We start from the raw sequence: 131,069 nt of genomic DNA on the forward strand, positions 1-131,069 counted from the left end.
ACGTTACCGTACTTCAGAGCAACTGAAACCACATTGATATACTGGTTACATTCAATTTTAAAACTTTAGCTTATTTTTAAAGATTTTTAGCTCTCCTGTGAGAAAGATGCAATGTGATTCAGTTACTAATGTATTTAAATAGTTTTATAGTTCTAGCTATTTTTTAAAATATTGATCAAAAAAAATCTTGCGTACTAAATGTTATCGACTTGAATAGCAATTTAAATTGGGTTCGGATGTAATTATTTTTCATTCATTCTCAAACAGTGAACCTTTACAAATCAAAAAGTTATTAGGGACTTAGGGTATGTTAGGGCGTACCGTAGAAGTCATTCAACTCGACGAATGCTCAGCGTCAAGTTCAACTGACATGCCACAAACATTCTTATTCAACGGTACTATGAGGTGATGGTATGTTCCTCAATCATGATTTTCATGGTAAGGTACGTCGATGATATAACATAATTTTATGATAAGAAGACATTCACCCCTATCATAATTTTATTTTGCAGCTTGCAGTTACTGGCTCGAATAAAGCTCGAACCCTGAGCTAACTCAGAATACTAGTTCAAGTTGTAACGCTGTAACTAATGTCCCTCGAAAAACTTAATTAGAAATATTGTCGTTCTCCTGCTCTTTAAAAGCCTTCACTTGTACTTTATTCGATGATGAAGCTATCAGTTACACAATTAGCTTTGAAGAAGACAAAAAAGCTACTCACTAATCCGACGTTGATTCTATAAGTCATCATTATGATGCCTATTAAAAATCTTATCTTCTTAACGCGTTCCTAGCAGGTTACGATTCCAAATTACAATGAAGGCAGAACTTCGTAGGGCCTCGTATGAAGTAACTATGTTGCGTCTCTAATTGTTTCAGTAGGTCACTACTTAGTAGATGCAGTCTGATGACACATTTAAAGTTGCATTTTATATTGAAAGTAGTCGGTCCTGATGTAACTAAAACTTTGGCGCGCGCGTTAGCTGCTATTTTCGCGCGGAAGTGATTACACTGTACGATCAGACATGCGCTATAACTAGCAAATTAACCGCGGGCACAAGTATTACAACCGCCTCCTTTACTCTGGAGAGGGTGAGTGGGAAAGGGGTTCTCTCTGATACTATGTAGGTGCTATCAAGTAATGCCAGTTCTCCAACCGAACGTTGCGACGTCGTTGAGGAAGGGTCAAATAAAGAGAACATTCTCTGATCCAATATAGTACTTTCCGTATGTTGCGTACAAGCAATTTTATGATTACACATCTCTTTGTTAGCGTCCCATTTTAATAAATAAAAAAATTTCCTTGCCGTATGCTGCAGTAAAAGTAGGAAAAAAACTCGATAGAGAAAAGTATTCATAAATATTATATATTTATATATATATATATAATAAATATATAGAACAATAGTTGTGGTTTGCATGGAAAATCGTAGGGGTTTGGGATGTTACAGAGAATAAAAAACACATTTTGTCTATATTCGACTGCATCAATATAAGCAGGTTTTTATTACTGGCGTTTCTTCAGCTCTGAGATTAAAACTTCATAGTTACGGACTTAGATGCGATCCGACTATCAGTTTCACAGTGTATCATCACGTATGAAGTGTATAAGCTTTCATCAACAGTCTAGCAAAAGCTTACAGTCATATCTTCTTTCTAATCCGATCTTTTATCATTCGCTTAGTAAACAGCTTGACTAAGGTTAGGTTACGTTGAGACCTAAACAACGGCGTGTTTTTCACTTAACAAAAACGCAGCGTGTCACTTAAACTCTAGCAAAACATTAATTTATTATGTGCTCATAGTCACTCTCTACAACCTTTCCTTCTCAGTCAGTTTATTTGGTTGATATCGTTAGAAATTTTTAGGTCTGCTGTTGATCTGAAAAGGAAGTAACCGGTGCAAGATCTGGAGATGGATATCGATGTAAAGGAGCCCTCACTTGAACTTTCGTAGACCAGCTTCCGTGAGTTTTCAATGTATGACCTGGCGTTGGCTTGGACAAGGATAACATCGCGTTTTCTATCGTCCCTGTGCGGTGTCAGCCATGTGCAGATCCTTACCATATGCAGGCTGTATTTTTTCTCAAACATTTCCTGCTTTAGAAGACCTTTCCAGCTTTACTAACTGCAAAATATGCTTATTTTTTATATTCTGTCCCTGTAGTCCTTTTTCTGCTTTAGATCGGCGTAAATATATTACTCTGGTCATTCGTAGCGATTCTGTATAGAAACCTGCTGTCGTGACTGTGTCTTGTCTGGTGCAAATCAAAATGTTGGAAGACTTAGAAAGCCGAAGTTGTATATTCTTTTCATTTAATTTATGGGGTTCCTCATGGTTTAGCATCCTCGTAGATTCAAGACACCTCTGTGTTTCGAGCTTTATGTTCGGTCTGGTGTTTGGGCTCCGAACCTAGACCACAACGTCCCCTACCTAAGATTATCACGCAAATACGTTATCCACTAAGCTAGCACGGCGAAATTTAAGACACTTGCCGAAAATCAGATGACCACAATCAATTTTCCCATACAATTTATAAGTTGTTTTTCAATCGTCTATCTTTCTTCAGGCGGTCTTCATTAATTTTGTATGGCTGAGCGAAGAAGTCAGAAGAAAGTGCGCGCTAGAGTTGCAAGGTGGCATTAGTGAACCTCGGAAGCTATCCTTAAGCAGACCTTCTACACCTGGAATCCACCCCGTTAAGCTCTTTGATTTCATTAAAAAAGCGAAAAATAGACGTCGAAAACCCATTGCTTTTCGTCAGGAACATCCGTGTTCTTCGGAGCAGAAATTAGAGATCAAATTTTCTCATTGGACAATGAAATTACAGTGGACTAATGCAGGAGAGAGTGTACATTCAAACGGTATTAAATTTGCATATTTGAATATGAAAATGCTAGAAACGTAAAGGAAACAGAGAACAATTATTAAAAAAAAAAGTGCCGTTGCTTGAATTCAAGCCTAACAACCAAGCAACTTCATTGATAAACCCAAAAGGACATGACTGCATTTGCCATTCTAGACCCATTAATCCTGGCTTACTGCGCCAAAATTAGTTGCGTCTAACTGGAAAGTTAATCTACTGAAAATAAAAAGCTTTTGTAAAGGCCGTTTCAGATTGGAGAAATTCTCATGTGGGACAAATTGCACAGAAACGACTCGTTTATGAAAGCAGTTCTGCGTATAGAATAATACCTTAGCGAGAACCAATGCAAAGGATGCTTACACAGAAGCGATAAGATCAAGTGCATCTGGAAGTGCTCTTCACATAATATCTAACAATGATATATTAGAAGGCGATGGGCTTGTTATGAACATTTCCGGAACTTTAGTCTTGATGTATGAGAAAATGTTTTGCAATACGCGACATCATTTTACAGAAGGCCTTTATTGCAAATGTAAACCACCGTCCGAGCTTTTATTGCACTTCTAAAACGGTAAACTAATTAGAAGCAAAGCCAATGATCATAGAGAAGGTGCTTGTTATAATGGCATTACAGCAACATTGATATAAAAAAAAGTCGTACAATTATGAGGGCTGAGAGGGTTTTCGAGAGAATTGTGAAAAATGATAAGTGCTCCACAATCAGAATGGTTTCATTCCGTCGCTGGGATCGAAGCATACCTTATATCCTTTAAAGGTGATAGCGTTAAAGCAGTGATCCGGAGGATCACGTTCGGATGGTGCAAGATGGTGCAGTTTCTATAGAATATTCCAAGGCTAAAGGAAATATTAGTTTATCTCTGATTGAATGATTTTGACGTGAATGTGGCTTAAGCTGTCTAAACGGAAATGATCACGACTAAAGAAAAATGGCGAAATTACCTTCGAATCTTGATTTGGAGTTAGGTTTTTAAAGATAATCATATATACAATTACTTAGGTTAGTAATGCATACCTTAAATATGCCCAGACTGTTGGCCTTTTTAGCTCGTTTCACTACTTAAGATTTCGATGAATCAATAATCTAATATGTATGATCAATAATCTTGTCCCCGTGAGAGCTTAGTGAAGGCAGCAGTCTGGAAGAATGCCTAACGGCGATACTGGACGTAAAATCGAAACATAGGGGGATCAAAAATCTTAATCCGTTGGTTTTCTTTGTTTATGACTGTTTGTAAGTACAATACTATGAGTAATAAGAATTCTCGTTGTTGCTTGTAAACATATGTAACTTTATTTAGAAAATCTAAGCGAATACATTTATGCATGACTAAGACACTTGCAGATTTTCCCTTAGTAGTCTGAGATGGGGCCTCAGTGTGAGAATCACTTAGCGGTTCCTTCGAAACCGCTAAAGGCCACGCGGTTGGCCAAGTTAATAACCATTAAACCACGATCCTTTGCTGTAATATTTTGTGGATGTTGGATAACGTTTCTCGCATTACTTACGGATACAGAGGACACCCGGCAGCGGAAAGAAGACCTGTCAGCATTCTACACCTCTGCTTGCTGCTTTTACGTTACTTTTCCAGCCCTTTATTTCTTCGTCTAGAACACACATGTCAACATGCGCTTTGCTTTTTGTGAGCGTTTGAAATTGGCTGTAACCAATCAGGATTGAGTCGAAGTCTTTGGCCTATAAACACGTATAACTGCTTAAAAATAATTATTCTTGTAATTCTCAACGAAGGTGTAATTAAATTGAATAAATGCAACTGGGATATATATATATATATATATATATATATATATATATATATATATATATATATATATTTGTTCCAGTATACAGGGTAGCACGTTTAAATTGAGAATTTTGTTGTTGAATGTTTCGTTCTGTAATTAATGTCTAGATAAAAACAAATATTTTTATAACTGTTCTTTATATGTATTAAAAGTGTCGCTCTGGACGGTCATGCTTATTCAATATACCGTTACAGTTTCGATTCGGGACTTAAACCCCTAACAAATCATTTTCAAAATACTTGTTCTCTACTCCGCAGATAACTTTACCAGTAGATTATTAATCGTGAGACAATATTGGTGGACGTAAATTCAGATGTCGCTCAGAAAATCGAACGTAATTAAATATGGCACTAATAACACGCCAAAGTTTTGGAAACAGGCTCAAAATGGCTAAACAGTTTGAAAGATGCAAAAAGGCTCAAGAAGTTTTAAAAAGATCAACTGTTGAGGTTTGTCTAGACGTTCTAAGTGGCAACTGGCGTTCTCATCTGAAAACAGCCGCTAATTTGTGTATCAAAAACCTTTTGTGTATTAAAAACTTGTCTCTTTTTTAGAGATTTTAATACATTTTTGAGTCCTTCAAATCTAAACTCTTTTCTATTTTTCCCCATAACAGGTTTCATCGGATTTCCCAAAATCGTACAATAATTTGCATTAATGTAAACTGTCAGTTTTCCGGCTTAAAAGACGAAATTTTCATATTTGGTGGGAATTTGTTCAGCATGGAAATACGAGATTGTACCTTATTTTCGCCAAACTTTAAAGAACGACGCACTGTTATAATGATTACCCAAAAATTTTCCTGATTTTCACGTACCACTATATATATAATGATTCGTTGCCACCTTAATTTTAATGCTTAGATGTTTGAAGAAATGTATTGCCTTTACGAAAATAATTATCGCTATATGCAGCCTCAGTGGTTCCTTAATTTTTAATGGGCGTAGCCTTTTGAGAAAGCATAGTTTAGCACCTCACACCACCATCAACTTTCAGTTAAACCCTTTAGAGAGAGATTCAAACAACGAATTTCATCTACGCCTAATAAACTGCAGTCTTAAAATGCTAGTTTCTAGTATGTTGCTTTCGCCGTTCCTACACAGCCTGAAACAGGACACTCGCGTAATCGGCCACGGTCCTATCTTGACGACAGGACCCGAATCCTTACTCGCTTTCGACCTTATCTTTTCACGTTACCTTTTATAGCCAAACATAATAGGCTAACTATCAATAATTGTAGAAACAATTGAGAGATATCGAACCCAAAATCGTGCGTTCAATTATCATTCCTCTTTACATCAAGATTTTCGGTCGACGAAACAAAACGGGGCTGTTGGTTTGTAAAAAGAAGTTAAGGTTACGCACTAGTACACGACCTTGTAGTTTTACTGATAGTTATGTTACTGTTAGTTTCAGCGATTTGTGCTTGTTTAGCTTGAACTGATCTCGTGTAGCCTTAATAAAGAAAGTTCAAACACGTTTGTGCCAAGTTAAGTGAGCGGTTTAATCCTACGCCGCTTGTGAAAAGACATCGAAGTAGTTCGATGTCCTGCTATTAAGCCACGTGTCAAGCCTTAAATACACAAAACAGAAACCAAAATTCAATGTTAAAATTGTTCCCGTATTTCTCATTGTCCATGGCCTTCTGCCCATTTTATTGTACATATTGTTAAATAGTGAATGGTAATTCTGCGCTGCGACTAAGCTTTGTATACTAGCTCTCTGCTAATATACAACACAAAAAAGCCATCTGAAGAAACGTTTTGGGCTTCGAGTAAGGACAGACATTTGTTCAATGGATAAAATAGTTCAGTTTAACGGTCGAGTTGAAGCATGCATACTATCGCTGTGCTCAATATGACAACTTTAATTCTATGATAAATCATAAAATCAAGAGTGAACTTTCCTCAAATTCAATATGATGTAGCGATCAACGATTTATATTGTAGTTAGGAAATTGTCGCGTTGTCGTTGGTTGTATTCGTTCGATTTCTCAATAAGCTTTAGAATTATGGAACTATGGCTGTACGCGTAACTACACATGTGGCGGCAGGTGTCCACCTAATTAGATCGACTAGTCAGATTCCCGGATAAGTTACAGTACTCTATACGATCATAAACGCACAGAAATTACGCTCAGGACATACGAGGTAAAAAAAAATCGTGACTAAGCGAAAAAGGCTAGGAAATTCATCTCGTGGCTCTTGTCCCCGTTCACATAGGCGAATTCGGTTTCAGACCCGAATGGATGCTGGCTGCTGAAGGCAAATGTCATGTTTTGTATTGGCTAGATGATAGTTACTTCGACAGTGGGTCCACCTGACATAGCGATTGCAGAACTCTGATATCCCCCCTTAGAGGCCTGTCTCTTGCGCTTGTCACCATAGCGCGAATGGAGTAAGGTGGGATTATTGGCTAGTAGACCTCTCAGATTGTGCTCTTCGTTCTAGGCCTTACGCGATTTGATACAGATAAACCTACCACAAATGATAATCTAAAACAGGCTCAAAGACTGAAATCCTTCTAAAGTGCGCAGTTTCCCACTTGAACATCAAATTGGCCTGCAAAACTCTCGAGAGCTCAGCCAAGTCAACCCTCCACCGCAGTCTACCTTCCGATTCTCGCTCTTTTCCAAAATGTATAACGATTTGTTAAAGACTCTCCCCAAGGCCGGTCCAGCCCAGTCACTAATGCCATGTCAGGCGTCATTCAAGCATTACATACTTAACGCTAAAACAACTCGCGACACTTCTACCTAAAATGTCCTGCGATTCATATTAGTAGATACTCGCATTGGCTGCTTAGAACGCGTTTTGCTAACATTGCAATGGTTCTATTGATCAACAAAAATTAGGTGGCACCATAGGTGACTCCCATGACGTTAGCCCGATCACACTAATGGTCCTTATCTGTAGAAAAGAATAGCGCTAGCACGTCCATCAAGGATTGGCGTCACTAGAGACTGTCTACTTTGTTGCTTCCCTTTCCCTGACGCGGTGTTGCATCCGCTCAAGTTACAGCAGTAGCGGCGGAGGTAACAGCGGCCTACATCACTGCCGCTTCCACCTCAGCCGTCTTCGTCGATCGCGCAGCATCCTTACAAGCTGAGCGTAGCAATAGGCACTTCTCCGTCCGCCGTCGCTATGTTTCTGTCCGTCTGTTAGCCGACGAGCAGTAGTTTAGCAGTGGCACGATCACCACAGTATAGCGCGGCAGCGGGCAGTAGGGCGCCGCTGGCGGGTAGCGGAACCGCTGGGAATAGTGCGGGTCATAGAGCTGCTGCAGCAACAGCGGAGGCCTGGCAACCACTCGCAGCAATAAGACTGAATGAAATCGGCTTGCGGGCGCCTTTAAGACGATCGATGTCTGTGTCTGTATGCTTCTGAGTTGACGAAACTGACGGTGCTGTGTCATCGTCTAGAAATAGGGAAGGGGAGGGGCCGAGAGAGCTAGCGGCGACTACTACTTCCCATGGGTGGCCGTGTCAGTTAGTGGTGAGTGACGCGGTCATGCCGGAGCAGCAGCGGCAAGTGCAGACGAGACCAACAACAGCAGCAGCAGTAATGTCCGCTGCTCACAGCAGCACACCTGGGTGTGACGACCCGACCAGCGCGTGAGCGAGCCTGCATGCAGCAACCACTCAATCAGCCAGCCGGCCACCATTATTATCATCAGTTCATCGTCATTGCTGTCGCTAGTCGTTAGGTTGCTCGCTCGCTTTTTGGCAACAGCAGCTCTGTCGTTTTTGAGTGGCGGTCGCAGCGGTGGCGGCGGCGGCGGCGGCGGCGGCGTCCGTGTGAACGGCGGAGAGTGAACGCGCTCACTGCGAGTGAGTAGCCACTAGCGAATGCTGCAGGCGTTTTGCCTCGCGCCACTGTCTGTGCCCACAGCAGCAAAGCAGCAGCACCAGCAGATCTGGCTGTGCGTTTTCTGTCGTCGTCGTCGTCGTCTCTCGCTGAGGCAGCAGCAGCAGCAGCGCAGCGGCTCTGCTAATGGCTGTGCCGTGCCGCCATCAGTCGTGTATTGAATTGCGAGTTCAGAATGAATTAGTTCTGTAGTAGTGTGATGCGTGAAAGTTCTCAGCAGCTTCAGCTGCCGTCGCAGCAGCACCACTACCAACAGCAGCAGCAGTAGCATGGTGAGCAGTAACATCCTCGGAGAGCGCTGAGCCGAGCAGCACGAACAAGCCTCAGTCGTCAGACTGAACGGGAAGAAGCAGTGCGATACGGTCAGTGTGAATAACAGCAGCAGCAACAGTAATAACAGTCAGTCGTGGCGGGGGTGTCCACCGTTAGCAGTTGTGCTTACGGACAAAACAGACGACAAAACGAAGCAAATCGGGCTAGCAGCAAAGTTGCCAATCAGTCTGCCAGAGATAGGCTGTAAGGCAGGCAGACCAACAGCATCAACGAAGTAGACGACAAGACGGACAGGCGAGGTATTAAACGCCTACCAAACCAGTCTACCACCCATTCAGCCAGCCAGTCAACTGATTGGCAAGAAATAAAGGAGTAAAACGACGGCTAACGAAGAGAATAGCGGTAAACTGTCGCTCGATCGCGCTTGTTGTTTGGTGGCTCGATCCGGTGGCGTCATTAATCCCGCTGCTGTGCTCTTATTTAGCTGCTTGTCGCTAGCGAGCGACTCAAGCCAGTAGTCGCTGTTACAATATCAGCAGTGCCTCGGTTGTTGTTGCTGATCGTTCAGCCAGTGTTACCGAACAACGGTCATTCTCTGCCTCCTCCTCGTCCTCCTTCCCCCCTGCCCGATCGGTCAGTTGGTGTGTCGTCGTCCCCATAGTTATCGCTCGGCTCGGCGGCGACTGGCGTAGTTCGCGAGTGAACGAACGATTTAACAGCAGTTAGCGGCCGGCAGTTAACTCCAATTCGCGTTGCTGCGGCCAGCGCCCTGACCATTACCATCCCCGTCCGCACACCCGCCACCCCCTGACATTCAGCCAGCCAGTAAAACCTATTGATGAGAACCACCCGGCTAACGCCAATGCCCCCCTATACAAGAACGATCGATCAGTGATTATCACGATTATAACTAACATCACCACCCCAACCTGTCTCGCCATTGGACTGTGAATCAGTGAATGTTGGAGATTTCGATTTGATTGGGTTGCTCGGCTACAACAACGACGATGGTTACCGCTATCCGCCATCCGTGAATACTACTGCTAACGACCCCCCGAAGCAGCAGCAGCAGTACCCATAAAATTAACACAGTTTATAGCTATTATTACCATTAGTACAACCGAGTGGTGTGTCATCATGTACATCGATCTCTCCGTCTGTTTGTCTGGCTTTCCTGACGCGAGCGTAACCCATTGACAAATTCGACGGAGGTAGCGAGTGCGCGTGTGATTGCGTAGAATTAATAAAGCAACGGATCAGGAAACATCTGCGCGTCAACGAAAAGGAAGAAGGGGCACGAGGCTGTCTATATTTCTGCGACATAGTGTATCTTGTTCTTCGGATGTACAAAGACTAGTCGAAAGTGGAATAGCAGAAAAAGAAGGGTACTCAGAATTTCGAGGAAATTGTGTGTCAGACTGAGAGCGAAGTGAAAGAATGAGTAATTCTGAAGTTTGTTGACCAATCTACGGCTAGCATCATTGCTTGACATCTTGTTTTTAAATCTACTTATAGTTATCCTTTTGTAACACCTTCGTTGTATAGTGGCACGGTACCGTGCCATTGTGGTATCATCATCCGTCAACTATTTGCCTCCGCCACCGTCGTCACCATCATCGCCGCCCCCGCCACCCTGTGCCCCGGTGCCGATCTTTGATTCGTACGACGACAAAGTGAGCCAGTGTTTGGTCGTCGTCGATCAGTCGCTCGATTCGTTCGGATATATTCCTTTTGTTTGTGTGTGAGAAAGAGAGCTCTTATACGCGCGCGTGTCCGGCAGAATCTGCCTGTGGGTGTGGGTGTGTGTGAGTGCGGGAACCGGACTATCGATATCAGAAGAAGTAGATTACCAGTGGTGTTATCGCAGGAGTAGTGTCGATGACGGCGGTCATAAATATTTCTTTATCTGCATCGTTTGCGCGTGATTAACCTCTGTGTGTGTATGTGTGTCTGTATTCGAGGGCCGACCCCCGTTCGAACGCCTAATACAGCAGCTGGCCTACCACCCGTAGATGCTGCATATTCCGTCTATTCCTTTACCGTTTGGTAGCGCAATCGCTACTAACCAAGATCGGGTGCAAGAATAGAAAAGACAGTGCCTGCGAGAAAGCTAACCGCTAGAACGATCGGCCATCGAAGCAAAACAACAACTGCGTCAACAACAACAACAGCAGCAGCATCAACAACAGCAACAGGAACAACAAGCAACAAAGCAGCCGCATGGCATACAGCCATCGTCGTGTTGTGACGGCTGCGCCTGATCTGTCGTGCTGCTACGTGCACCTCTCCGTTTCCCATCGACAGCCGTCTAACAGTGGAAGCAACAGAACCGATACTACAACTACTTGTTGAGATAATAGCCAAGGTGGTGGCTGACTGCAGGGAAGACGCGATTCCTGTCTATATCTTGTCAGGTCTAGGGCACAAAAAGCAGAAGGAAGACCAAAGAAAAGGAAGGAACGCAGGGCAGCGACGCCCACAACAACAACGCAGCAACGTGGCGAAAAAAGGCGGGTAGTTTCGTCGATGGGTGACAACTAGTGAGTATCAACAACAAGAACACGGAGCAAAGGAAGTATCTGCAGGTGGACATTCCTCAGCAGCAGCAGAAATCGAGTGGTAAAATGCAATGCTGGTAAAACGAGATAATTAGTGCCTGTGTGCCGCGTTGATAGCGCTAGAGACGCAAAGAGTGAGGGAGAAAAGGGATCTTTGCGGCTAATAGTCGGCCGGGCGGTGGGCAGACGGACAAATAGCGAAGTAAAAACAAACCGTCAAGCGCACCAAAAGAAACACCCTGAAACGAAAAATCAAACTCCTCATACAGCTCGTTAGCGAGCAAAGCCGCTAGTTGAAACCGCTGTTGCTATAGCTGGGAACGCGCAGAAACAGCGATCAGCAGAAAAAAGAAACCGAAACACACAACGAGGGACTGAGAAGAAAAGTGTGTAAATCAGGGTTAAAGAGAAAAGTGTGTATGTATTGTGCTCTCGGGCAATGATCGGGGGCTTTGGAAGTCCAGAACGAGAGGCCCGCGGGCGGCCGTCCGTCCCACGACGACGACGACGACCACACTGCCTCGTCTTGTGGTGGAGGAGGAGCAGCAGCACCAGCAGCAGCAGGCGTCGGCCATCATCAACATTATTATAATCGGTGGCAACAGAAGATTCAAAGTGGCTGAGTCGCGAGGATTGTTGCCTTGTTGACCCCTCCCCCTATAACGATAACCCACCACGATACCCATCATAACCAGCACCCCTTTGTGTCAACGATAAAGAACGCCGGGCAAGTTGTTGTAACTGTCGATCGCGAACATCACAAACAAAGAGAGAAAAAGAGAGCGTTCGTTTGTTGCTTGGGCCGGTGACGGTGAGGGCCCATCAACGGCTGCAGCCACCGCCCACGGCGACGACGCCGCCGTCGCCGCCGCTGCCGCCGTTGTCGTCTGTGAAGCCACAATAGCAGCAGCCCTCAACAAGTGAAAGCGCGCCGGCAGGCCCCAATAGTGGCCGAGGCAATAGGTGGTGGCGGGGAGCAATTCATCGTATTGTCGTCAACGTCACACTGTGTATGAGTGATACGCCAAACGGCGGAGAACGCGTCAAAAGAGAAGCTTAAATGACAGCGGGGTCAGTATATCCACACATACGCACACATCCACGCAAGGAGCTATCGAAGCAGGGAGAGTAAAAAGACAAGGAAGGAAACAGAGCGCCAAAGAATAATAATGGTAGACCGCACAATGAGAAGCGAGATTTAAAAAACAACATTCATCTCGTTATCGGCTGCCGACTTCAGGCGAGAGCGACGACAGCGAGCAGTATCATTTGCACGATTGGTCATCGCAGCTCTTCGTTATTATCGTGGATAACAAAAATAATCATTCTACTCGTATAATAGTCTACCAACGATCATTGCTGCGACTATTGTGTGTAATACCTTCAGGTGTGGGTTGCGGGGTACATGTGCGTGAGTCGAACACGGCGACATTAACACATCCTATCATTTGATGGTGCTTGTGCAGTTGGGCCGCCGTTGCGCTGCGGTTACCTGCAATAGTAGCACCTGCGAGAGTACTATTACGACCAGTGCCGGGTTCGATATATAGTATCGCGTTTGCATAACCCGTGACGTCAGTCCATCCGTCCGTCCCCACGCAAAATCGTCGGCATTGACTGAGCATTGACCGGCACGAATAGCTACGAACCGCAAGCAATTAACCGAGTAAACGTCCAACGAGAGCTGACTTCATATAGCTATCACAATTCTAACGCCAGACGAGGCAGTAGCACACGACGACAGCAACAACAGCTGCACGGCACCATCGTCACCAGTCACAAGCTAACAATCCGCAGTATCACCGCAGACAGCAGCTGGTGCCCCCACCAACATCATCGTCACAACTGCTGCCCCAACAGTAGCAGCGAAAGCGACAGCGGCGCCAGAGGCGACCGCAAAACGACAGCAGCAGCAGCAGCAGTAGCGGCGAGGAGTGACAATTGCTCCTGCTGCTGCTTCTTCAGCAGAGGTTACAGTATTGCTGACGGTGTACCGGGCGCTGTGGCCAACTACGACAATAACAACCTCAACAGCAGCAGCAGCAGCAGCAGTGCGCTGTTTATCGTTGCGTCGTCGCGCTTGTCGGTGACGCTAGCGCTGCTGGTGGAGGCTGATGTTGTAGCTGGATAGCTGGCGACTGCTGCGGCGGCGACAGCCTTTCTGCCTAACTGACTGACTAACTGCCCGTCAAAGCAGTAGGTGAGTGAGCAAACCAACGAGCGAGCCCATCTCAGTCATCGTCGTCGCCGTTGTCGTCAGTCGTCACAGCGCGGGGAGTGTGCAAGCTGCTGGGTGGTCGGTCGTTAGTTCGAAGTGAGTGTCTGTCCGTTTGTCTGTTTGTGACTGTGTCTCCATTGGAGAGGAAGAAAAGTTGCTTCGCTCGGCACACGCCGGTGGCACTCATCGTCGTTCGCTCAGTGGTGCTCATGTCCACCGCCGTATCCGTGTGTTGCTGTCTGCGTTCCATTCGTTGGCGGCTGGCGTGTGTACGATAGCTTTGCGTTAACGTAGTGTTTGTGAGCGTCTCCCTCTGTGCGCGAGTGAGTGTGTCGGCTGGGCTGGCTGGCTGGCTTTTCGGCTCGTCTACCTGGCGACTCGTACGACCGTGTCCCCGTGTTCTGGTGTTCTTCTGGGTCGTTTGTACAAATCGGCCACTAAGAGCAAAAGCAACAGTTTTGTCCACGGCTGGGTCGTGTTAGAAACGGCGTTGTCCGAGGATTTCACGGTGTACATCGAGCAAGTGCTGTTTCGTACTGTACTTTAGCAGTGCGACAGAGCCTGCCGACTGTCGTCGGCTACAAGCAAACGACGAATAGCCGCTACTACAATTAACACCAGCACAATTATCACCGTCACCTACGGGAGTGTTAAAGAATCAGCCAGCGGCCATACCAACCAGCAACAGTTCAAAGCAAATCAAAAGCGACTAGGGGCTGTACTATCAATACAACAGCAGCTACTACAGCTGGTACCACTACTTTTAGTATTGGCGCTATTCCGACGTCCACGCCAGCAAGAATAAGGAAAAGCTGCTGTTGTGTTGCTTTTGGCCGCGTGTGTTGCGCTAGTAGGCATCCACCACTACAGCCACGCCATCATCATCATAGTCATCAATAACAACAACGACGACAACAACAACAGCGGCCGCAGCAACAACAATAATAATAACAAAATTACCACCACCACGACGACGACCAGCGCCACGATTCACCGAAAATCTGCCATTATCTTCCCACTGCACGTATTGTTCCTGTGCGTGACTTGCGTTGTTATTGTCCCGGTGAGTTGACGGGCCGGCGAGTTCACGGCGGCCCGAAAATAGCAGTTGTAACAGCAGTCACGGCAAGAGCAACTATCTCCGTGAACGTCGTCGTCGTCGTCGTCGTCGTCGTCGTCGTGGTCGTCGTCGTCGTCGTCGTCGTCGTCGTCGTCGTCGTCGTCGTCGTCGTTAGTAGTCAGTGCAGTACTGGTCCTGGACTTTGTAGCTTTCCAATACAAGCATTGGAAAAAAATCCGAGATCATTGCGGTAGCTAAGGCAGCAACGGCAGCGTCGAGCGACCTTCCTGCTGCGACTGCCGCTGTTGCTGTTGTTGTTGTTGTTACAAGCCGGTCAAAGACGACGACAAAGACAACAGCAACAACATCGACGCCGTCAAAACGAACCAGCCAACCATCGTCATCATCGTCACCACGAATCGTAAGCAGGCAGCAGAAGAGCCTACAGCCGACAGGAACACCTGCACCGAAACGATCTGCAGGAATAACGGCAAGCACTCCTATAATAATAATAATAACCTGAGGGAGACCAATAAAATAGTAGTGTACGGGTAAACGAAAAGAGAAACCGGGAAGAGATAGGAAAAAGGCAACTTACACGGGACGGCACAGACGAAGACGAGAAAGCCCACGGGAAGGACGAGAAGAAAAACAGCGACGACGACAACAGCAACAACAACAACAGCAACAACAACAAAGACGACCAACACAAGATCAGCTGCTTTAACTATTGATGCTTAATATTCGTATGAGCACAGCCATAGTGTTATTGGCAACTATTATAACATCAACAAAATAATCTCAAGACTACGAAAGCCCACACCGCAGCGCCGACAACAGCTTCAGAGCCTGCACTATCTCGCCCTGTTTGTAAGATACAGTTCGTTATTCTATAGGTGAATATTGTTTGCTGAGAGATCGTGTGCCTCGTCAGCTGTTCCAGGGTCGCCTGCGTGTTCTTAAACAGTGTCGTCGCCGTCATCATCCTCATCATCATCATCTTTGCGTTCGGTGGGCTCGTCGTGGCGCTCGTGTCGAACGTGCGCTGTTCGGAAGAAGTCTGTTCGAACGGAAAGAATGAGTGTGTGTGCGCGTGTCTCCCTTCCATAGTCCCAGCTGTGGATGCCGATAAAAAACACCGATAATACAAAAAAGCCAACAACAACAACAACAACGGGTTTTGGTAACTGTGGGTGAGTGATCATGTGGATTTGTCGAAGTGCTCCTTTGTGATTTGCTATTACATTGACGGCGTCTGTATCTCACGACGGACTCGCCTAACGAAACCAGAAGAAAAGACTGTTTACTCGAGGGCGCCCGCGCAACCTTTACATCGGCCCTTATGCTTGTTTGGTGGTGAAGAAAAAAACGACGACCGAAGTTCAACCTCAACCAGCTTATTTGACCTGTCAGTTCATGTCAGTCGATTGGTTCTGATTATCAGTCGTTAGCCGCACAACTACCCCACGTCTGTCAGTTCCAACGGAGAGGAAAAACGTGCAGTGGAGTACACAGAGAAGCGCGTAGAATGCGTGAGCACCCGTTTCTGTGTGGCAATTTTCCCCGTACGCGGCAGCAAACATCGGAACAACAGTACCTTTGCCATCACGAAGCGGCTGCATCAGCAGGAAAGAATAACAGTTTTCTCTACTATCGGCGGCATCCTTCAACTGTACGTCTCTGACACATCTAGAAGAGCTTCGAAGGTCCGGTTAGTGTTAGATCTCGCTTTTTTTGAAAAGTTACATAGTAATTTTCTTTACTTTCGACACCCATAAAGTGTATGAGACACGCTTGCGAACAGATTTGGTCTATAATTGTGAGCATACAGTGCCATTCCATTAACACCGCTTTGCCTTTAAGTACCAATCTGCGTTCGGTTTTTACGTATTCCCAGAACTAAAACGTTATGTTTGGATCTATGCAAGTTAATATTGTCGAAATGTCAAACGCTGTTCATTAACATAAAATATTACACCTAATCCTTCTTAATTTTAATGAAGCCCATTATTTTATATGGGATGTATTTAATGGAGGCAAAATGCTCCGGATCAATGAGCGCTCACTCGTAGATTTCTACTTTTTGTGATAACAGTGACAATAGTAAAAAGAGAAGAGATGACGTATCAGTAGTAGATTTCTCCATTGTCAGCTTCGTTGTGCTGTCTCGCCTGAGCAAGCTGCCTGCTGACCGGCACTTATTCGATTCCCCGTTGCCTCCCAAAGTCGTTTCGCAGTTGCTGACTCTGTTGCTACGACACCGCCGCCGCCGTTAGCGCCACAGGATCCACGGTTCGTTCCATTTCTCGTTCGCGTGGTGTCGTGTGATATACTGTGGTATAGTGAAGGAAGGGAGGGGGGGCATGTGTGTGCATGCGTATCTGTGCGTAGGTGCTCTATATCTTCGTTTGGACAGCGCCGCTAGTCGCAGCTTGCTGTGGAGGCCAGCTCTGTACTCGAAGAACGCTCAGCGCAGACCAGCGACCGGCCGTGTAGAAGCCAAGCATACGTCCCTTCCACGAAAAGTCGTCGAATCCCTAATCCTTTCCGGGGCGTAGAAAGGGTGTAGATGGCGGCGCAAAGAACGCACTACGAGTATGAACATGCGGATGCGCTCAAACCCGCAACCGAGCATTTGCACCCAGCGCGAAGCATCAGGCCTTCGAAGGTTAGGGTTAGCGGTCGCCGATGGGTTAGTGGTGGCGGGCCTGCGAGCGGCTGTCCGCCTCTGGCTAGAGGCATTGCAAGCAAGTGGCAGCAGCCCTGGTTCTCTCCCTGTATGGCGGCCTGACGATGGCTCTGCTGTTCGCGAACGACCCCCCGCCCAACGGCTCCGCGATGGACGGTCGGTCTCCTCTAAAAAGAAGCAAACCCCACCGTCGACCGCTCCCCACAGGGTTCTGGCTACACACTCCACATAGCACCGCACGATTTTGCTGGTTGGCTCTTTGCCTGTGTTGAGGTTCTGCTCTATGGTGGCTCAGGCTGCGCCTTTTCCTAGTCCTCCTCCTCGTTCTCCTGTACATCTCCATATGCCAAGCTGCTACCGCTGGCGCGGTCTCTGTTGTATTATCGCCCCTGGAGTTCTCAGCTCAAAACCAAACATCATCGCCTTCAACCGAGGTTTCGCCAATTTTCCAGCGATCCCATGCTTGCTTCTCGTGTCTAGCTACCACTTACCAAAGATCTTTCTGCATTAACGCTATTGTCTTCCCGAGGGAACGTAATGAAAGAAATAATACATAAAAATGGTCGATTAACTACGAATGATTATTCGAATTAATTTTCTCAAAATTAGGAAAAATGTGATTTGCACGAGCTGTCGTAATAGGTATTTAACTATTGAAAGCTTCTTGACTTATTTTGCTTTTCGTACAGAATTAAAAAAAAACTAAGCAACTTAGAAAAAATAGGGATTTCTTTTTTACAAGCTCAAATTGTTTTTTAATTAAATTTATAACTTCATATTGAAATACGTTAAGGTGCATTTCGTCAGAAACGTCACAAATGGCTACAGATTTTTTAGTTGACGGAAGGCTCTTATTTAATGAACTCATAGTTAATCTTATTTATCGTTCTATCGTAAAATCAAAACTCGTTTTCAGTGATATACTTTTTAACAAAAATGAGCGAACTAAAACTAGTTATTTTCTAATAATAAAAATAAAAATATAGTTCCTGAGGAGATGCGCATTTAAGCATATAACAATTTCGAGTTTAATTTTTAGTTTTAAAAGTTTAGTTTTAAAATAATCGTTTTCTTATTTTGGACTTTTCTCTACAGATTAATAAAAATATACATTATTTATAAAAAAAAGGACATTTTGTTTATTTGAAAATTTAATTACTTATCATATATTATAATTTGTTACGCTATTTATCTAAATGTCTACCTACCATAAGTATTTAGTAGATCGTTTAATAATATTCTATACTTTTTATCTGTTCATAACCTTAAATGAATTGTCCCCTTCGATGCTAAAAACGCGTTGTACGTGTAAATCTCATGACAATTTCGCAGATAACATGTAATGCCCCTAAATCATGATGCTTTATTTTTAGTGCTGATGCCTGTTCGAAAAAAAATTCGATAAAATTAATTAATTAGAATCATCAGTCTACGATTGAAGTTTATATTATAGAACCAGGAAAAAAATTGCCAAATAGCGCCTTGAGCATACTCTTATTTTAACTGATCTTTTAATTGATCTTTATAATATTCATCATTCCGTATCGAAGCATTATCCGAGATTTAGGCATGATCGATAAAGACACCTTCAATAAAAACGGAAATAGGTACGTTAGTGTGTGTTATCCTTTTTTCCAAAAATGGGTACGATATAGTAATCTACGATGGGTTACTACTTGTGACAGAAATCATTTTGCAGATCTGTCAGCCCTATAGAACATGTAAACTCCCCAGAGAATTTTATTTTTACCCTTTAAATGCTTGTTCATCAATCCTTGAGACAATTATGAAAAAGAAATTCTCATTCTCAGTGTTCAGAATCATCTATCATATAATTCTAGATAATAATATAATGGAAAAAAAAGGAAGTACTGTCCTTCTGATATTAGCTTTTCGATACAAAAATCTCTATGAAAAGATGTTATTTGAAGCAAAGATGATTAAGAGAAAGTCTAAAACTACGAATGATTTTATATTTTTTTGAATTTTTTTAATAAAGCAAAGATTTCTATAGGTAATCCTTACTGGAAATCTTTTGCATCAGGCTAGAGCATATATTTCACGGTGTATTGTCGATGGCGTCCTGACATTCACTTCTCATATAAAATGCTTAGGAATAAGTCTTCTTATATAAGAGATGGTAAAGATTACTACATTTGCTAGGAGTTGGCACTCTTCGTAATAAAATAGTTCTAAAAACTGCCATAAAATCTAGTATGAATTTATAAAGGAGTTGCCCATTTATTTAATATATCGCTTCAAGCAGTAACGTTTTATCATTAAGATATCGACCTTGTTGTCACATTTCTGCGTTTTAAATAGGTCAAAATTTAGTTTAGAAAATAATTGTTGGTTGAAAAATAAAAGTTGGTTGAAAGTATACTCTATGAAAAGCGTTTTATTTTATTTGAGACTGAGGATAACATGAGATGTTTCAAAGAAAATTATATTATATGCTTGGTGCTAAAAGTTCAAAAATAAAAAAAAAATCTACAAGTTTATTTTATTAAAGATTAATGTATTCATTACGTTATGGGTTCTAGTTAAGCATGTCATTTGTGATTACAAGCATGTGTGAAAACTCTCAGGCAGTTCTCTACGTATGGCACGAATTGAAATTGACTCAATTAGCAAGCCAACAATTAAAAACTGAGAAAGCTCCTTAGTAAAAAAAGTGATTTTTCTATTTATAAATGCCAATTAGCTTTTGGGTAAACCTTTTCGATGGGATCCTCCGATCGAATATGCCAGGCTCTACAGAATAAGTGACAGTCTTGAGTGAATATCTCTTATAAAGAAATTGCTGTGGCTCACTTTGATGACCCAGCGATTATGAAATCGTCTACACCTTAAAAGACATCAGATGCGTCTGGTTCTAACTTCAGCATTTGTAATGATACAAAAATGCGGCAGGTGTACGCGTTGTAAAAGAGGGCATATACTGTTGCCGCCAAAGTTCATCCACTGCAATACATTCACCTGTGGCCATAAGTGGTGCTACTGCTGCCATGCCTATTGCCGGTCTTCCATTCCAGTCGGCGGAGTCATGCGTTAACACACGCGCCTACCTCACTGCGCTTATATTACAATGAGCAGGCCATTTAGGGTAATTTCGCTCGCTCTCCTTGTTCGGTGTCGACGTTCTCACGTACTACGCGGCGACTGCTACTGCTGTCGCTGTCAACAGCGAAAATCCTCGCGTCGATGTTGGATGGCTGTCTTATATCGCCACCCCTCCTCACAAACAAACTTGTCTGATAATCAATAGATAAATAAATTTGCGGAAAATTTGAATTGAATCGAGGACGAGCAAGGCGGCGTAATCCCGGTGGAAAAGAGGAGATACGAAGAGCAGAGTTGTAATGGCGGCCTAAGTGGGCTAAGCGTGAGCCACCGTTCCGACCACACCCTAGTCACTTTTACCCCAAACGCGTGCTCCCCCATCTTAAATTGCCTTGCATCGACAGAACAAGATCACAAAGCCTACACACGCACACGTGCTCGAGCTCCAACAATTTGGCCACCTGACAAATTTTTTTAGGTGATATCTACGGCATGCGTTCGACGAGGCGAGAGAACGAAGGGCTGTATTTGATTCATTATAGTAGTAACTTTTGCTGTTGACAATCACAACTATAAGAATAGTAGCGCGCACTAACAGAAATCATGAAAGAAGCTTTACTTACTGTCGCGAAGCGTAGGTTTGTTTCTCGATGGCTGTTACTATGATGGTAGTACAATAATACATTGCTGAAGTAGAGAAATCCGACCTTGAAGGGCTTTTTCTTTTTGACGGTACCAACTTACTGTTCGAATTAATTGCGCGTTCAGAGCCGCCTAGCTGTTGCCCCAAAAACCGACAAATCATCCCCACGGATCCCGCCGCATCGTAGAGCTAATGCTGCATTGTAAAGCAGCTGGTCGAGGCACGTGGAACTGACCAGCTGGTTCTACGAATCGTGGACGACGAGTCGATCCTTCAAAATCCGCCAATAAAACAGGCTCCTGGCGTAGCCAACTCTAACGTACAGAAAAAATATCATTATGGGTTCGTTTGTTATCTCAAGAATAACAACGAACGCTGTATAACCTGCCGAGTAGAGCAACACACTCAGTTTACGCAAATCCGTTGTCATTTATATGATAATAATAATTGTTATTAGCACTATTGTTACTGATGAATTCACTATTGCACCAGCTTCATCTTAATGCTTTGTTTATCGCGTATTTATTACTGCATATATGCAGTATATAGTCGCCAGAGATAAGGCAATTCATCGTATCATATCCGATTGCATTGTATCCGAATGACTGGAGCTAATGCTCAATTTAAGGCTCCAGCTAATATTCGTTTTGGTCTCGCATGCACCTGAAATTGACATGGCGTTACAGTATATACAATCTGTGTTCCGATGCGACTGTGAGGTTTCAGAGAGTGTCGTAATAGATCCGTCCAGTGTCACCTAGGTTTGTTCTGCTTGCCGCAGAAATTTTGCTTTTTTCAGTGGTTATCAAACATTGTGTGTACGGGTTGGCACATTTTTCGGTACTTGATCGATTCAAAAATCAATCTATTTTGTGCGAGTTTCGTTATTGGGTCCCTGGAAGGCCACATTTCTGGAAGTGCCTTGTACGAAAAATCGTTTGGGAAATATGTGCAATGGGTGGAGTTTTGAAGATGCTCCCGGTTGAAATAGAGCTCACCGGTGTCGACGCTTACATCGTGGAGGTTTATATGGACAAATAGCATTTGGTGCACGAAAGAGAATTTAAATCTATATAAATGTGCTACGAATAACGACCGTTTACCGAGGGCTTAAAAGGACCTCCGGTAAGGGAAGAAGCCGTTCATTGGTTCTCAGAAAAGGATGTAATATAAAATAATACAAGAATTACTTCTTTGGCGCCGTTTGTTCCGGTATATATATAGCTACGGTTGACAATCTAAACAATGAACAACTGATAATTCGAACCGGCTTGGGTATAAAGCCCTAGTCGCTAGCCGATAATATATATGGTTAAGCGACAAAATGCCTATTCTCTCTAAACTTTAAAATAATTTATTATATTTTTTTATATCTATGTATGTATTTGTGATGTGAGTAAACTATAAAGCAAAGATTCCTGTATCGTTCCATTTCTTCGAGGCGAACCTTTGGTGATTCTAAGCTTTTGTCAGCCTATCGCTGGATGAGAATTGCCGAGCTATAGAGGCGTGTTTGCCGACCGCTGTTCATCTTCGTGTTACTTCGACACTACGTGTTTTCGATCTTCATCATTTGAAAAAGCTCAATGACTATGAAAATGAGGTTTTCGCCGCTTGAACTGGAACTAAGTCTCAAATAGTTGATCTCAATTTTCCCTTGATGTCGCCGACACTTCCTATTCTCCCTGATAGTAGCGACAATACCCTAGAAAGCCGTTTGCTGGAAACAGGGAAAAAGCCACCGTCCAGAGTTACTGACAGTGAGTAAGGTACAATACTAGTAATAATGGTGATTGGTAAAGACAACAACGGCAAGCATCAAGTTTGTCAGTTGTTGTTGAAAGGAGCTATCTAACAGGGATGGACTGTATTGAGCCGTGCCGATCGCAGCACGCACGACGATCACCGCCATGAGGAGCGTATATTTGCCAGTTCAGACCGTCACTCACTCTTTCAGTCAGTCAGGTCAGCGATTGCGAACTGCGAGCTACGCTATGAGGCTGCGAATGTCCGAAACGCATTCAAACATAGCCGGACCCAGCGAACGACGCTTTGCTCCGTCAGTGACGACAGGCCGCCGTAGACGGGAGAACGTTTCGCGGCCGCAGCGGATTCATCATCATCATCATCATCATCAAGATTACAACCCTTAGCATTAGCAGTGTGTTGCGATGTTGTTGTTGCTGATATCGTCGAGGCGACAGCAGCAGCAGCATTAGTGAGTAGTAGGCAATGGCTGTTGGGCGTTTCCGGCGACGGGCAACCCGGGTACTTTGCAGCGGCGGCGGCGGCAACGGCTTCAACAGCCCCTGCTGTTTGGTAGTGGGCCCGTACTACTTGTAGTGCTTTTCAGCGTTTATAGTTGCCCACCGCTTATTGGCTAGCGGTGTCATAAAGTATTGCTTCTACCGTTTTTCTAGTCCCGCTGCGGGCTGTGGCTGCTGGCGGTCGCGCTGACGACGAGGCGAGTTCGGCTGCGAGAAGTATATAGTTCCAAAGACAGACAGCGAACGAACCGTTCGATGACTACCGCTTTGTGAGAACAAGGCTAGAAATAACAACAATAGCAACGTGCAAAAATTTAACGTTTCGTATAAAATCTGCTAGGGAAGGGGCGGAGGGCGGCATTCGAAGATGGCGGCATCTGTAACAAAATCGCTTGTTCAACGAGTTTGACAAGAAATTCATTTATAATCGTTGCCATGCATGGTTCGCCAACGCAATCCACCCAAACCTACTTAAACCCTAGCTAACCTGATTCGGAAAGCAGACCGTTTGTGCCATCCTGAAAACTATCATGTCCAACATCTAGTAAGCTCTTGCGCACTATACAATAAATAAAAATACACATTTAGATGTAAAGAGGAAAAAAAAAGGGAAATACAGGAACCATGAAATTTAAAGATTGGCAATCTTTTGAACCGGTCGAACGAATAAGGCTTGGCGAAACGTTAAGTTCATTATACAGCCGTTGAGTTAACGCTTTTGACCGGCGGGGCGGTCAGGATGACAGAGCACGTTTGAAGGGCTTGCTGAAAGCTCATTGGCGCCTAGTCGGCCCAAGAGCAGCTACTAAACATAGTCCACACTGCAGTAATACGACTGTGACGTCTATTAAAACGACCCGTTGACTCATTCATTTAAGCACATTTATGCGTTGCTCAAGACACGCGCGTATGCTTCAGATTGACAAACGCACGTATCAAACCAGTTAATGATAGTTGTAATGGAATCATCACATACAATGTTTGACGATAACATTGATAATGTGGCAAAGTGCTTCTTGGCGTTTTGGTTTCGTTTACGATCAGAAAATTATAATTATTTAATTGCTGAGGTTTTTGTAACTTAGTTATGGCAGAAATACGAAAAAACAATGGTGCCACAAATGTTCTATGAATTGCATAGGTTCAGGCAAGAGCAAAATATTCTTTCTCTGCGTAGCGAACATACTTTTATCATAATAATAGGTGGGCTAGATGTTAGTCAGTGTTTTTCACAGTGTGTTTGCTTGTACCATATATTTGTATTCCATCCTACCGTAATATTTACCTTCCAATGTCTACACACTTTGCTAACAGCCGCCTTCTGTATCATCTGTTTGTTTATTTGTTTGGTGTTCCTTTAGGTAAAACTCCAGATAGAGCGCGACTTGCGCGAAGAGCTGCAGGTGGGCGCTGGTGGCCATTAAGGAAAAGCTGCAGTGGCACAACAATCGCACAGGAACTACTGTAGAAGGCGAACCTTACGGAAAGGGAGGCGTTCCCAGCCATCATCACGAACGAAGAAACGAGGGGTGCAATCAATCTACAGCACCTTTCGTGTGAACTCAACCCCTTCGATCTAAGCCACACCGTTTCAGCTTGGAACAGGTTGTTGTGGCAGATATTTTAAATCGCATCGTTCGCGCATTGTGGGTGTTGACCTAGCGAAAACTGATAAAGACAAGCACAACAAAAAAAGGTCATCCGCTGGCCTCCTGTATTTAGATGCAGTCTCTATTCTTATTGTTGCTGCTAGATCAGGTGAGAACGGAGTTGTTCGTTCATTGTGTTTGGAGTGCTTCACGAACGAAACAAAGCCAAATATTCAAAATTACCCTGTGCTTGTTGTTGCTTCTTGAGGAGCAACAACGATTACAAATACAGATAACAGAGGCGGGAACAACAAAGATGCACGGTTGATAAACGAAGCTGTCTTGCTGAACGACTGATTGATTGAGCTGAGGATTAGGTCTGTAAATGTTTGAGTTGTAGTTTGTCACCAGTATTGTCAACAGTTGCCCATAGCTGTACTTCAGACGTCCGCCTGAGCCATAACACGAGACGTTACAGCAGCTCTAGTGGGTATTTCAAGTGGCAGTCACAGTGGTGACGCAAACCATACCTCGATCTGCATATTGGCTATCAGCAGACTGTGTATGTGTCAGTGTTTTTGTGTGTCTTCAGTGCAGGCGGCCTCTGGTTCGAGCCATCTTAAGTGCGTTGTGCGGCCGTCGAAATAGGTAGCAACACCAGCATTAAGGTGTAAGAAGCCGGTGGGGCAGAAGGTGGTGACGAATTATATACGCTGTTGTCGCTGTAGCTAGCTGCAGCTTCCGCTGTAGCTGCAGGCTGCAGCTGTTAGAGCAGCTCGGCTGTGGCAAGATGATGGCGTGCTGCCTCTCGGAGGAGGCTAAGGAACAGAAGCGCATCAACCAGGAGATCGAGCGGCAGCTCCGTAAAGACAAACGCGATGCGCGAAGAGAGCTCAAGTTGTTACTGCTGGGTGGGTAAAAGCTTAATAAGAGCATACAGATTATGTATGTGTACGTAATACGATTAAATTAAATCTGATTACTAGACTCCCTAAATGTTCGCTGATTGAAAAAGATGTGATGTCTTATTAACGGTGATAATTGCTTTTCTATCTCTCTATTTACAGGGACGGGAGAAAGCGGGAAATCCACGTTTATTAAGCAAATGCGAATTATTCATGGCTCCGGCTATGACGACGACGATAAGAAGGGTAAAGTTGCTTTTGTTGCGGCGTTCTCATGTATAACTTCAATATACCAAACAAATTCTTCTCTAACCCCACAGATTCAAACACTTCGTGCTTAAAGCAAACTAAATAGATATTACCCCCCTTACATAGTAGTTTAATGTTAAAAGACGGTATTTTTAGGGTATATTTGATGAGTGCTGATAATCCATTCATTTGTTATTTTCGTTTGGTTTGTATGGACAGGGTTCATCAAGCTGGTCTATCAAAACATCTTTATGGCCATGCAGTCTATGATCAAGGCGATGGACATGCTCAGAATCCAGTACAAGGACCCCAGCAATGTGGAGCATGCACAGCTTGTGTCGTCGGTTGACTACGAGGCCGTTACGACATTCGACAGGCCATTTGTGGTTGCTATACAAAAACTTTGGGCCGATCCAGGGATACAGGAGTGTTACGATCGGTTAGTTATTGCCAAAGTCCGATGAACCACCCCACATTTTAAACATGTGTTTCATAGTAATAACAGTAATTTATTGTTGAATGCTGCTAGCTGTTAGTGTGGAAGACGACTAGGCTCATTCACGGAATGTGTCCCTGTGTATTTCCCTAGGAATCCTAAATCCCTAGAAAGGCTAAATCTCTTTCAAATTCGAACTTTCCCATTTTAAAACGTTGGCGCATTTGCTAGATAGTAATAGGCATACATATAAAATGTAAAAAGAATCACAATGTTCAGCAAATCTCTGTATATATAAAGGTATCTCTACTCATGATGAAATGCCATACACCTCGATATTGTTGTGTGTTTGAGAAGTGCACACGAAATGCTATTACCCTCTGAGACATGGGATTCATTTCGGAGCTTTATTTTTTGCTGAAGTACAACTAATCCGTATTGGTGGAATTCATACATACATATATATACATACATATATATGGAGAGAGAGAGAGAGAACCAATTAGGATCACCACTGTATTCGCATCATACACAGTAGTAATATTTTTCATCGTATGACATGTTTTTATTGAAGCGTTCAATAAAAATATGGTCAAACAGGTTAAAATAGCACGAGTCATTTTGCCGGCTTAGGTGGGGTTGGAAAAATTAAGGCCGACATTGGATAGTGGATGTTTGTTGTCGGCATGGTTATGATCAAGCGAAGAAGGGCAAACGAAGGCTCGGATCAACAAAACTAAGGAAACTGCACGAGCAATCGATAGCGTCAACAGTGGTTTCTGTTGCGTATTATACTGATGCCTGTGAAATGCTAGACTTAAACGGCGGTAATTGCCAAGGAATTTTTCATCTAATGAGTAGTTCGAAAATAGCGGACGCCGACGTATGTTATGAAATGTTTAATTGTCTACCGTGGCATTCCCACAAGATGTATTTTAAAATGGCTCACACTGAAATACGTACACTAAAATAAGCACCGAAACGATAATCTGGAACAATTATGTTACAACGTTTGCTTGTTTTCTCAATCGAACTGTCTTTTAAATTTATCAATAAAATCGTTATGCGCATCAACGAATGTCCGCTTAATGTTATCGTTCAAAAGGGTTATGCGATTAGGGCGTAAAGTACTATTTTCGTAACTTAGAAATTTCAAATACAAATATTTGTCCCATACAAGCAACCCAATCAAGTATTTTCAAGTGTATAATGCCTCTAACTCATATGAATACATAGCTTAGTGGCAAAAAACTAGTTGCGATTTTTATATGCTGCACTGCAAATATAGCTTGTTTACCCATTAAAATGTATAATTTTTAGTCGTTAGGTGTGTTACTACCATGTTGAAGGCTTAAGTTAACGAAGAGGCGACTAATTTGCTAATGTTATTTTTACGATTTCAGGCGACGAGAATACCAGCTGACAGACTCTGCCAAATATTATCTGTCGGATATAGAACGCATCGCCCGCAGAGATTATCTCCCTAGTCAACAGGACATCTTAAGAGTGCGTGTACCCACCACCGGTAAGGCCGCTCGCATTGTATAATATGATGAATGCCCACGGTGGCAATGCTGATTTAATATTTTGAATGAGATCGCCATTTTCGTGTAACAGCGGGGCTCCGAATTTATGTATTAGACAACAATTTTCGAGAGTCGAGTATATTTTGCGAGTACGTGTATATTAGACATATATCATTGATCTTTAGGCATTTCTCAATTTATTAGTAGAGTCATAACAATTAGTTCCACTAGTAAAGCATCAGGTGCTCCTCCACGGTGTTATATACCTCGAGGCTGTCTTGGGGGCTGACCAGGGAATTTAGATTGTGACCCTCCTAACCTTAAAACCTTAGGGCGACTTGAACCGTCTCCGATATCTCTCTGGAATATCATATGCAGACGTTTTACAGTACTCGTGATGATCCAGCCAGTTGTACTGCATGATTTAGTTGAGTGGAAAGCTATGGAGTTTTTATTATTCGTTAGATTTGCTGAGCATACGACAACCATGGCTTGTACTTTTAGCCTGCAAATGCTTCAATAAACAAAAGTTAGGACAAACCTGTGTTGCATTGTGACATCGCTATTTGAACTTTTGTCTCTTTTGTAGTTAATTCACATCCATTAATTCGTCTTGTGTGCTGCCTACTTACGACTGTTTTTTAGGTATTATCGAGTATCCGTTCGATTTGGACTCAATCATATTCCGCATGGTCGACGTAGGCGGGCAGCGGTCCGAACGTCGCAAATGGATTCACTGCTTTGAGAATGTTACGTCTATCATATTCCTCGTAGCGCTCTCGGAATACGACCAGGTAAGACTGTTTCGAGCTTGTGGCTTGCGAACGTGTGCGAAAACATGCGAACGCTAAAAATCCAAAAGCACCGTTACTATAGCAGCAGAATCCCCTTGTTGCTCTCCAAAAATCTCATTGAATGCATAATCTTGGAAAAACAAATAAAGACTAATCAAGAACAAATAATACTACAATTAAAAGTCCGGAAGTTCGCCTGTACTTTACCACGCGATTCAAATAAATTAATCGGGCTTATTTTCAATTTTCAGATTTTGTTTGAGAGTGATAACGAGAACCGAATGGAGGAGTCAAAAGCGCTCTTTAAAACGATTATTACCTACCCATGGTTTCAAAACAGCTCAGTTATCCTATTTCTCAATAAAAAGGTTTGTAGGTTGGGCTTGCACGTTTTAGAGTCTATGGGCTGTTTCGGTTTCTTCAGCTGACACACCTAAATATTAGACTATTGAAATAAATCTTTTTTGTTACCAGTTGACCTCAACACATACACGAATACACGGTAGAGCGATATCTTTACAGTTCTATGGATAGAGTTCCTCTAATCCGATCAATTATATACATGTGCAATCACAATACTTATGTTATCACTAACTCTACAGCCCGATAACGTTATTAACACCGCCAAAAGTCGAGCACTAAATATGAGACATAGCGGAACGTTCGGGGGGAGGAGGGGTAAACTTTTAATAATGATAACATTCCATGATGGCAAATAATTACATTCAATTTTGCAGCGCACCATACATGTAAAACTTATCTATATGTATCTAGACGTTGGTAAAATAGCAATATTGGTAGTATAATTTGATAACCTTTTACCATTTTTATACCACTGATAATATTTTTTTTCGCTTGTCCAACCGGTATAGTTAGAAGTGATGACTGATTTCGTGTGTTTTATAGGATTTGTTGGAAGAGAAGATCATGTACTCACATCTGGTCGATTATTTCCCCGAGTACGATGGCCCGAAAAAAGACGCCATGCACGCGCGCGAGTTCATCCTTCGAATGTTCGTTGACCTAAATCCGGATTCGGAAAAGATAATCTATTCGCATTTTACTTGTGCGACAGGTGAGCACCTATCCATTGGCCAGTTGTCTGATAACGTTTTGTATTCATAACCGTGGCACTGTTCACCATTATGACTCGCTATTGTCCATTTTTCACTGCTACAAAATGCCAATGTTAGACGACATATACTTGGTGTACAGTTCCTGAATGTAAGCTTCTGATTCTTGTTCGGAGATTCTATAACGTCGCGATATTCAAACGCAGATTGTCTCACATGTGCCCAAGCGTCCTTGTACCTTGTGCACTGTGACAAGTTTCTACGTCGATTGAGTGCGCATGCTAGATAGCTATTTGCTACTTTACATAGCTTTAAAGACTTCATTCCCAAGCGCTCTTCCGCGAACCTTTCAATTTGTGTAGTATCTGGTCCGTTTGGGGTTAACGGTACACAAACTCGTTGCAATAGTATGCAATAATGGCCTTATTTCAGATATTTTCAGCAATTATAAACTAAAATCGTTTAAAAAAAAACTATCGTGATCTCGGATGTCTACTGCTCAATCTAGCTCGTGACAGTACTAAACTTCCCATTGTGCTTTCATTTAGCTGTACTGTGGTTGAATATAATCTCCACTATATTAGATTGTAATTAAGAAGTATATAAGACTCCATCATGGGGTAGATTCTTCTTATGATCTTAAGGAAAAACATCGTGCATACTGTGTTCATACACGAAAGTGAGCTTCAAGGATCCATAAAAACGGTCTGCGCTGCTTAATTATTAAGTATTTGTCAGACTGAAACGTAATACATTAAGGTTGCTCTTGTGATCCAAAGTGCTTCAATGTTAGTCAACAGCCAAGGCATCAGTACAGACTACATCATATGTTTTGCGTTATACGACTAAAAGCTGAATGAGCTTCGTTTCGATTAGTTTCCAATCCTATGGTGCACATAATTTACATAAATGGGCATGGTCGCTTTGTTAATTTCAGATACCGAAAATATCCGGTTTGTGTTTGCTGCCGTCAAAGACACGATACTGCAACTAAATTTAAAAGAGTACAACCTTGTCTGAATAACAACCGACCGGCATACCAACAACAACCGACAGGAAACGCAATGTTGAAAACAATCAGCGAACTGCAGCGGAGCAAACAACTTTCGTCTGCTACCTGTTATGTCGCTGAGTGCTCACAGCTGTACTTTCTCGACATGTCGGTATTCGTAGCCTTCAACCTTTGGACAACAATAATGAGATGAATATAAAAAAAAATTGCGACTCTGGCGTCATCGTTTATGAACTCCGACGATGAACACAATTAGTGCAACAACAACAACAACAATAATAACTAACAAGATTAGCAGAACTAGAAACAACTGCAGCAACAACATAGATAGATTGCCACTGTATATATTAGCATGACAAGGGTAAAAGAGCTGATACGATGCTCGGGGGAGAAACTAAATATGGGTTAAGCTTCGTTGACAAGAGGAACAACCAACAACAACAATATAATAAAACTAAGTAATGATTATAGTACACATAACAATGACAACAACACCAGCAACAGATTTAAAAGTACCGCCATTATTACAACAGGCGGTAGCGAGAAAACTGGGAGCATAGACGACTTTATTGGTGAACCCCTCAGCAGCAGCAGGAGTAACCACAAATAAGTGATTATTATAACAATTTATCATGATCGTATATATATGATGGTGTTTACGAAAAACAGACTTGCTGCCGCCGGTTGAGCCTCCGCTGGCTTCAGATTATATATTAAAAAGAAGAAAGAACATTAACGTGTAATAATAACGATGATCATGATGACTATTAGAATGGTGACCATTATTATTAGTATTATTAACACGATGATTTTAGTGGCGTAATTATTACTATATACATATATTATAAACTAACTAAAAGTACGAATGCATGAGAGGAATAAAAACGAGCACATAGAGAGTCGCTTAATGGAATAACCGCAACAACTGGATGAGTAACTACGATGGTATTGAGATATCGTGCTGAAATGATCAGATATAATAACATATGATAATATAGCGACGATGATAACAATGAACATGTGTGAGAATGAAAAGAAACAGTAATACACCACAAGCAATTTATATGCATACATAGAGCACAAGAAGAAACAAAAAATATATATATATATATATATATATTTCTACTATTATTATTAATTAAAAGAGTCAAGCAGTAGCGGGCGATCCAACAGTATAAGGGATGATACAAGGGTTACTATTAAAGATATATATATATATATATATGATTGGGGATCTCTTCTGAGTGTAGCTGCCCGGGATATTGACTAGTCTGTCGAAGAAAAAAGAGCGAATGGAACAGAGCGCATCACATCGTTAGAGAAAAGGCGCTAGTTAGCGGGCTGGCAGTTGTACAGCCGAGTATAACAAAGAGAGGATTCTTATAATAATAATTATTATTATTACTACTATTATATTGAAACTACGATCAACAGCGCTGCGTGTGGATGACGAACATGGTGTGGATACGTGCGATGAAAAAAAGGCCCGTTTGTGTGGGTGCGTCTGTGTGTACGTGTACGTGTACGTTTGCAGTTACGTGATGGAGAAAACGGGCGGAGGTGATAAGTGATTGTGGTGGTGCCATATATGTCCAAGGCGATGTGACAGGATAAAAAAGAAAAAAATGCATGCTTCAGAAGCTGGAGTTTTCAAAAAATGCCCGAAGTGAAATAATATAAATAGTTGATTCATTTTAAATTAAAAATAATTATAGACACAAGAAGAACCACCATACCAAGTCATGATGTTATTGATCTACGATCCACTACCACTGTATGTATGTATGCAGCAAGCAATAGTCAGTCAGGTAACAAGATGACAATAATAATTATTATGGAGACAAAAACATCAACAAATAAAGCAAAATTCAACCAGCGTCTCAAATTGATTGCGCATTTAATTTGTTCGTCTTCTTCGTCTCGTAATTTTCGTTGATGATTCGTTATAACGATGGTGGTGAGCTGAATAAAATTGAGTTAGACGTATGCCTTTAGCATTGTAAAATGTTAATTTATGTGTTAGGATAAACACGTTCACGTGGCGGGCTTACTTATCTCTCTCGAATTAACAGGTTAACTGTCAATTTTATTTGCCTTGTTCATTAACGTATATATATACACACGCACACACACATAAACATGCTGCATTATCAGAGGAAGTCGAACAAGTGGTAAATGCTCGTGCTTGATCGAAGGAGGTACTGATATGAACTGATCATCAACTTTTTACTCTTTCGAAAAGTACTTTCATGTCGTTTTCTGGATAATTCAATGAACTTGAACACAAAAATTCAGCGGAACTTATCAGTCAGACGCAGCATTCAGACAATAAAATGTCAATACAGTCGACATTTTGAGTCATGCCTATATTTCGTAGTACGCGCGTCCCGTTGAGCTTGTTGAGGCTCTACAATCCGATAGTAAACCTTGGTGGCTAATATATAACAAAAAAAGACAATGCAAACTTAATAATTTGGACTAATAATAGTTATAATAAGGAATGAGATATACGACAGCAACAGCAAACGTCAGTATAAACATGTGGCCAAAGAAAGATGAGAGCGATGATGAAAATAATGATAGTGTATTGTAAAAAATTGTTAATGTTTTCTCTCATGTGTATATTTAGCAGTAGTAGTAGTAGTAATTAGCACTATACTAATTATAATATAAACTAGTGACTATGATAATGACGAGATTATGAACGTGACTAGGAAAATGATCGTGATTGCTGAATGGTGTTTGACAACTAGAAGCAAGAAAGGAAAAGAAAACACGCGAATGAAAGACAAATTATTATAAATGACATTATGATGACAATGAAAAATTTTGAAATGAGATCTGTGAAAGGCAGCAGCAGTTGCTGACAAACTGAATAACGGACTGTTCGTAAATAGACAGACAAACAGACAGAAAACAGGGAAAGGAACATTATGGAATACAGGAGAAGGTGGGAGACGTGATTAATGTTAGCTTGTTCTTATTACTATTATTATATATGAGCAAGGCTCAGGTCGTCCCATAGGCCACAGAAGGCCAGGCTAATCACGCGAAAAATGAAGAGAGAGGCGAATCGAAAAAAGAATGGACGAGACACAGTCTTAATAGTAACAGAATAAAATGCTACTGGATGTAAAAGTAGATGGCGACCCAGAAGACTAACACAATTATGATTATGCTGTCCTGTTTACCTCGACGATAACATTGATGAGGACCGGCGTAAACTAAAGGGCTCGTTCATGAAGGCCAGCAACGAGTGTGTGCAAAAGGATGAATGAACAAAGAGTAATATAAGCATTACTACTACTACAGCTATAACTATAATAATTACTAATAATTAATAGAACATCAGCGACACCCACCATCGATGCTAACGTTACTAACACGAAACGACAACGGCTCAGCAACAGAAAAGCACAGAGCACAAAAAACTAACACAAATGATAATAGAGAGACGAAAAATCAGTGGTTCAAGGGTGGCGAAGCGAGCTGAACGAACGAAAGCGCGACAAATTCATGCCTCTAGTAGGAGGTTTGTAAGACCAACAAATAAATTAATAAAACGTAGTAAAAGCAGCAATGATGATTACAATAACAATAGTGATGATAATGAAACGACGACGAATGTTGAGTGGCGCTATTAAATAGTCGGCACTGCTGAGCAGAGAGGGTCAATTTGAAAATGTGGGTTAGAGGGATGATTGACAAGAAAAAGAAAAGGCGACCCAGGTGCTGTACCGTAGAACCGTGCTGTTGACTAGAAAATACGTGGAGAACAATGTAGCTCGCATCGCAAATGCTGGCGTAAAGACTATTGTTGTTGCTCCAATTGTAGGAACAAACGCTTATGGATCGCTTGTTACCTAGAGGTGATGAACTATGTCCTGGTTGAAGTCACGAGATCCTTAGCTTCACGAGAGTACGGAAGCGGCTTGTCATTCGTTAGTCGATAAAAGCTAGTCGGATAGACATTTCTAATAAAGGATTATACATTGGCTAGTGATTTTCTTTGGGAAGGCATTTCGAGAAATGAAAAAAAAAATTCGGAAGTATAACAATAGAATTGGCCAGCATATTTCTAATTATTATCCAGTGGTTTACTATTTTTTTTTTATCTAAACTTCTAATGGCGCTTTTTTAAGCTCAAATTATCTAGACATGAGTAACCTATTTCAGAGGATTATGTCAAATAATTGAAAGCACGATTTTAATAGCGCTGCTACTTTCCACATATTCTCGGGTAAAATGAAACGGTCATGAAAATTAGAAAGTGAAAGGTTTGATTAGTGAAAGAGTTTACACAAGTTAGCGCCTCCTGGTGCATTCGGCATTAGGTGTGCGTCAGCGTATCGTGTGAAAGTGTGGGAAGGATTGTGTAGACAAGTACAGTGACTGAAACAAAACGAGTAATTACTATTACTGATGAATGATTGACGGCGGTCTGTGCGTGACCACACAGTTTTTACGCATAGTTCACTCTGTATGTAGGTGAGTGGATACGCTACGTATGCGTGTCTTGTTTATGTAGATAGTTTAGATATGCAATGCTGCGATGATAGCGAGGGCACCTATATCCGGTTTCAATCATAACAGCATCAACAACAATAATTTTTGTCTATTATTACCATCCATCTTAAAATGGTGGCTATCATTATTATGGCTATATATATATATATATATATATATATATTATAAATGTACCGAGAGCTGCTTGCAGTCGAAAAGTTCAGCAATTAATAACAATATAACAACAAAAACAAAGAAAAGTCCTGAACGGAAGAATGATTGATTGATATACGTCGGTCAATGCTGGTTTGGGCAGTTGGGCAATGAAGCGACGCGGGCAGTTGGTTATATTACAATTGTCTGGGTCACCGTCTCGCTGAATTTCCTTATTTACACCCACTAGCAATTACGACCAGATGCAACAAGCAATCTCGTCACAGTCAACACTGAATCCTAATATTTTTATGGATTCCTTTCAATGAACAGTTATATTTAACAACGATCTATTATAATGCATGGTAATAATGGCTGGTAATGGTAAGAAACACAATTCTAAACATCCCGAATTTGATACGAGCCTAAAACTTCTTGTTTTAGTCCAGTGGCTAGACGGAGAACGTGTCGGAAATTAATTTCGTATGGGTGGCCATGAGTACACGCAATGGATGTCTATTTAAGTTGCTGGTTAGTACCGTTGTCACCACAAATATCGGGGAGGCCTGCTTTCTGTGGGTCATTCGAGCTGGTGATTAGTGATGAATTATATAGATAAGGTTCTTGTTTATTGTCACACACTCTGTGTCTATATCATTTAGTTTGTGTGGGCTGACTCACCGAAATGTTGATCTGCTACTTGAAACCTGCCTGTTGACACTAAATAATAAGATAACAATATCTGTAGTCATACTGATATTAATCATAATAACGATATGATTAAGTTAGACACCTGTCATCATTGAAATCACTGAACGACGGCACTTATATTATTATTATTAGCACATCGATGTTTTGGCTATTTGTTGTTACTGTGGCGCCCGCAAGCCCTCTGCGTGAAGCTTAAAAACAGCAGTTAAATTTGGCGGGCTATAGCGGGTCACGGCTTACCCAATGCCGCCAATTCGAAATCATCCGTCTAGCCCACGTTGCAGTTTGTTGTTGCTATATTGTATGCGTTCAATGACAAAACTGATAGCTATGAAACTAGCCAAAGAGTGACACGCACAGTTACGGTCAAACACATACGGCCTTATCAGCAAAATACCGCAAAGAAGTACTTCGGCGTTGTAGTTATGATCTACCCAAGATGACAGATAAGCGGTGCATTTATTGGCAATTAATTGCTAAACTTTTCCAAAAGTTCTGGTACATCTACAAAGTCACCTTCACTAATCTATTCCTCCCTGTCGCTCCTGTTACATTTAGTACTAATTTAGTATGTATCAAATCGTTTTGTGGAAAATCACAGTGATATAATAGTGACAGACAGTGATGTAATGACGAGGATAACTCCTGCTTTAGTAGGGTTTAACCGAATATCTGATGAAGCACGTATGTTGATAATGAATTTGAAAATTAGGAGCGCGCAAAGCAACTTATGGGGCCTATTTAGTTTACTCTCGTAACAGAGTGTTTTGATAATAGACATGAATACAGCAACAGCAGTCGCGAGCTGACGTCAGCAGAGAATAAGAGAAAGAATAGCGATCAAAACGACCGTTTCAAGCGTTTCCCATCCATGTCGCATCGCGCGCTATGTGCTGCGACGCATATTAGAGAACATCAACAGCAACTAAAGAAAACGGCAACATCAATAATTTTTTGCCAGTAACCTTATTATTATTATTATGAACATCGGTCGAAATCGGATTATTTGCTCTCGTGTATACATAACGAATAACAAACATGCTGACTATAAATAACAATGCATATATATATATTAGGTAGAGACAATTCTGAGTAATTATAGTTAATGGAACAGTGCTATTATCATTTAAAGAAAATCAGAAAATGCTGCATGGTTGGCCGGAACTCTGACATTATGCATGATGAAAGTTATGGCGTCGTAGTTTGTCGTAATCGTGCTCCTTGTCCCCTACCGCTTTCCTCGGAAGAATATGAATATAACACGTCCCACTTCAATACCCCCTGGTTAGACCAATTAGATAAGTTGACGTATTCTGTCAGCAGGTTATAACTTCCTGGCTAGTTTTATTGGATTCGGGTGGCTCACATCAGCATTTGGCCTATGATACAAGGCTCTGTTTATTTATATGTATATCTATTTTGCGAGTCTCTCATATAATTGAAAACGTAGAAATCTTATTCTGTATGATTACTTCTTCATCGTTGAATTTACATGGTTCGTCCTGTTCTGATCTGCGCCCTGTTTTACTAATTCCTCTTTTTTCTTATTAATTCGTGAATGGCTAACGACATCATCAGATGAGAGAGAGCTGCTGTTTAGGATGAGCTTACATGCGAAAAAAAGGGCGCACGGAAGATATGCAGAGACGTCAACGTGCCTAAGAGAATGTCGTTCGATGATCATCGAAGATTGTTTTGTTACAACAAAAGCTACACAATTATTGCGCAATTGATTATCTGAGTGATTGAATTAAACGAAAACACCATGCAGCTTATTTGGTGATCGCTCTACTGATGGACTTCAATGTAGGGTGGATCTGTTAGACACGAAAATCTACACTGACAGAAACTAACGTAACCACAAGGGCCCCGGATCCAGCAGCGGAGCTGTGAAATCTCTAGACACAAGAGGTCATGTGACGGGACAAGCTACACTTGCAAACGGTTCAAGTGCGAAGCTGCTTGTAACGGCGTATCAATGCTTACGCGTAATTTTTTTCGTACGCAGTCGCTGGGCTAGCAGCCGTCAAAGTTTGTGTCTTTAAGCGATGTGTCATGCTGATGTCCGAGCGGTCGGCAAAGACCTGAATGAACCTTGAGGATAACGTGACGATGTTTATGACGTTACCTTATGCTGCGCGTGCTATCCGCACCGCTTATTAGTTAATTACTAATGATATAATAATGATTCCGTGGCAGGGAGCACAATACGTAACACGAAAGAGACCCAAGAAGCAAAGAAAGTGCTGTAGCAAGTGTATGAACCGAAAAAAAGCGGCGTACACGCTACGTAACGATAAATAATGAATCTGCAAAGCGAGGCCACGAAAACACGAACGCGGTGGATAGGTAGAGACCTAGACGTGTAGCGGAGTACACTGACAATAGACAGAGACAAAAAGCGGAAAAAGACGGAGTGAAGAAGTAACAAGACCGAACGAAAAGACGACTTTGCGATGGTGGTATCAGAGAAATGCAAGCGTGTAGTTGCTGCTTTGTTACTGAATTCCCTGGCAAAGGGAATCGTGCACGAGCGAACCCACTCTTGCATCATACATTCTCTCTGCCACGGAATGTAAGACACCATTGGGACGCACACAAAATGCGCCAAATACTCCTGAATATATATTAACACCAGTAATAACAATAATTTAACACCAAGGAATAATAATAGTAATAATGATAGTACTGCAGTTACTGTGGTAACGTTTGTAGAAAAAAAGTCCCAACATCCTTGTCTGATCAACATCGCCGTTGTCTCTCGTCGTGGGTGTCGATTCGGGATGAATTGCTGGAAGATGCACACCGAAACACCCATCGGATGATCTGATGGCTCGTTTCCGCACACCGCTTTGACATATTGTTGGAACGTGTTTTTTCTGGGGCGAGACACGATTCAGACGGACGGATAGGCAGTCCGGCGCGGTCCCATAGTTCGCCCAGACGTGGATACGCGCGAAACGCAAATACAACAGAGATGAAATTCAAATAGAAAACGGTAGAATCGAAAGCCACTACCTACTCGCCGGTGGCCATAGGATTAACCGAACTTCCTAAGAAGAACTGTTACTTTGGTTGCCTTTGTTACCTGAGTCGTGGGGTTCCAACGATACATAACAACCTATCACGTTGTTATAGCCACCGAATGGGTAGCCAGGCCTAGCACGATGATCAATGTCCGTCCCGTTGCCGTTGCCTCTAATTACAACACAGGGTAAGAATGCTAAGGAACGGAATTTCGAATTGGATGAAGGCGGTTACGGATATGGGAACTATTTAGGGCCAGAAAAGATGTCCTCTGTTTCTTGTTCGGTCCATTCTTGATGCGTTCAGAGGCACAAAAAGACTTGACACAAGAATAACAAACGTAGCAATGAGCGGCTGCATCGAAGACAGAACAAAAGAGCGGCGATGGGAGACTGAAAAATGAGCGCCAGGCAAAAAGCCATTACACAGATAGAGAGACAGATGTGAGTCCTTCAATGACTTCATGTGAATAGAGGTAAACAGGGCGAAATGAACTAAGCGAAGAGGAGACCGCGATGAGGATACTGCACTACCAATACTAATGATGATGACTATATAAAAGATATTCAAGGCAATGCCATTAAACATCAGTTATGATGTCGAAAATCATGAAGACGATTACGATAATGATATAGATTGTAGCAATGATAATGACAAGCGAAAGACAAGATATAGTGGAAAGAGTAATGAAAGGTATCGGCATTATATGCTAACTGATAGTTACCACGATGGCGATTATTAAGAATAACAATAACTATTATTATTATTGCACACTAGACCTTCCTGCTGCTGATGAGGTCTAATCTGTCGTCTCCACAAGATATCTAAGCAAATAAGTACGGAAAGAGGAAGGGAAGAAGAAGAACGTGGGAAAATTGAAAAGCAAGCGAGTAATTCACAGAGGGAGAGGGAGAGGGAGAGAGATGTCGAGCAAGATACTTGAATTAATTACTGAAGACGACGACGACGACGACGATGATGATGATGATGATAATAATAATAATAATAATAATAATAATAATAATAATAATAATAATAATAATAATAATAATAATAATAATAATATAAATTAAACTGATAAGAAACAACTGCTAATGGCGGTGATGATGCTGATGCACCTACTGCTGATAATAACGACGACGACGACGATGATGATGATGATGATGATGAAATGATGAGAACGGATGATGATGTAATAAATAAATAATAAATATGGTAAATTTTAAATATTACAACTTCCTCTAACTCTGCATTCGAGGATATTATTATAAACAATTAATTATATAGCGCTTTGGATAGATGTATTCAAACTAATAATAAAGTTGTAAAACGGTAAAAGCGAAAAATTGTAACTGCTGCAACATTTTTTCAATATTGTGAGCAATAAAAAGTCGGTATAATTCCCATAGAAAAATGAAATTGATTGTTGATTGATTTAATTAACGTTAATTAATTATTAAAATGATTAACTTTTTTCTGTCTACTACTGCGGTTCTACTGCTATTCAATTAATAATTATGGTAGTATGATTATTATTATTATGGAAAAAGGAATTGAAGAGCTGCATCCTAAATGTGTGGTTGATTGTTAGCGTTTTTTTTTCTAGAACGCAGACAAACAGCATTATTAATAGGTGGTCGAAAAGTTTATTCATGACAATTGGACTTCTGAATGCGACAATCGTTTGTTGCATGGTCACGTATGTGACTCGTTTCCGTTTGTCAGACGAAACGCTACTGCGGTATGGCAGAGACACAGTGATCGTTTTAGACTGATGTGCTGCAATTTTGCTTCTGTTGCTCGCGAAAAGCACAAAGAGATACAGAGCAACATTGTTGTAAATCTTCTTCCTTCAAATTTCCTCTCGGATTTTCAGATTTTATAGGAGCACATCGACAGCAGTGACTAGAACCCCTAAAGTTTTGAATAATTGTAAGTATTTAATCATAATCTCGTAAGGTTTTTACTAACAGTGCGTCATTTACAAGTAAAGGTAAAGTAGAAGTAAAGTAAACTACAAAAACAAAGGCTCGAAACTGAAGCGTGTCGAGATGTGTGCTGTAAACACAGAACGGTCATACGTGGTACTACGGAGTGTGCAGACTTCCCTGAAGTAGTTCCGGTGGCAGAGAAAGAAGCCACGGCTTACTAACAACGCTTTTGTAAATGAACTGACCGACTAGACAAGTGAATAAATTCAGCCCGAATGTCGAAATGTATATCCTTGAGTGTTACAAGAACCGATTAATTATCCTAGCAGACGTATACAATATTATATTATGTATAATAACGTGATGACTCGAAAAAATACACAAAATTGAGAACAGTATATATATATATCCTGTAAAGTACGAATTAGGCTTTCGCAAGCAACCTCTCTACAGCATTCAGTTCCATCTCACATAGTAAATGTAAAGTCTATGACGTGACTATATGCGGAAGACCATAAACTACAGCCATATAAAATCAAATATATATTTTCTGCGGTTCCTTTTTTTCACCTACATTTTTCCTATCGCATAAATGTTTTTTCATGAAAAATATCTTTTTATTTGGCTAGACCATACAAGGTAACGTAATATACGCCCGTGGTACGTACAGGGTAATAAAATTGTTAAGTGTTTAAAAATGTTAGCTTCATTTTAATGATACTATGATGCTAGCTACTTTAAGCAAAGTAGCTTAATCTAGATTATGAAGAGAAACAGGAAGGATAATTGAAACGCCATGGAAAAACGGCAGAAACATTTAAAATCACTGGACCTGCCGTTTCAGTCTTAGACGCTATAGCTGCTTAGGGCTTTCGCACACCTTTTCCGCCGATGGCAGTCAACCGCAGGGGTTGCCCTCATAGTACTTCAGCCCGAAAAATTGTAGTGATTTTTCTATAGCTTGCAACTGTGATGTTTTCCATTAATTTTTTTGTTCCTAATAATTTTCATAGGAAATTTATACCTTTATCATTAATTCAACATTCCTCTAACGTTTGCAGTTTACTTGATGACGAATGTTTCTTACCGTTCGAAATGTGTTTCTTGACGCAGAAGTACATAGCCTAGGCCAGGTTCCGCTATGTCCTGAAATTGCGCATAGCTGACAGACACTATCATGCTGATTTATATTAGCCCGTTAGAAGTACCTTAGTAGAGAAAAGAGACGCCGTCGTTATCCTGCGATATCGACGATATCGTGTACGCAAGCAACAAATTTGATCGAGGTTTATTATAATTTATCTTACGAACAGATGAATGGGGTTGATAAAACAACTGTTACAGAGCTTAGTTCAACACTTTGCTATTCGCAAACAGGTGGCTTTTCAATAATAAAAAGGAGCGAGTAAAGAAAAAGATGTTTGATATAGAGCCGGAGAGCAGCTTGACAAGTAGTAAAATCGGAAGAAGTATGTTAAAGAGCTCTTTTCTGTTTTGATTTTTAAAATTTTGTTTTTTTTTTATCGAAAATTAACAATGCTTCCAAACACACTTGAGAACGAAAACAGCTCTTTATTGTTCACAGTTTCACAGTTCTAAAACTATTCATATTTATGCTTTTTAGTAAGAATGGTCCCTCGATAATTAGATATTTACTAGCTTTTTATTCACGTGCTGCGCGTAATTCCGATTTATGGTATAACGTGCCACGATCGTATAGCTCAGTGAAGTAAATCTAATAAAACAAAGCACGGGGTTCACTGCTCACTACCCCACAAAAGGTTTACTTGTCATCTGGGTCTACAACCCACAGACTCGTCAACTTTCATAAATATACAGAACCAGATGTACATAATTTCCGATATGTACAGTGGGTTATAACAATTAAGTTCCTCGTCTCGCGGCAAGCCTATCGCGCGAGTTCTTGTTCCCTTTTCTATCGGGTGTAATTAGATTTATTCGACACCGCAGTTAGTGCAAATTATTTTCTGAAATCGAATTTTTTTTTTAACAAAACGAACTGGTAACAACAAGGAGACAACACTGTCAATGCTAATCACTGCAAACTGCTCACAGTCGACCTTTAATGCCTATAATACGGGCCATAGTAAAATTTGTCCAACAGAGAATTTGTTATAAACAAGAAATCTTGAGGCAAATCAATGTATCTTCATCGCTTTACAGTCCTACCGTACAAGATATTTATTGGCCTTCTTAATAAACTTCCCACTAACACCCAGAGACTCTTTACTCACACCCATTATACGTGAATGCACCATACCCCACCTAATGTTACTATCGTCATTAAATGTTTTGTACAGAGTACCCGACATCTCAAAAGCTTCATTGCAAGCGCCAGTTCCATATGCCAATTGTTGTACTGGCTTTTTGCTACCCTAGAGCCCTAGTTACTCTTTGCCTGTCACAAAACGTAAACAAATTCTCCGCTCACGATATACTAACACGCGTCAGTTGAGCAGCACGAGCAGGTCATGGTTAATTGGTCGCTCTGTTCACCAGATGTCAAGTTGACGCGTGACAGCAACGTGAAGTTACAAATCTTCCAACAGAAATGAATGTCAGACGTGTTGATGATTGATGCTGCTACTGCTGCTGCTGCTACCACCGCCACAGCTGCTGTGTCGACGACTGTTGCGTGGATTCCGATTGCGTAACTGTGGGCAATAGCTTTTCGTGTGCGCTTTGTCACCTCCACCGTTATTGCATATGGGGCAATTGTACGAACGCAGCACGGGACATACGACTCTGCCGGATAAGTCACGAAGAGTATGACTCCTACGTAACGGCCAGTGTGGAAAAAGCACCAATTCGCTCATTAGCTCTGTTGTCTATGCTAGATTATACCTTTTATAGCCCCGCTCAGTCACTAGCGAGTTTCAAGCTGACATCATTGATGCTTTTTTGGGTGAACTTGAAAAGAAAATGCCGTAATCTCAATTCGCACACTAAGCTAGATCCTATGCAAGACACAATGAAAAAAAGAGGCGGCAGTAGGTGTTAGGTGTCGTTGTATCAGAGTATAATTAATTAAACTGCGTTTGAGTTTTTGGTCTTTTTTCAATTGTCCAAACGCTGGTTTCGATAACAGCCGGCTAATACAAATTATCGGTCGAAATATGCACAAAAAACTTTGTACAGATAAAATTAGTCGCAAGGAAACCTAAACTCTCACCTGTAAACATCTTCGGGCTCCCGATTATTCTGACAGAACTGGCAGTAGTTCCAAACAACCACTCGTTGTCGATTCGAAGTCTGGTATATAGCCGGTACATCAAGTCCTCTTACATTTGTTGAGGTACTGCTGCCATTTTCCCCTCCCTCGGGACCCGCTGGCACCGGATGTTGCCGGACGCTCTCCGTTCTGTTGCCCGATTGCTGATCAACTTGTGTTTGGTGCGCAGCTTTTTGGGAAGTGGCCGACTGCATTTGCAGACACTGATGTGCTTGCTGGCAGAAATCAACAGGTTCTCCGGATGTACAAGCCACGTCTGTCGGCATCATCTGATGAGACATTGGAATTAGCCCCGTCTGGCACATCGGCAATTGCATATACACCAAGGGCTGCGCTCCATACATTAGCTGGCCTGTGGTAAATCCAGCTGCTGCAGATGCTGGTATGCTGTGGCCTGAAACGCTATACAGAGACTGCTGTGTAAAACAGTGCAAAGGCGGTACAGCTGGATAGATTTGCTGGCAGTAATTTACTGATGGCTCTCGGATTGATTCAGTGGGTCCAATAACGTGCGCAGGAGGAAATGAGATTTGGGTCGATACCCCGCCATTGGTCTCCTGTTGATAGTCAACTAATGCTTTTTCCTTGTCTAGGGGAATGCTCGACTTGCCGCAGGTTTCCAGGGAAAGATTTAGTAACTTGGACGGTGCGTGCTGGTCTTCGTATTGTTGAGGGTGTGTTTTCATACTTCTGCTGCTGTAGAACTAGTTCCGGCTATTGTAATATTGGGACAAATTCCGTTTCGCATTGAAGTGGACTCAAGGGAGATAATCACTGGAACCAGATGCATTATTTACTGTAGGTATTCGCTAAGCAATTTTATATACGGCGAGTTATGTTTAGCATGATTGAAACACATTTAGCTGAGTAAATTAGTAGAAATATAAATTAAAATATTTAATGGCTTTATAAGTGGACGGTAGTAAACTACAAGCCAGTCCTAATGCTATGACACACACAGAACGATAGCATTATTTTACTAGCCGGTGTAAAGAAGCTGTCGATACGAGATTTACACACTTTAATTGATTCGTCCATCAAGTTAAAGTTGCTTCAAATGTCAATTTGCTTTTACTTATGCTTAAACCCATCTGCGGCCTGGGCTGTCCAATCTCGGACCATTCGACTCATTCTGACTGGAACATACACCGTACCTTAGGATTGTTTAGAAGTAGCCATGCTACCCTATTGTTTAGTATAATGTCATGGATGCTTTCGAACACTCAAGTCTGACACCGTATTGAATTTGATATTACAGAGGGTAATTTTCAGGAAGTCGCTGGTTCCTGCGATTAAAGAGGACATCTTGATTATTGATTGAGAGTATACCTTATCAAACGCATTTGTGCAGTATCGGTGTTAAATCAGAAAACTATTTTAGAACAGAGTATGACGCTATCAAATCAGAATCGAGCATTATAGTCCAAGTAGGTTCCGTTAATAGGTCGTAAGGTCACTTTGAAGGTTAACAGGAGCTGCAACAAGAAAAAAATCGTTACTTTTGCTACTATAATACAATACTCTTTTGACTGCTATCATGTATTTATAACACTACTTGTCGAAAACTAACATCAGCCTTATATCGAGACACTCTACGACATTGGAGAAGTAATGCACGAATTGATCTACTGATGCGCGCCTATTGGGTGGCGTTATACTATCTGGTGCGTGGTATTTTTTGATAGGTTCACTCTTCTGCTCCATGCCTGAAACTTCAACAACATTGATGACTAATAACGCTTTAAAGGCAGGCAGTGTATACTCTCGCCAAGTTCTACCTTTACCTCTTAATGCTAACTGCACCCGACTTGCATCCTCCTTGTCTCTTATGGCGACACTGTGTCCTTATCCCGCATAATTCAAATATTGCGATTTCTTTTCGTGCGCTCAACCTGGGCCGAATTTATGAGAGCATAAAGATTGTCGCCTCTTTCTTACTTACGTGATAGAGTGTTCCTAAGGCCAACCGTGTTCAACAACGAGTTTCCTTGTCTATGCAATGCCTCACCCCAGAACGAAGAACAATTTTGCTGTGCTGGATACAGACGCCAAAGGACCGCTGGTAGGAGCCCTTAAGCAGACAACAGGTAAATCGGTTCGCCATATTGGATCACAACGAATTTTCAGCCAGAATTATAACGACGTGCACACGCATTTCGGGTGCATGTTTGCAAACTGGACGTACAATCAAAGCATTTTATACGAACATGTTTTTCCACAATGAATTGGTGGCTGTGGCTCATGTCGGTGGAAACCGACGATTTTTTTACGCTCTGATTTCTACTACCGTTCAAGATATATTTGGTAAGAACCTATATTTTAAGACATAAGAGAAGGTGGAAGCGCATTTAAAACAGTGGCATCTGAATACTATAGTATACATAACAGCCCACATTCGTTTTTGCTTTTGCTGTTTTCGTATATAATAGGAATTCTATGATAGATAGACATATTCCTTATCATTCTTTCACGAATGCGTGCATGAAGTTGAAAGTGAACTTATGAATGAAAATGTGATAACTTGGGTTTTCTTGGCCATAGGGTCACTCTTTTTCATGAACGCGTATTCAAGAGGCCACCTTTGCATTGTCGTTGTGCAACTATAATGAAGCCATTTATAGTGGAAAAAAATATATACATATATGCCTGTACTAGTATATTGATTTATTTACTTGCCGCTACTCATTTATGATTTGACGATTATATAGATGCTATAAGTTCGATATATATATATGTATATAAGGTTGGAATATTAATAAAAGCGGCTTTTTATTGTTTCACTTTTCCTGTTTGTTTATTTCATATCAATGATATATAATCATTGACCGTATATAGAGAGGAAAACTGAAATAGTTGCTTGAAGGAATCTGCTAAGTTCAAAGATGATATCTTTGAGTTAAACGGTGTACTGCACCCCGGTCGGCCATTCGAAAAGGCAAGAAAGATCTCAGATGGCAAAAAACTAGTTAATTGGACGCGAAGATAGGCCGCGACCATTTGACCATTGTTAGGCACCTTGAATACATGGAGTTTCTATCAGAAGTTACTAGCCCCGACGCCCCATAATCTAGCTTATTAAACATGGTCTCTCATTTGCTGTCGACGTTTTACGCCGCGCTGAGCAGCGCGTAGCCACAATGATGGGTCTTCACATGAAATAATTACGCGCGTTAAGCGGTGGTGTTACCAAAATAATATGATGCAATGACACGAATGGGTAGTCTCAAAACATACGTTTACGCGCAGTGTTGAACCAGATATCCATTCCAAAAAAATCATGCTTCGCGTTTGATAGGATTAAAAGGGTCCTATATACGGGAAAATTTTTCTAGAAGACATGACATTCAACTGGAATCTGTATCAAGGCAAAGTAATCTTTCTTCACAAAAACCAGGCCTTAGGTAGCAAGTGTCGTTAAAGTCGCCGTGTAAGAACTTGAACAAGAAGTTCTTTTGCACTCGCCATATTCTTCATGCTTCATACCGACGGCTTACGACCTTTTTCAATCATTGGCAAAGGAAATTAGTGACCGTACATTTGACCTTAAATAGAATCTAAAAATCTAGCTGGGCGAGTCCTTTAATGCTACACCTGGAAATTTACCGCGAGACAGAATAATTAGATGGCTGAAGGTCGTATAGGGTGCAAGCGAATACATAGTAAAGTCATTACTAGGATATGAGTGAAAAATAGCATCTTTAATACCTTATATATGTATACATATATACGGAACCTTTTCGGTTTTCTTGACAATCTATCTGATCATAAGAAACCTAAGTACTATAAAAAAAAGAAAGATGACTAAAGGAAATTGTAAGCATAGGAAGGGGTCGGGTTTTCCGTGCAAAATGGTAAAAATAAGTAATTTCTATCGATCTCTTCTTACATTTATTTGCTGAACTTTTCCCGTGGCGCTTTCGAGAATCTGACAAAATATCTCCAAGAAATTGCAACACAAGCATTCTAGAGAAAGCGGCTAAAGAAAAGCAAACGTAGGCGAGAATAAGAGCTTCCGTAAATAAGAGCCAAAGTCAATTCTAGAATTATGAAAGCGATATTCGCGCTCAAACAGTCCATAAATATTTTTAATATGATATTATTTTGCAACGATAACTGACTGACTTAAAGGCTTTAAAGGTTCACCTGCTAGCCTATTGGAGGCAACCGAAACAGAACTTAATTTTGAATATTTATCAAAACATCAAACTTTGTCATCTACAGAGGACAGTCCCCGTTAATATTTTATACACATGGTTCTATTAGGAATTATAGTAATATAGAAGAATCTATTGCAATTTAGTTAGTGCTTATAGAGAAAAAATAATAAAAGTCAACTTGTGACAAATGGATGATAAACAATTGGCAGCTATACTCGTCATATTCCCATGATAATATCATACATGTTTTAACAGTCAACCCTTTTATAGCAGAGAATACTATATCATTCAATAGCTGCTGAACGCGCGAAATTCAAATTGACAATGAGCATTCCTGAGACCTTTCTTTTTCTCCCGTTTCAAAATTGATTCCGCACCGGAATAATCATAAGCGACACGATACCATCCGCTGTGGCCGAACTCCTCAGCTACATTATTAACAGAATGACTATTGACGACAGTAGCGTATCGTTGTGAAGCTGCGATGAATTCCGTAAGTGAAAACTGCCTGTCCTGAAAGAATATGGAATCAATTGTAATGTGACAAATCTATGTGTAGCATACGCCTATGCGAGGTAGAGAATCGGGAAGTCATTCGGCGTTTTATGAGATGCTCGGTTATACCATATACGATAATGGTGTTCAACTAGAACGATATTTGTTTACACCCATTCGACCCCATCAGAAAATTTAGTATCTGGAAACGCATGCGCTGATGTGATTTTCATGAACAAATCTCGATTCTATCTACTTTTGTTCAGTAACAGTTTATCATAAATTGTATATATAGGTTATAGATAGATAGCCATGTGAAAACTTTGCTGTTCATCCTTTGGAACTGAGTAGTTGTGATAAAAATGTACTAGATAAATTTCCATTCATACACATTCACCTTCATACAAACATATCAAAATCCTTTATCAACAGGTTTTTGGCTCAGGGAGATGAAACGTCTCTAGCAACTTCGTGTATTGCCTGGCGAAGTTGAGCTACAAATAGCCAAAAGCCAGGTCACAAGCTACCCATTTTTATTTTGACGCGTCATTTGGACCGTTGTTCGGGTAATATCACCCGCCAAAGCAGCTCAATTTGGAACAAGCACAGGGTTACACATTTCTATTTTGAGCCATCTAGTTAATCGTATTTGTAAGATAAATTATTAAAAATTGGTATTTTCGTTAATTTTTTCGTCAGTCGATAAGATGGAGACAGACGCGTTTGACCAAGTGCAACTACGTAGCGAATGCTCTGGTGGCATTATAAATAGAAGTTTTTTGAAAAATTACTGAGGCACTGCTGACGATCGAACGCAGAAATTCATAGTTGTGAATTAATTTTCCCTACCTATCTCGTCACGGTTTACATTGGTAGTTACAAGAGATGCTCTCCCGCATTTTGCAAAGCGTTCAGCTAATTATGTTTTGATATAAACTATCCTGTGGAACAGCCTTATTTACAGGCGCGCTTTACAGGGCTGCTTTGTTCGAACCTACCTTGGGTTTGGCTTTCCATTTTCTGCCCATCTTAGAATTAATACAGTAGTTTATATACATTTGGCTGATATAATACATGACGTATTGCTTGCGCCATCAAATGCACATCATTGCGCCAAATAGATAATATAGTGCTCCGAAATCCGCTTAAAAACACAATGTAACGCTGGACTATTTTCCTTAGTAGATTGTACGTATGCTTCACAAAGTGGGTTGCGCCTATACATGCAAATGCATCCCCTTTTAAACAACCTCCAATTGACTCGTTGAATTTAAATCTTTGTCATGAAATTTCTACCTATGGGCAATTCGTAACTCGCTAGTCATCCCTACGATGAGTCGTACCGTGTCTAGGTAACACGACAATGTGGGCTCTTTGTGGGAATCAAATCAAATGGCGGACGCTTGTCGTGCAAAACGATGCTCGTTGTCGAGGCGTGTTCTTGATAGAGGCGAGGAGAATGACTTGGTTGGCTGCTGTATTTGCTGGGAATAAGTATTAACTGATCTGTAACTTGAAGCGTTACCTCTCACTCACCTATGGCAGACCCGAAGGGAGAGTAAAAGAGCTGCTGGTTCCACCAGGATGTATGTCGTCGCCTCGCCTCCAACCGACCGGCCGAGCGACCGACCGAGCGACCGAGCGACCGACCGACTGACTGACTGACTGACGTGTCTCGACTTGACAATACCCCCTGATGAACTATACATTTGCTCGCTGGTTCATTCGGATTAGTATGTACTGCAAGCAGGTGCCACCTTCAGTGCTCAGAGGGGTATGCAAGAGGTTGAGCCAACTCCTCCTTGGTCTGAATGATGCCCTGATTGCGACGTCTCCCATCTGTGCACCAACAGGTAGGGCGTCGATGGCTAAGCGAAACAGGCGTGGCTCTTTCCTTTTTGGCCGCGTACGTGTACATCGAAGGAAGCAGCTAGCAGATGCGCGTAAAGAGAAACGCTACGCAAACAGAGCGAGCGCCTTCCCGGCGGTTGAGCCTATTCGGAATCACTTGTACAAATGGCGCAACGTCCCGGGAAAATCGGCAGATATGTATTTTAACATAGTGAGGCAACCCGATTGGAGGGTTTCATTATGAATGAAATAAAAAATAATTGTAACAGATGGTAAACAAAACAGTATAAAAAACACATTTTGCTTGTTTTTTGACGCCTTAAACGTTGACTGAGTTGTAGATTCAGAATATGGATCTTACCAGAAAAATTCAAGCAAAATTTTCAAAATTTTATCTATTATACGCCATTAGCTCGGAGAGCTAACGAGTGGTCAAAAAACTTAAGAAGGTTACTCTTCGTTATTAGTTCGATACTATAATATACCATAATTATAAAGGCTTCAACAATTCATAGACCCTTAGGTGGAAGAACTATGAGAAAGATCTCCAATTAGAGCAAACGGATATTTCAGGCATCTAAATCGTGTGAGTCTTTGAATCATCTAGCTAAATCAAGGAGTGTTTGGCTAAACGTCGGTGCCGATAAAAGCTGAATAAATCGAAGGACGTACTTACATTTTTTGATAACGAAACATTTGACAACTGAAACAAATTGACGTATGCACCTGCACTATTAGTAAAATTTCAGCATCGCAATGGAGATTCAACTGTTACTGTAGAATAACCAGGCAAGAAGTTAGTTCATTCTGGAATATTTTCCTCTTAAAGCAACTTATGATCTTTCCGATCCTTTGATAAAACTGACAAATTTATCTCGATTATGGTTGGCTAGCCCAAAAAATCAGCAGGTGGCAGTTTCGATTGAAACTGCCTGTCCTCTATTTCTAGCTGTGCGTTATTTACAAAACGCGAGCCTGTTCACGTCCTGAATGCGTAAGTTTTTTTCATTTCATCAGGACTTTTCGGTTTTATCTTACGGTCCAACATTGGCGAAACAGATACTGAAGCGACCGATGCTAAAGCGTAGACAGCTTGAAAAGGTCCACTACCCATAAGGCTCTCTCTCTCTAAACTTCTTGTGAGAGAGAGCCTAAGTAACGTTAAATGACCAATTGATTCGTTAGCTAAGGATAGATTAGCTAAGTTCCTAATGTTTATAAAAGGCCCGACATTAGCAGAAGAAACCAAGATTTCGACGAAGAAGACGGACGAACAAATATCATGTCGTTACTAAATAAAATAAAATTCAAATATTCGTTTTTGAGACTGTTAGACTGTTTTGAGACTGTTAAATGTATACCCTCTCTAGTGGGTCACAAAACAATTCTTCAGATCTCTACAAAAATCCGTAGGGTTAGTGAAAACGTATTGATCAAATGATCTTCTAGAGCTAATCCGTTTGCGCTAATATGATGAATGATCTACTGTTGAAATTTATTGTTTATATGCTTACACCGTTCTGGCATACTGGTGAAAGCGGTCTTAAAAACATGTCCAGACTGAAACATATTTAAACGTTACAGACATACTCTTTATTTAAGGTATATGTCACTTGGATTTATCAAGGTTTGATAGGAAAAATTGTATTTATTAAAGAGCACACACCAAAACGCAGCAGGCATCGAAAAAGCCTTGGGACAAATTATTGGCACCTGTAAAGCTCGATGATGACGCCGCAAGCCTCTCTGATACGATATATGAATGAATATATGATTTTATGTCGAAGTTATGCTGCTAAACTTAGTTAACTTCTGGGGCAAACTGTCGTTCCTTTAACGTTATACATATATATTATATCTGATTTATCTATGGTAGCAGATTTGTGGCACCGTTTCTAACTATCCAATGATAAAGGCTGAGGATTGATGGCATTCTCCTATAAAAGCCACAGGTATTTTCTGAACGGTGGTTTCCCATAAAATAAGAAATCCTTTTCTGCTATTTTTAGCAATCAAGCCGAAGTCGTTGAGGAGTACTTGGTAGGCCATTTTCAATTTAATTGCTACCCCTGAGATCGCATAGAAAGCCGCATTACTGTCTTAAGAACCAGAGTTTCAATTCCTCGGCACATCATAAGGTCATTTTCCCTTAACATGGCGAGCGTATGCTTTACGTACTCTAAATCGCACTTTTTCGATAAATAAACTCTGTAACAGCAGATATTATATCTTTGAATTTCAAATGCTTCGTTTGTCCTTGCCATTTAGGTTTGATGAAGTTAAGGGCAAACGGGCTTAATTACTTTGTCACTTATATTAAGCCGGAAGGGGTACTATGCGTGGTCATCGAAGCCTGTTACCTGGAACAGCAGTAGTATCGGGAACGATCACACGTGGACTAAGGTATGTCAGTTTATTATTATAAGGAAGTCACACCAGTGCCGAAAAATATAACGGCAACAAGTTAAAATCTACTTGTATCAGAGAAAAGGAGCCTATGGGAACAATCAATTCTGTATAATCCTGATAATCAATTAAACCTGAAATGATGATGAATATGAGCTTAGATTAGGTTTGGACCAGGGTTAATAATCAGTCAAAATGACTACATATTGTTTACCTAATCAATAATAAAGTCGAACTATCGAGTCGAAATAAAACATGGTTGAATGTTTCAAAGTAATTGTACCGAGCTCCTGGTAGTCTAAATAAAGATTACGATAGACCTCCAATTAATAGTAACTGAATCTAAAGTTCCTAGTTTAATGTTATAAAATATAATTTTCGTATACCTATTACATGTAGACCCTGATCTACTATAGTAGCAACAGCTCGAGCGGTCACAACGACAGTGGTTACGACTTCCCGAACACTGGAAATGCAAGCGGAAACCTCAAATACAGTCGAGAAAGAACTAGCCGAGTTGATGGCGGTAGCAACATGGAAGCGGAACAATGGCTGGCTATATTGCACAGATGATTGGAGGGACCAGAATAACGTATAATAAACAGTATCAGATGGTCTAGACAAGCTGATGGGTGTTTCTAGTGTCGGAACTCTGGCTCGCGGTTCGCTCATGTTCGGAACTTTGGCGTTAAAAATCAGACTGATTAGGTATCGGGGGTCATTGCAATCGGCGATGGGGCCTTTTGAGGTTCAGTTCCAACAGTTGTAGGAAAAAAATCGCAAGTAACAACAACAGCTGTACTTTCAAGAAGATGTGGTAAACTTAAGTATTTGAATCATATTCAATTTTTTTTTAAGCTTGAAGTCACGAACTCTTTTCCTTAATGTCGATAGAATAAAAATAAAAAAAAGGAGCTGTTGTTGGGTTATGTATCCCCATATGGCTATTAAGAGTATCGAAAATGGGGTCTAGAGATTCTCGCGTATATGAATAATCTGACGAATTCCAAGTAAATAAAACCCCCCTGGAATAATTATTAACGCGTAATTTATGTTTCGGCACTTCTAACTTAATCAAAGTACTCTACATAGCTCATTCTAGATAAGGAACGCCAAACAAAAATCACAGAAAAAAAAAAGTAAGGGTAGGTCCTTTATTATTAATTCGCCTTCTTAGCTCATAAATATAATAATGCTACGTTCACACACAACCAGACCGCTGGCAGCTAAGTATCCTTTGCTCCGATCAGATAATTGTCTGATAACGCGATTTGACAAGGTATCTAGTACAGCAAAGTGTTCTAACATTCAAACGTTCAACTATATATCACCTGTAATGGATCAGTGAAACCACGCATACCCTAAAGATAGGGGCGCAGTACATGTAGTCCGGAACGAAAGATCTGCGAAATATTTATTGCTCTCCCCTAAGAGATACCCGCTCAAGTGGACGGGGACAACTGAAAGCAAATTTAAATGTAAGGTTGATAGCAATGGCCTGTAAAAAACCATACCCGTTAAGTTTCTCATAAACTTAACGCTCTCCATTCCGACAGTAATTTATAAGTATATTATGTTTTTCAATATAGTATTCAAAAGGAATTTTGCATTTGTCCGACTACATGGCTTCAGCCATATCTCAACCAACATGAGTTGTGTTGGGTCGCCGTTTGAAACGGAATTGTGAGAAATCTTTTATTCGGATTTAAGCTAGAGCGCCGTGTAAGTTAAGGCAAGTGAATTTCTGGAAAAATTCACTATGTATCATAAGTTCGTCAGGATAAAAGCATAAATGCTGCCTAGGTTTATATAGAAAAAAAAAAAAAGATGCTATTTATGGTCAAGATGCGTTATCAGTTCGAACGGCCCAAAGATGATTCTATCGCTTTTTTTTTCCTGAAAATTTTGATATGAAACGCACTCTTCGTAGTGATCGTTGAAATACGTAAAATTTGATGAAATCACAGCTAAAATGGGGGACAAGATCGACAGCTGAATAGCCATAACATAACCACGTAACTGAACATTGACCGTCGAGAATCTTAAACTACTTAGGAAAATCAGATTACAAACAAAAAAAAAATTGATGTTTATACATCTTACGGATTGATGCAAATGACGTTGCTGGATCGTCTTGCCATCTGCGAACTTCAGAAGAAGGCAATCCGAAATCGAGCCATATCTAAAATAGTTATGAGCAGAATTTGCCAAAAAAAATGATTTTTAAAGCAAGCAAAAGCACCTCAGTTTGTGGCAAGGTTTGCACTGACGCCAAAAAAGATGAAGGCATATGTTTGGTGGGACCTAATAGGCATGGACAACATGAACTGCTATAGCTTGACCAAACGATTTATACAAACCTCTGCTATAAATCAAAAATTCACTACAATAAGCCATTGGAAAAAATTGACCCGACGATAGCAAACAGAAGAAGCATCGCCTTTTATTATAACAATGCCAGACCATACACGTTTTCAAGTTCCGAGAAAGATTTGCAACGATTGCTATTCGTCCGCAGAAGTTTCACCGTGAGAGAATCTCTCAAAAATGGCACACAGTCATTAATCGTATTTTGTTTAGCAAACTTATTTTAATATATAAAAAATATTTCTTTTTATTTTAATTTAAAAACTATTAAAACCTTTTCAACAGCCCACCGATTACCTGCCGATTGTTTGTCCATATCGACTAGAGCCTATGAGGAGAGCACTGCTTCATATTTAGGTTTTCAATCAAATTGAATTGCCTATCAGATATGGAACATGTAAAACTCTTCTAACATTATCTAGAAAATGTTTACTTGTTCTACGAAAATCTTTCCAGGCCTCAATATCCTTCGTAGGCATTTAGATCCTTAAATTCTAATTGACTGCCTGCATTTATTTATTAAGCAAAAAATCTGGCATTAGAACAATTATACCCGTTTTGTGATTACATGGGCGGTCACACATATTGCGCCAAATTGACTCAAATTCTTAGATCCGTTAGGTTTCTAATGAACATAAATTTGGGATAATAGTTTAGTTTTTCGATGTGTTATTCTGTCGCTAAAATATTTATGTACTGATGCAGTATTGATATCTACTATCTCAAGACTTTACGTTCATAAAATGGGCCCTATCGCAGAGCCATCTTATGTAAAATATAGTATCTAAGCATATGTGACATTTTTGGATATTCGTTAGGCACCTATCCAATACATGTTAACGACACTTTACGCGTACTCAGGTATGTAGAAGGACAATATAATAACTATGAATTACTTTAGATCACGCGAGGAGTATAAACATATACGTCTAATCCAATGATAGGCAGATAGATAGATAGATAGGCGTGTGACAACGACTGCACCGACGACGCTCTCCATCGCGCCATTGTGATGCTGTAAGAGATGAAATGTGGCGCATTTAAATATCTGAAACCGGGAGCGATCAGTCAGCCACAGACAGATAGCGGCAGTCCCGCAAACGGTCGATACCACTGTGCCTACGAATAATCAGACTAGACATAGACGAGATTCTCTGCGGCTTGCTTTGAATCTCTTCTAGATGCTATGCACCGGCGTCGTTTGTTCAGCGAAAATATGGTGGCTGCGTTTTGAAATGTCGGAGCAATTAGCAGACGACGTGTGCGTGATACCAGCGCGCCCCCTTTGTCCAAAGAGATGGCTGATACGTGTTATGTTTAGAAACCTACTTTAAGCTAATATTTTAATAGAACCCTACACCGCGTTCGTCAAAAAACACTTGGGTACTTTATTATTTCTATTGGTGCTTTTCTAGATGATTAAATTCGAAATGAATTTCGAAACGATCTTTTATATATATATATATATATATATATATATATATATATGCACGTATCCAGCCAAAACATTAAATCGAGGCTTCATTTGATCGTACCTATATTTACATGCGATGCTTGGGCGTCAGGTCAAAAGGTATCCTCGTTTAATTACAAACGCTTTTACAGGGTCATACAAAGTGATACAGTTGTCTCGCTATGTTTGACGCGCACAATGGTCCGCAATGCTCAATGCTACAAAATATACAGGAGGGATTCCATCTGTCTCTCTCTATATGCAAAACACGACCCGCCACGTCTGCGATCTGTTAGGGAATCCAAAGTTTCTTCCCTTGTTTCGTTCTACGTTTCAGCAGAAAAAGGCGCGGAGTAAACATCATTCGAACTTCGTTATAAAGAGGGAACTCTTACAGTCACTCTAACATGAACATATCTGCCTACGAACTTTAGAGATCCGAAGTGTAGACTGAAATTAGTTTATGCCGGGACGAATCGTCTGACGCAGTACCTGACGGCCATTACGGACGTCAAGGCGTTGTTTTCTCGTTATATACAAACTTTATCAATTAAACATGCACCATAGGCAGGTATTACTCCCAGATTTGAACCAGTCGTCCTTTTTTCGATATGGAAATGACGATTTCGTCATATAAAAGAGAAATAATAATAATAGCTATCCTCACCGACTTATGAAACCCGTAGAGAATTATACACTGGGAGCAAGAATACGTACGAAGAAAAGGAAAGGAAATATACCCATAACGGCGGCCGAAGCGATTAAAGGATCACTATCACACACTATTGAGTGTTCCCCTTTTGTTTGGCTGTCTGTGTTGACTGTTAGCCTATAAGGCTCTGTAGTAGCATTAGAGGATACAATGGAAGTGCATGACCCCTATCCATAGGTCGTCTGTGGTCCCCCATATCAAAGCTTTCTAGGGCACGCTACACCTGATGGCAAATCGAAGTGTGACGAAGGACAGACCCTAAGTGGCTTGCTTGGCCTCTTGGCATATATTCCGTACTCCCTCTTACTCTGGGCGTGATGGCCTCTTCGATTGCTATATATCTTCTATCTTTTTCTCTCCCTGGCAAATCTTTGTCAGTTCAACACCCTAGCGGTCGCTGAAGTGGTTCCACTGAGCTACCGAGGGGCTTGAAAGTGAGGCGATAATAGATTTAAGGGGCTTCGCCTTCCTCCCAGGTTCTTTTCTGTCAACGGGGCTCTTTAAAAAGGAAGATGCCAACATCGCCAATCTAAGAGGCATATGCCCGTCGAGTTGTGGGTTAGACAGTTGGGTCTCCGTAGGGAAACGCAGCACCTGTGGATACTGAAGACTTGCCTTTTCCTTCCAGGATTCACAAGTGAACTGGTCTGACAGACATGTACCATTGTGCCTTGCCTTATTATATATTAATTCTGATAAATTCTGTTCAAACAACTACTCGGCTGCAATTGACTAGTGTGTGTGTATTATAGGTATGTGTGTGTTGATCCGTTATTATTTAGTGAATTATATACTTATAAAATAATTTTACCTCAAAGGGCATGTTTCTCCAAAAAAACGCAAAAGCTGAAGCTATTAAGGGATGACAACCCTCGTTCCGAGTGTGTAATACATATATGCTGGATATACACTGATATCAGAAGTCACTGGAGTGTGGGTATAAGTTCAGCTTGTTTCGTAGAGGATAATATACTAACAGATTGGCTTGTGGTATACTGTACATACATTTAAATAAGCAAACGTTTTTTTTTATTTTGTCAGAGGTGGCATAGTTTTGATCAGAGCGTAATATAAAACGATTATCATTATACGCCATTCTGACACATACAGTTTCCATAAATAATAGGCTTTTTTAAACTCGGTTTTTATTTTATTAGCGAATTTTAGGTGTGACAATGGTGTTTAGATTATAGATTATAGTCCGAGATACCAATTTTTCGCCAAAATTCAACCAAAGTGAAGGTGCTATTACAAAGTAATGCAAGACATTTATTTGAGAATGAGAATCCGACATATTTATTTTGTTTTGGAAGTTAATTAATGACCTACTGTCAGTGAAGGTTGGACTACGCTCGAATATCATGCCGGATGTTGAGAACACGTCAAACAATACAAAGGGTATATATATAGATATATATAAGTCTGTTCAGTACGGGGACAGATTATCTTGTATATGTAAAAAAACAAACCTCGTCAACAGACGAGAGACAAATAAGAGGAAAAGAATTCGTTTTTCTTCAAGACAGCTACGATGATGAAGGATTACTAAAAACGTCACGTGGTCATCATGTTGGTAGCCCGGTGTGCAAGACAGGACGATGCCACAAGTCCGATGTAAACCGCAGTTGTAAAAAAAAAGATGCTATAAATATTACTTCGATCTACGTAACCAAGTCGGGTCAGTGATTTACCTTATATACTTAACTGCTTAACATATATATATATATATATATATATATATAGAGAGAGAGAGAGAGAGAGAGAGAGAGATAAAGAGAGAAGGCTAAAATGGGTTCAGTCATTTAGGTAATTAAAAATTGTTTGCGATCTTGCCTTCCAATTGTGCACCACGGAAAACGTTCTTAAGAAAAGACTCAATTCAACATAATATTAAAGTGTCCTATGATGGAATGAAATCTCCATTTCAGGACTGATACCTGTGAGATTTTCCTTGTTAATGTAGAGTATAGTTACTGATTTATATTTAACATATCGAAGAAATAACACGACGTTTCCGCACGGACAGGTATATTCTAAATTGGATGGCGAAGAGAACAGATGAAAATTTTGTCAGCTGCAATCGAGCAGGACCTGCCACCCAAATGGGTCGGCGCGAAAGGTGCTTTCACACTTGAGCAAGCCCCATCGTCTCAGTTATGGGCACAGGTGCAGGAGTGGATGCTTAAAGGTATCTGGTAGGATAGGTTTTCCAACTCGCCGGTATCTCAATGGTGAGCACTGTCACGCGACTTAAACGCCTGAAGGAGGAAGCTGGGTAAACGCCATTTTTCCCACTTGCGACCGCGCCTCATCTCGGCCTCTTTTCGGTTTGGCGAACTCATTGAGAAGGAATCAGACAGGAAATAGTAGCAACGAGCTAAGGGATTGTTTCACTTAGAGATGTCAGCTCTTTGCAGTCTTCTGCTCGAAAGACCATTTCGATTTTTGTATCCGCAATGCACACCTATATAAGGATGACCCCTTATCATTTCGAGCCTATCCTATGCCACCTGACTGATACACAAGAATCACTTCATCTGTGTCGAAAGATACCCTTTCTAAATACGCGCATAAGTCCAGTACAGGTCCAGTGCCGACATTTCGCTCAGTGCAGGAAATTTTATTAATAGATTAGAGGTAATTCAAACTTTTCTGTTGTTTGAGCTTGTCTTTCTACGGTAATCGCACATCAAGTTAGGGCCTGGCCTTCTTTGAAAATTTTTTGTCGCAGACATGAATAAACTGACTTAAAAGTTACCACACAGAACGTGTATGTTTTGAAAAACACACATACATTTTTAGGCGCGAACGCTATTCATGTGGGGACCTCTTGGTACCTATATCTACATAGTACATAGCTGTAAGTACAAATCTGTAAAGTTATACACGAAAACATTTCTCGTCTTTTACGTCTGACACTTGAGTCGTTGGACAGCATTACTTCGGACAAAACGAAAGTGTTTACACTCGGGATCGAATCTGGACCCCAAGTCTTCCTGAGTTTAGCAGACAAACATGTCGCCCACTGCGCTAATGTACGCACTGTAAGAACCTACATACAGCGCCGCAGATTAGGTTTATACAAGGAGGATAAAAATGGTTTGGATTTTTAATTAGTGTTTAAATATTTGATTTGAAAACAAGGTTAGTTATTACTTCTTAGGTTAGGTGGGCACGCGCAGTAACGTATTGTAGCTGGAAAACAGAACAGCTGGATATGGCAATAGGATACCTGAATCGGTGCAACAGAAGTTCTAGCGAACTACGATGAAGTAACTGCAACCGGAGGGGTCCGCACTCCAACTTTAAGTCAAACTGAGTACAACGAATTTCTGGAGGATGGTAACAGTATAGCTACCGTGCGGTCGCGGAGTCACAGGGTCAAGACGATTCACTGGCTATAGAAAATAATAATATACTGACTAAATCAGGGTTCCGAAGTAATTGTAGGAGGCTGATGTAACAGGCGAAACGCGATCGTAAAGTTAGTAGAATGAGTACAACTCAAAATAAATAAGTTATTATCCAAATAGGATGATGAAATAACAGAATACTGGGGTTATTGAAACGCAATTCATTGCAAGAAGGTAACGGAATTAGCGCAGTAGGGTAACTATAGTGATTCAATGGGAGAGGACTAAGTTTCAAGGTATTTCTAGCCACTGCTGCAATAATTTTAACTTAATCTTGTAAGTTCGTTGGTATTATATAGCCATATAACGATTGGCAGTCACAGGGGAAGTATAAATGTCTCTCCCATACCCAGTCGTCGTCTACGCTCCGTCTACCAGAACAGGTCAATAAACTGTTTGAGGTAATAAGGCCGGTTAACTATTTACGGCTTCTCATCGGGGAACAGGGCTCTCGCGGCTAAAAAAGCACTTGTATGCTGCAATAGATTGTTAGGGCTGTGCTCATATACCGCGTGTTTCAAAAATATGCCAAAGTAACGATATTTTGATTAAATAAGCGGCACGTGCACGTGCAACATCGACTTAGAGCAAATCAATTAAGAACTAAATAGTAATAGGTACGCATAGAGACGCATTTTATATTAGTTACACTTGATCATATATAGAATTAGGTACACAAACCAGTACGCATTGGGAACAATGGCGTACTAGTTTGTGAGATGGCATTTGGTACAATCCTAACGCCAATAGTATTAGCAAGATCTTTTCCAAGAAGAACCTTTCCATAGAATCGATAATTCGTCTTATGAAGGTAACTAATTAATTGCTTTTTGTTCTAAACCAAAGATTTATTCGGCCAATTATTATAGCTTGTTTTTGATCCACTTACTTTTGTATAAAACGGAACGATCGAGTTTTGCCTACATGCGCATGTCTCGATTTTGTAAATTGGACGTTTTTTTCGCAATTATCTCTATAACTTAAATACAAGTTTCGGCATATGACGCCAAACGGATATATTGCCCCTTCTTGATATTATCGTAAATGAGTAGTTTTTTTTTCCCTTCAGATATTCCATGATCTTCTTTGATTGCGTTGACTCTCAATGCGATATCGGTGCTTATTCTGCTATGATGTTAACCTTGACGATTGATAGTTGCACTAGTGAAAAAAGCAGCCTCTGTAAGCCCGTTGTCGCTTCTCATCGGTGTCAGTGGTAACAATCATAACCGAAGCACAGGCATCGTTAATCCGAAGAAGGCTCGAAAAGAAGTCCGATAGAGAAACTGCCATTTCAGGTGCCTTCACAATGTGTTTCTATGTAGGTATTGACATCTGTGGAGAAATCCGGATCTGCGATCTCCAAACAATGCCATAACTGTATATAACAACTCGAGTTCTTTCGCGTAATGTAATACCTTCAAGTCGCTGACTAATTTAACTTCTGAGTGACCGTACAAGTCTTAGGCGCGTCGTTCATAGTATTAGGGGATTTTTCAATTACGTCCTAATATTTTGAGGATCACAACTCAGACCTCATAGTAGGGCCGTTATCAGGGCTGATATAATAGCTTGACGAGGGTCTCGCTGAACTATCATGCGAAAGCTCACTTTGAAGCGGTTTGGTAAAAAAATGTTAATAATTGGTATTTTAATGAATAATTTAGATCCATTTGGTATCCATATTCCGATAAAATAGTTCGTATGAAAATATTGCAAGTTGTAACTTCTGTCTAAGTTGCTTTAAGTCAATACCACCATCGAGATATGCCACACATGTGTGAGTGGAGAAAGAAAACTCGACGCTTTGTTATGGTAGGCTGTCAACCATGTAGACAAATAATGGTACGCCGACATGGCGTACTTAAGTGTAATCAAATGATTCCGTCGACCCTAACTTCTCGAGCAAGTCGACCCGCCTTCGCTGTTGCACATTCAAGAACAAAGCCTTCCGTATTGCCATTCATTGACTAACACAAGTTGTGGGCAAAGGAGCAATAGTTTGGCCACAATCAAATGACTGAGCGATCTGTCAAAAGAACTCACATGGACTTGCCGCTCCTGCACGCTAACCCACTAATTCCGAGGGGGGTTCTCCCCGTGCTCCCTATCGAATACGACCAGCTCTTGTGGTGATACAAAACGAAGAAATCTCTTCTAAAAGCTGACAACGAATGCACTCATATGTGACTAGAATTATTCGTAGGTACTCAACTAATCGCAAGATTGTAGCTCTAGCTAGACTGAATGCATTGTACGTGAGTCGTGTCCGGGACTATTATGCAGACCCATCGCCAAACCTTCCTCGACGGTTTGGTAATGACGCAGTCTTAACTACTGTTCTCTATGGGAAAGCGAGCTAGAGCTGGAGACTGGGTTGTCCAGCTAAAGCACAAAAAGATTCGAGGCAGCCGCGTGGGTGCCGAGAGGTGGATGAAGGACGAAATGAATGAATACACCATAGCCCACAGGAGACGGACAGAGGAAGGCAGGAGGCCGTCGTATTTACGCAGGGACACTTTTCGCCTCAAACAGGGAAGTGACGAGGGTCAATGGATTTCAATGAAGGCTGCTGACTCGGGGCTCGCTACGTACCAAAAAGTATAACGGAGAGAGGTGTCATTTGAGCCCTCAAAAGCTACGAGGTGTTTCCTTCCTGACAGTGCCGCTGATGTTGTCTCCCTACACTAGCAACACCTATGGCCAGGCACGATAGATTGTGGTGAAATACCGTGAGCCTGTTCGAAGGGCCACGATAGCGATATCACAATACTTTAAGAGTTGCTGCAGCCTGATGTAGAGAAATAGTACTGCTTGTCTTTGTCGTGCGTCCCACAGGTGCACGGACCTACAACTTCGATCGCGGTGTCTTGTAGCTCTCAGAACTCGAAAATGAATGGCGACTAACGGGCAGGCACAAAATCACCCAGAATCCAGCTAGCACAAACAAAAACATGAACCTAAATAGAGGCTGATCATATTTACGATAAGAGAGATGTTTAATGACTCTGAAAGAATGGGAATTCTGGTAAAGCAATGGTTGCTAAACGATTAAAAGTAAGCACGTAGCTAATAACTCTGTATGTAAACAAGTAATGTAGAAATGTAGATCAGGATTCTGAGAAAGAAATCTGTGCAAGAAGCTAGCCAGTTTAATAATAATAGTATTTACAGGATTGGTCACGTAAAGGACAGTGTATGGCAATTTTGAGAAGTGAATTCGAAAATAAATGACAGACCGTGAACGACAGATTCCAGCATGAACATTTTCATGTGGTCGCGTATGTCGACAGAGACTGTTTTTGTTTTTTTTTTGTTGAAAAGCTACTCCTTCCATGCCAATTTCAGACTGTGTTATATTATCGCGGGCTTTTCTAGCTGAAAGCAGACCGAACTCTTAGCTGAAATTTACTCCTCACTAGCCTTCAAAAGCCGTCTCAGTAGTCAGTGTAAGACGTGTTTACACTACCGCTCAGGCACGCGGGCAAATTCGAGGCGGATTCATTCTGAAAAGTCATGTCGAAACACCTGCTATGCAGGCCTCGCCGTACGTCGGCAACTTACACCGTACAATATCAGAAAGTTAAACACGACGAGAGTCCCTTTAGTACCTGTTATGCAACGCGGCAGTGTTAACTAAGGATTCGCGCTGTGAATCGTGTTCTGTTTATAAACCATATATACAGTTGAATGTAGCTGATATTGCTAGCCCACTCGGAAAAGTAGTCCGCTCTCGCTCCTACTACCTAAACCGCCGTAAGTAAATGTGATTATAATCAACTTGTGACTCATAAATAAGGCTTAATTTTATATATTTGCGGACAGATTCGAGCTACACATTATTTTTGAGTCGGTCCTTTTGGCTGACCTTCGAACGGAACGGCTGTCACATCCTCCACCTTATGCTTCGCTGCGATTGGTGACAGCGTTAGCAAGCGCACAAGGCAAACGCAAGATCGGATCTATCCGTGCTGACTCTGGTTAATTGGGGCAAAGACCTAGCACGTACAAAACGCTATTTCTATGGAACTCCACAATTTGATCCAGGCACGACGTGTGCTGCAATATAGTGGGAACCTACTTTTGATATCGGTTGATCGAAAGAAGCGGCATTAAATTAGGTAGCGATGATATTTGCTTCAATGCTCTGCCTGCATCTTCATCTCCGCTAGCTGCTTACTAAGGAAGTTCGTTGTTGGGAAATATCAAATTTTCAAAAGTGTTCATTGAACATGACTTATTATGCTCTTCACCAAAGAAGAATATGACAAAGGTTTCTATTGAAGGCCTCGAAGACGGAACGTGATTTTTCAATGCTTTCTTATGACGAAAACAACTGAGAGTTTACACTCTTACCAGGCTTCCCGACTATACTCTAGATCATTCGTCAACAGATGTTCTTTTCTCTCCAATAGGACAACAAAGGTAACTACATTTAAACGTGTGTTGAGATTAGGTAATTTTTTTCACTGGGCTCACATCGTTAAACTATAGCTTGGCTGGCTACCTAGCGAAGAATAATCAAACTTTGCAGGCAAAATTCGATGTGTATCGTTTAATTAAAATGGTTGTAAACATTTATCCTATCATATCACGCAGCGTTGAAAGATAAATAAGGTCGCTAATAATCGGGGTAGAAGCTGCTAATTTATTCAGATGCTAACATTAGGTATTGATACATGCATGGTTCATATAGTTGAACATCTATGCTATATTTTTAGCAGATACACAATCCTATCGACCTTTAAATGGTACCTTAAGAAAGGTAGCAAAAGTATTCGAGCTGTTCTTACTGATGTGACGCACTGCAATGATGGCGTTGTTGCTACCGTACGGTTTGGTCTTATTCGTTGTTGAAGAGCTATCGATGAAGGTCGGTAGCCTCTGTTGCCCGCATCGTTCTGCCCCTATATTAACTTTATCCTGAGTTTGCCCTGGCCAAGATACCACTCGTTTATACGTTCGCATCCAGTTTGTTATGTTTATTTATGGAGACTGTCACGGCATCTCCGCATCACTCGACGCCAAACGCCCTCACAACCACAACCCTGCCTACCGGTCGTACGCGCTCTAACACAGACAGCCAAAACCCGTAGACTAACTACCGGTACAAGTTTCAAATACGCCCCTGCAGACAGCCGAACTAGTGCTTTGTCACTGTATGCGTTCAGTGTCGAATATTGGCATCGCTAGTCAGGGACAATAGGTAGATAAGGCGTCATTGGTGGAAGTTCGATCGTCGACAGCTTTAAGCGATGCTTTCACGCAGGTGAATTGGCCTTCATATGGCAGCCTCTTTCACATCGAAATACCCCCCAACACGCAAAAACTAGAAACGGTGGCCACGGTCAGAGGGAGTAGGTCGGGAGCGAAGAGGGCTACTAGCGCGTCCATCACCACAAGCCAATCCGAAGCCACTCGCCTCCTCGCACGAAGTCCAATAGACGGATCTCGCGAGTTGACGGTTCCTCGACGCTGGAGGAAGTGAGACACTCATTTAAAAAAAAAGTGGCACCACGATAGGCCAGGTCTAGCAGAGCTTGTTGGAACGTTCACAGGTTCTGAATGGAGTGCATGGCCCCTGTGGAGCTCGCCGATGGGGTATGGCGGAAAATCGGGGAACAGTAGCACTGTCGACCGTGCATAGTCAGTCAGTCAGTCAGCCAGCAAACTTGTGTGGCCTTTGTGACGTGGCCATGGAACTATCACAGATGAACCTAAGCAGTATGTAAGTGAGGTTTGAGGGCGATACCCGAGGGACAATACAGTGTGGAGGCAATAATCGTGGGATGCGGCAAGTGTGGTGTAAAGCCTTTCGACCTCAATTCGATGAAGTTCGATCGGTTACCGCTGGACTCGGTCGACTGTCTACCAGCCGCGTAGTCGACGTTTCTAGTTTCCTGAGATACAGAGAGATTGGAATGACGTATGGCTGTCCATTTATCTATGCGTAGGCAGTCACGTGCGAGATAATGAGGCAAAAATCCTTGCTTGTTCGTTGGTGAAGTGAAATTACTTCATCTGGACTGAAACAATAATAATAAGGAAACATATTTTTCTGAAGACTATTCATTAAGCACAGGATCCTGTCAGTGGTTAGCGCGGCTGCAACTTGTCAAACTCGAATGTGAAGAATATTTATCGCAAAAGAAGACTCACGCGTCTTTACAAATAACTTAAAACGTTATTAGTTTACTGAAAAAGCTTGGATCAGTAAAATTCAAGTATTCGATTTCTTTGTACGGACCTCGCCGTGAAAATCCATCCGTTAAATCTTCATTGCTTATGTCGTTGCTTCGTGATTCAGTAAAAACAATCTTCATGCCCCCGCGGATCTTGCATATTTCTAGGATAAGCGAAGGAACTGACAGAGATTGTAGCTATTTCGATAAACATTGGAAATTCTACGTTGTAGCCTAACCGGAATGATAGTATTGAAATTGGCTATCACGGATTGGGTAGCCTTTGCTTGTTTCAATCGAAAATATCGATAGAGCAGCTGTGGGTCGCTTTCGGCTTTAACGGACATCCTAGAAATCCTGCCTGTTTTCGGTTCCTTAGTAACATCTGATAGCGTATTGTCTCTTGGTTGTAATTACGATATCTGCTGTCGTGATCGTAGTTATTTTAAAGGAGGCGGGACATACAATTGGCAAAGAACACATTAATGTTCTGTGAATTCAAATTGATACCGGAGTTTGTCAGTATGGTCTATCGAATGTAGCTTTGTTTTCTACCATTATACCAATACTGAGTGTGTCCCAGATGTAATAGGACGCATAGAGCACTACTCTAGATCGTAGTCGATTTTGTTTTGTGTTAATTCATTATCAGTAAAGTCTTTAGCTGGACAAAGGTCCCTGTCCTGTTCTCTTCTCTTCAGCCCGTGTCGACCTATTCACAAACCTAACCGTACTTTCTGGTTTGTCAATAATAATTACTACTCTTATTCAATATATGAATGTCCCTGTTTTCATGATGTTATCAGATCATCAAATGGTTGAATTTTTCCTAAACTAGAACAGACATGTAGTGATGGGATATGTTCTAGAAAAGTACTAAATGGGAAGAGGAGTGTAATGTAGTTCGGTGGCGTACATCTCATTCTTACACGCTACTTAATACACGTAGAGATGTAGACGAGAACTTTTCGTCACGTTTTTGCTCTTCTTTTTTAAAATTAGCCAGTAATATATAGAAGCAATGTGCTGAATATGGCAATGCTCATCGCTGCTAGCACGAACCATAAAAGTTCCCCGCAGTAACAAGCCTCGCGAATGCACGTAAACTACTAAAAATTACCAAAAAATACGCAAAAAAAGCCCAGGTATCGCAAAGGGCCGCTGAATGCCAGAAGTTAGAGTCTTAGCCACCACATAAACAATATCGTTTTGGAGATTTTTTTTTTGGCAATGCTTGACTTTTATCTAGATTTATGCGAAAGTTCCAATGTGTAGGTATAAGGCCTGAGGTAGGGCGGTCGTCTTTGAGAAAATACTAAAACAACGTTTAACAATTTAAATTTATAAAGCAAGTGTGAGAGGAAAGAAGATAAATTATCTTAAGAGCATAAGTTGAGATATAGAGACAATAGAGTTCGGATAGAGCCTCGGATAGCGAGCCGAATTGCTTCAAGATATTTTCAGTATATTGTATCTCGTACACCATTGGTGCAGGTGTGAGCTTTCTAATGCTGTTCATTATATTTTGTATACTGTAGAAGTAGTTCTCCTTTGAAATTGATCCAAAAAAACGTAAATTGCGCCAAAATACATTTCGAAGTTAACCAAAACGTACCAATAATATCAGCCAAGCTTCTTGAATTGATATTCTGCCTAGCACCTTTTTCGAAGGTGCTATTGCTTAGAACGCGTTACATGAGTTCGGCTACCTATTTCTGTTCGCAGAAGTATTTCGAATTCTGTTTACGTGCCTAAATGTTTAGTGTACGCGTTAGTTGTTAGAACGAGTGAACGAACAAGGAAAAGCGGAGATCAATCGACGACGAAAACACGGAACCTCTCATTTTCAAAGAGTTAATGACTTTAACGCCTGATTATATAGACATATATGGAGCTTTTTATAATAAGGCAATTGTGTCTGGTAAATACGATTACGCGGACTTGTCTCACCGAGTTGATTTGTTCGGCGCTCTGCGACACGGACCATCCTTTCGTCCGTGAACGGGTAGATGCTTCGACAAATACTGGTAAACGTATTAAAAGGCTGAGAGTACATTTGTCTCGAAGATTTGGAAGAACTTAAAAGACAGCTGAGTATTACAGATTCGATCCATGGAAAAGGAGATTACGCTATTATTTATGCTGGGCAAATCGGAACCTTTTCTTATAAAAAAAAAAAAAATATCAGAATAACAAAAAAAAACATAGTTTTTCTAGAGTGGATTTCCCAGGCACAATAATTTGTCCAAGTTAAAATCTAAAAGATATCACGGAAGTCGGCCTTTGTGAAAGTCTTAGAAATGTATAGTGAAAATAGATCTTACGAAATGCGTTTGGTTCACGATTGTTACCTTTACTGTGGCAAATGACTTCTACATAAACTATTGAAAAATGCCCAGACGTATTTTTTTACGGACAGGGCATCCCCCTAGTATTCTCAAACGGTGCTGTCACATTACTATAAAAACTCGCTGTAAATAGACCACAGGTCACGTTGAAATGCCCAGGAAAGTCTATCTACGCGTTATATACCCACAAATATTTATCTAGACTTGACTGGCGTTTTAGTATACCCCGCAGAGTCTTCATATTCAGTATAGTATGCAGGTAAGATCATATATGAAAAAGGGTTTCTTTTTGGTAGCTACCATTTGATGGAATACGTAGAACTGATAATAAGAGCCATAGTAGGTGACCAAAACTACAGAGCCCCTAATTCATTTACCTAGTAAATCCACATTAAAATAATGACTATTGTTCATTCAGAAGTTACTATATCAAGTCGGTTAACTTTCTATAAATGTATTTGATTACACTATATCGCTTTGGGTATTACTAATAGGAACTGAACGCGAATCTAACCCCAGTATTAAGGGCCTTCATTTAATTCAGCCTATTAGTTATACTTACATCTAATTCCGATGCAAAACCCAGTTTTTTGAGATCAATATTCCCAGATGTTGACTTACTTCAATGCACATAGACCGTACTTCGCAGCAGCATTGAATGGGCACGATTACTCGGGCAATTTGCAAGCGATTGAATCTACCTTCCCAATGGAGCTATTTATTACTGAATTTAAGATCCGCGATTAAGAAGAGGGCTATCAGTATAAATGGACTATAATGTGTTTTATCGCAGGCATATTAGAGGTTTACTTTATTGGTGTGCGGTTTCTATTCACATAGCCTTTTCCATTCGCTCATTTTCAGCTAACGTAGTTTTCTAACGCTAGGGCTCGCCTACGCCTCAAAAGCAAAGAATTGCCAATGTCAATCGGCTATCCTGGCTAACGACAAACTCGGTCGCCCTTTAAAGCAGCACGCGCGGGGGGGGAGGGGGCCAGGGAGTCGAAAGGCAGGCGGCTAGAGCTTGGAGAGAGGTGGTAAAAGGCACTTGAGTTTGCGCGGCGTTTTGCCACCGCACCCCCTACCGTGGCTACAACCCACAGCGATCCCTGTTGTGATACAGTCCCCGCTCTCAAATGCACAGCGACGATAGGCCCTCAGTCGGCATCGCTGGCTAGGCTCACACCACTAGCACCGCCATGGCTGATAAAAGATAATAAAACATGATCTGTGCATTTGGCTTTGCCCCCACCCCCTTTTTTTGCCCCTGTTTCGTCGTCCGCCATCATCAGCCCTATCAGCTCCATTCGCTTCATCAGCGTTCCAGCAGTCGCCTGCTGTTTGCAGCAGCCCGAACTCCTGCCCATCTAAGGCCGGCGTCGAGTAGAACGACGACCAATGGGAGTGCGGCTCCGGGCCACGCCCCTCCAATTGCTCTGACGGCCAATCGGATAGCATCGGCTGGCATTATGCGAGCGCGTTGGTGCGACCCCTGATCCTAGTTGGTCTTCACCGAGGTCTCGGCCCTTGCTCGACGCCCCACGCCCTGTCGACCGCCGTCTACTGGGCGGCAGCCTCCAGCTGTCTCGGGTCGTGTCCAGTTGGCGAATCGTCGACTCACCGACCTCGAGACCAGCAGAGCAGCGCCAGAGCGGTGAACGCGACCAAGCTGACCCCCGGCACTGACGACTACGCGCCGGCTTCGCATCGCCTGTTCGCTACCACGATAGCGCTACCACTCCATTGTGCTTCCATCGCCAAGAACAGTCAGAGGACAGTAGTAGAGACTTCACTGACTATTAAGATCGGATTAACCAAATGATTGCTCATGTACATGACGTTGCATGATAGAAAAGGACACGCCGAAGCGGATTGATTACAGAAAAAAGTTAACTAGAAAAAAAAAGCTACACTGCTAACATAGGCTAGCATAGGCAACGACGAAAAACAAGCGTCTATGTAGCGAATCGTGTATAGGTTGATCCGGCAGAGCGGATAATAGGAGGTATTGTCCCTTTTTCGTAAATAGTGAAATTGGCGGTATGATTATAGCAGTCGAAAGTAGAAAAAACGACAAACATTTGCTTTACTCTAAGACTAAGTCCGACAACAAGTGACCCCGTAAAAACTTTAAATCTATATATAAGGAAAACTTTGAAGCTAGCGTTCATCTATAAAAAGTGCAGCTCCAGTATTAACATCATGTTACCCCTAGCTAGACACACGACGTCGCCAGGAATTGCAACCCAGCTAAACAAAGGTGAGTCTTCAAGTTAGTGAGAAAGCTGTATATTGTGGAACTGGAGTGTCACGAAGTTCTTTCATAAATATGACAAATCTAGATTATCATTGCTGACGTGATGCCCGGATAGGAAATTTGCACCGGATAAACCGGGTTGGTGCGCTTACGAATCCTCAAGTGTTCCGTTCTATCTCTGCGTGTGCTCTTTTTTTCCAGAATTTCACTGATAACGAGAATGTCCTTGTTCCTGCATTCAATAGTCCCATTACCTAGCAAATATCTATAGATATCAATACTGATGGTAAATTACTTAAAGTTCATTACTTTTTACCTCCTAAAGCGAATTATATTCGAGTTTCTAGGTTTAAAACGCTTTTGTCTATCGTGAATATGAGCCTTTAGCTGTGGCATTGTTTCAGACTAGTATCTGTAATCAATAGAAAGTTTGAAGATTCTATAGATGTTAAAAATCTATAAGTTATATTCTATCTACGCTCCTAAACTGAAACTTAGAACTTATTTTGTTAGAAACCTAGAACTTATACTTATTTTGTTGATAGTTATTTTGTTGAGGAAAACTTACCTGGCCCTACATCATGTTGTAATACCAAAATTTTAATTTAAATAACATTACATCCTAGCCGGTGCTCTACTTTGAGGAAAAATAAAACCCGCTATCAAAAGCCATTACAGATTTAGTACGAAAGTAAATCCTGTTTTAGAGTTTGGATATTATTAAAATAAGTTGGGCAAAACAAGCTGTGTCCGTCATTGCTTGTCCGTCGTGCTTTTATTAGAAGTTATTTCAAGACACGGAACGTTACCAACAAACTTAATCTAATATAGATTTTCAAATAACTATTTACAATGATATTTTATCTACCGTCGATGATTCCAATGGTTTTATCAAGAAAAGGTTGAAAGGCTGGGACCTAGCAGGAGAACCGAGAATAGCCGAAGACAAAAGATAGCTTTCTACTTTTATCTTATCCGACCTAATGTCAACGTAGTTCTGCACGTCAAACTTAAAGTATCAACTCATATACGTACATTAGCTTAGCGCAAATATATTTTAAAGGAGTTCAGGAAGGTAGCTCCTAGTAAGTAATAATAGTTAAGCGAGACCGTGTCTGTGTCATTGAGGTGCATAATCAGGCTTCATGAATTGCAGGTCTAAAGAGTTTCCTCATATCTCGTGAAATTATAGAAAAGGTAACTTTATTTCCTGCTCGCTATGACTATTCTGACAAAGTATAGATTTAATGTACCTGAGAGATATAAAGGTGATGGTGATGCCATCAAACTAACTAAATATATATAAAGCACGTTCCATAAAAATGCCTATATAGAGACTCGAATTATCCATATAGCTTAGTTACTTGCTCTATTGCTCTGTCTTAAACGGAAGATATTTGAAAATAATCTTCAATACAATATAATTCAGTGCAGTGTGAAACATCTACGCAATATGAGCACTCCTCCGTCATATAATAAATAGCTCGTTAAGAAGGACAAAGTCCACTGATGATAATCCAGCATACCAGATTAGGATTAGTTCGCAGCTTTATCAAAGATCAGCCAGAAAAAACAAACGAACTTATCGTCGGGCACCGTTTCTTTCCAATCGAGAATTTACAAGGGCTAGCACTCATTTGCACACTGTTAACAACTAAACTGGCAGGTGCTCGATCGAGCTCAGGTCAGGTCAGCGTCGTTCGAGATTAACACACAAGTAACCGCACCGCTAATCTACTACAGAGATACAACGCACGACAGACAAAGTGCCGCTAGCGCAGACGTGCCAGTTTATGTTTCAGCAAGTAAAGAGCTAGAGGCAAAACAACCTCGAGAGGTTACGTTTGTACCCATCTAAGAGACGTTTCAGTGCGAGATCTACGTGTGTCTTTCAAGCGGCCTCGCAAACAGTGTAGATGAGTGGCTCCGGAGAATAGATTAAGACGCGCAGACGCCTAAACATTGCCCCCCTGCCTTACCACGCGATCTCAAAATGCTCTTTATAGATTCAGGATTTCAACAGTCTGAATTGACTTCGTAATCCTTCTAGTTGGGCCGGAGAGCACCGAAAGAGTTTGCGCCAGAAGTGAATTATATTCAAACGTAGTGTTGGCTTAATACAATCGGAAGAAGTTTCGTTTGGAAGAAGGTTTTCTCGTGTAGGCGACATTCTGACGATCGAAAAAAACGTTCACAAACAGCTATATCGACACGGAACAAACAAAAGCTCAATTTCCACGAGTCACGAAGTCACCTGATAAAACATTTCTGAATTAAACGTGAAGAGTAATTGCGAGCACCTTCCTAGAGATCATCGTTTTGAACTTACTCAGTTGTTCCTATCGAGTCTTGAGATTCGTATCCATTACATGTCAGATTCTAGTTGTGCTCGTAGATGCTACACATCTATTCACCCCCTGGTCACACGTATTCAACAACATCATCGGTACAAAACTATACATAACAAAATACTTCACTCAAAAGATATTTACTCATATGCCCTCGCAGTTGTAATACTCATAGGTTAAAAAAGTTAAAAGGCTTAAAAGTAAGTTCTGAGCCTGTGATAGATTCAGGGTTTCAGACTTGCGAACGAAAGTACTAAAGGCTAGCAACCTGCATAGTACTTTAATTACAGTTCGGCCAGCATTTGCTACAAATACATTTGTATTAGGTTCATGAAGACGCCTGTTTAGAACCTGTGAATCGCGAAAAGCGAAAAGTATTCGCTTTGGCTATTTCAACCGCCATCTTTCATCACGCTGCTGCTAAACAGTTCGGTGAACTTCCGTTCCCACCTGGTAAGGTACTCGGAAAAACCCTCCGTTGTCAGAAACCTAAAGCAAAATTCAAAGTCTTTAATGAGTAAATTATTCAGCAAGGGAATAAATTATTCAGCTTCTTGCCAGTTAATGAAGGCCCAAAGAGGTTATCTTAATTTGGTTACGAAATGCGAGATCTTCTATTGTACAAGTCTTGCAAATTTCATCTACCCTATAAGCCGCTAATGATTAAATGGGAGGAACGCTTTTACAAGGCTGAGGACATTTTAATATTTTTCTGTGATGTGCGAGATGAAACTACAGCCACTGCAAAAGTTAAGTGGCCTGAGATACGGAAAACTGACGTACTGAAGGAGAGATCCAACGAGAGGCCGTATAGTTTCAGCCATGATCATGCGTTCCCTCGACGATTTTCCAGGTTGACAGTTCGTATCGTCAATTTAAATATTGTCATGTTAAGCTCAGCTAGGGGATGCCACAGTTGAAATCTGCTAGAGCCGTATATGTCTATATTATTCACGTAGAGGATAGCCTTGACCAGGCTTTTTTGGGCTTTTTGTTTTCCTAGGGAAATCTCTATGTTAGACTAGAAATAGACGGAGGGCTCAGATTAACACTTGGGGCCAGGCCTATCGTTCTGAAAAAACGGTGCAGCTCCATCACCCTACCGTGAATGCTTATCTTTTTTCTCCTGTAGGATTATATTCCATTATACAGCCATGCTGAACCATATCTTTAGATGTAGAGTCGAAGGCGACCTTCAAAATCGACGCACACCGCGTGTAAGGAGCGCGTTTGTGTATTTACTGCCTTTTTAATGCCCATCATCAGCACACTGCATGTTGTCTTTGCGAAACGCTTTCTCCGAAGAAAAAAAAATAATAATAATAACAAATAGATTATTGAAATAATAAATAGAAATTTCGAAAAAAAAAAAGAAAATGTTTCTCTTAATCAGCAGACGAGCGAGTAGCTTGTAGCATACGCTCTTGTTAGTGATTTCGTACCATGACAATGGCAAAGCTGGCTCGCTTTCGCTTTTGGGAGTCGAGGCATTTCCTCATCTCGCCGTCAGAGTGCGCCACTTATTAAGGAGTGCTTACCGACAAAGGATCAGAACTTGAGTTCCGCTGTGTTGTTGTTCTGCTGGTTCTTGAAGGCCTACAGGATCTCTAGCATAATGAAGCACGCTGCGCTCTGCTACGTATTCACCGACTGCAGAGAACGATGGCTTTCACCGAACATACCAGTGAAATGATTAATCCAGCTTGTTGGGTATACATTCGAACAGCTGCGTGGTAGGGGGCTGTGAGGGTGCCGCTCTGAGTTCGTTGTTTATTATCCATCCATCCATCGTCCAACTGCACTTCTACTAGTGTTCTGCGCTCGCCGAGCGAGGCTACAGAGCTTCGCTTCTAGTCCTATTGGCACGGGGCCCGCATACTACGAGCTATTTCTTGAAAGGAAGCAAATTTCACTTCCAGTAATAGTCACTGCTAACACATCAGTAACCAAAGATCCGGCGTGCCCCTCAAGCGTCGGTAGCAACATGGGGGTTCGGGTTGATTATCCAGAGAGTATTGTCCAAAACGTGTCTCATAGTAGTGATGTGCAATTTCAGTTGGTCGGTCCGGGCGTGTTTTAAAATCACTAGCTACATTTAGAGGAGAGACCGAGAGCAGTGAGGATGCTTGCAGACCATTAACCAGCTTCGACATGTCTGATATGGCGACCTTGACCATGCAATCTAACTGCGTTAGTAAGAATTTACTCATCCGATATTTGCCATTCTCAAATACCAGCTTAGACGAGCAACTGGTCTTGCCCAGGGGCCAGCATATCGGCAATATAAATAGATATTAAAGATAAGTCATAATAATAGATTACATTGAGGTAGATAGACTGTGCTGTTATAGCCGAAACGCTACAAGTTCGTGCTTCCGACAGAAAAAACCTTCTTTCAGTGAAAAATGTCCGGGAGATATGCCACAAAGATGAGAAAAAAACGTTTTCTGTTCAAATTTACCAACAACCGCCTACAACAAATCGATTTTCAAACAATATACCCACAGATAAGTCGTCTGTACAGTTCTACCTAGCGACGTATATGACTATAACAAGGCATCACGAGGCTGATTTAGCGATGATTTTTTTCAAACCGGTGTACACCAGATTGAAAGTAGGGTAACAGACAATTTTTGCACAAATTTCTGAACGGCTTTAAATGAAAATAGATTTTACCGATTCAGTTAAAACTTAACTTGGAAGAGTTGGCCGAGATTCGTTATTTTGGTTCCGGAGTCATTCGGTAACCTGGAACTTTGAAATTCTTTATCTTTGGAACTTTCTTGCTAATTATCTAATGACAAACGAATAGCTTGGTCTTGAACGTGAGTGAGACGTCCTTCAGTCGAGATTTTTTCATTTTATGAATAATAGTAAGTTACAGTTGGTTAAATAACTTTTTGTCAGAATTGACGATTATATTTCGAAAATAGTAAACGCTTATACACGTGAGCTTTTAAGAAAAGTTCATACGGCCTTGATTTTTTTTTCTGTTCTATAAGAGCTAAAGTCTCTGAGCTCAAATAAGACGCAGTGTCTGTGCCGCTGTCGAATCCAGTTACCGATATATTAGCTCTGGACAATCAAATCTTATCTACCTCAATCAAGCCTATACGCAGCAAGCTGGTATTAAGAATTCTAATAATTAGAAAGATGTAGAGATAAAAAAAGAAACAGTTTTCCTTGGCACATTTGAATTTAACAAATTAGAATTGGTGAATATTAGCCAGGGGTCAGGATCTCCTGAGATCTCTTGCCATACTATTGCTAAAATGTAAATACTCCCTAGAGCATAATATTATCTCTAACAGTTATGCTGGATCGTGGCCGGTATCAGTCTGATTGAGTCTTGTTGTTTTTAGTAATCTATAGCTCCGATTGATAAAAATATCTAAGTTGATATCATTATAAAGCTGTTATAAGCTCTGTCCTGAATTTTCTCAGTCTTCTGATTGAGTTGTGATCTATTCAGACTTTAGATTAGTTTGCCTATGCATAAATCAACCCTTTTACGTTTATGTTCTTTTGGGTCAATCTATAAGAACGTCCATTTAAGACTTGTTACAACGAAAGAGTTCTATGCTTTTAAGATAACAGTTACGGTCTTCTTTACAGAATCCTGCTTACCGAATGGCTGAAGGTTAATGAAGTTCAATAATCTTTTGCTACTCTTGCTCAGAAAAAGTGAAGTTCTAAAGCCAGACGCTTGACATAACAGCTCAGATGTTATTATTTGTCTAACAATGATTTATCTTTGATTCGCGGTGTCTCTATAAGTAATTGCCGTACAAATGCAATCATACATAGCACAATATAATCAAGCGACCGGCATTACCTGTATCAGGACTATTTTATGCAGTAGAAACACGGATTATATATGAGTTCTCGGGGGGTAAAAGGGTAGGTAAAAAGCTTGCTTTAATTGTCATGCCCAAAATGCTTTTAGTCATTTGTTACGTTTTTGAACAAAATGATGGATACAGTGGCCATCGCCATGGAAGGTACAGGTCAACAGAGGAACGGCAAGTTATTGTTCTACTTTATGTTTAGGCTTTCTAAGATGTGAGAAAAATGTATGGATCATTAACGTTAATATTGCCGTTTTAGGCTTCTATTTTTTACGTTTCAACGCACATTCTAGGCAGAGGCAAATTATTGATATTTACGTATGGTTTAGGTTAAATCGAGTAAGTTATTTTTCTCTTATTGTGTCAATTTCTAGAAAGGGAGCCACTGTGTAGGGTGTGCGGTGATCGCGCTTCCGGTAGACATTACGGGGTAGCGTCCTGTGATGGATGTCGAGGTTTTTTCAAGCGTTCCGTAAGGCGTAATCTGCACTATGCTTGCAAGGAAGGGGGCCTCTGTGTTGTGGATGTCGCCCGCCGAAACCAGTGCCAAGCTTGTCGCCTTAAAAAATGTCTCGCAGTCAACATGCGTCGAGAAGGTATATGTGAGTGACCTGCAGATAAATAGAAAAAACTAACCTATTTATGATACTATCGAGCTACGAAACTTGTTCAAGTTCCTAACAGAAAAGCTGAAAACCTATTATCTTCTACGACGTTTAAGGATTTCGTCCAACGGATGCTGACGACTATTTTTGACGTCAGCCCAAAAACAGACCGTTAGAATAGAACAGGCAGTGTCCCGTTAACATTATCTATTAGTATAGTTGTTTTTGTTGTCTCTCCGCCGATTATTTTTGTTTATTGTTAAATATGTCGTATAGAACCTATAAAAACTTTACAAAATTTACAGCCTTATACTGGCAATCGGAAATTCGCATCAAACAATATCAATAAACCACCGCAACAGAAAATGTTTACAACTTTTTTAGTATAGCTCATTACATCTTGCGTGGACAGCTAACAGCACTCGCTGATGACAGAGTAAAAATAGTCTTTCACACACACTTTTCCACAGACACCCTAGAAAAGTTAACTGCGTATTACTGAATAATAATATTGCTCTCTACAAATGGGTGCCGTAAATAACACCGTTTACACTCTAGAGAACTTGTTATTTTATTGAAGTAGGAATTGTTAAAAAAAAATTATATTTACCGTACACTCGTATTTTGTTAAACTACTTCATTGTCCTGTTAGCGATATCAAACGTCTTGCGTTAACCTAGGGCTTGCTTAGTGGACCTTGAAAACCTGATTTGGCCGTTTCAAATGAGGCAGTACTAGCTTGTTTTGCAATGATGATGACGTATCTCGAAGTATGCTTCAATAGGCCTGGACGACAATTGAACATCGTCCGTATAGGCGAACTTTGTAATGTGAAAGTAACAAATAAAAGTGTCCAGCTAGGAAATACTAATCTAGCTAACGGGACACCTTGGCAAAGTCAATTTTCAGCAGGCACATGCCTCTCCGATTAACATGAGCCGTGTTGAAGGTCGTTGTCTAGACGACAATAAAGATATGGGTGTTTCCACGTAAACAATGATGGTTATCAAGGCTACCAATATCTGGGCTTTAAGAAAGGCAACATGTACCATTTTTATTTTGGTACAGCAGTAGCTTTAGAGGTAATTTGTATCGCATACTCTGATAATTATTAGGCCCTTGTTAGTAGCTGGTATATATAGAGGAAAAAAAAAAACGAGTTCTCATAAGATGGTGTGACTTACGTAGAACAATTTAAACACACGCAAGGTTTATATAAGATACCTAAACACTTGCCGGTTAACCAAGGCGCTACTAAGGGAACAGTTGCTTCCAACGGTTTATGTAAAGTTTCAAAAGCTACAGCGCGATAATCAAAGCTTTAGAGGTATCATCGCCAAGTCCCTTGGAATACGAATAAGGGATACTCAGACAGAAGATGTAGCAGGAGTTCCATTCGAAATTACCTTGAAGATCGCAACAGATCTACTGTGTACCCCATAATTAGACAAATGCAGTGACGACAAACCTTTGCATACCATTTTACTGAACGAGAGGTTTTCTGAAACTACGCTATCTATGTAATTTGGTCAAAAATATCCTCTCAACTAAATATCGCATAGCAGATAACCTTTTTTTTTTGGGGTATGTCTGTCCTGCAGTTGACAACCTGTCGCCGCTTTACTTCCGGTGGCAAGCGTCATTCCCAGCGCAACATGCGCCCACCTTTCAAAGTGCAGACATTTACTTCAAGCCCTTATGTGAGCCATTTTCGTTGTATATACACAAGCATCTCTACCCAAAGCAGTAAGACGGTAAACTGAAAATCCACCGATGATACCGGAGTATATATTCCTAGCAAAAGCTAACAAGAGTCTGTTATTGAGTATATATGCTTTGAACTACAAATGTCGTATTGTTTGTGTTATTGTATGCAGAACTAATTGAAATGATCTATTTTCAAAACGACATTTTCAAAAGAACACCAACAAGGCAAGTTTCCTGAATAAACAATTATAAACTAGGTTCGCCTTACCTGAGCCCCGTGTTAATGTCGTAACGATAGCGTGTTCCAGTGTTAAAGTGAGGTCTAGGTTCCAGGTTGAACATAGACATACGGCCTACTTTGTGCTGGGCGCCAACCATCTGAGGCAGCGATTGACTAACGTATTACAACCAAACATAAAACTCGGCATGTTTAATCTTATCTACAATAACAAATTCAGTCGGTAAAGGGGAGTTAAAAACATCACCAAAAACAGCAATTTTTTGAACTCCTCATAGTCAAGGTCCCTGAAAAAAATAATAAGTTCCTTGGTCGCCAAGAATCAGCACTTTATGATATCAGTAGGGTTTGTAAACGATATCAGGAAAGTTTACCTCGCAAGAATGTAAGACTGTTATATCAACTGTTCAGAGAGAAAGACTAAACAGGCTTAAAGTGTCACTGAGAAAGCACAAAAAGTAATTTTAACGACCTTGGACTCTGGGATTTCATTTTTGATAATTTTAACTTATGTGAACCCCTGGATTCTTTGTGTAATTGTTTTTTTTAAATACAAATCCAACAAATGATGTCGTTCCTCATAGAAATACCTGACTTATCCTTTCGCCTCCATATTAAAAATTTCCTTAATTGTATCTAATTTTGTATTAATTGTGTCCTCATATACTATTTTCCCGTGCGAATATATATATATATATATATATATATATATATATATGTAATCTCCAATCTAATTACTACGCTAGCTAATCAAAGACTTTTTTTATTGATAGCTTTTTAACGCGCCACGTCAAGTCACGTCATCAACAAATGACTTGTTTCTTGTCGTCTGCTCACGTTACACTAATTGGCCCCCGGATTGGCGTGAAAAGCTGTTTCAAGCCGGAAGCTTTTCATACAAAGCACTGAACGCCGCCTCCTGTTTTTTTTGTACTCAATTTAATATTTTTAGCCTAGTAACAATTAATAACTATTCGATCGTTGGTATGATTACCATACTACAGCGGTTCAGCATGAACGCGCCCCGCGTTCAGGTCCTCGTCGGCGACTCCTCGACTCCATCTCGAATTTGGCATTTCCGTTAGCGGCTACTACTGAGCTGCCTCTCCCATCATCAGCAGTATATGCCGCCTATCAGCTATTGAATCGGCCTCCACCTTCCCTAACGGACGCGTCACCCACAGCGATCTCGTTGTGGTCGGAGACTGCAGTCGAGTTGGTTAATACAAACGGGAAGGGCGCGGAAGAAGGCCATACGCGTCAGGAGCTTTCGCTGTCGCCTCTTCAGGCGGCTTCACCGGAACGAGATGCCGAGAAATCACCATCAAGTAGAGATGGGAAATCTCCTGTTGCCAGTCTACCTTCAGCAAATCCGTTTGTCTCACACCCCGCTCCGGACGAGAACCCCCAGGTACGCTTTGAATGTCTTGCTCAGAGTTTCAGGTTCATACAAAAAAATCGAATATGTTACACTCAAGTAACCATATGACAAAAGTCACACATTTAGCTTTAAGACTGTGATTGAGTTCGGCAGTTGGAAATCACAACATTTCGATGTTATTTATTTACTGCCTCGGAATGGACTGAAGATTATCTTATATATATATATATATATATTACAAAAGTCTATCCGAAATTTCCCTACACGTCTATCTCACCACTTCGAATTTTCAATATAACTTCACAATCGCGTATCTTAGGAAAGCGCTGCAAAGCTATTATTCTGCACAATGAGATGGACCCGCTCGATGCCAGCCTTTCAGCAACTGACTTGTCCGGATCAAACCTTGCTCGTGGAACACTCTTGGGCTGAAGTGTTTTTGTGCACAGCTGCCCAATCTCGCTTCGAGCTACCTACTCACGGTAAGTTTCTATGCATTTACTATCTAATCTTACATACATACGTCTGGTTGTTTTTTGTGTAGCGGATTTGCTAGCAGAAAACACTTCGCGAACGAAATAGCCACTGCATATAGTGTAACCAAGGAATTTGTTTAATAACCATCTTGCCACAAGCGCTGCTTATCGGCTGCAAAATATATATATATATATATATATATATAATTGTGTAAGCATGAAGGACCTTTTTTCTGTGCGTAAAATATCGAATATTATGGATGATCTTTGGAGAGCTCTGGGGCGCTGCACAAATGTTGATACAGCCCCAGAATGGATCCATATCAGAACAGTGGAATTGGTCCTCAAATGTTTATCCATCACAAACACTAAGTTCGATCTTATAACATGTAGAATGGGTAAAAGCCTTTGTCTCACTTCACTGTTTGACGTCGGCGAAAACGTGAACGACCAAATACAGCGACCAGCTTTACCAGGAAGCACTGTGCTTATGTATAGCATACGTATTCGTTAATTTTACTGCAAGAACCATAATATTCACACGATCAATAAAGTTGTGTTCTTTACCAATGAGGGATTGATTGCAACTGTTTGTTACAGGTTGTATCGTGAATGAGCCAGCGAGCTCTGCTAGCCGTAAACAATTACACATTTTGCGGGAAACTCTTCATCAGCTAATCACAATGGAAACGGACGAGACTGAATTCGCATGTTTAAAAGCTTTAGCATTGTTTCGTCCTGGTAAGTCGAAACACAGACCGAATGAACGAATCCTTTCATCCGGCATCGTAACTTGATGACGCCTATCATTTTTTCCCGACGATAAGTATCGAAGGGTTTTCACTCTTGATAGATTTCAATTCATCTTTCTTCAGAATTGCCTGGCCTCTACGACGTGGCGCACGTAGAACGTGTTCAGGAACAGACATTAGAGGCGCTAGCAGCTCACGAGGCGTCAAGGAAGAGTGCAAACCGACAGGATCGTCAAGAAAATAGGCAAGGATCGGCGTCGTCTCCCGCAGAGGATTCGCAACGTGGCTTGGCAGCATTATCGATATCGCGAGCTCATCGTTTGCTACTCCTTCTTGGAGCTCTACGGTCCGCAAGGACTTCCCTTCTCGAAGATGTGTACTTCCGCTCTACGATCGGTCCAGTTCCTATTGAACGCATCCTGTGCGACGTACTACAGTCACAGTCTGCATAAAATCAAGTTTCTGCACCACTAAACATGTTGAACTGTTACATACAGAGCAGTAATCGCGCTAATATGGCCTGCGCGGTTTGTCCTAGACTGAAACAGCGAAGGACGAACATTTGGAAAGCACATGGCGCAGCAAATCATGCGTACGGTCACTAGTATGCTTTCTTCCTAACGAAAGAACGTATAGTGAAACGCATCGAAGATCTAAATTGTATCTTTATGCGCCGCCTCAGGTAATCCATTGGACACTTCATTTTCGCACAAGCAAAAGAGCTTGATCTACCACCACTAAATACATAGCTAACACCAATCAAATTGTTACTGTATAGAGGCAAGCTATATACTGAAATAAGACTTCACCTTAGCACTAAGCCCTTCAGGGCATCAGCAGATCAACGATTTTATTTCGTACAAGAAACCACTTATCAAGGGCGACCCATTATTGTAGCTCGTAGTAGCTATGAGCTGCACAAGTGGGATAGATATACGCATTGATTGGGTAAGCTTGGTAATACGACTTACGGTTAGAATGAACTGATCGCAATAACCCGCAATAGGGTCATATCGAACTTGAAAACAGTGCCCAGTAATAGTACATTTATTACTGCTGTAGCAGAATTCAACGTGGGACAAATCGCACCCAATAAAAAAAAGTGTTCAATAACCGAGTTTATTTAAGATATTCACTATTGGGCATTTGATCTAAAGGCAGATCAAGCTCATTTCAAGAACGATATATTTGTATCCAATTTTGTATTTATTTGTGAGAGAATGGCAACAAATGAACCACTCGAGCCGCGACCCTCTGCTCAACGAAATAAACCTCCTTTAGGATCAGCTGACCTTCAATATGTAGACATTTTTCAACTAAAAGCTCATCTAACTGAATGATTTTCAGCTCTTACGAAAAAGTATGTTGTCAACGGTTTGCGGACATGCGCATGGACGTCACACTGGTAGCAACCACACAATTATCGAACATCTTTTAACTTGAGGCTTATTTTATTCCGTAACTTTAGGGGATTCGGCGTGTAGCATAGAACGTGTGCTATTTATCGAAAAGGCAAGCATGTTTTTAGCTCGTTGCTAGCAGAAGCAGTTCTGGGTTGCAGTAGTAATACTGATTAGATATAGTTACCTTTAATTTTTCACGTAATAAATACGTGTACACTTTATATTATTATAAAGCACGGAGACCACGTAACAATGTTAATAAAGGCTTGTAGATTGTATTTATGGCAGGAGCCGTTTGACCCCAAAAGACCCAAACTACTGCATGTACATAACATTTATATTAGAATGGTAGATGGTGATGAAATAAAACTAAAAACATATATGGACATAGAAAAATATTAAGGCTTTTTCAATAATCGTTTATTTTACCATGCGTGAAAGATACGAAGTCGTAACCATTTCTACATGACCATACAATTTAAAGGTTTCTGTGTTTTTTAAATTTAGCTAAAAGTACACCGGTCGATTGGTTAATGAATAACAGCGCACGCAGGCTTCCACTCTCAGCTATCACAAATAACAGTTGCCGGATTGGTCAACCTGAAGGACAAGCGTCGATCTGTATCACAGGACCAACGATTGTCAGAATTCAGGCTCATTTTACGTTTGAACAAAATACCGGTAGCGAACATTTAGGTACACTTAGAACTATGTAGGCGTGAGTTAATAGCATAATCAGGTTAAGTAACAATACTTGTTGAAGCCAGTATAGAAGTCAAATATTGCAACAATCATTTTTGAGTATGAGCTCAAACCTAAATTCACCGTAGTTTTACGATAGAACTGAAATAGAGACTTTCACTTAGGCTGAGACCTGTCGGGCAACGGGCAACTTTTTGCCCATGGCTTCGCATCCAAGTCGTTCAAAATAATCAAGTAAATACTTAAAAATGCCCCAACCTCTCAGTCGGGCCGAAGCATTCGAATTCAGTTGATATATTAAGTAGACGCAGCTCATCTTCATCGTTCTCTGAAAAAACATTGTTAGTTTGAAGACTGAAAGTGTCATTGCTCACGGCACCTAATCTTCATGACATAGTATAAATGATCCGGACAAATAGGCAAAAAAGGCTTACTTAGTTGCATTAAGCTCCATTTTAGCGAGCTCACATTCTCTCTATAAAGTCTGCAGGAAGGTTCATCTTAAACATGAATACGATGCAATCGTTTTGGCTATAAAGGGCACCGTTTGACGTTCCACTTCCAGACTGGATGCCACCTTCGCATTCAAGTTCATCAAACTTCACCTAGATAGAATACAGGACATAAACGTTAATACTTAATCAAATAATTAGATACAGAATTCGTATATATAATGACTGTACGTATGATCGATTTTTTAAAGAAACCGTCAACAATAGTACTTGAAGGTTGGGTGACCGCAAGACCCGTCCTGATTCCAGTGGCTTTTCAATATTGCCTGTAGCACCCGTAGTTACTGGGAGGTCTTTATGAAGACCTTGTCCACTCTGGTCGACGAGACGTAATAGATACTGCAATATAGCAAAACAAAAAACCATGTGATTAGCCGCCTTTGTTTAACTTAAATCTATAATAAAAATAAGGGTAATAGAAATAGTGCAATACCACTTCAACTTACCAAGAGCTATTTTTCATTTTGCTATACAAATTAATTTCAGTTAACATATATATAATGTCATTGATGATAAAATAGATCATCTATTTAAATGGTTTAGAAACAATAAATAAAAGTATCTTATTTTCGAGGATAATGAATCGCACAGCGTCAGGACTAATACCAGCAATAATTATGTGGAAAGAAGGACAGCACCTATGCGTTGTAGGTATTTTAAACAGGCGCGACGGGGTACGACATTTCAGTGTTAAAGTCAATGAGCGAAATTCTTTGTCCTAACTGTATTAAAAGACCAGCGGAAGATGCGGAAATTCTCGAGTTTCGTAGTTATCCATTAGTTATTAATAATTAGATAACATGCCATGCTAGAACTGTGAAAATAAAGGCATGTGATAAGTTATTGAATCTTTACAGACCTGTGACGGAAACGGCCAAGGCATGACATTGTTGAAGGCCCCAGGGAGCAGCTGAGGAGTTAAATGAAGAAGACGTGCTCGGTGGTCCACGAGCAGGCGAAGCCTCATCTGCTCAGTGAAGGCAGAGGTTGGTTATCAGCGAAGCACATGGATCTTCTACCATATAAATATATTGCTGGCAGTGAATATGTATGTGGTGTCCGTTCGATTTATTATAGGTTGAGAGCTGATTCGTTCCGTACACGTCTAGCAAACGTCGGATAATGTCACTGAGAAATGTCACCCCGAAAAGCGACCCCCCAACTCAAAGCAAGACCCTGATCGAATAAACGCTTTACATAAGTATTGCTAAGGAGATTCATGACATTTCTACGACTTAAATATTCAACGAGTAATAAATTGTGACTAATTATATATCACTATAAATTTAGGGAAGTATGCAGCCATGTGCGTGAGTATCGTGATCAACAAGTATTGAGGACTAGCTTTAATCGACAGTAGATTGCGTCAAATACCGTATGCCCTCTGGGCACAGTCGTAAATAGATATATGTTTAGGTGAGGAAGTGACTTGAATATCGTGAAGCGCGAGGCCGGTTGCACCTTATATCCGGGTATAGTCGGTGTATAGAAGCTGTCGCTGTAGAGAACCTGGCAAGCAGATGCAGAGTTTTCCAAAGCGTCTTGTTTAATAGTTAAAACAATATTGTTTTTTGCCAAATGTACTTAACCTGTCGCAGTTATATATCGCCATCGTCAAGTTATATACTTTTCTCTGTTTGAAATTATTCAATTCTTGGGGAAATCCTTTCCTATTACCTGTGCCCCATCGCTAGCAATTTCCAGAATACCCTTATAGGGACAGAGGTTCCAGAAGAAAGGGTCCTCAAGCAGAGCGTTGCTGATCATTTTCAACTGGTTCGAAAGTTGTAACACTTGCGAACGCAGCACCTCAATCGACTAAACGCATAACGTACAAAATGTAGAATAACAGAATGTTTTTAATCGTATATTTTCGCCATTTTATTTATTGGTATCTACTTGATAAGCTTTGAATAGTTGACATTTCTAGGAACTTATCATGGCAGCGTATACGGGTACGTTGGCGTGACACAGACGAAATGGACGTATTACGTCAGGTTGTCAAACGTACAACCAGAGTGCCTATATATTAGGTGATATATCATGTAAAATGGTAGAATAAACACTTCTGTTGTTGATACTAGATAGCTGCAGCAGTACAATATTGTTTTTATTTTGACAGCAGGGAACCTTTAAGGTGGCACCTGGAAGTGTGAAATTTACTGTAACGTAATTTACCTTCAGGAGTTCATTACTAGATAACGCAGTTGAATCGACAGTATCAGTCACGTTTTGGTAAGCTCCTCGTATAATCGTTTGTTGATTTTCTTCAAGTCTTCTCAGCCTTTGTTCCTGCCGACCAGCGTGAGAAACAATCATATCTAAATGAATATCCGTAGATTCGTGATCGCGTAATTCTTTACTCGTTGCCTGAAAAGCGAAAATCTTGATCGTTTACTTAGAAGAACTTCCCATCTCTTACATCGCCGAGCGTCAACTATGGGCGTCTTCAATGAGAGAGTTAACTGTTGTCCAAGCTATGGTACTGACAAAAAAAAAAAAGCTAGATTGAAGTGTAGACACGAATTGTTTTGTGACGTTTAGGTGAACAGGTGGTTGGTACTGAGGAAAGATTATGCACGACGTGATAAATCACTGAGTTTTTACAGAACAGATTAAAATGTTCTCTGTTGAATTCAGATGGAACTCGAAGACATAATCGAAATTTGCTGACCTTGAGTGTGCATCCGAACACATGTAAACGACATGCCCGTTTCATGGAGGTACACTCTATACGGTGAACCTCACTTTGACCGCGTTTGATATCTCGTCGACCACACAGCTGACAAAGAACTTCGACATCTGGACAGACGCTTATGTGACGCTAAAAGGTTACATTCATTATTGCAAATTAAACTATCACAACATCTTGTGTCTGTGAGCCAAATAGTTGTATGACGTATTTGACAAAAATCTGAAACCGTTCGTCGAAAATTAATTGTACGTTAATTTTCGGTTGAATGTTTGCTCGTACCACTTCCGATATGAAGCTAGTTTTACCCTCTAGGTAGATGTTTTCGATTGAAAAAGGTACGTAACACCCTTATCTAAGCACATCAACATATGCTTCATGGGTGAAGAATGCATTTCAAATTCAAGTATGTCATAGAATCGTTTTTAACTTCGCTTGCAGCGAGAGGGGGAAGAAGGGCAGCCGTCGACAATCAGGCTCGCTGTCCTATTCAGATCTTGTTTTACCTCAAGTGTCGAAGCAAACAGATGCTGTCCACACATTTGACAGGCTACTTTACGTTGAGTGCAGGTGGCAGCCCGATGGGAGGCCAGAGCTCGAAAGGAGACGCACTTGTCACAGTCCGGACAAGTTTCCTCTCGAAAAAGACACCCTTCGCTGTGTTCCTGAAATTTAAAATAGAAATTAAGATGTTTACACTATATACCACTCTTTTAGCGCGCTAAACGTGGGCTTTACGGAGGGAATAAGTGAAGCAAAAGCGTCTTATTTGGACCTTCCCATAAATTTATTAGTATCTGTTGTAGCATAGTTGTTTTAAAAACACTTGTAAATAATCTTCGCTTACATGCACGTTAATGAGGGATCCTTCGAAGTTGCATCCGTCAGCGTTCCAAATACACATTGCATTTAAATCCATGCATAATGTGTAAACGTACGGATCTTCCACGAACTTAAGGAAAGGATTCATCAAAATATTGTTACAACAGATCTCAAGTAAACTGCCAATGCTATAATATATGATATAAGTTTTCGGCATGGCAATGTTAAAAATGGCAACTTGAACAGTGTAGCTTTGAGCTTAAGTCGATAGAAATGAAACACGTAAGAAGATTCAGTTCAAACTTATATAAGTTTGAACTTAACCTATAAGTTGAATATTAATCGAATAATATGGATGATCGCTGTGCTGCTAAAAAAACTGCAGAAAAGATATACCTCTGATCGTAGCGTATCGGATCCATGCGTCCGACACCGGACAACAGATTCCATACCGATTTTCCGTAGGCAAACGGTACAGAAGGCACATGTGCAAGGCGCTTTAAATAGTGTGCCCGCTACACAGGCACATGATGAGCAGCGTGCTCCCGCAGGTACCCCTCGCAGGGAGACCAGATGATCATGTGCCCAACCTGGGAAATCGCGTAGTACCACCTAAGCGCAGTAGTGCATAGCAGCACCTTCTATAGTAATTCTATAGTAAAATTTTATGTCCGTAGCCTTAGTATCTTTTATAGAATAAAGACATAAAATAAAAAAAAATATACGCGTTTTTGTTTGCCACTGACCAAAATGGTAAACAATATCGGGAAACCTGTATTGCCAACAAGAAGCGTTTTTCTAAAACTTTTGCTGTACCTTGACAAAGTCTGCGTTCGACCGAGCTGGAGTGCTCGTTAGTCTCCTCGGTGGGGCTGGGCTGGATGAATTAGATGTTGAATTCGAGTGTCGACCGCTTGTCACGCTGGCTCGGGTTGCCATAGGCCCAGCTAGAGCTGGCGTGTTATACGAAGGCCGTGGCGACACTTCGATTAGAGGTTGTGAAAGAACAACTTCTGTAGGTGACCGAGGCAATATTTTACTCGACGATCGGGGTTTGGGTTCGTCCTGGGCTGATGATGTTGACGACGTACCGGTTACCTTATTCTTCCTAAACGAGCTGTGCTGAAGTGCCACTCGTATAAAGCACAAAAATTTGCTAGCAACCTACCGATATTCAGATAATTTAAACCTAATTCTTATATCGTGAGTAGCTTGGCATCTCCCCCATCCCGTATATCGGTAATTAAATAGCTTGACTTTACTTTTTGTTACCACCGCAGCTTGGCAAAGTACAATTTGGCCTTATGTAAGAGATTATTTTTGTTTTAGCACAATATGCTGCGTAATACAAACACCACAGGTAAATGGCAGTACGAATGCCCACGTTACAATGCATTGCCATATTGTATAATGACAAGCTGGTCCTCTATTTTTTACTTTTTTTTCTTCTATAAATAATGTAAGGAGTTAATCTTGCATGAAACGCTAATGATCCAGGAATAGGTGAACTTAAGACTTCAGGGGCAGGTTTCTTAGGGAGCCGTATCGTATTTAGCTACTGAGATGTCTGGCTTGGATCATCATTTTACATCTAGCATTCGCCTAAAAACAGTATTAACCTTTTTTTTTTAAAATTATTTTTGAGTTTCTTATATATTATCTTGCACAAAGTCTAGTCCCGGAGAGATTTGCTACAAAAAGTTCGAAGACATTCGTTGAGTGAGGTTATAATTTGTGATAAGTAGCTCTAACATGCCGTATTAATGTTAAACAAACAAATCATAGTATTACGCCAATCATAGATAGAGATGTGTTTACTCATATTTACAGAAATGACAGAATGCCCCCGAAGTGCTTTAATCGCTTCAAAGCGTCAACAACAGCAACTTTAGACTTTATCGTCTTGCCAAAAGATGGCAATTGGCCAAGTTACCCCAAGACCAATCCAAATTATATGGAACGAAGGCAACGTAAATACTAAATATAGATTAGCCGTTTACGCAACACTCAGAGATCGAATAAACGGCTGGAAAATAGAAATGAGTTTACTTACAAATGGTCAATACCATCTTATACCAGATAAACTTGTGATAGGAGTCAACTGCATGTTATGAAAAGTTATAACAGTATTCAACGCGTGTGAGCAGATCGCCCGCGTTAAAAAAACCATTCATTATTAAACCATTCAAGCTATCATAATTCGCGTATTTACAAACATCTCACATGGTGACTATAGGGTTAAAATATAACTGATTGATGCCCGACGCTTCTGATTGACTTAAGGGCACGATTCAAATGTGAGCATCCTTCGAGACGCATCTTCGTGAAATATTCAGTGACAAGTTTCGAGAGAGCCTCAACTTCCTAATAGCCTATTGTGGATCTATAACTATTTCATTTATGATCTACTAGCGTTTTGTACAGTTAATGGCGCAGCTGGCACGCGCAGCAAGCCAACGTAGTCAGCCATAGTATGACGAACGCTGATAGAAAGTACGGATGCAACTTCTACGGGCAACAGAACTTAGTAGGTTGATCATAGCAAAGTACTTAGAAGAAGAATGAATCTTCTTGAATATGGCACACGCTGGCTATCAGATCACACAGCGGTCTCACCTACAACGTATAGCTTTTCCACATGAAAAAAATACTGGACCGGATCTACTTAAATGTATGATATTTCGTTAAATGTAAAAACATCAAAGATCTTTGCTACATAACTTTAATATTACGTTATACTACATCGAAGAAGTTATATCGTGTACAAAATATGTTAAACCGTCCAGTTAGTTTCTCGTGCCGATATTGTAAAGGTTCTGGTACTATACAACGGTAGCATATAGAAACAAATTTAGTTTTGCGTTACTTCACGGGGTCAAGCGTATAATGTTCCGGCTATAAACTACAGAGGGGCACAGTATTAGATATTGAATGATACTTCAGTATGAACAGCGAGTGGTGCGGTTGAAACAAACAGCGGTATCACCAGAAATATCATAGCAAGCCTTCGTAAAGCAATGTAATATTCCATTGGAGAGACGCCCCATACCGCTTCCATCGAAAGAGCTTTTTCAGTGGAGATTATGCCACCAATTGAATCGAACGTTCAGTTTATTGTTAACGCTTATTTACGTGATCACTGTAACGTAAGTCCAAGTAAACTATACAAAGTACTCACTAGAGCCTTCACAGGCAAATGACAGCCTGTAACCTCGGGATCTGTATATAAAAGTGCTTCGTTAATTGTACGGTGTGTTTGAGTGATGCCCTGTTCACCTGACGCCGTGTGCCTCTTCTACTTATATATCTAATAACAAGACACTTATGAGATATATCGGATCGGATATCTATAGGTTACACAAGTTCGAGAGATAACGAAAGGGAAAATAAAATCGATGCGGCCCGCGGGATTATTGCCAAAACCTTGCCTCTTCGAAATACATCAGATCATCGAAGGATCGAAAATAGTTAAAAAAAAAAAATAAAAAACAAGTTCTAAATAAGTTGTCGAGGTACACATACTTGTAGGATAAAATTTGGTTTAATTCGCCCGCAGTTTTGCTTCGAACTGTTGATTCGGTCGATCGTATTAATGCGCATAGCGATTTTCCAAATGGGTCCAACGAACGAAGATTTTTCTCTCATCGTAAAAGGACTCATTTTGAAAGCTGAAAAAGGTCTATAATTCGACCGCTTATAGGTGCTGCAAAAAAGATCACACTGCAACCACCTCACTACACGACCCGTGCGCTTAGAAATTCAACAACAAATCGACCAACTGAAAGCGTGGACGATGAAAAGAACCCTCTGCACGCTTAAGAAAAATGGCTTATGATCCGGCTGGGTCTCGAAAACTCTTTTTGGCCCATTTTTATGAATAATTTTTGGAAAGGCTCGTTTCAAGGATATAAATGGTAGCAAATCAGAACTCTCGTATCCATAGATCGTTCCGAATATTCAGTACTACTAAGTGCCGAACGATAGCGTGATAAAGGGAAATTTTATGTTTGATATCCATTTTCTTTAGCATTTTTTTTTTTTACTATCCTCACGTTTACTACGATACACAACCACAATGCTACTACAACCGATATCTCTACTACATACAAATCAACATTGATTTCATAGTTGAATTCTAAGTTTGATGTGAAACACACTAAAAGGTAAGATTTTGTCAGTTTGTTGAGGTAATGAAGGACATATTTGATTTTGCTAGATCTCCAAACTCGATGTAATAACAATATACTCTTATTTGTAAAAATTTTACTATTAAAAACTGCGAAAACTTTAATTGTCTATAACCTACTTGTTGTCGTCCAATCTAATCGTTGCCGGATTCAATCGACGTACCTCAGGAGAACAGTTTTAAACCTAACCGTGCCGATAAAGCCTGTACATTAGTACTTTCTAAGTTCCTCGATTGCCCGGAACCTTCCTCTTTTCAGATGCTTTGTGAGCTTTGAAAAGTAGAGAAAGGTCTATGGAACAGATATGCTGAATATGGAAGTTACGACAACCCAGGCATTACGTAAATTCCTGCAACAGGAAACGGCACACGCGAGCCGACAAATGTATTATCGTGGCTGGAGTATTTTTGAAAATTTTCAATAATACAAAATGGAGTCGAAAAGGTTTTTCGTTTAGATTTTACAGCTTTTTTCAATCAGGACCTGCCTTTAATATTCAAGTCAGACAAATGTCATTTTGCCCCTACATTATGCCCGTCCACCAACTCATCGTTACCTCTAATGATACGTTAGAGCAATCGTGGCTCTTTTTTTGAATGTGTCAAGGTTCTCTCAAGACAGTTGTTGACTGGCTTGCATTTGCCCAAAATTTAGGTCGATCGGCATAATCCTTTTGCTGAGCCTTTTCGACCAAATGATTATTCAAAATAGTCCGGCGTGATTCATGCGGAAAATGTAATTTTTTTGCGAGTTTTCTAAAGGTGACGGGTCAACATTGGTACGTAGGTGACTTTGTCTTTTGCACGTTTTCTGCACGCCTGAACTGGTTGCGATAAGTTGTCCATAGGCAAAGTCGTCTCCAAATCCCCCTCGTTGCCACCTGTACATTGACCTACAGATTGGACCCCAAAAGCATTTCGAAGCATTAGCACCAGTCGTAAGCGCTCCAACTCGTCCCTTACACAAAACATATTGCACGTTTTTCCAAGTTTCATTTGCCATTACTCCAGTTCGTAAGAAAAAACGAAACACAGCCCAAGGATACCTATTTTAAAATGTCCGCAATAGGTTCCTTTAAGCTAGACTCACAAAGCGGCCGGAGTCAGAACACCATCTACACGGGCGAGAAAATGATGAAAGAGCAGAGGTAAGGTCTTGTGAAAGACACATGTTGCACGTCAGTGGCCTTTCCAAAGGTGAGACACAGTGCTTCAATGCGTTGAAAAGTTTCAGCGACTGTTCAAGACCGTGGCGCGTAGTTTAAGAAAAACTCCGTATCTTACAATGCTTGCCTAACAGACACGCGCCACGGATCGACTTAATACGTATACTTACTCTTGATAGAAACGACATCTTGCATGACGACTAAACGGTGACGCTTTATAACGTAGTAATAACAAATAACTGCCTGTGTTTAACAATCGCCGGAGGAACCTCTACTAGCGGCGACGCAGCAGGGCATTGGAGCGATTCACTAACTTACTATCGTTTGACGGCTGGCCACGTTGGAAACCGATAAATGTATGCTCGTGTGATTCTCTGATCTCATGGCGGCTCGACGTTATTCGAAGAACCCTACATTTATAGTTTCGAAGTACTCCAAAGCGATTAGCAGTTGGTGGCTTTTGGCAGACCGCACTCAAGTAGAAAGATAATTAAGCACGCTGGGATACGCATGAAAACAGCATTTAGCACCGCTATAGAGACGATACTTAAATGGTAACCGGTGAGATTTGGGGATTAACAGGGCAATCGACAACGAGTGCGAGGACGGCGGATAGACACACAGATGAAAAAGACCGAGTGTTCAACGGAGTGTTCCCAATTCGTTCCATAGGTTAACTTGTTTCCATCTGTCAGTATTTTCATGTGATCCCTACGTTTCTTGTTTGAAAGCCTGCCACAAGGCTAACCTTCTTATCGTAGACGATCGCCATTGGGCACCTATCGGAAGCACGTTCAGTAGCGATAAAAGCGCCACTGGTGGATACGCATAGAGGGTACGATTTTGTCATAGGAATCCTGAATCAAGCGTAGTATGTATACAAACAGCGGTCGATATGGGTACGATCCGAAACGGATTTTGCTTGTCTTTCTAGGCGCGTTGTAAGGGTACACGCTACAAAGTGTTTTAAGCCCATCGTCGATCATTTTTTACACTGCAATGTATTCTGCTTTGACAGCGTTGTGATCGTTTCTATATGATGCTGTTATATTCTATGTTCTGTTCTTAAATCGCCAGTTGTTCAAAGTAACGCGCAGTGACACTGGCTAGCATTGCGAGCCCCTTGTCTATCCAAGACAGGGATTTAATCTTGAGCGAGATAGCCAACTGAGGGGTATAGCAGTGTGCCGATAAGAGTACTTCGCCTTTCGATATACTGGGCATATAGCTCGACGGTTTACCTCTAACATGACAGCAAATTTCCGTAGATATTCACTTTCTCATCGTTGCCAGCATCTTATAGCCACTTGGTTAGCGTTCTCTGGAACAACCGGCAGTTCAGCTTGATTATGTCAAGGATCCATAGACAGTGTAACTTTTCGGTGTTACATAACTTCATCAGAATAGTACTGTTTCAGGTATTTGCATTGAAAGTGTCCCTCCATAAGTTCATTGTGGTTATTCGACCATTTCTAACTTCAGTTTGCTTCATTTGCTGGTCGCAAAAATTACGACACAGCCCCGAGCTAGAGCAACACGGTAGCATACTAATCAACTCCCATTTGCGGTTAACGAGATAGTTGACCTGGATGAGGCGAACGAGAAAGGGCCACGATCTGTGTAGCCTATCTCAGGCCTTCACAGTTTACTGTCCAGCCTAAACGGCGTCCTTCAGTTCTTCTAGCGGTGCGACTCAAGTGATTATACCAATGCGAATAATTAACTGCAAACCCTTGTAACATGTTTATATTTTGATTTTAATTTAAGGCAGGAGGCAATTCGTGGGCCATGATAAGCAGAATGGGAGCACCCTGCGCTATTTTTCTTTATCAACGAAACTCAGGTAAGGTTAAAAGTACTTTATATAGGATATTCATCAGTTCTGCAGCCGCCCCTCCCGTTTAGCCATCCCAAATTAACTTGAACACGACAATTATCTCATAATATTCGCCGCAAGATTGACAGGACCTGTTTAGAGAAGACGACACCGAGCCAAGCCTTTTCAGGGAATGCAGTTTCAAAAAACTTGTGATTTACCATTATTGATACGGAATTAACTTGCGTTGGATAACAGTATTACATGGCACAATAAAATATTGCTTATCTAAGATGTGCCACCATCTGTAAGTTCGACAAAAGTAAATTTTTTTTTTGAGTCAAGAATGTAGTTCAGCAAAGTTAGGCAACTCATACTACTTTTGGCCTATCGTTCATTGCTGATAAGGTTGTGTTCAGGAGTACGTTTCAGGTCAGTCTAGCCTAAAAGCTACTTGGTAGCAGAAGAACAAAAGGCGTTTAGATACCATAAAGGCAGCTTTGCGACGACACCTAACACAGACCGATATTACCGTGTTCGTAAGCGTAGATAATTTATTTCACATGTAAACGACCATTTTGATGAATTATTTTTAAATAAGATAAAAAATGATAGTATTACTGGCCTTATTTAATAAAAAAAAAAATCAACTAAATAATCTTCAATAGCGCTGAAACCGCTAAAAGAGAATTGATGCTCTCGATTTGCTTACATGACGAAAGCGGTTACTTGGTAAATCTTTATTACATTATATCGGTTTATCTGTTGTATCCAGAATTGGCATTCGGATTATTGTACGGTAAAACTTGAATTTTTTTAAATGTACTCTTCTATTTATTAGATTAGATCTATAAGCTTAAGTGCATGTATCCCCAAACATACGGTTAACAATAGCTTATAATAATGAAAAATAAGCGTTTTTAGCTTTACGTCCAAGTATGTTGTTAAGGGTTGCCTTTGGCAGTACGCTCCCTACAACACGGGCCGAAGCGTGTCTACGGCTGACTTCAAACTTAAGTCACATCGCGAGTTCCATGTTTTGTGGGTAAATATATCACGATTACGCGCCTTGGAAAGCACTAAAGAACTATATATAAATATGTATTTTAATTAATCGAGGGTTTGTATTAAAACAAGCTATATTTAGAGAACAAATATGCGTTGCAGACATTTAGACAGAGTGTTGGATACTTAGGCCATCACTGAAAGCGAATTCTGAAGTGCCTCTTGCGGTGAAGAACGATTTGTGCTTCAATAACTTGAACTCAGTTTAGCTGAAAACACCATCCATAATAACGCGTTCAGTTTTTGCGTAACTATTGAAGATCTGATCACCGAATTAATAAAAAGTCGTATCTACACCGCGAATAGAACCATGTCCAAAACTGCGTGTCAAGACGTTGTTATTAACGACCGCAATACGCTAAGTATTCATAAACGGTCGTCATACTCAACAACATACTCAACAACAATCATACTCAACAGTATTGCAAGCAAATGAGTGTGACCTCGGCCACTTCGCTCTCTAATACGCATGACAGAATCCTATTTGATAAATCGCCATTGCTAGAGGACAACAACCTAAGGCAACCTGGAGAACTAACAGTTAAATGTTGTGCTCGCTTATTTTTTCAACTTGAAGCTGTTCTGTCTTGGACGGGGCTCAGGAGGACCACAGGAAAAATCCCGATCCAACGATTTGTTATAATATCTACCTAATTAGCAACGCTTTGTATAACTGATTACTTTAAAATTGATCATCTTTCGAGTTTTAGCAGTATTTCTTTTTTAAAGTTGTCCATAATGACGAACAAATAAATAATATCTGTTACGGACTCTTTTTACTTTAGGTCTGCAGACCTTTCTTGCCTAGTCGTCATGCCAGATCATTGACTGCGTGTGTACGCCCACCACGCAATATTTTAAGTAAGTATATGAGAAAGAAGTTCCTATCAGTTTGCTTTACGTACACCCATGACAATGCTTTTAAGTTCCTGATTCGTACAAACAGATGGTTTTGTTTCTCGATAAACAAAAATCAACTTAGGGCCCCAAAGCATTTAATATGAGGAAAACAAAATACTTGTGAGGTCCACAATGCCCACCTTTTTTCGGAGTTGGGTTAACTGGTTGCAGATTTACAAATCCAGATCCATTTGGCAATAGCACTATTTATATTCTACATTGCCAAAACTCTAAACGGCCTGTTGGTAGAAACTTCCCGTAAATGAAGCTTTAGCGAGACGTTGGGTAAGGGTTGTTTGTCACTCCCGTAAATACACACTAATTGCGCTTAGCTATAAGAGAGTGGATGCATTCGTGCAGCAAGATCAGCGTCACGAGCTTTTAGCTAATCGTCTAACTGACCTTTGCCATGCGGGACTACCGCATGCGGCAGTAGTTTAGGACATATGGCGATGGAACAAGACTGTCGACACCAGCCGACTTCTGGAGGACGTCCGGAAGCAGAAGGGGTACGTTGCCGGACAATGAAGAAGAGTCGCTTCAGAACGGATTTTGCCGCTTTTAACCAGTAGATCCGCAGCTCTCTGTTTCTGCAGCTCCAATCGGGTGTAGGCAGGTACGTTACCTATGGCTGCTGCTGGTCGGATAGTAGCGTATGCGTACCGGGGTTGAGGTTTGCCAGTCTGCAGCCGCCTCAGGCGTGCACCGAAAGAGAACACTCCGGTGTGGACAATAGCTGACGTCAATGAGATACCGCGACCGATAGAAAGAGCGAACAGCGTGAAGGAGGGGAAGATAAACAAAGAGAGGGCTTGAGCGAAGCTGAGAGGAACGCGAGGATACTAGGAGCGTAAAAGACCCTTGATAGCAACGGCGACACGCGAGTCTTCGAGAATGGAAAGCCTTTCCGCTAACGTTTGTCGGTTTCTGCGCATGTCACCGCATGAATATGCTCGTTTAGGGAGTAGTAGTATAGAAACGGGGTTCGGGCTGCTGGAGGCGACTCGAGCCAGCCTGGTCAATTAGTCCTGCTTTTGTGGCATCCAAATAACGGGGCGAAAAGGTTGAAGCAGGGAGGCTTAGTGCGAGGCGAAGGCGAAATAGGAACGCGACGAGGACTGAAGTAATAGCGCGGTCTGCTGTTGGCGTGTCTGCCCCTGGTACTTCAGAAATGAGCTCAACATTGATGCTGACCTTCTAAGCTTTCCAAGAAAAAAGGAAAGGATTCAAAAAGAAAAGGTCTCTTCCGCCAACATGTCTGCCCTTGATCCCCCTGGGCTAAAAGGGATTGTACCAATATTTGTTTCTCACATTGAAGGAGATACTACTCAGCTTGAGTTAGCTGCGTATTGTGGGTCTGATTGCCTGAAAAGGTGAGTTACGTTTTTTAAACTTTTTTATTCTTCTGTTTTTTTTTTTTTTTTTTTTTTTACTAATGACACTGCAATCCCATCACCGTAAAATTTCTGGGCGAAAAATTGTGCCAAGTGATTCTTGCATTCCTCCGTTGAAACTAAATTAGTGCACTTAAGGGTAGTCTGCACAGATCAAAACAGGTAATGGTGTTACAGTGCAAGATCCGAGCTACACGGTCGATGTATTGAAATTTCCCATTCAAATTTTATCAATTTTTGTCATGTAGCTAAAGATGTATGTGGTCTGGCCTTGTCATAGCACAGATGACGCCCTTGTGTTTACTAGTTCCTGTTGACTTTTTAACGGGTTGTTGTAACCATTGACAGTGAGAGTCTGAATCAATTATTTTACCAGGCAGCAGCAGCAGCTGGTAAGGCGCGATTCCTTTCCAATCCTATTAAACACCTAACATCATTTTTCTGGATACTGCCAACGATTTAAGGGTATAATTTTTTTTTCTAATTTGCACATTATTGTCGTATATAGTCTATATTTCATCACGCCTAGTCAATAGCTTTAATTTCATTGCGGTTCTATAGAGTGCCACAGATGAAAATAGGATCAAGCACCTATATGTTAGGCTTTTTTTTTTTGTACCCAGTCATCTCTCAATGGTTTAAAGCTGTCTAAAGGTGGATGTTTATTTCCTTCGCGATATCATAGCAGTCTCATCGACTTCATCTGTATTTGGTCGTTGACTTCGAGAATCATTTTCGCATCAAAATTTCCAGAACGACAAGAATAGAATCATTTTCAGGTTATTTCTTCCGATAATGCGTCTTCACCATAAATAGCATACTTTTGTTTATGGGCCTGGGCAGCATTCGTGCCTTTTTTGGTGAAATATATAGTGAAATTTTTGCAGGAGTTCCGCTCATCATCAAGGCACGGTAAGTCTGAATAGAAATATTCTTACAAGACTGGCACATCTGCTGGCGTCGAGTATCAGCTTCCAGATATTATTTGACAAACGGAACTTTTATTTATCTTTTTGGAAGCCCCAATACTGAGAGCCTTATTTATTAAAATCACTAGTACAAGTTATGTACCATTTCCTTATAGCGACGTCGTTCGCAAATTAGATCTGAATAAGGTGGCGGTGATACGACAGCACGCTGGCGGACGTCTCGAAACTTATACTGTGGCGTAATAATAGCTTAAAGGCTAAAGAATTTCCTAGGCAGGGAACAAAACCTGGGCTCGCTTTACGACGAACGGTTTTTAAACGTCATAATTTCTTCAGTTTAACACCAGTGTTATAAAGTAAGAGCTAAGATGCTGAACGTTTTCGTAAATTAGCACACCCGAAAAGGATACGGCGCCAAAGGTCGACCAGACCAGCTTCGCGCTCGGTCACGAAGCATGACGTGGTCATATCTGTCCTTAAAAGCACGCTGCGCTTGTTTCACAAACTCTTACCATCTCACCATACTAGTGTATGCTGCCCATTTATGTACAAAGAAGAACCTTAAAAAAGTTTAAGTAAACGTCGTTACTTTCGTAAACGTGTTTTCTGTTGTAAGGTCTTGTAACCACATATTCAAGAAGCAGATAGAGGCAATAAATAAATGTCCGATGTATCTTCTTATCTTAAGGCTACAAAGCAAAGCTTTTAAGTTATACTACAAGGTAATAACTTTCGATGTAAACACCGTATTGACGCTGTCGGAAAGATAACGGGCCAAATGTACAAGGTATAAATCGAGACATATAAATATATGTATTTATTCTTTTTTTTCTTGGTGCTCTGATTCTAACGGTTAATAGAAACGTCAATAAATAGAATAATTATGAGATCGACAAGAGGTATATACAATTTATTATATTTCTAGGCGTTCTGAATACGCCTTCAATAAATTGGAGAAACACTGAACTAATTTAATTTTCCTTCATCACTAAGGGAAATGCATATTTCCCGCCATTTTGAAATACGCCAAAAAGCTTTACTGCGTTTAGTTCTCTGCGGTACTCCCGTCAATTAGATTCCCCTCCACCGAATAAAGCTACAATAATTTGTTTTAATTATGCCATTTTTTTTGTTTTTTATAACAAAGATTCTAATCGCTAGTACCCTTATCCGAAAAAACTAGCGTCTTTCCTCTTTTTGTGAACTCTACCTACGTACATACAGTATAATAACGTTTTATAAAAGAACTCTCTTTATACACGTAAGTTGTGCAGCACGTGATCAAATCAACAATCCTTGGGTTATTCAAACCACAGCATTTAAAAACATATTAGTCCAAAGCACGAATGACGTTCGGAGGGTCTGTCGTACGAGAGCAATCAGCCGGGTTGAGCTGCATGCGCCAAAATCTCTTTGAGAAAATCGCCATTACGAGAGAAAAAGACAATTAAATCAATGTATTTTCCCAGGGTTCCTTTATCTCATTCCCTAAAACGGCAAACCAATAATCATCAGTCCTCATAAATTAATCAATGCTATTGGTTCCGCTTCACCATGGTTCACATGCCTTCCACGGTGATCATGTAATATAACTCAAATCAATAACTTCTATAGCTTACGCAACATGTTGCCAGTTTAGAATTAGAAACTTAGCTTTGGGAGGAACAAACCGGTGATAGAAAAACGAGTAGGTAGTTGTTTTGCTTATTGTTTACCAAAAATTTATTAAAATGTCAAAACGTGCCCATATAGCCCCAATTCGGTCAAAGAAACTTATTCATTAACGTGAATGTCGCACAAGTTTTAATGTCTATCTAAAAACTTGGAACCCTTCATGGTTTTAGAATCCTTGCTTAGATGAACAAAAAAAAAAAAAACGAAGTGGCCCCACTCCTCCATAAGTATTCCGATAAACGTAATGTACTTCTAGAAGTCTTTGTACGACCTCAGAAAAATGGGAAACCGTTTAATTAACACTACGGTGCACTTATGTCTTGATTTTGGACTAAAGCCTTCTGTTGCAAAGGCGGTTCACGGAAGCAGATTCTTCTTTCAGGTTTCGCTTAGGTTACAGACTGGGTCGAACCCACTATTAGGAGTCAACTCCTGCATTGAATAAATTAACAAAAACCTAACGATAGAAATTTATCCAAAGTTACCGGTAGTTATAAGGTCTTCAAGTTAGCAGAACCATCTAATATCTAGACGATCGTAAATTCCTAGCCATTCCCAGTCTAGAAAATGACCAAAAAAATTGCCTCTGCAAATCTCTGGCTAGTAGCACATAACCTTTTGTTTTTTAATTATATATGGATGTGTTAGCCTTTTCTTCAGGTAAAGATCGCGAGAGTGACAGCAGTTGAGCTGAGCTAAGGGAACGACTGCCTATTCACTGCCATCAGTGATTCGCATATGTATAAAATACGAAACATATAGTAAAAATTAATTGGCATAATTACGATTCTAGGACGACCAGAGAAAACGAAGCTGATGACGGAAGTACCTTGATAACGTCTTTACCTATGGCCTACTTCACGAAGGTCAAGAGACGTTTGGTGACTTCAGAAGGTTTAACAGGTCGGTTTAAGTGACATTTAAGAGTACTCGATATTCAGCCGAGTGACCTAACGTTTGTGGGAATAGACGGGGATTACTTTTGTGGTCGTTATGAAAACCTTCTGGTCTCATTTGAGTACATCTTGTAAGAAAACGGGACCAAAGATAGAGGTGACTGTCCCTTTGGGCGTGTGCATGTATATGCGTATACGCATGTATGTGTATGAGCGCGTGTGAGGATGTATATGGCTATCCATATGATTTTTAGCATGCTGCTTCCTATGTAGGGCAATTTTGGGATATAGAGAGGACTAGCTATTCCAAGGAGAGTAATATAGAGAGAGAAAGAGTTATCCCGAAGTCCTGAGTGGCAGTGGCTTGTTTTATATTTACATCAGACGCTATCCTGCTACTATCCGGCAAGGTACGAAGAAGCAGATCAGTGGAGAAGACGCGCGCTGCCACACGCCGCTGCCAGACTTTTCAAGCTCTGGCGTCGCCGGCGGCAGGCGGGCGCGTGCTGCTGCGGCTGTTACAGTACAGTAACGGTGAACAGTCGGGTCGGGCCAATTCAGTTCTGCGTTGCCAGGGCCGCGCCGCCGGTGGGCTCTGGCCTGCTGCTGCTGCCGCCGCCGCCAACCACTACGAGCTGCTGCTGGGAGCAGGAGCTACGCAGGGGTGTCTGCGATGTGTTCAGGTGACAGGAACGTCTGCTTCACTTCGTGCACCAGCCTCCGCGGCCGTGCAGTTATCTCCAATTCTTACAGGCGAGCCAGCTGCCCCTTCTACCCGCCGAAACCCCCGAAGGCACCAACCCACCCCACTATACAGCTATGCATATGAGGGGTGAAAAGGGGGCACCGACCAGCAATGTAGCGGGTCCGTCGGCCGGCAGCGAAAAAGCTCGAGACTGACTGAGAAGTAGAGGCAGATGCAGACTCAACTCAGCCTTCCTTTTTCGTTTCAACCATCGCAGCGTAAAATGCCGCCGCCGACTATCCAAAAGCTGTAGAAGACTTCTGGACGTTTGTCTGTAAGCTTTCTGTGTGTTGCGTTCAGAATGCCAGTATATAAACAACAATGTTGGAGTGCAACAGTCATCTATCCAATATCTAATTTGCTCGCGTTACGAAACGTATAAAATGCGGAGTCAACGGTGACTCTTTAGTTAAGGATCGGCGCCAAACTTTGGCATAGTAAAGTATTTCTCCGTATGACAAATAGCAGCGGACCTTCTGAACGGGCTTTTTAAAGTTCTTTACTGCCCCTGCTCTTTAGCAGCCTGCCTTCACGAGACAAATCGATTAATAGATCCTCGACATACGCGCTTGTCAGCTTGTGTCAGTCAGTGTAGCACTGGAGTACTCGTTTGGCTTAGCGTCGGTGATACAGAAACCATTCTTTTCAGACACTAGAAACTTGTCACTTTTATAGTGTTTTTTTATGTCGCTTTAGATGATAAGCGTCGACCTAAAAACCAAGGTGAGCATTCGACGGACATTTACAAACTGACTTTAGGTACGCATTACGAAGGTGACTTTGAAACCTGGCATGTTTTGGAAGGCGAAGTTGTAAGATCTACATACATAACATAATACACGCTTATAAAGAAAATGCCACGTAACGAAAACATGCACCATTTGCCCCTTTTGCGGCTCAATGTAGAACTGCGCGAAATTGGAGCTCCTAGCATTTCGCTTATCACCTATGATTCCTATTAAAATGGTTTCTCAATGGAGCCTCAGATATAGAATTTGTTTCGAATTGAACATTATATTCAGCTCCCTTAAAGCTAAATTATAGAAGTAGTTATAGTTATACCTTGGGTAAGCATAATATGCTAGTATAGTGTAGGTATTCCTGGCTAAACGACGTTCTCAGAATATACATACGGGACCGCTTTGAGCATCTGACAGTTTTGCTGGCTCACGACCTTCACAAAGTATGTACAGGTCTAGAGTCAACTCGAATTTTTATGCGAGTGGCAGGCAGGTGCATTATCATAAAATCATCACAGAAAAAGGGCGGCTTCCCTGAATCTAGGCATATAAATTTTGTCTCACCTGACCAGAGATAGCTATATCTATAGCATTATCTTTAAGGTTTCTCGGGAGGCTTCGCTCGTTTTCCTATAATCTAAATGCTGTGTCCATGTACCCCACTGGCCCCTACCTTCTCTGGCTCCGTTGGACCCCCATCTACCAGGACCTAAGTTTTTTACGACGAGACCTGTTAAGTTTTTTACGATAATTATTTTTAGACTTATTATCGGTTCTGCTTTCCCTAGTTTGGATAGTCTTCTTTCATATGATTGTATACCATGATGAATAAAGGCAGCTTCAAAGATTATAAGCCGAGTATTTATGGTATGAAGTTTGTATTTTATATTTACCTGGTGAGCTCTGCATTGAAAGCTCCAAATCTTTACCCCTACATGCAGTCACAATGTCCCATCGCGAATGACAGAAATACATATAATATTAATATATGGCTAATGTACTTAAAGGTTCCCTTTTCCTAAACAAATTGTTCAAGCTGGATCATCAGCCAAACGACGCTTGTTTTACCATTTGACAGAAAAAGGCATCCCTAAACAATGCCCATTCTATACCGGCTCAGTCCACATTAACGCTTTTTTAACTGTTCACACTTATACCTATGAGACCTGCATTACTTTCATCTGAACCCCCTATAGCGACACACTTTATTCAAAAGTGTTCTGTAATTATTATAAATTGCAGAAACACTATTACTCCAACGACTTTCTCTGAGGGGGTAAACCATTTACAGTCATCAGTCATAGTCGAATTGATTGGTATTTCTATGTATTTCTTCTCTATCATATTAAGGGCAGTAAAGTTATAACAGAAGCATGCACGAGAGCTATTCATAACATTGTAGTAGCCGAAAAAGCTTTTATATAATACAATATTTCCTATTGTTTCTCCTTTATTACTGCTCGCTAATATTTGTCTGTCTATCTTTGGGATGCTAAGGGAGTGCTATGTCTATAGCCGTGTAGGAGTTTGTTCGACTGTTGCTTGGTGTCTGGTGTTTCGGCGCATCATCTGCGCTCATTACGGTCGTATACATGCTCAACCACCTTAGAAAGGAAGCTTCGCGTGGGGCGGAAAGAGAAACGGGGGAAGGGGGTAGTCTGTGAGGATGTTTTGGACGTTCCTATGCCGGCATGATTATGACGACCCTAGTGATGACCATGGCTCGCAGCAGGGATTGGAACGCGCAATAATGTTGGCAAGAGACTAATTTTGCCCTGGGACCGCCACCAGGTGTCGCCTGCGTCACTGTTAGAGAACGATGGCCAGCGCACAATAAAGAGGTACAGAAGGTGGGCGCACTCAGGGTGAGACAGTCAATCTGGTAAACAGGCAAAGGAAGAGCAGACATGAGCAAATTCTACCTCCTTGTACATTTTCTGCTTCTACACAGTCGTTCTCCTACAAGTACGACCACCACCTTTACCAGCGTCTGAACGTGCGTCTAATTGTCTTTTTCTTTAATCTGTTTTGCCGCTAACCCACCCGCTAGCATCAACGTCGCCCCATCCTGCCGTTTCATCTTACTCGAGGTCGCCGGCGACGTCGACAACGAGTCTTAGAAAAACATTTCTTTTCTACGTTGCCCGAGGGCGGTACCTGTTTATGAAGATGGGAACGCGTCCAGGCGGCGCGGCGGCGGTAGCAGCCACCGTCGCTTCAAGGCTTAGATCGCCCACCAGCCAGCTACCCGTTACCCATTTACCCTGACTGGGACAACACGAGTGGGGTGCTGCCGTCCTCATCGTCATCAAGGGACGAGGAGCAGGAAGAAGAGGCAGCGTAAGGGTTGTTCCAGCTTTGCCACCATTATTTCGTATTCCTGCTATTGTCACTACGACCACAAGCAGCCGTAACCAGCCATCAGCCATTTAGATGGGCAACTATAATACCTACACGTGTAGGTAGGCGCATGTACAAGTAGGAGACTCTCGCGACCAATCGGTGGCTTGGAACCCATACAAGCGCATAGGTATTCTCCAATTGCCGTTGTTGCCGTCTCAGGCGCGTACGTTTGACAACGAAGACGGCACCTGGGAAGGGCAGCGATTCGAAGTGGGTAACTGAGTGGGCAAATGATTCGGGGGAGGCGGTAACTAGCACTAGTGAAGGGAATGAACAAGAAAACGAATGAGTGAAAATGAAGGGAAACAATGAGCGAAACGAGTTAAGGAGAGGAACAGCTCAGCAAAACTAAAAGATAAACCCAATTAGTTAATGTGTGCATATTTCGCTATTAAGAGACAGACCACAATCGCCGAAGCAGGTAGCGAAACAACAACAACGCAGCGGATCCACTTTATCCAGCTAACGGATCATCATGAGCATTCGTTTCAAGTTTACCAGTAGATATTGAAGTAACTCATCCAAAGGTCGCCTTCGGTACTGTATTAGCATACGTATGAATGAAGTGGCTGTACAACGAATAAATACTAATATAAGCGCTCTACAGACGTCTACGAAGCTCGAATATAGATCCATATTGCACAGTACAAAGATACTCTTGCACACATTTGAATCCGACGTTCAAATGGCTACTGGTGTTGAACTGTCCTATTACGGTTTCTGCTCGTGCGGAAACTACCGAAAGCCTTCTACTATCTGCAGCGACCTGCCGACGAAACGACGGACCACTTACCACTCGCAGAGTCAAAAAGTCCTTCTTCGTTTTCCGTTGCCACAGGTTTGTTTCAAAGCTGCCACTAAATCGGTCGAGACGTGCCTTCTGATATCGTCCAATATCTATATTGGACTCCACGGACGCATGGGCGATGTATACGTTTTCAAGCCAGCTTACTTACAACAGTAATAGCTTTCTAAGGCACTGATGCGGGCAGAGCATAAGCAGTAACGACAACAGTCGTAGCAGCAGAAGAACGAATGAACGAAAAAAACAGCCATACAGTCGGCTGCCGAGCCACACATGCCCCTCTGCCCCCTAGTCCTTTCCACCTACACATACCCACCCACACAAGCAGCGAGTGTTCTCTTCTTTTTCAAGCCTTCTTTAAAGAAAATAGTGCCACCGCGTGAACTACTGCTGCTGCTCCTGCTATGGCTACTAACGGCTGGAACTTTTTTAATGTGATTTTTAATATAGCCACAGCCGCGGCGTGGCAGTGTCGGCGCGTTGACCTACCATCTGTAGCCACCATAACTTGCTCATAAGTTTGGGTCAATTTCGTGCTAAGGCTACAAAAAATAGGAAAAAAAGGAGACCAAACTCGAAAATGGTGAGCGAACCGTTAGAATTGTTGGCAGTGGCACTGGCTGGCCCCGTACGCGAGAAACACCCGCCACTGTTGCTGCTGGAAAGGGGGCCGCTATAAGCAGTTACATCGCGCGAGTACAACGACGTTTGCTTGTATGCTGTGACGTTCTTTAAACAAAGGCGCTGGATAAACGTCAGTGATGACAAGAAAACGGGCGGCTGATGACAACCGAATGGATAGTCTGAGGGTGTACTTTAATGCATTATAGCTAGGATTTAGATTACTGATCATGGAGCTATTTATTTGTTTCCTAAGCCACCAGGCACAGGTCACACATAAAGAGGCATCCCGGACGTCTAGTTCGTAAAATATTATCCTTTCACATTGGAAATGGTCTACGGACTATTGCAAGGTCGTGTGATGTAAGTATATGCGTCCGTTAACAAACATATCACTTAGTTACCTTTGAGCTAACGTTTCTAACATTGGTTTACGTAATCAGCTAAGAACGTAAAGGTACTAAACCATCATTTCGACACGGGTTTCAAGTTAAACAAAACAATTAGCTTCTCGTTTTCGTGGTCGATGTACTTCTCAACGCCTACAGATTCTATTATATCTTATATATAACGGGATACTTTTCTTACCTTAGGCGTGGAAGTGCTATGAGATAATGTATCTCCAATTCACCCAGCTGCCATGCTCTTCAATGAAGAAGCACAATGCCACGAACATGGTACGAAATGTATTATCTTGACACTGTAGTGGATTTCGTACCTCCATTGTTTCTAATCGATCGTTGATGTCAACTAGATCACCCTCGAATGAGCATTTTAACAAGATCTCTAAGCTAATAAAAGTATGTAAATCTATCAGCCAGCAAAATTCCGTATAGATCTGAAATAACAGAACGAATACAAACATTGCCCTACCCGACCATATATAACTCTCCGGCTCAGCTTCAGAGGCGACCTTAAAAATATGGCTGTCAGAGTATCCGTAGCGCTAGTTACAGTTCAAACGTTCATCCAAACAATCGATTTAAAACTAGAACTCCGCCAGCTGACGCGCAGGATTCTTGATTGATTCGGCGGACGCTGATCTACAATCGATCAACCTGCTACTGCTACCTAGGCAACGAAAACACGCAGATCTATTTCGAACGCTTCATTCTCGTTCCGCTGTTGAAGACGCGATTTTCATTTTGTATACCCCCTTTAATCGTGTATTTATTTCTGCAATAGTTCGAACTTTCCTACATTTTGGTACCCCGCCGCCCTTCTCCCCCGCTCGTTCCTTTTTTCATCTTTATTTATCTTCATTTTTTTTTTAAATTTGAAAGTTTGTTCGTCGTCGTTATTGCAGCGCCAATTACAGCCTTTCTGTGGCAGCCGAAAAAAAGGACGCTGAAGTAACATTCGGAGCGATTCGTCGTTTAGGACAATATTTGATTTTGAGACTTTCCATTTATCATCAGGACGACGAAGGACTAACGCAAAATTGAGTGTTCCCGTGGGAAATATTTAAAAATGAACATTGACCCCATCAGTTTTTCCACCGCCATCGCTGCACGGCCGAACAGGAGGACATGCAGAGTACCAAGCTGTTTTTATTCTAGCTCAGCTAGAGCTCGAACGTGGGTACGGCCAGCTAGGGTCGGCACGGAATAAGATATAGGTAAATTAGCATGCCACAATGTCCGTAAACGTCTGGTTTGAACTACGAATATCGCTGTGTAATCAGCCAATCTATTCTCTAACAATTGTGCGATTTCAATTCAGATGATTTTAATAAAAGGTCATCAGTACGTTTATCTAGCGTCAGTTACGCCGCCATAGTGATTTGATGAACCTGTTGGTCGGAAAAGGAACGTTCGTACTGAACAAATAACAAATTTTCGATTATGTCAGACTGTAAAAAGAAAATGATATAATCTATGAATAATGACTACGTTCAGAAGCTATTCTATTACTAGGTGGTTCTCATTAAACGGCTGAAACGAACAAGCCAGGAACCAACATAACGTTATTTAGAACTTCCAACCATGCAATACACACACACACACATACACACAAAACCGCACATCATACGCCGACGATTCTTGCCGCTAATCTGACTGGGGCAAACACACCTTTGCCCTTTTTCTACACATGAACTACCCAAATTTAATCGAATATTGGAGTTCGCTACTTTACATCAAGTAGGATTCAAATCCCGTACGCACGACCGTTTATGATTTTACAATGATAATTCATGTTTATTAATTAATTATCCTTTCGAGAGCAACTCAACAGGTGGAAAGTTCCTACTTCTTTTTCTAGCGCGCAATTGCAATGCTCATTTGTATTTGAAGATGCCTTCCTAGATATGTAACAGGCGATCGTATTAAGCCCGCTAAAGGAGCACCACGAGGGTCTAGGTAATAGTTTTCGACGGCTAAAATTGACTTAAACTCTTCGACGTACAATATTCACTGATCTGGCACTTGTATAAAGGTAAATACAGACGAACACCTACTTAATCCTCGCCATTTTGTAGCCGACACTGCTGGATTCATACGCTCTTGCTGCGACAAATTGTATGGAAAGCAGGAGTGTGCGGGTCACAGACGGGTTCGCTGTTCAGCAAATTCACCCCCCATCGAACAACAGCTGCGCAAGCGACCAGAGAGGAAAGGCGTTTGCGTGAGCGCAAGAGAGAAAGTGCCTGGGAACGATCTGGGTATCGGAAGCCATATTGCTCTAGCAAGTACATACACTAGATAGGAGTCAGCCTGCATTCTCCACTCAAAGTGTTCCCCGACCTTCGATCTCTAATTTTTTCAAATGCAGAAGTGGAAAGTTGTCGTAGTTATCGTTGATAGAGCCAACAATAGCTATACAGATCTAGTATACTTACTTGAGGCCTGTTGAAGAATTTAGCGCTCTTTATCTTTTAAAAAATTGCAATAAATTACCCCGAATTGCCGAGAAATACTCGAAAATGTAAGGATAACATGGGATTTCGCAGCATTTTAGAGAAAATCTCCACATAAATATACCTCAGGTTTAAGTGACTTAGCTTCGACATTTTTTTTTTCTTATCTCAATTAAGCGTTGCTCAAAAAATAGGCTAGGTTCTTTTGAAAAACACATATACAAGTTTCTAATGAAACGAATTAAGATTTTTAAAAATTGCTTTTCAATCTCGATTGAAAAAAGCGTAGATAATTTATTCGAATTTATTCGGCTAAAGGCTGACCAATAGTATGATGACCCGTAGTAGCACATACCTCCGCTATACAGAGATCAAATTTTTGCAAGCTTTTTGAGTTTCGAATGTCATTTTTGAAAATTAAATTGGACCTAAGTGGACGCAGATACACTAACCATTGTCTCAGGAGAGCTCAGTGCGTTTAAAGGGCGGCCTAATGCATGATTACAGGAGTCTAGAAGCGAATGTACCTTGGGGCAAAAACACGATTGCCCCGCTATCTATCTATATATATATATATATAATTTCAAATGTTCTATCAAGCCCTTTCTGACTATAGCTGTCCACTTTCGGGAAACTGCGCGTTGTAACTAAGTAGCATGTCGTTCTCGTGTCACTGAAATATTTCCCCCAAAACAGTTCGGGTGCTATTAGGACCCGTTGTGGGCTTTTCGTAATGATAATGCGTCGATGTATATAGCGGACCTAGCCTCAGTCGAAACTAGATCTTTCCTAGATTTTCCTTTCAGGAAGAATGTCTAAAAGGAATGAACGATTAAGCTATCGAAAAGCTCCAAAAAAAGCGTCAACGGCGAAGCTGAGGTTTATCACGACGGTCGAGTTTACAAACTATTTTGCAGACGAGAAAAAACCAATGATACACGTCTGTAAAATCCAGTGGACTTTCTTCAAAAGGGAAATCTCCTGCTTGAACAGATGAGGTGGAGACAATTGATTGAGGCAAAACTGAGTTATCGATACTTCTTTGTTTTTTTTTTGCCTTTTGGAACAGTACTCGTACGTACGTACGTGCAACGCGCACGTAGTTTAGGGCCGTCATTGCATTCGAAACGTTATCTGGAGCAAAAACGTTAATAAACATGCAGATTCGTATGTAGTTTTGCGAGCACGTTCACTTGCATGTATGCAATGCATATCACACAGATATATTACCAAATGAAAACGTTCGGCTTTTGTAAAGTTCACTCTGAACGTTCTCGTTATATCAAAAAAAAAAAAAAAAAAAAAAAAAAAAAAAAAAAAAACTTTAAGATAGAAAGAACAGCTTTCCGCGTAGCTTGTAGCACAGCTGTGGCAGGCGTCGGCAGGGAAAACTGTTGCGACATAGGTTCGTTCTTCGAGGATGTAGTGCTGTCCATTCCCGCCAAAAAACCTATCGTAAATTCGGTTCAAACGATGGTTCAACGTATTCATGTAGTTTACATTGAATTTTCATTAGGCCAACAAAAATAATAATATTCCATTGAATATTCGCATTGGGAATTCAGCAGGATTCCGCAATATGGTGTCAGACCTTCTTGTGTCCGCCCATGATTGTCGTAAGTGCCTCCATTCAGATCTAGATAATGGGATATGTAAATATTTCTAGAGAAACATCTGTGCATGCGCTGCGTGCACACACGCACATACAGGCATATCCGTACATTTACATCAATTTAATAGAGGTGATTGTTCGGAGAGGTAAAACAGGTCAAAGATTTGAGGCGCGTCTTTTCTGCTTCTTTTCAGAGACAAAGAAACACAGTATACATTTAGCGATTTTTTGGCTAAGTGTATATTCGCTTATCGGAGGTGTCCTTGTTACATAACTCTGAACAAAAGCAAATAGGTTACACTAGACACACGCAAAATAATTGTCTTTCAGATCAGCCGCATCACTTCTAATCAAGTTACATAGTGGTGCCAATTTGCAAAGGCAACCATAGAGGGCAGCCATGGACAATGTAGAGTACAACCAGCCTAGGATTAAAGGAACTGTTGAACATTAAGTACAATTTGCAACGGAACTTAATTATACATCTATTCTAGATTGTTGTCAAACAAATTAATTACTAAATAATAATCCAGAGTTAAATCCATTATTTGAAATCCAGAAAAGTCCATAGTTTGCATAATCCGATTGGCGATCTAAATTCAACTTTTATCCTAAAACCTGAAAGTTTATTTCGCTTATGTTGTTGTACAAACTTATGTTGGCGCATTCGTCTCGCATTGTAGAAAATGAGGTGTAGCATCTTTCCAGCCAAAAAGATGTTGGAGGATGCACTACACGTATGCGAACCTATACGTATCCGCTCGTGTTCAATGTCCTTACTGGCATAGCCGTTACAGGGTCACCGTTGTGGTTGCTGCATTGGAAAAAAGGACAAAGAGAATGCTTTTTCGTTCTCTTTACTGCTACCGGTTATAAGGGCATGCTTCGTTTTCGCCTATTTTTTTTCCCCGTCCTGCTGCCAAGACTTGTCGAATGCGTCGATAGCTCTGTCCATTCTTCGGACAGTTGTCGAGCACCAGAGCTCGGGGGGCTCAGGTGCGACCATCGTAACCGCTTCCCGCCTGCTCCGTAAGTTACCCCTCAACTCACTGAATTCTACTGGATATCTCAAACCCTCCGCACTTCAGTCCCTCCCATTCCTTGACCAGCTTGAGCACACGTTCACCCGTCCATACCGGTTACTTCTGTCTTCAGGTTCTACGAGCGCAATTCTTCTCTCAATAGCACCAGTGGCAGCGGCTGGAAAAATACAGCAGGCTCGTACACACACGTTCACACGCAAGCTGCAAAATTGGACAATTCAATCTGACTTTGATTAAGGCCGACGGTGAGTGGGCCCACAGGATCCGGCCTCGCTACTAGAGCAACCATTCGTAGTCAGATAGAGTAGCACAGCTGGATACCGTCGTTCAGATAGCCAAGTCCCCAGCTCATCCGTTTTCGTCCTCTCTCCCCCGGGGGGCATGGTCGCCGTTATATGCGGCTGACTACTTTTCAGGCACCGATCACGAGACACCGGGCTCCTAGTCGTAACGCTACGTAGCGAACGTGTTGTCATAGAGCGGCGGTTGCGGCGATGGCGGCGGCCATGACAGCGGTTGTTGCCGTTACACGAGCTAAATGAGATCAATCCAGACAACAGGGAACCTGTTAAAAAGGTGCAATGCACACATGTACTCGCATTGCCACAATAAGTTTCCAGCAACAGACAACTAAAACTTGCCGAACATGATCAGTGCATAGATGTGCCATTGTACAGGAAATTAGATATATATATATATATATATATATAACGCTGGCTGAAACGCGTTGATCATATTGATCAGCTAATTAACTTATTCATTTCACTTCACAATGTTCAATTGGGGTGACTTTTTTGCTGGCAAAGAATAGACAGTAAAATGAGACAGAAAACCTTACAAGGTTTGAAATCGCATTGAACGTATTACGTAGGGACTGTAGCTCTACGTTTTTGATCGCGTCTCTATAGGAAGACAATGCTACGAGTAATTTCAAATGCCAAAGGCTACGAGCCTACAAACGAAAATTTTCTTCGTCATATTTGATACCAGTCACCTGACATAACGATTAGAGCTAGGAACTGCGTAAACGTTTGACCAGCCTTTCTTCGTATTTTCAAACGCTCTCTCTAACAAGACCGAAGTATACCGATTTGTCTCTTTATACGAAAATACACTTATTTATATTCGATATGTGTACATGGGTTTCGTGGCGTCATATGCTTGCTTCGTTCGCCATTCCTTAAAAGACTCATGAGTGGCCAGTCTTAATCTGTTCCATAACGCTTACTAATTGTCGAAAGCTCTTTCCATAGCAAAAAGCCAGCCGACGATGCCAAGATGTCTAGTTGTTGGCGGCGTGTTGTCGACATCTGCACTCTCGCCGTTCGGCTGAGCGTCGCAAAACTGCCTATGTTGCCACTGATTTGATTGATAGACGGGAAGGGAGCGGAAGGCCCCTATAAGATGGCAACGGCGGTCAGCTGATCCAATATGAAGCGGCGTGAGATAAAAAAGGGCAGTCTGGGCTTGCGAAAAAAAAGCCAACATGAGATAAACCGTATTGACGACTGGTTCTCAGGACGAACTGCTGTGTAGTGTGCACTCTGCCGCTGTGGAAAGCAAGAAAAAGAGGAGAAATGCATGAAAGCTATATTGGGTTCTCTGTGTAATGTAGGACACCTTGTGAAATGAAGCACGACAAAATTGAACCTAACCCTAAAGTAGGACGCTATCAGCGGTTATGTAGACATAAAAAAATGAGAAAGGTGTATCGACAAAGTTGTGTCTTAGGAAGCTTTGAATGGGGACCAATGAAAAAGACATGGGCGTATTTTGAAAGGTTTACTTTTTTAGAAAATATATAATTGCACAATACTTAGGCGGCCTTCAGAGTGGCAATGTCGTTTTTGATCTACACGATTGGCGATAATCTCATTCTATGTGGCTGCAAGCAACGAGCGCAAGGACGAGAACAGACCGTTATCTTCTGAAGGAAAATTCGATGAATGAAATGAAGAAGAGTTCGAACAGCGGGCAAGTATAGAATTATGCTTGCATGCACCTATTACACCAAAGTTCGCGGGTAAACCTCTAGATTTAAGAACTTTTGCGACCAAAAGGGGGCAATAGTCAACCAAGCCTCTTTATTTTTCAGGCACATGATGATAATTTTTAGATATATACAGGGCTATTTTTAATTTGGTCGCGTTTATTACTGCATTTCAGCCATGTAGTAATGACCTATTGTTGTTGAGTGCCATAATGTTGCTTTGCTTAGTAAATTCGTTTGCAGTACTACGAAAAATAAACGCGGATGGGTGAGTCTACGCGCGCTGTCTGAATTATCTGAACGCGGCGCACACGTAGTGACCAACGCACTTGCAAAAGGTCGTCAGGTGAGCAGAATGGATCTTTTTCCTTAGTGGGTCTGCTTGTGTGAATTGTATGCGTGGCAGTCCATACCTCGTTTCTGGCGCGCTGACTGTAGGACACGTGTACCGGCAGCACTCGGCCGCCGCAGCTCCTGCTGCTGTTCGGTGAGTGTCAAGATCGGCGGCCAGATCAGACTCCGCTCACCACCGGTTCGCTCCCATGGAGGCTGTTCGCCCTTTATGGCATCGCCCTATAGACGCCACCACCACCTGCCCCCGGAGAACTGAACACGAAGCAGAAACCTGCCCTATACGACCGCCCGCCCGCCCGCAGCAGCAGCATCTATTGCCGCGCTGTACTAACCCCTTCCTCCCATCTGTCCATCCCCGCTGGCACGCAGCCAGGCAAACAGCGTTCGCCGCCTCCACCCAGTACTACAAAATCCAGCAGCGGGGGAGGGGTCAGGCCAGCGGCTGGATGGCGTCGGTGCGGCTGGTGCTGGCGATGGTCCTGTTATCTCTCCCACGGAGGGAAAACTGCTGCTGCTGCTGCTGCTGACTGCTTACCGCCGCATTAGCAAGAGCAGCTGGTCCGCATCCCATCGCATCTCTCAAACTTTTCGTTGTAGCTGTTCCAGCTGTAGCAGCTCCATTAAATGGATGCCGACCTGATCAAATTATGAACATTAAGAGCGATTCCTCACAGCCATCCGCTGCTGGTGCTGTGAGTTGTGCAAGTCAAACCTTGAGTCCGACAACCAAGGCTGAGTCCTTCGGTCTTGGCCGAAGCTGCCCTCAGTTTAGCCTGGCGCGACCGCAGCGCTGTCTGCTGCGGTATAACGGTGGCGGACTTCCGCGGTAGCCGTAGTACTCGTAGTCACATGAGCCCAAGTGACTTCCTGCCTCTGTCTGAGGGTCGACCGCTCGCTAGTCGACGGTTGGACCAGCCAGCGGCGCAGGCAGATGCTGTGCGCCGGTTCGTAAAGTATTCGGTGCAGCGACGGCAGCTGTACGAGGAGAGACTGGAACGCGCGAAGGCCTGCGCGGCCGCATCCGTAGGCCGTAATGGCAGCGCGCCCGCCGAACAACGTTAAAACTAATCCGGAACTCGCGCTAATTGCTGCTGCTACCGTCTGTAACTAGTTATTTAGCTGGCATGCTCACCCGCAGACTGGTCGCTCTTTTGGCCGGTGGTCCTATCCTTCAGCCTCGGGTCATTCCTGCTGCTGCTATTGTTGGAGAGAGATTTATTGAAACGTAAGAGTCAGATGACGGTCACGCTGGCACTTGTTCCATATAGCGGTATCTACATACACACTATGATATGCTAAAATAACGTGTGTGTGTGTGTATAGTCGTCGCGGTGGTCGCTACGTAGAAGGTGGGTGGTGGGTGTATAAGCGAAATTGCAGCGTAAACACCACAACGCAAGTGATTGTCTCCAGTGAATGATAAAAGCATAAACGGAAGGGGCAGCGGGAAGGGCGGAGAAACTGTAATAGAGGGAAAATAGGATTGAGACAGAGAGTTTCGACAAACGGTCAGATGAATGGCGGGACGCACGGACTGCTGAACGTCCAAACGGACGAAAAAGCATGGCACGACACTTAACACTGGACACTGAGCAGAAGCAACATCATATCTAGCTGAAAAATAAGTGCACAAATAAATGGACGAAGGAGAAGAAAGGGACAGCAAAGGGAGCTATAGAGCTCCATTATAAAACTCTAACGCAACAATCAAATGTTTAAGTTTAGCAATATACGGCACTATGGACTAACCGTGAACTCAACAATACGTAAGCGCTGCAATGTCTACACTATATGTACGCACATAAACACATACATATATATATATATATATATACCTTTGCAGTAGTTTATTCGCCTGTGGACTAGTCCAAGTAGGTAGGAGGGGTAAGTGGGTAACGCATGTTAGCGGTTAGCTAAATTCGAATTCGGCGGGTGGGCATATTTCGTTCCATGGTGAGAGTCAACCGTGCGATGAAATGGCTGATGGCGGTGGCGGTAAAATTTGAAACCTTCAATTTTATCTGGGCTGTTATTAGCAGCGCCCTGAAACGCTCTCGTGTAAACAAAGCAATAAGAAATTGCCATTACAGGTGGCACAGCGACGGTAGCGCGGTTATCACCCAAGCGGATCGAGTTCTACGTTGCTAATGTAAGGTAAGCATCAATCTCGCGGGATGGATGTCTCCTACCCAGGCAGTCAACTTTCTCTCGGTGAACTTAGCAAATACCGATAAGGTAATCTTTCGTACAATTTCAGTAGGCGGTAATCGAAGACATCTGTCCGATGTTTGCCTAGACATGAGTAGTTGTACATACGACACCGATAAACTAATACTAACTAAATTCAGTAGCTTCGTTTCGTATTTATAATATGAATATGGTGTTAAGACTAGATCATTCAGTGTATGAGAAGTTTATGACCAAAAGAGCTCTACGATATTTTAATTCAACAGACTGATAGTGGCTCTCTAAGGACGTACTTTAGCCTATTAAGCGGAAGTAGTAAACAATCGTTTTTCAGGCTATTTTTTATGATGTTTGTCAGCTTGCTTTGACGAACTGGGCAGTAGCAGAGAAAAGATTGACGCGGTAGAAGAGCTCCCAGAAGCAGTCTAGCTTCTCTTCATTGGACATGAACTTCTTAACATTTGAAATCCATCAAAATACATGTGGTGCAATATCAATGAAAAGTGTATACACACCTTTGTTATAATCTTCATTGCTTCATTTAATTATCCGAACGTCTTGCTTCTTTTTCATGAACGCAAACAATACCCATAGAAATATAAATCGTCAACAAACGCGTAAGTCATCTGGTCGTCAAAAATGATCGTTTAATTTTTATTTCGGCAATTCTATTCAAATCAAGCGCACTGATACATGCTTTGCGTCCAAGATCGACGTTATACAAAAAGTCGTTTTGTTGTACTTCCGATCAAATCTGACAGAAAACGAAAATCTGAGAGAAGGCAGCCGGCGGGCGTGCGTGTTTTCCAGAGAGCTGTCCTGCTCAACCAAAGGATGGCGATATTCGGGTCACGGACGTCCTGCTAGGAAAACGAAGTGTTCCTAAAAAGCTTAAAAGCGGTACGATTGTCGTCGGTGATTTCATAAATGCCATGTATTTGTGGATTTTGTTATGCGGTGTCTAACGGCCTCACCAGGGAAAGTAGCGGCTTTTTTTCTCTCTGCTACTTTCGGCTGTGCCTTACGATAAAGACTTTCTAACGACGTTTGCCCTCTGACAAAACGTAAAGACAGAATGATCTCTATTCATTCAGGTACCCGTTGTCCTAACGTGTTTGGACGAACACGATATAACCTTGCATAAATCCTAACCCTACAAAAGTGCTAACGGAGCTGGATGTGAATCCTGATTTAGCAGAGTTATTCGGATAGAAGTTGTTAATAATAGCAATAACGAAATATGCTCAGAAAGTTGAACTTCTCACAGTTTGTTAGATGGCCGCCATTAGTCATCACATCCAATGAAGTCGTTATTACGAGTTTCAAAATAAGAAGATAACTAAACGATAGTTTATAATACGATAGATTTGTTGTTGAGTAAATCGTCACCACAGTCCTGTCACGCCATCTGCGAAACAAGTCATCGATGGAAGACGCTATCCTTATGGCACCGATTTTCGATACCTGCGCGGCACATCTACGCTGTTTTGAATATGTCAAATTTACGGACACACGATTTAATATAATATCACGTAAAATAGTAAAGTACTAGTATGAGCGTCAGCAATAAGTTGATTTAATTTAATTAGTTGGCTTATGTAAAACCAAAACGTTTCAAGCTGAACCCCATACTCCGCAGCAACTTGGCTACGCTTATTTCTTCCATAGCGTTATCTTCACTTTACACGTTAAACACAAAAAAAAAAAAAAAAAACAGTTAGAAAAGGTAGGTCAGAGCGCGTCCGCTCGTTTTGCCTAAGCTCTGCCAAATTGAAAAAAAATCCCACTTTCTGTATTCACCCATTGATAATACTGTGATACGCGCATTTCAATGCACATCAACATTAGAACTAAATTTTCAAAAGGACCATGCCGATAGTGCGGTGTCACAGAAACTCACCAGGAACATAAATTAACTATAGTATGCAACAAATATTTTCAATTAGATTATCGCCTGGACCACTGTTTACTACTCTATACGTGAAACGGCACATAAATGCGTCCAGTGGCCGAATAGGCGGATTCAGTTTTTGTTCCCGCAATACGAAGCGCATTGACCAACCAGCTCGTTTTTTTCATTCGCCGTTCGTTGTCTCAACGACCAGCGTTTGCCAAAAGGATGGTGAAACGTCTAGACTGCAGGCCAAGCAGCTAGAGGCGCTGGGGGTTGTCTGCGAAGAGCTCTTGCGCGCTCGCCTTCCCTCCCGTCTCTGCTCTCTCTGTACAAGCTGATTTTATAACATGTAAACAAAGGCCACCCCATTGCAGCCACTCACAGACGACTTCGTCTTCCCTTAATTCCCCTACTCCGTAACCCCTGCGCCTCAGCGGTCAGCTGTGCTCCGCAGTCGGCCACCGACAATATGGCTGCTAGGATCTCGCTCTCTCTCTCTCTCTCTCTCTCTCTCTCTGTCTCCCTCTTCGTTGACTCGGAGCTACTTGAAGTAGTAATAGGAGTGGGATCAGGATGGTTGGAGGCCGAGAGGGGCTTGAGCAAAGGGGGCCACCAGCTCAAGTTATCACACTGGGAACACGCTTTCTTAAACACACCTAAATGGAGTGGCCGACCGAGCCGCCCCAACGGCCAGAGCTGCGAAAGCTGTCGGGCGGGCGTTAGAGAAGACGTGTGCATGGGCCAACGCTGGCAAATTTAGGGGAATAACACTGACTGGGTAGAAACGCTAGTTGTTGTAGCAATAGTGCTGGTGTAAGTCGGGCCTAGCGACAATGACTCTTGCAATAGCAAATAGGTGGTAGATCATGTATGAAGGGAGACGGCTTCAACGGTGACGACATATTGGATTCTGTGGTGGCTTCGTGCACGCACGTGGTTTCTGAATCCGTTCCCATCTTTGCGCCTGTTTTCACCGCTGCCTCTGACAATCTAAAAAACTCGATCACATAAAACTAAACCAGATGCTTGAATGTGCTTTTATTTGCCTGTCGAGAAAGTCGTATAGGTGAAAATTATTTAGGATTATATCATTAATAAAGTCAGCGAATTAAATAAAGTAATGCATTATATTCATATTATTGAAAAGTATTTGGTGTAGCCACGGGTGTCACTTGAAATGGTACCTCCGCCACAACGTATACCAAAATGAAGAACAGTTCCGCAAGTAACTGCAGCTTTCTGTAATAAACAAACAACATAACCACACCCGTTGTTTCTCAACAATCAATCGGTGAGACTATTATAAAAAAAAAAAAAGAACGTGTGTGGAGCAGTTTCTCTGAAGACGACAATTCCAGATAGTATGCGTGATAGATAAGAAAACGATATTTTGCATTTCTTAGTGCCAAACACTAAATGTTTAAAGATGATTCTGTCTCCCTAACAAAGCATGTGTATGGGACGACTTGTCGGATGTTCTACTAAGTCTATTTATTTATCGCCTATCACCGCAACAGGGCTAAAATACATATCTTACTATTCTAAATGATCAGACAGATGCAATGCACGTAGTTTACAAGGAGTAATAACCCTCAAAATGCAATTTAATGATTTATTTGGATACATGTTCATTTATCGATTTCAGCAGCTAGTCGGCTATATGCCGTGAAAATCAGATTGTGCTTGTGATCTTTCCCTGCTTTCATAAACCCTGTTGGCTGACCTCCTCTCCCCTACCTCTGCCTTGGCATCTTCTTTGCCCCCGTCTTCGGCAGCAGCAGCAGCAGCAGCTGTCTCTCACCCACTCAAGACAACTGCGAGGTGGTAACACTGCTCGACGGTTGCCAAAGCCAATGGAGTAGGTGGATTGCCTAGAGACCTTGCGCTGAGTCGGTCGGCGCGGCGAAGAAGAAAATAAGGGCTGCTGACGAACGGTGGGGGATGGCTTGACTGACTGGTTCGAGAGAGGGCCCGTTGAGTGCTTCACCCCCTTACACCTCCTTCTCCTCAGGCGGTTATTGCTGCTACTAGTAGGGCTTCCTTCGCTAGTGGTGCTGCCGTCGGTGCCCATATGAGACGCATTTCGAGGGGGCACGTCGGCCGTTGCTGGAGCTACTCTTGCCGCTGCTTTTTCTGCCGTTTGCTATGCTTTAGCTTGAGCTATTGGCCATCGGGTGGCAGTGGCCGTAGTCGCGGGAGTGCGGGGATGACAACGACGGGAGCAAACTAGCTTGCGCTGTAGAGCTGGCTACGAGCCAATGGCCCAGTACCCTATAAACCCCGCGTCCCCTTGGCAGTAGCGGCAGCACGACGAGTGTGTGCCGTTCAAGTCGCTCGAGGAACGCAAAGGTCCGTCGTTGGTTCGGCTGGTCCGTCGACGGTGGCGCACTTCTGCTGGCCAGTGATAGACGCTTCACGGCCCGCCGGGCCCGAATACCTTATCGGAGAGCCTCAGACTCACCGCCAGCAGCAGCAGTCGCTACCGGGGAAGGCAAGACGAGGCTACTGCACGTTTCTCTCTTACACACACACGCGTACACAGACTCGAGCACACGCACGTCTATACACCGTCCCTCGCAGACGCCTACACGAGAAAACAGGCAGCTGCTGCCGCCGCCGCCAACAGAGAGCCCAACTGCTAGCCAGTCGGAAGTTTTCCCCACGACTCTATAGTGTGTCAGTTTCCCGACGGCCAGCGATGCCCCTGCCACTGGTTCTGCTGCTTCGTCCAAACAGACGCTTCGTCGAGCGCACATGCACACAGACAAACATTGGTCCACACTACACATGGACATGCTGTAGCGGCGTCTACTACAGCTGCTATTTCCACTCAGAAGCGCCTCTGCGACCCCCTTCTTTGATACAGACTGTGTGGCCCACTGCGTTCCGTTCCCGAGCCGGCGGCGCTGCCACAGCCTTCGTCGGCAATCTCCGCCTGCTCAAGCAAACTAGGTCCGACTCCGGCGTCTTATGTTCGGCTTAAGGAACTTGTTCGGCCCATGCGCCCCACCTAAAAATGGGAACGCGGCAACATGCCCAAGTCTATAACAGTACAGTCTATAATAGTTAAGAAAAAAAAAGGGCGCCCACATTACCAGTTTGCGAAATTCGAACGCTTTTATAATGTGAAGCGTCTGTGTCAGTACGCGGAGCGGAATCGGCCAAGCGCGACAGGTTGTTCGCATCATAATGTATGGCACTAATACGCCCCTGTTATCTATTTAACTATTATTCCAGTTAGCTTGCCATGTTGGGGCTTCGAAAGCTACTCACAGCCCTCGATTGATTAGGAACTACCTGTTAATACAGTGTGTTAATGTCAATTTATCTGACTGGAGATTACAAATACACTTTTTTGGTCCGAAACGCTCCAAATTGCCCTCTTCATAAGAATTATGAGAAAAAAAAAAACAAAATTTGCTTTCATAATTTGTCGTTAGCAATAACTTTCGTGCTGATCTATAAGTTCGAACCTCCGAGTACAATTGGAAGCAGGAAATTTCAAAGCTTTCACTATATGTTCACCTAGGTTCGATTAGGAAAGTATCATTTGCACGCCCTTCGTTCGGTATTCGAACTGATCTCTCCAATATATGCCCACTGAGCGATGATGGGTTTGTACTGCGAATTTATGCCGGTGCTCTCAACAAGTGTTCTCCTTGGATGCCTGAATCATTTACAGCTCCGGTGCAGCTTTTAAAGTTGAAGTAAAATAAATTTAAAGAGAAATTAAAGTTGTCACTAAAAGCAATTATAAGATGATAGGTTATCAAAAACTCGGTAGGACGCTTAACATAAAATCTTCCTAACAATTGTCACTGATTCCGTTTCTCTAGCATACGGTTTGCCTTTTCGTAGATTTCGGAGGACTCATTCATGTTTTCTCTTCGGCGTTTGTTTTTGCTATTGAAACACGCCAAAAGCGGCTATTTGTCGCCAATGAATATGTAATTAGCGTGTTTGCTTATTGTAACAACATATATCAGTACAATTTTTAATGGTCCAGAGAACCCTGTCATTGTCGAGATAATTACAAATTGTGGCAAAAGATTCTACGGGATGGTAACTTGAACACTATAGAAAAACAGACGGTCCGTTAACTTCAACAAACCAAACTTACTCGTAATCGATTGATTCCTTCTGAGATGCGGATTCTTTGGTTTCCACTATAAAACTTGATAACTTTGTATGAAGCCACCCATATTCTCATAATACAACGACGCAATTGGTTAGCTCGCCAGATTTAGCTAAAGGCCATACAATTTTCGTTCCAGGAAAGGTGCAGGTTTAACATTGGGATGACTATTGTTAAACCAGCACAGAAACCTCAGTGATTGACATCATTTATCGCACAATGGTGAGAGTGTCAACCCTCATTCCTGTGGCAAATGAGCGTTCGCGGCGGCTTCGTACGGGCTGACTCCACCGTTTACGTTAACGCTGATATCCATAGAATTTCGTATTGCTTTAAGCGCTCTGAGAGCTAGCTGGATTACTGCGAAACTGACCATAGACGACAATCAACAAGTAACAGTGTTCTTTACTTAGCAACAAACACTAAGAGTAACTATATAGATATACTATATATAAATGTTTTAATAGGAAAATGGCTGTTTTTCAAACAGACAAAAAAAAAATAAGCTTAATCTACTTTACAGTGTACACTTGAATTTAATTGACGCCCCGGGTCAACTGGCTGATGTGGCAAGCATATTCAGACGCTGCTGAAGGCACGGTTTCTCTGAAACTTCAGCTTGAAAATATTTCTAGAATAGCTAAGGACGAAGTAAAACAGACCCAAGAGTATATCTATTCGACTTGTATGTAACCATCTTGCAGGACGGTTATTCTTTGTTACCTTATTGTCCACTCTCACGAGTCTGTTTATCCACAAATACCTCGAACTTGATGCTTGTTCCGCTGCTATACCGATTCAATGTCACTTATCTAGTTCGTGATTATTTTGATTTAATTGTACGATAACTGTGAAATATATATAATACTGTTCGTCTGTTGCTGCAGTCACACAAATTAAATGATTATCCATTTCTCGCATAGAATTCGTGTTGGACACCGGAAACTAACTAGCTCTGTCTGGTCCCGTAACTCGAAGGCCAAACGTGTTTAGACCGTCTGGCCTTCGAGTTATGAACCTAAATTCAGTGTAGTTTTCTGTCATTCTATTGTGCCCTCGCCAGTATCTCGCTAAGGTCATTCGTCCGATCTTCTGATTACCCCATTGCCCCACTCTAGCGATTCGGCCAGTTTGTTTAGCCGCCGTGATTCATATAATGCAGTAACTTCGACGCAAGTACCCCGTGACCTTAATGATGATTAAGTGGAATTATGGATAAACTTGGTCCAGGTTCAAATCCAATATTTCGCTTGGTGCTGGGATGCTAGTTTAAGCGTCGGGTGTAAAACACGAGAAACTAAATATACAGTATAATCTATGTGAATTATCCTGTCATCTCATTGCAACTAAGCTACCAATTGACGTTGTTCCATCTAGAGATGAAATTGGCTTTCTCCTTTAAATTACATGTAGATATTACTAACGATGGTGAACATGTCGACATTTTTAAGAAATCCGGAAAACGCGATATTGTGTTGCGCTCCGCAGCAACTAATAATAATTTCGAAAATCCAATTTTGTGCCAACCTCTGCGAAGAGCTTGAAAAACTAAGCCAGTTTACAGCTTTATCAATATAATTACTTACATTAGGGTCTATAATCAAGGATTGTATATATTTTAGCATAAAGTGGATGCTTTTATATGCGGTAAGCTAGTTAAGGTCGCGACTGTACGCAAAGAAGACCAAAAAATCATTGATGGTCTTCTTGCATACGTACTCTCGTTCGCTGTAGAGTATAGAATACATTAATTAACAAAAATAAGGCAAGCAGTTTAAATAAAAACAAGCACTGACTTGAATAGCATCTTCATTTCCACAAAGGGGTTTGTGGTACATAAGACAAACGTCTTTGGTATAAGTAACCTATAAGGGATGCAGATGTGTCGCGTTCCTGTAATCGCTTCCGCATTTTCCACACACAGCCATTGCTTAAGGCATAATACACTTGCTATGAAGATTGCTAACTCCCAACCTGAAGTATTTATTTGTCAGTATCGCCCATGTTGCGCTTTCTGTGTACGTTCGAGCGTCATATGGGGTTCTTGTACAAAAGTTTAGATAAAACAATAAACAACAAGCAAAGCTTTTAATTTTATTTGAAAACATTTTCCATGATTTGACTAGTTCAGAAATATGCTGATCTAAATCCGGTGCTATAGACACTGCACACAAAAGTTCCGAGTTCAGATATTTTAGGAAGGAACGTATTATTACTCTTATAGGCGGGATCAAGGCCCAAGGCGGGCTCCGCTTCTCACCAGTGTACTGAAAAGCTGTACACCATCGTCCGCATAACTATGTCATCCAATTAACTTTGATAATTGTCGCGTGCGTAGTGCGAGTTTTTTAAAGCACGCCAGAGAAAGATTTAAGACATCTGCGAGTTTCACGCAGTAAACGGTAAGTTGAAAGCCATCGTAAAGTGGATGGGTAAATGCTCAAATCGGCTATCTTTTTTCCAACTAGAATTTCCTGTGATCTAGGCTATCAGTGGTACCTCTTTGACCAAAATAAACCCAACTAACTGCGTACAGGTAGGGCGGTTACTAATGAGACAATCCGAGGTAGCATTAAATAACTGATCTTTAAATGGCGCACAAAGATCTTTTTCACTGATGCAACAGATAATTGAGCACTGATAATTCTTGTTTTACAGCCTTTTCTTGATTACGGGTGTATTTCATACTTTGACTTTGAGAGAGGTCTAGGACAGCCCCATCACAGTGAGACCAGCCGAGAAAAATCAAGACTGATAGCTTGGCAAAAAGGGTAAAATTTTTGTAAGATACGGGCGGAACATTGTCAGCTGCAAAAGTTGGTCTTGCTTGTCGAGACGCTCTACGATCGATATATTATATCACTGTAGTAGAAAGAGTAACGTAATATGTTATGATGGGTGATTGAGTATTTATGCTGTCCTAGGGAAATTTGATTATTATGATTCATTTCATAAGCAGTGTCGTATTAACGGAATATCATATCAATGGAAAAATGGATCTTCTATTTCCATTATTTTTACATCATTCATAAAAACCTCTGATCTGGATCTTGAGAAGTATTCAGCAACGTACGGTAGAACCGCTGGAGTCGATAAACGGGATATTTCTCGTTGGATAGTCTCAGCTTAACAGACACTCACCTATGATCGAATGTCCTGGGACAGTTGGGTACACCAGCAAGTTACACAATAGGTGTTTTTATTTTAGCTAGAAATAGTCATTTAATAGCACGTTTTGAATTCATCAGGCTTCCAGACTTCATCAGGCTACCTATTTAGGATGATCACACATTATACATACCGGCATTGTTTCTGTCTATGGGCTGAATAACAGTTGTTAATAGTAGAAGCAAATGGCAAACACATATATGAATGTTATCGAGCATTTTCCAAAGTTGTGTATGTAAACGATGGGTAGATACGTGACTCGTTCATAGAATCAGCGCCGAGATGTTTTGATTGTAACCAAAAAATAATTTCGGAAATAAGTGTTGATAGCCCATAGAGGCCCAATGGGAAATTTTCTAATTAAATAAATCTTATATAGCACGAAGATTCATTTTACGAATATTTTATTTTAAGATTTTTTATATCTACTATATATATATATATATATATAGTAGATGCCCCTTTAGTTGTTTACATGTGTTGTGTGATACGTTAGTGCGCTTTTTTATTATTGCCGTACTTTTTCGGCCATGTATCTATGCAGAGTGTTATCTAGCAGTAAGGACACAAAAGGGTCATAAGAACTTCAACCTTTATTCGATTCGTTGTCTTACCGCGCATCAGTTGTTTTGAGTAAACACGCATACACACTCATAAACAACGAGCACGGACGTGGCGAACCCGAGAATATTGAACTATTTATATTTAGTTTAGAGAGTATAAATTCGTGTTGCAGCGGAATGTTGTCAACATACAAACCCGTTTCCCCGCGCCCTTCCATGGCCCTTCCACTCGTTTTACGTAGAGTGGCTGCTTACAAGAGTGGCTCTTTTAGTGAAAAGCGACCGTACTCCCTCTATCTACGGCTTCTCGGCGTCTCTCGTCTCGACTGCGCCCATGTTCTTAACTCCTGCCACCACGCCCGTCAGTGGTGCTTCATCCGCCAATATATCCATTGCAGCAGCACTCTGTGTGTATGTATAAGTGTGATAAAATTTATCCTTACGCCCCAATCCCTGCCTCCACGCATTCCCAGTTACCCTTCGGCTGTCCCTTTTCGACACCCCTTGAAGAGGTAGGGGCGCCTGATGGCGCGGCTCCCGCCAGCGTTGCTCACTGCGGAGGCATCAGGCTGCAAGCATTGGCGACGGTGTCGGCTGCGTACGGCATCAGGAAACGAAGGGGGAAGGAGATGGCGGCATTATCAGCGAGCCACACCTGCACTGCTCGTACCCCCGCAGCCCGCAAACCCCGTTTGCCCCTTTATCGGGTTGGAAGCGGAGGGACGAGCGGCAAGCGAAGGACCGGGGTCTTATCTGGCTAGCTACACTCTACACTCTCATCTCCTCCGCTGGCTTGCCTGTTTGCTGCTGCCGTCGCCGCCCGGCTGCTGGTAGCCGCGGACTCGTCGGCTGGCTGAGTGCCGCACGCGAGCACCCCATCGCATCCCCATCGTGCGTTGCTACGTCCTTCGTCATCCGGCCGGAGGAAGGCCTCGCCGTTGCCGTCGGCCCGCGTCCCCTGACTTCCGGGGTTCACCCGCTCCCAGGGTTCCCCTTCAGGTTAGGCTAGCCTCTTCCTAGGCAGACAGTTCCTACGACTCCCTTTTCCCTTACTCCCTTCCCGAAACAACCAAGCTTTCGCGAACTATGCTCGACTATGCTGGCTGAGTCCGATAACAGCCGACGAAGAAGGCCTAGAGCCAGCGCCAGGGTTAGCGAAGCTGCTACCGCCGTCGCGCGGCAGCCTCCCCTTCCTCCTTTTCCTTTTCGCGTGCCTCCCTCAAACCTTTTCTCACCCACGGCCCCCATACATCGGAGCCTAAGACACTCCGCGTCCTGCGCGAAAAGGCCGCGGACGGATCTCGCTGCCGTCACCAGCATCGTAGCCTCACGCAACAAGGTCCTTATTAAGTAAAGTTCGCAGAGCCCACCTTACTAACCCTATCCACTGAGTTAACTGTTTTATCTTTTTAAAGCACCAAACCTTCTTACCAAACTGTATGAGAACTCATTTTTGAAAAGAGGTCAACTTCGACGAGAAGTTCCTCCTGACTGTTCCTGCCTGTCACGTTGGTAAAGCGAACAGTTTCGGCACTAACAAATTAGCTTCATTTCCCTCTTCTTCCCCTCCCCTCCCACCTTCTCCCTCTGTCTCTCTCGACAGCCAACTGGACGACGTGAAGGTTAAAAAGCATTTTTGCAGAAAATGAATTGCTTCATAACACAAGGAACAGGATAAAGAGCCTTCAGTTTTATGGCACCCAAATGTTCCTAATAGCTATTGCCTAGGTAGGTCTAAAATTCAACCTCAATGACAATTTAGAAACCAATCTATGATTAAAATTAAGCAGAGCTTCTCGAATTCTACGTTTGACATGGCCGTTAGGCATGCTGTCAGGCAATTGGTTCTCAGCACGAAACGAATCGTGTCTTTACGCCCGGATACGAATCTAGACCACAACGTGACCTTAAGATTAGTAGGTAAAGACGTTACCCAGTATCTTAATACGCAGACCTCTTGAATGTTACGATATCCACTCAGGTACTATTAGGTCGAAGAGGATATCTGTGCGTTTTTTTCTTACTTTATATAAAAAAAAAATTGTTTTCATTATTTTCTGTATCAGGCGTTTCGTCAAGGCCAAAACGCCGCCGAAGCAGTTTAAGAGACACTCTTTGTTTACGGTAATGACGTCCTTGCCAAAAGAACTGTGTAAGAGCGGTTCGAAGTTGAAGTCCTAGAGGATGCCCCGCTCTCTAATCGACTATCTGAGTTTGATGAAGTTACTTTTGTACGAAGAAGGTCGACACTCAGTGAGGGGAATAGGCTTAAAAGATAAGCTGCAGCCGCCTAGCCGTCGTTAACTA

General features: G+C 41.7%; 5 protein-coding genes and 3 long non-coding RNA genes across 23 annotated transcripts in view; 3 read left to right on the forward strand and 5 right to left on the reverse strand.

The window, feature by feature from the left end:
* LOC111253450 (uncharacterized) overlaps window positions 1-37,083 on the reverse strand; it is a 46,878-nt gene extending 9,795 nt beyond the window's left edge. Inside the window, exon 1 of one of the 3 annotated variants that reach the window (XM_086973862.1) lies at window positions 36,252-37,083. Coding sequence is in view for 1 of the 3 variants with exons in the window: in XM_022812823.2 (XP_022668558.1) it covers window positions 722-751 (30 nt within the window). In the remaining 2 variants the exon portion in view is untranslated. Of the gene's footprint in view, window positions 1-721; window positions 1,047-36,251 lie in introns of those variants that run through there. The other 2 variants (XM_086973861.1, XM_022812823.2) reach the window with 2 other exon arrangements.
* Window positions 8,231-32,796, forward strand: LOC111253505 (guanine nucleotide-binding protein G(q) subunit alpha). Of its 2 annotated transcripts, XM_022812981.2 has the most exons (9): window positions 8,231-16,376; window positions 24,689-25,827; window positions 25,984-26,067; window positions 26,290-26,509; window positions 27,910-28,031; window positions 28,678-28,826; window positions 29,078-29,194; window positions 29,733-29,901; window positions 30,837-32,796. In XM_022812981.2, exons 2-9 carry the CDS (start codon window positions 25,707-25,709, stop codon window positions 30,917-30,919), a joined length of 1,065 nt encoding a protein of 354 aa, XP_022668716.1. In that variant the 5' UTR covers window positions 8,231-16,376; window positions 24,689-25,706; the 3' UTR covers window positions 30,920-32,796. The 2 variants fall into 2 exon arrangements, with proteins under 2 accessions (XP_022668716.1, XP_086829984.1); XM_086973858.1 differs by lacking the exon at window positions 24,689-25,827 and having other exon boundaries at window positions 8,233-16,376.
* A 5,417-nt stretch (window positions 37,084-42,500) lies between the features above and the next one.
* Window positions 42,501-45,634, reverse strand: LOC111253322 (uncharacterized). Its single transcript, XM_086973860.1, has 3 exons — window positions 45,513-45,634; window positions 44,433-45,266; window positions 42,501-44,035 (listed from the first exon to the last, which is right to left on the reverse strand). Exons 2-3 carry the CDS (start codon window positions 45,176-45,178, stop codon window positions 43,819-43,821), a joined length of 963 nt encoding a protein of 320 aa, XP_086829986.1. The 5' UTR covers window positions 45,179-45,266; window positions 45,513-45,634; the 3' UTR covers window positions 42,501-43,818.
* A 1,011-nt stretch (window positions 45,635-46,645) lies between these two features.
* Window positions 46,646-54,438, forward strand: LOC147755120 (uncharacterized). The gene is made up of 3 exons (XR_015316277.1): window positions 46,646-46,796; window positions 53,264-53,398; window positions 53,801-54,438. It is a non-coding gene; the product is annotated as an uncharacterized LOC147755120 (long non-coding RNA).
* On the reverse strand, window positions 48,758-51,460 carry LOC147755121 (uncharacterized). 2 transcript variants are annotated; one of them, XR_015316276.1, is made up of 3 exons: window positions 51,357-51,436; window positions 50,681-51,151; window positions 48,758-49,162 (listed from the first exon to the last, which is right to left on the reverse strand). It is a non-coding gene; the product is annotated as an uncharacterized LOC147755121 (long non-coding RNA). The 2 variants fall into 2 exon arrangements; XR_015316275.1 differs by having other exon boundaries at window positions 50,681-51,460.
* Window positions 54,439-71,467: 17,029 nt separating the features above from the next.
* LOC111252988 (nuclear receptor subfamily 2 group F member 6-like) lies at window positions 71,468-85,272 on the forward strand. 3 transcript variants are annotated; one of them, XR_015329595.1, is made up of 7 exons: window positions 71,468-72,136; window positions 78,704-78,931; window positions 81,884-82,290; window positions 82,580-82,742; window positions 83,337-83,477; window positions 83,612-84,170; window positions 84,836-85,272. XR_015329595.1 is itself a non-coding variant. In XM_022811737.2 (6 exons), exons 1-6 carry the CDS (start codon window positions 72,079-72,081, stop codon window positions 83,938-83,940), a joined length of 1,326 nt encoding a protein of 441 aa, XP_022667472.1. In that variant the 5' UTR covers window positions 71,468-72,078; the 3' UTR covers window positions 83,941-85,272. The 3 variants fall into 3 exon arrangements, 2 of the variants coding, with proteins under 2 accessions (XP_022667472.1, XP_022667471.1); XM_022811737.2 differs by having other exon boundaries at window positions 83,612-85,272; XM_022811736.2 differs by having other exon boundaries at window positions 78,704-78,925; window positions 83,612-85,272.
* LOC111252987 (TNF receptor-associated factor 6-like) lies at window positions 81,784-95,502 on the reverse strand. Of its 10 annotated transcripts, none has more exons than XM_086992019.1 (14): window positions 95,142-95,450; window positions 93,926-94,155; window positions 90,436-90,741; window positions 90,016-90,231; window positions 89,645-89,749; window positions 89,304-89,462; window positions 88,780-88,929; window positions 88,284-88,475; window positions 87,783-87,923; window positions 87,480-87,614; window positions 86,965-87,072; window positions 86,316-86,444; window positions 86,028-86,198; window positions 85,290-85,921 (listed from the first exon to the last, which is right to left on the reverse strand). In XM_086992019.1, the coding sequence occupies exons 3-13, from the start codon at window positions 90,556-90,558 to the stop codon at window positions 86,058-86,060; spliced, it is 1,599 nt and encodes a 532-aa protein (XP_086848145.1). In that variant the 5' UTR covers window positions 90,559-90,741; window positions 93,926-94,155; window positions 95,142-95,450; the 3' UTR covers window positions 85,290-85,921; window positions 86,028-86,057. The 10 variants fall into 10 exon arrangements, with proteins under 10 accessions (XP_022667465.1, XP_086848145.1, XP_086848146.1 ...); XM_086992020.1 differs by lacking the exon at window positions 95,142-95,450 and adding an exon at window positions 94,363-94,836; XM_022811730.2 differs by lacking the exons at window positions 85,290-85,921; window positions 93,926-94,155; window positions 95,142-95,450 and adding exons at window positions 81,784-82,305; window positions 93,142-93,912.
* An 18,432-nt stretch (window positions 95,503-113,934) lies between these two features.
* On the reverse strand, window positions 113,935-118,764 carry LOC147755122 (uncharacterized). Its single transcript, XR_015330488.1, has 3 exons — window positions 118,651-118,764; window positions 115,700-116,021; window positions 113,935-115,005 (listed from the first exon to the last, which is right to left on the reverse strand). It is a non-coding gene; the product is annotated as an uncharacterized LOC147755122 (long non-coding RNA).
* Window positions 118,765-131,069: the final 12,305 nt, after the last annotated feature.

This window comes from Varroa destructor, unplaced genomic scaffold (assembly GCF_002443255.2).
Source record: "Varroa destructor unplaced genomic scaffold, Vdes_3.0 BEIS01000006.1, whole genome shotgun sequence".
NCBI classification, from domain to species: domain Eukaryota; kingdom Metazoa; phylum Arthropoda; class Arachnida; order Mesostigmata; family Varroidae; genus Varroa; species Varroa destructor.

Bases quoted from the DNA above. Each gene is read 5' to 3' on its own strand.
- LOC111253322 (XM_086973860.1), bottom strand. From the start codon at position 45,178: ATGAAAACACACCCTCAACAATACGAAGACCAGCACGCACCGTCCAAG. The intron at 44,036-44,432 runs GTGAGAGTTTAG...GCCGTTACGTAG, and splicing joins GAGCCCGAAGATGTTTACAG to GAGTCATACTCTTCGTGACT.
- LOC111252987 (XM_022811730.2), bottom strand. From the start codon at position 93,279: ATGAGTCCTTTTACGATGAGAGAAAAATCTTCGTTCGTTGGACCCATT. The intron at 89,750-90,015 runs GTATATCTTTTC...CCTTTCCTTAAG, and splicing joins CCGATACGCTACGATCAGAG to TTCGTGGAAGATCCGTACGT. The intron at 86,445-86,964 runs GTCTGTAAAGAT...GCTATATTGCAG, and splicing joins CTTGGCCGTTTCCGTCACAG to TATCTATTACGTCTCGTCGA.
- LOC111253505 (XM_022812981.2), top strand. From the start codon at position 25,707: ATGATGGCGTGCTGCCTCTCGGAGGAGGCTAAGGAACAGAAGCGCATC. The intron at 26,510-27,909 runs GTTAGTTATTGC...TTACGATTTCAG, and splicing joins ATACAGGAGTGTTACGATCG to GCGACGAGAATACCAGCTGA. The intron at 29,195-29,732 runs GTTTGTAGGTTG...TGTGTTTTATAG, and splicing joins TCCTATTTCTCAATAAAAAG to GATTTGTTGGAAGAGAAGAT.
- LOC111252988 (XM_022811737.2), top strand. From the start codon at position 72,079: ATGTTACCCCTAGCTAGACACACGACGTCGCCAGGAATTGCAACCCAG. The intron at 82,291-82,579 runs GTACGCTTTGAA...CGCGTATCTTAG, and splicing joins CTCCGGACGAGAACCCCCAG to GAAAGCGCTGCAAAGCTATT. The intron at 82,743-83,336 runs GTAAGTTTCTAT...TGTTTGTTACAG, and splicing joins CTTCGAGCTACCTACTCACG to GTTGTATCGTGAATGAGCCA.